General features: G+C 48.1%; 2 protein-coding genes across 2 annotated transcripts; both read left to right on the top strand.

The window, feature by feature from the left end:
- Positions 1 to 21,485: 21,485 nt before the first annotated feature.
- Positions 21,486 to 67,125, top strand: LOC115309159 (nicotinamide N-methyltransferase). Its single transcript, XM_040209359.3, has 3 exons — positions 21,486 to 21,659; positions 22,185 to 22,392; positions 66,545 to 67,125. Exons 1-3 carry the CDS (start codon positions 21,515 to 21,517, stop codon positions 66,975 to 66,977), a joined length of 786 nt encoding a protein of 261 aa, XP_040065293.2. The 5' UTR covers positions 21,486 to 21,514; the 3' UTR covers positions 66,978 to 67,125.
- LOC120839124 lies at positions 54,205 to 55,718 on the top strand. The gene has a single exon (XM_040209358.3). It carries the CDS (start codon positions 54,205 to 54,207, stop codon positions 55,360 to 55,362), a length of 1,158 nt encoding a protein of 385 aa, XP_040065292.1. The 3' UTR covers positions 55,363 to 55,718.
- Positions 67,126 to 104,086: the final 36,961 nt, after the last annotated feature.

Raw genomic sequence — 104,086 nt, 5'->3', positions numbered from 1 at the left:
TCGAAAATTTTTGGCCGGCTAAATTGTTCAGAGGTTTCCATTACCGCCGCTCCCGTACATTCGACGACGCTTTTTCGATCGGGAACGACTGCCGGTGAGTGCGATTGGCACATGATCATAAATAGCACACACACTAGGTCACCCTTAATTCTAATGGACCTTTTCCGAGAAGCGTTCTGTGCACGCGCGAGCGCCCGATGCCAAGCGGTGGAAGTCGGCACGAAAAAATCGAGGAAATTCGGAATGAGGCTGTAAATCGACGAGTAGAACACGTAATTGCAGCATATATATAATTGTGTTACACAAAAAAAGAAAGTGGACGGAAAGAAAAACACGACGTTTGGGTGGACGCTACGGATTTCCTTCTTTAAAGTCGCGCTAGGCTACCTCGTTGCATTGGGCACGCGACGCTGCTCAGAGAGCGAAGCAACTGGTAACGCAGCTCCCATTATTGATTGGTAGCGCAGGTCACTTCCTCGATTTTTTAGTTCGCGCAGCCACCGCCTGGTGCCGTCGGTATATGGAAAAGGTCCATTAAACCCTACCTCTGGCGCGTCATCGAGCTTCCAACTTCTGCCGGCACCCCAACACCACCGGCTCGTTAGGTCGATAGGCCTATCGAGATTCGAGGGTAGCGCATCCTCGGAGCGGTCCACGTCCACGTCCACGCACACAACCGCCCAGTCAAGCGCACGAACGTTAAATACGCACACCAACACGGGAACACGACAAAAGCACACGATGCACGGAAAGAACGACAGGTTCAAATCCCAGAAACCAGCATCTCCAACACTTTGACCGGCCCCGACGACCCCGCCAACCGGATTCTCCAATGAGGCATTCGCGCGAGGGCTTCTGGGATAGCCTGCGTCGGCAGCGCCGACGTCCAACGTCGAACGTAGAGCATGTCCAAGTCCGTCGCGAGCTACGACGTCGCGCGTCGAGCTGCTCAGCGCGACGCCGCGTTCAACTTGACGTTGGAGTATAGACACCGCGTTCGCAGAGAGCGCCAACGAGCGTGAACGAGCGCGCGCGCTCGTTGGCGTTACGACGGAGTATAAACAGCCCTTTACGTAGGACCAGAATACTTTCGGGTCGTCTCTTGCCTTCTGAGCTATTCCAGCAGCGTACTGCTGGTGAGCAACGTAAATGGCAGCCTTCAGAGACCGCTGATGATCCTTTGCTACGTGTAGCTCTGGGGCAGTTGGTGCGCGAGGCTTTCTTAAATAGGGCTCTCTTTCTTCTTGCTGCTTTCATGATATCTGGGGTGATCCACGGGGAGTGTTTTCGCCGTGTAGACCGGATGCAGGACGGTACGCACTCTGAGTGGGTCCTCTCCTGTCATTGCCATGCACCAAGTGTAAGGTGTGCTAGACGTGCAAGGTGATCGTGATCTGTCTTGTCAAACTTCCAAAGCATGCGTGCGTGATGGGCTTCCGTGGCGTCCATTCAATCGGTGTGTTTTTCCTTCCGTCCACGTTCTTTTTTTTGTGTAACCCAGTTATATATATGCTGCAATTACCTGTTCTACTCGCTTATTTACAGGCTCATTCCGAATTTTCTCGATTTTTCGTTCCGACTTCCGCCGCTTGGCATCGGGCGCTCGCGCCTGCGCAGAACGCTTCTCGGAAAAGGTCCATTAGGAGTAATTTGAGTTGTGTCACACCCAGGGGCGGACGTAGGTATTTCTTGAGGGGGGGGGGGGGGGGGGGGGGGGGGGGGGGGGGGGGGGGGGGGGGGGAGGAGAGGGGGAGGGGTCAGGTGTTGGTCAGCGTGTCGTGATGAAGAGGATGAATAACGTCCTTACGATGACGCGTGGGGGCTATGGAAGAAGTAGTATATGTTTTTCTTGACAGCTCAGAGGTGCCGCATAAACGCGTGCAAATCTCAGTTGATTGCACTCTTTCTCTCACCTTTCTACAGAAGCGGAATATTTCGCGGTTCTCCAATTTATTTCTGATCTTTAACGTTGGTGCTGGCTACTCAGACGCCAGCACTGGGAGGGCGGTGTCGCTCCTGAGTACGTCTTTCTAATTTGATTTTACCTTTTTCGTTTGGTTCAGACGCCGCTGTGCCGCGGCGTCCTTTCCACCACCTGCCTTTCTGCCCCTTCTACGCCTCCCTTTCCCTCCCTGCTTCTGTTCCTTCTGCGTTTAAACTTATATTTGGTAACTCAGGCTCGGGTTAAATTCCAAAACTGTAATCATCAGCCAGCCTGCCTGTACTTCAACCGTGTTTCTGTTTGTCTTTCCTTTTACAGTCTCTTCCTCAGCGGACTCCGTGTTAGAGCCATCGGACTGCTACTTTTTATTATTTATTTGTTTAGTATGGGGGGGGAGGGGGGGGGGGGGGGGAGGGGGGGTTCGACTCCTTCTCAGACACTTTGTTGCTTGCAAGCACCAGTCGTCTGCTATGTTACGCCCGTACTCTTGACATTATTTCTTTGAGCTCCGAGGCATTTGTGGCGTCTGCAAACTTGTTTTTTATTCGCCATAACTTTTTGTTTCGGTTTGCGATGGAGCGCCCACAGTTGCTCTTCTGTTTTCAGTTGCGCTTTATTCTTACTGCTGCAATGGTTATAAAGTGCTTGTGCATACAGTCATTGTTTTTGTCCCTTTTTGGTGTGTTGTGGTTATGTGCGTGTCTGCTTGTGGGCACGCCTGCCACTGGTCGGCATTCTAGCAATATCCGCTTGACCGACTGGTGCTCTTACTTCGAAGTTTTGGCATCTTTTTGTGACCACCTATTCTGAAATGGCGACATAAGGTTTGCACGTTGTACCTCATATCAAAAGTTAAGTATTGAGAACATAGTTCTAATGGGTAGATCTTACTTTCCGTCTTTCAGGCGCGAGTCAGTTGTACGTAAAAATCTGTCCTACCTAAAGAATAGATAAATGTCTGTTTCCATGCGCGCTACATCTTTGCGGTTTGTGTTCAGTCGATATCGTTGTGTAAACACACTGAACGTAAGTAATTGCTTAAACTCTCATGATACAAAAATGGGGCTCGCAAACGTCTAGAACGTCACGGAGCATATACTTTTCCGTTGCGTTGTCTGCTTGCGATAACTTCAGGTTCGTTAGGGGCGTGACTGTCACCAGGCACTGCAGGGCATACAGGGTGTTCGCGCCACTGCCACCGCCATGACAGGGGAAAAGAAATACAGGGAGTTCCCGAGAAAAGAAAACCGTGTTTTTCGGTCCGAGTAAATAAACTACGCATCGCTGAAAGCTATACTCAGACTCCTTGAGAATATGACGCTAGTGGTTGGGATAGATCGCGAATGTTTGAAAACAATACTTTACCTGGATCAAAAGATATTTGATGAAAACGAAATTTCTTTATGAGCCGACGTTCACCTAAGCGCAATATCACGAAAACGAGAATTTTCAGCGTAGGCGCCGGTAGTATCTCTTTCAAAGAAAACAACAAGAACAAAACCTTGACAGCGAGAAAGAAAACAATATTGCCTTTCTTGCTGACAACTGGTTTTCACTGATATACATCATGCAATTAAACGTTCACGACGTCAGTTCTTGTTTTAACGATATTAGGCTTAGGTGAATATCGGCTCATAAAAAAACTTTCGTTTTTCTCAATTATCTTTTGATCCAGGTAACGTCGTATTCTCAAACTTCAGCGTTCTATCCCAACCGCTAGCGTCACATTCCCAAGGAGTTTGAGCTTTCTGCAATACATAGTTTATTTACCTGGGCAGGAAAACAAGGTACCCCTTTCTCGGGAACTCTCTGTACGTCCGGTTCTCGTATGTTTACGTTGTGTTGTTAGGAAGGTGTGCGACGACTCTTGGTTTTCTAATGAGGAATCGTATGACAGCTACACTCTAGAAATGCCCGAGTGTCATGTTTTTATGTGACTGTCCTAGTGAAAAAGCCATTTGTGTGAAAAATTTCTTGCGTCCAATAAACGCATATGAATCTTTCAAGATATATAAGAACATAGAAGAACCATATAAGAACTACATAAGACCTTATAAGATACATGAGAGCATATGAGAACCATAGTAAAAACTCGTGAGAAGTTTCTTATTAGTTTCTTATATGGTTCTTTATGTTCTTATATATCTTGTATGATTCATATGTGTTTATTGGACAGAAACATTTATAATAAAAATTAGATTTTTCAATAGGGTGATGCGTACCGGCACGAACAAACAAATGTCACAAGTATTTCGATTACCTTAAGACGAGGGACGCCACCGATGACGCAGGTCCTGGGCGATCGCATGCACCGTAGCGCAGGACGACGGCATTGGCAGGCGGTGCTAGTTTACTTCGATGTGCTTCCGAAAGGTGGCGCCGTGCGAGAAACTCGACGCAAGTCACTCATGAATTCTCAAAACTCACGCTCACGCACAGACTCACACTCACCCCGCTCACACTCACGAGTTCTCGGAACACAAGCTCACACTCACGCTCACGCTCAGAATATTCTGAGACTCGCGGTCTCACTCACACTTACCTGATATCTGGCGTTGACTGAGCGTGAGTGGTCGCACTCCTGAGTGAGGAATGGCGAGGTATGGTCTACAGGGTGATTCAAGGAGAGGCCAGGCTCTTTAAATCGACCGCGAAATTCGGTTTCTTAACCTATCGCGCTACGACTTTGTGCAGCGTTGCCCACAGATGGTGCATTTTGTTTGTAAAATTTGCAAAGAGCGAACTTACCAGAGGAAAAAGTAAAGAAAGGAAAAGGCTTAGCTTCTATGGAAACGCAGCGAAGCCACCGGTCTTCAAACAACACGGCGCCGTGCCGTTTCGCACGGGAGACAAGAGATGGCGCAAGCGGTCGCGACGCCAACTCCCGCCAACGAACGTGCATACGACGCCGAGAGCCGGCGTCTTTAGCAGACAAGGAACTGCAGTTCCTTGTTGTTACCGCGCCTGTTTTTGTTTCTGCGACTGCCGCCGCCTGCGGAACGGCGCCGTGTGCTTGTTCGTTGTAAAGCCCCTTGATAAAGGTGTTTTCACAAGTACCGCCAACCATTGTTGTGGAAATGCGCAAGACACGTGCCACGAGCGGGTGCTCCGCCGCCATTCGCTTCCAAGGGCCGCTCATTTCAGTGCTGCGCCGCCATTTGCTTCCAAGGGCCGCTCGAGACCTGGGCCACGTGCGCTCGCGCATTTGGCGCTACTTGCAAAGACAAACGAAAGCATATCGAGGGGCTTTAGTTCGTTGGCGGCGTTCGTCGCGCCATCTCTTGTCTCCCGTGCGAAACGGCGCCGTGTTGTTTGAAGACCGGTGGCGTCGCTGCGTTTCCATAGGAGCTAGGCCTTTTTCTTCCTTTACTTTTTCCTCAGGTAAATTTGCTCTTCGCAAATTTTACAAAAAAAAAATGCACCATTTGTGGGCAACGCTGCACAAAGTCGTAGCGCGATTTTGCGGTCGATTTAATCAGCCTGGCTTCTCCTTGAATCACCCTGTAGAGTTGGGCTATTCACTTCACCGCAGTGATTAGACGGCAGGACAGGAGGCAGCACCGTGAAAGACAACGCGCTGGGTTCGCTTATGCAAAAAGTCTGCCAGTCAGTCACGAAGTTCCCCAGAAACGCCGAAGCCCTGGAGCTTTTAATTTAGACTTCTGTGGTGGACCCTGTCGAACGCTTGCCTGAAGTCTCTCTGCACGAGCGCAGAGGGAGTACGGCTATCCAAGTACTTGCTGGCAGTATGGACGACCACAGCCAGGGCCGACTCACAGCTGCGACCTGGTCTTAAACCATGCTGCTGCGCTGACAACAGGTTATGCGTCTCAAGGTGATTAATTAGTTTACTGTTGAACAATTCGCTCCATAGTTCTGCAGACGATAGAGGTCGTTGAGATGGGGCGGTACAATGCGGCGGCGTCTGAGGGGGCATTTGCACCCTTGTACACTGGTGTCACTGTGACACTTTTCCATTGTCTTGGAACATTTCTTGTCGATAGAGAGTTAATGAACAGCACGGTAAGGACTGGTCTCAATCTGCTGCCTCAGGCACGTAGAGATGCCGGGTGAAGGCCCTGGACCCTGGGAAGCATTAAAGGGATACTAAAACGAAAGTTCGGCGCTCATTTTTTGGTCTATATGTGTTCAAAGGAGCACTATCACATCGAACATACCAATATCTTGTTAAAAAGTTTTGAAAAGGAATTTTAAAACGAATTAAACGATTATCAAAGAGCACCTGGTAGATGTCGCTTACGCCTCGTTTGTAATGCTCGTCTAGGAACCTTGACAACTAGTGACGGAGGTTGTCTCGCCTCCGGCCACGACGAAAGAGAAGGGACAGGAGGAACTCCCCTCTTCCCGAGAATGCCTTTTGTGTGTCGCAGAATTCGCTATTGTCCCCCTACAAGATTATAGAAGATTAACCCGTCACTCAAAATTTGTACAAAAGCAGCCGCTTTGGTGGCTGGAACGACTAGGCCATCCTCTCGACGTCAGCCTCGCTATAGCTTTGCTCGTCTTGAGACGACCTACGTCACGATTACGTTGATGTCACTGGGCCTTCTCCGAGCGCTTGCCAGAGTGGGCCGTTTATAACGAGAAATACAGCCACCAGGCTCAAAATACAAACGTGCGATTGTCTTTTACGGATATTGTGGATCATATTCAACCTATTTTCGAACACGACGGGAATATTTCAAATGTTGTTGAAGCATCCCTTTAATGCAGTGCAGCGCCTCTGCCACGTCCTCCTCGGTGATAATAGGAGTGGAAAGCAGAGTGCAGTCTGATTCTTGGGTTCTGGGTTGATCATACTGTTGTACTGGATTACCGTGACCAGCCTCTGCAGAAGTACAGAGGACGACACTTGAGGCGGTAAGACCACCAAAAACAAAAGGCACGTCTGGGTCAACACAGGCAGCCCAAGCGGAGGAAAAGTGGGCACTGAAGAGCTCAGCAACCGTCTTGGGGTTACTGATAGCAACCCCATCTTTCTCGAACACTGGAACAGAGGAGGACCGACGCTGGTTTTTTTAATATATGCCCAGAAAATCTTGGGAAAATGAGCAGCCCTTTCCGCAACCCCACGGAGGTATTCCATGTGGGCTGTGTGGTATTGGCTGTGCACAGCAGCCAAGGAGGTTAGAAGTACTAGGAGGGGGCATGTTACAATATTGGTGAAGCCTAGTCATAAAAACTTTAAACGATGTTGTGCCCAACGTGACCGCAGATCTCTCTGTCAATTGGTGCGCGTGACATGTCACCTGTGAGATGGAAGGTTGATTGTAGAAGGATTCCTTGCAGGCTTACGCGCGCTCCGTCCGGTAAGTTTTATTAGATCGAAGGCTGGACAGTGGTGTATTCTAGTACCCCATATAGCTAGACGAAGGCTAGCTACGGTCACGTGATGTGGTCACGTTGGCTTGATAAGTGAGGAGAAGAGGAAAATGAGAAAGAGGCGAGGCGTCAAGGGAGCATGGCTTGTGGAGGCTACGCGGCTGGCGTCATGCCCTCTCCTACCCTTCTATCCTCCTTGACACCAGCCGATTTAGGTCCTTTTAGACGTTCTGTGCTGGAGCGAGGACGTCCTCTTGCTCAGCCACTTTGTTGCTTACAAACACCAGTCGCCTGCTATGTTACTCCCGTACTCTTTATTTTAGTTTCTTTGAACTCTAAGGCATTTGTGGCGTCTCGGGCTTCTTTTTTATTCGCGATAACTTTTTTGTTTTGGTTTGGGGTGGAGCGCCCAAAATCGCTCTCCTGTTTTCAGTTGCGCTTTATTCTTACTACTGCAGTGTTTGTGAAGTGCCTGTGCATACAGTCATTGTTTTGTCCCTTTCGGTGTATTGTGGTTATGTGCGTGTCTGCTTGAGGGCACGCCTGTAACTGGTCGGCTTTCTAGCGATATCCGCCTGGCCGACTGGTGCTCTTACTTCGAAGTTTTGGCATCTTTTTGTGATCACCTATTCTGAGAAGGCGACATGACAAGCTTTTCACGTTGTACCTCATATCAGAAGTAAGTTTTGAGAGCAAAGTTCTAATGGGTAGAGCCTTTTTTCCGCTCTTCAGACGCGAATTAGTGTACGTAATAATCTCCTCTACTTAATAAATAAATAAACAGATCTTTGTTTCCATGCGCGCTATATCGTTGCGGTTGTGATCAGTGGATATCGTTTTGCAAACACACTGAACGTCATCAATTCTTTCAGCTGTCATGACAGAAAAATGGGTCTCTCAAATGTCTAGAACGTCATGGAGCTTATACGTTTCCGCTGCGTTGTCTGCTTGCGATAACTCCAGGTCCGTTAGGGGCGCGAGTGTCACTGTTCACCGCCGCTCCCATACTTGGCACTGCAGGGCAACAGTGTTCGCGCTACTGATGCTATGGTATGGTGGCTATAGATGGTGCCTGGAGCGCATCTCCGACTGGTGTGTTTAGCGTCCTATCCCGTCCATACATCAAAAAGAGTCCCAAAGTGGCAGCAAATGACGTCACAGACGCCGGAGTGTCATGCTGTTGCCTGTCGCGATCCTGGCGGTTGGTCGTAGAAATGCTGGCGCAAAGCACGAGCAAACGTGAGTGCTGCTGTCGTCACGGCGTCCCAACTTCTGGCTGCTCTAGCTTCAGTGGACTGTCACAATAGAGAGCGACCTGCAGCAGAACAGGCGTCTGCTACATCCACCACAGCTGTAGTATCTCTTTCGAAGAGAACAACAGCAACAACACACAAAACCTTTTCAGCAAGAAAAAAAAAAAAAACAATATTCCCTTCCTTGCTGACCACTGTTTTTCTTGATATCAATCACTCAAGTATTCACGACTTCAGTTCTTGTTTTAACGATATTAGGCTTAGGTGGACGTCGGTTCATACGAAGCTTCCGTTTTTCTCAATTATCTTTTGAATCAGGTAACGTCGCACTCTCAACCTCTATTCATATAGGCACCAGCGCGCCTTTTATAGGTCGTTAAAGTTGCAAATAGCTAAAGCGATTTCTTTTTTTCCCCCAAAAAATTGTTTTGTAACATGTATCAGTGGTACTAATTATGGTTGGACATAAAATAGCCCTAGGATGTTTTTGTTCGTTTGTTTGTTTTCCGCTTTGTGTTGTTGTGTGCAAATAAACCATTCCACTAAAGAACATTTGCGCAACGGCATAATTGTTTTCTACTGACGTCGATACGAAGTACGCAATGTGGAAGTATCTTCAAAAGTTATAAAATTAAATTTCTAAGTATTTCTACTCTACTCAAGATACTTTGCAGTGAATCTGACTTGAGTAGTATTTTAAGTACTTTATGAAGCAGGTATTTAGTAACTTAAATACTTATACCGAGTATTTCGCCCAAGGCTGGATGATCGCAGCGCAGCTGTTCTGCCAGCGCATGAAGGGAATGTGACCTCAATTTCACAACCTTGTAAAAAAAGAAGAAAAAAAAAAAAAAGAGTTAGCGTTGGTTGTGGCCCGGAACGTTTTGTAGGGCTGTGTGCTCAGGAAAGCTAACATTGATGAGAAAATAAGGTCTGCTGATATACCCGATGTTTTAGAGCGCAGTTCTTAGGCGCCGTTTTCCGGCTTGAGCGTCGACGACCCGCTTCGCTGTCGCTCGGTCAGTCGCGCGATGAGGCAAACCGCATGAAAGCGGCGGGAGCAAGCGACCAAGGCGATGAGCGACGTTTTCTAGAAATCTAAATACCGAGCGATGTGACAAGCGACACTGAGGAATCCCCGTCGCTCGCTGCTGACTCTCGTCGCTGTTTTTGTCGCTCGTCTTGTCGCTCGCTAAATCGCTTGCATGCGGTTTAGCCTTTATGGGACGTTTCCCTTAATGACGTCACGAGGGTCACGCTTGACGTGACATGTGACGTCACCGTCGTGACGTCACACGACACCTAAATTTGGCGATAATTTTTTTTGCTAAATTTAGCGGGGAAATTCCTCTGCTAAATTTAGCGTGAAACTTCCCCGCTAAATTTCGCGGAAAATTTTCCCGCTAAAATTACGGGATAATTTTTTTTTGCTAAATTTAGCGGGTAAATTTTTCGCCAAATTAAACGAGGAATATTTTTCTGCTAAACTTGGTGGGAAAATTTTCCCGCCAGATTTAGCGGGAAAAGTTTTCCGCCATATTTAGCGGGGAAATTTTCCCGCTAAATAAGACCATATAAAGCCATATACAATGTGTCACAAATACCTCGCACAAATAAAAAAAACAAAAAACAAAAGAAGAAACTGAACGTACGGCGGGAATAAGCCCAACTATATGTTACGTGGAGAACCTTTGGCTTCGCCTCCACGGGCCCGGTGCCGAAGTCCACATTCCCCGCCCGTGTGAACACTTGTTGACTCCTCCAACGCTTCCAGTGCCAAAGCCAACATTCTCCGCCAGTTTGGGACCCTTTGAACCCCGTCACGAACACAGGCGCTGAGGATGTCACGCCCCGCTTGCCTAACGGCGAACATCCGTTGAGGCTCGCGTTACAGTACCGAGCCGGGATTTCTCGCCAGACAGGAGCCGTGGCGCTTGCCCCTGGCCTTATATGGGCATGAGATTCTCGGTGAGGGCGAGAGGGGGCGGGTGACAAGAGAAGACGGGCTGGTTATATAAGGAGATCGCAGGCGGGCAGTCTGGACAGTCTTCATTCGAGAGATTTCATTTGAGTCTTCATTTGACGGTCTTCAGTTAGGCTCTTGAGTTGGGGGACTCTGAGGAGCAGTCTCCATGGGGTTTTTATCGGAAGGTCTTGTGTTGAGAGAGTTTCGACTCGAGGTCTTTAGTGGAGGGTCTTGATAGAAGTCCTCATGGAGGGAACGGAATGTGAGCTGATAAACTGCTTGATGGGATTTGCTGTGTTGTGTGAGTTCTTTGGCAATGGCTGGAGCTTGATTTGCTCAAATCGAGCGTAGTATACGGCCTATCGATCCCACAGTTATTAGCCAACCCCTTACGAAAGTGCTCAATTTTTTTAGTGCGCCTAGTTACTTAAATAATTACGGCTAATTATAGCTAACTTTTCAGGTATTTGTTTGAGGGCCGAGGTAGTATTGGAAAATTGTAAAACGGATTGTTAAACACGCAATTAAGGTGTTTGCTGCATGATACGCTTTGAGCGCTTCCTTTTTTTATGCATAAAAAAAGAACCGAAAGCAAAACAAAGAAATCACGTGACGACGTGCTGGCAGTGCTTTGAGACGTGCTCCGAAGAAACGAAGTTCCCCTTATCACTGGCGCTGTCCGAGACAGAGCTTTGCGGTAGCAGGTGATCGCGCCTATCATCGGGGCCTACACCAACACGAAGCCCCGTCTGGGACCTTTCTCTTGTATGAGTTGTAATAACAATGCAATGATTTGAATTACTTACCGTAAAGAAGAAACCAACATGAAATTGCAACTGCGTGACGCCGCCATAACTTTAGTTCACAGGAGGCAGGCGAGTTCACACAAAAGGCTTATTCACCCTGAATGAGCCAAGGCTCATTCACACTGCCTTATTTTCTTGCGTTAAGTTACGTTACGCATAAGTCACCGAAACATTTGTGTCTCAAATGTCGCGTGTCATGCTTTCTCCTAGCCTAGCTTAATATGAAGCAGCGTAATATTTCGTAACGTAACTTCACGTACGAGAATGGGGCAGTGTGAAACAGCCTTTATCCGTGAAGTGCGCTACCAAAAGCGTTGCACGATGGGCTACGCTAAATCCCACCTAGGTCGTCTTTATTTTGACTAATTTTTCTTTCATTTATTGAAATAAGAGTAATGTAAGACGATCAACTTTGACGCTGTTAGTTTCATAATGCGATGACTCCAAGCTTCCACTGTGCTTTTACAGTCAGCATGACTTGTGTCCCTTGCAACTACTGATAGCCGGCCAGTATCAAAACTTCTGAGGTTTCCTCGCGCTTCTCTTTTGTTCTTGCAGGTGCGCGCAATCTGTGTTGGGAAATAAAATAAAGCGAGATGATTCGTGCTGCCCTGTCATGTTCGGCCGGGCTAAAGAGCGGCTTTCCTAGTGGCCTTCACTCTCGCCTAAGAGCAATGGACCTTCTTAGCCACGTGGGGGTGCGACCACACTAATGGCGCATTCACACTGGAAGCGGATCCGCGTTCGCGAAGCGGTCGCGGATGCGGTTCGCGAGCGACCCCGTTCAGACACACCGAGAGGCGGTTCGCGGTTTCTCGGCGATCACGCGTGATCTTTTGAGACTTGCGTTTGGCAACCCTGTTTTACAATCCAAAATCCACTTTAATTCAAGATCCAAAGCCCAAGTTTTGCTATTTTGGCACTCGGAATATTTTTCTCCGGGATGTTCGCGCGCATCACGAGTTCAGGCAGCGAAAAAAGAAGCATGAACCCGCCAAACTCGCCTGTGATTCCCTGGACTTCACCCACAAGCAAAGCCCAGCTAGGCGCGCCATGCTGACTCAGAACAGGATGCCCCCGACCTTTTCTTCGAAGTGGACCCTTCCCGCATGAATAGCTGACCTTGTTTTCGGGGGGAACAGGCCCACTCGTCACAGCCAAGTCGTCATTGGGAAACTGGTCATAGGTGAACTGGTCAAAGAGGGCACCTCGTTCTAGGTGAACTCGTAGTAGGGAAAGTGGTTGCAGTGACCTTCTCGTTCTTGGAAAGTTCGTCACAGACTTTTTTTTAGACCCGTGGCCCCTACATCTCACCGTAACTTGGAAGACGGCAAAGACTACGGCCCCACTGACCCGATCAGCGCGTCAGGGCGAGTCACGTGACAAATTTTCCTCCAAGCGCTTTTGCCCTACGGAAAGCGGTCACGTGTTTCGCACCACCACTCCGATTTGCTAGAAGCAGCCTTCGAGCTCGTTTACAGCCACACGAAGACACAAAGGGTCATTGTTATAACTTTGTGATTTACTAGGTTTTGATATATGTTATTTTGTATATCTTGTATTTCTGTGAAGCAGTTTTTCCACCATTGATTCTTGTTTTATGTGCAACTATTGTTTTGTGTAGCGTTATTTATCTTTCGCGCCCACTCTGCTTGGACCTTGAAAGATCCGCAATATAAGGAAAAAAAAAAATAAAAGAACTACACACAGAAATAAAATCTCAGTGAAGGTGCTATGAGTTGTGCGAGGCCCAGTCAGGTGAGCTTGTAGTACCCGAAATGAGGGCGCCACAGTTTGTTCAAGGCTTCAGCGCAGGATGTCTTCCTCGAGTAAAAAGTAAGCAGAGTCCGTTTTGCTTATTAATCTTGTTTTTATTTTCTTTTTTAACGTCGGATCTTGGGCGGTTAAGAAATAGAAATACCTCGCCGGCATAGCCCATTCACGCAGGACACTCTTGACACCCAAACAAAAACGGCGCCGCGTGCGGTATGTCAGGATGGTCGTCGGCGTGTCCCATCCCTTTTCTCACAGATATTGGCTGGACCAAAATGGCAACGGCACAATCCTTCCGATTTGATCCCATATTGGCGCAATACTGTGTGCTGTCTGGGCTGTATATTTACACGTCTTCGTTCATCTCTTGCGAGTGGATATGCTGTTTTTAAATTGAAGTTGAACTGATAAAACTGACGCACGCGCGACACGTAATTTTCGTCTCGTGTCGGACGGTGTGTTCGATCGGAGTTGTAAAAACTATTCTCTAGCACCTCGTAATCATACGCGACTTCGTGTGGCGATTAATTATACTCGATGTTTGTACCGGCGTAAATCAGCAACAGTTTCACCAAAGCAATAAATAGTATCGGATATAAAATCATGGGTGTATTCGACTGCATCACCATAACGCTCCTTTCACGCCGGGTGGATGAAGGGCGGAAATGTCGCCCATACACCCTTTTTACACGATTTCAGACACCATTGCTACAAGTGTGGCGTAAAAAGCGCGTGTAAGGGGTGTAAAACCTCATCACACCATTTTTACACCCACCGATATTCAGTAATGGTGTAAAAAAGTGTAAAAAGGGTGTTTTTCTAATTTAACCCTTCTTACACCCTTTTTACACGATTATGGGTGTTTAGTGTGTACCTTGAAAAACGAGCTATCAAGATTCATAAATAGATTAGGTGCCGAAAATGTCGAGCTTTTAGATATTACGTTTAAAGCGTTGGATCGTTATTTCAGTCCCCCGTCGACACTTCTCATGTAAAAGATGCTGCGCAATATTATTAAACCTTGAGGGTTGTTGTTCATGTACGTGCTTCAATTGCGTGATTGTGACGTCATTTAACTGTGTCCATTGTTTCTTGTCCTTATTTTATTTTTTTCTGTTAATGCTGTAAACTGTACGGTATGTTGATTATTATTTTTTTATTGCTACATAACTGCTAACGTGGGGGCCTGTGGCTTTGTCAAGCTGGTTTTGTGACAGCTTTTTCCACACGCCGCCAGTGTCCTGTTTCCTGTACTTGATGCAAATAAAAAACAACACCAACAATAGCAATTAAAGTGGCAAAAACATGTCCCAGTGTGGCAATCAACCAATCAATCAGTCTTTATTGTTGGCCTTATAGCCAACGGTGAAGTGGACGATGATGTGAAGTGAAGCGAACGTAATAAAAGGAAACGAAAACTGAAGGTCGCTTATGGCGGTGCCCGTGCACAGCTGTTTGAAAGCGTCTATACAGGAATCTCAGGCTCTGCTCATAGATACGAGCGTACATCTGCGTGGCAATTTTATAATTTAGTCCCATCCAGGGGAAACAAATACCAGCCATGCGATGGCCAGAAAAACAGGTTTCTCGTGCAAACCTCGTTAAAATAATATACGCTACAGAAATTAGAGCCATCTGTGCTAAATTCTCATTTTTTAACTATTTTTGTTTACGTTCCTCTTTTTGAAAACAACAGCGAGAGAAACCTCACCGTTCAATGTCTCGATTTGCTGTAGTGGCCGTGGATACAGTCTCATGGAAGTCTCTGCGGCGGCGCTGGTCAGCGCTATATCAAAGATTTGCTTTATAAGCGGAGCACCCCAATCTGAACGAGCACCCGAGAAAGTACTTGCACTTGCAGCAAATCCGTGCCACTTCTAATAATTGGGGTTGTGGGGATCAGCCATTTCAAAGTTGCGACGAGTCACCTGTAGAGGAGCAATTTAGCCACTGCAGTACAACCGCTAGCCTGGGGTCTTTAAAGGGATACTAAAACGAAATTTCGGAGCTCATTTTTTGGTCTATATGTGTCCCAAGGAGCAGTATCACATCGAACATACCAATATCTTGTTAAAAAAGTCATGAAAATTAATTTTAAAATGAATTAAACGATTAGCAAAGAGCACCTGGTGGATGTCGCTGACGCCTCGTTTGTAATGCTCGTCTAGGAACCTTGACAGCTAGTGACGGAGGTTGTCTCGCCTCCGGCCACGACGAAAGAAAAGGGACAGGAGGAACTCCCCTCTTCCCGAGAATGCCTTTTGTGTGTCGCAGAAGTCGCTATTGTCCCCCTACAAGATTATAGAAGATTAACCCGTCACTCAAAATTTGTACAAAAGCAGCCACTTCGGTGGCTGGAACGACTAGGCCATCCTCTCGACGTCAGCCTCGCCGTAGCTTTGCTCATCCTGAGACGACCTACGTCACGATTGCGTTGGATGTCACGTGGCCTCCGCTGGGCCTTCTCAGAGCGCTTGCCAGAGTGGGCCGTTTATGACGAAAAATACAGCCACCAGGCTCAAACCACAAACGTGCGATTGCCATTTACGGATATTGTGGATCATATTCAACCTATTTTTGAACACGACGGGAATATTTCAAATTTCGTTGAAGTATCCCTTTAACGTGCTCTAGTCCACGCAGTAGTGATACACGGCCGCACGCCAGTATACGGTGCTCATCCAGATCGAAACGGGCAGGGGTGGGGATTGAACCCAGTATCCTGGGTTCTCTAGTGTGAGCTTTCCGTGCCACTTCGTGACAAGTATGCACTGCGACGCGGTAGCTCGAGCGAGTGCACGCGGAAGTAGCGATAGTGCTTCTGTATACCGTACTGGCGACGTGAGCGATCGAAAGCGTCGCTGTGGTCGGCCCACCACAATTGCCGAATGCTGACAACGAGGTCAGCAAAGGATATCTCATCGACGTAAATAAGAAGAATGTAGAAACTTCAATTTTGACGGTCAGTGTTGCTTTGAAAGAGCTATGATTTCAGGATTCCACCATGCCCATTACAAACACCATCGAACTTGTTGTTCCCAAGGTAATGACGTCACGAAAGGTAACTGTAAGGATCGACGAGAGCTCCGCGGGTGGGCCGTTAGCACCAGGGAGATTTGACTGGGGGGAAAGCGTAGTTGTAAACACTTCCCTTGGCGGGCGACCTCGAGAGACAGGCGTACTTTACGACGCGGGGTTCGGGGCGCGCGTTTTCTGCCGAGAGAATCGGAGCGTGCGTTCCGGGCCGGAAAAGTAAAGTTACACCACCACCGCCACCAGAGCGCAGTTGCTCTGGCCGGCGCTGTTTACACGGCGCGTTTACATCGGTTTAGTCTTTCTCGCCCGAGTGTGGGGGGTCGCGGCAGAACGGCAACGTCAGACCGCCTCGGGCAGAATGAATTGCGGGATGGCTCACTTAGTCGGCGCTATCCACACTGGGGTCGGTTGTCCACTTCGCCATGCGAGAAATGGTTTTGCTTGCATCCGAACCAGCCCGACCTTTGACCGTGAGATGTACGCAGACCGCGGGTTCCCACCCGGGAATACAAGCAATTCCCACGTGGCGAGAAAGTGAGCCGATTGGTTGGCGGTGGGAAACGCCTGTCTCACGACGCGTCGAGGATTCGCCGGCCTACTAAAAGGGGACGGACCAACGAGTAACTTGGATTAGAAACTCAGCGAGTGAGTTTAGTTCGTGCTGGGGCTCGAGAGCTGTCGCTCCGTAATCGAGTCAGGTCGTGGGATTCCGAGGGACGTCTGTCCCCGTAATCGGGACGTAATCCCACGAGCCAGCCAACTCCCGAGCTTGGATAAGCTAACACCCGACCACCTCCTTCCCAACCCCGTAAGGGGAAGTTATCATTTCGCAGTATTGTTTATCTTTGTATTTTCATTCTCTACCAAAGTATTAAATTGTTTATTGAAAAGTAATCCCCAAATTCAACTGAATTAGTCGTCGACGGCCAAGGGAAGCAACTTCGTCTCCGGCAAGACGCCCAGCTTCCCACAACGAAGCCCGTCACCCCATCCGGACCTGGCAGTCTGGACGGCGCAAGGTGACCAGAGGAAAGAAAGAACCCGTACTGTAACCAAACGAGGGCGCCACCAAAACATCTCGCCGCTAATATCGAAGGACCCAGGACAAAATAAAATAATGCCTCAGCGCAGACTTCGTTTTGAGGTCTTAACGGATGTTTAGACCTCACGCTACAGAACCCAGGATACATGGTTCAATCCCCACCCGTGCCCGTTTCGATCTGGATGAGCATCGTACCGGCGTGCGGTCGCGTATCACTACTGCGTGGAGCACGTTAAAGACCCCAAACCAGTGGTTGTACTGCACTGGCTAAATTGCTCCTCTACAGCGAGTGACTCGATCGTCACAACTTCGAAATGGCTGACCAACCACAGGCTGTATAAATATCCCCACAACCCCAGTTATTAGAAGTGGCACGGATTTGCTGCAAGTGCAAGTTCTTTCTCGGGCGCTCGTTCAAATCGGGGTGCTCCGCTTAAAGGGCAACTCCACTGCATTTTCACAATTTTTGGGTTATAATCTATTTAGTCGAAGTCGGCGACCCTGAATCACGAGATATAATTTGTTTTTCGGTAGTGTGTATAGTTTTGTAGATATCGCGAATCCAAGTATCGTTACGGCGGCACGGCGAAACCGAAACTACCGGACGAAGCAGCCTGGCAACATTGATACTAGTGGCGCGTCGTCGGCATGACCTAGTTTTGGTCCCGCGCTCCCGAGCCGACGCACCGACAATGTCGGCTCAGCCGCACGTGGAGTTTCAAAACAGAAGGTAAGCTGCACATTTTCTTTTTTACCGCTTCACTTTGTTAATATGCACCAAATGTAGTAAGTTTTAGTGTACATTTATAAATTTGCCAGCCAAAAAGCGAATCGGACTGCTATAAATATGACGCGGTCAGTGCCAGCGCAGCGTGACTATATTTGCTTCTTGCTCGCGGACCGAGAGAAAAAGGAATAATGGGAGATATGGGGACATATGTATCCATAAGCGGTCTAAGTTGCTAAGCTAAGGTGCCTTTATGTGCACGCTAGTTAGATCAGCCGCGACCTGCTGGGTCTGGCCGATCGTGCTGGAGCAGCTGGCGGACGGGTACGCGAACAGCGACGGCACCGTATCGTTCTTCAAAGACGCGTATTTCGTGGAGAAACACGCAACAGTCAGCAGCCGCAGATACCGTGTGTAGGTGCCTGACGTAAAGTGCTGGGAGCAGAGCTTCGCGTTGGAGCTCGGAGTCGACGGTCTTCCGAAGTCTATCCGGCGAACGGCACCGACCCACACCTTGTGCCTCTTCCGGTCTCTTGGGAACTTGTGGAACCGCAGCTCCGGGTTGCGCACCGGGTTGTTGGTGCAACGCACAGTACTACAAGTCGTGCTCGACATTGCCCAACGCGAGTCCGGCGAGTCTCTCCGGCTCCGCGACACGCGCGTGAGCGAGCAGCACCACTTCGCTCTCTTCCGCGCTGTTGCGGAAGCAATACTGGAGTTAAATGAACTGCCTGGACGCTAATAAAAATAGGAGAACACAGGATAATGTGGTGGACACCTCTTGCCGTCAGCAGAATCGCAGAATGCCACGGGAAACGAAGCGTCCGCGGCGTCCATACGAGAGCGTAGGACTAGACCTACGTCATTGCCCAGTGTTGCTTCACTAGCTCACCCGGTGCCAGCGTTGCTCACCCGCTTTCGGGCCGCTAACCGAGCCGGGAGAACATTTTTAATATTGGTTTTAATCGGTAATGAGGCGTCGGTTTGACGTGATATTTTGGGTGTGGCCGTATTTTGCCCCCCTAAAGCGATATAAGTCGTTTCGATAGGGTCGACTTTTTGAGTGGAGTTGCCCTTTAAAAAGCAAATCTTTAATATAGCGCTGACCAGCGCCGCCGCAGAGACTTCCATGAGACTGTATCCACGGCCACTACAGCAAATCGAGACACTGAACGGTGAGGTTTCTCTCGCTGTTGTTTTCAAAAAGAGGAACGTAAACAAAAATAGTTAAAAAATGAGAATTTAGCACAGATGGCTCTAATTGCTGTAGCGTATATTATTTTAACGAGGTTTGCACGAGAAACCTGGGCCGGCTTGCTAGAAGAAGTGTCTCAGTGAGACTGCTCAAAGAAAGCGGCATGCCAAGGCTCGGGCGCGCGAGCGTCTGGGACTCGGCTTAAGCTCGAGCGCTAGCCTTGACAGCGCTTTCTTTGAGCAGTCTCAACTGAGACTCTGCTTCGAGCAAGCCGGCCCTGTTTTTCTGGCCATCGCATGGCTGGTATTTGTTTCCCCTGGATGGGACTAAATTATCAAATTGCCACGCAGAGGTACGCTTGTATCTATGAGCAGAGCCTGAGATTCTTGTATAGACGCTTTCAAACAGCTGTGCACGGGCACCGCCACAATCGACCTTCAGTTTTCGTTTCCTCTTATTCCGTTCGCTTCACTTCACATCATCGTTCGCTTTACCGTTGGCTATAAGGCCAACAATAAAGACTGATTGATTGATTGATTGCCACAGCGGGACATGTTTTTGCCACTTCAATTGCTATTGTTGTTGTTTATTTTTTATTTGCATCAAGTACGGAGTACAGGATACTGGCGGCGTGTGGAAAAAGCTGTCGCACAAGGCCAGCTTTCGCTGAGCTGATTTCGTAGATACGTCTAGCGACCTGGCGAACCGGGAAAACCCGGGATTGTCAGGGAAATTTTAATTACCGGGAAAGATCAGGGAATTGTCGGGGATATTGTCAAAAAGCGAGCCCAGTCAGGAAAAATAAGCCGGAAACGCCATCGAGTGCCCTGAGCAAAGACTTGAGGACTTCGGGGTAAAAAAAAAGAGGCAATCAATTCTGCTTAGTCCGGAGCGCGGGCTCTGCTCACTCGATGATAGAGTGTGCTATCCGATGCAAAGGGCCGGCAAATCAATGCAAATGCAATGCAAAGCATTGCATTGCATTGCATTTCAGTGGATTGGATGGGATTGGATTGAGGGCACGACATTAGGCTTGATCTAGTTAGAGCTGCTAGAATTTGTAACAAATGGGAAAGCCGCGGACCCCAATCCAAGCATTAAGCCGAAAGTATCCGAAAGTGTGCATTTGGCGGCCATGCGCCATGCTGCCATTCGGTTATTGACGTGCGCGGTTGAGTGTTGTATACTTAAATTTTTCGCATTTACTGTCTACACTAGCCAGGTGGTACCACATACCACTTTGGCGCCCGTGTTTTCAGGGTTGCGTCCCCGTGCTGCTTGACCCCCCTGTTGTTTGACCGTTACATAAATGAGTAAGTTACCAGCAACCATCGGTGTCTGACGCCTTTCCGGGGGGCCTTTCCCGCGCCTCCGGGCCCCGCCGGTCACCACCTCGTCACGCTCGTCTTCTCCGCAGGCCCGCGTATGCTCTGCTCTCCTTTTATTTTCACGGGTGGCCGTCATTTACTACGGTTGAGCCTCGTGTTTTCATTGTGTTTCCGGAAGTGGCCTCTTCCCTGACGATGTCGGCGGCAAAAAAGTGCTCGTTTAAAGGCCTGTTCACACATGCAGCGGAGCGCTACAAGCATAGCGCTAACCTCGCGCTAAGCGCGTGTTGACGGCAGCGTTCACCAGCTTCGTATCGCACCGTCAAAACTGTTGCTCATGGCAGACGATAAGTAGCTGATGACGCGTGAGGAGCGCTACATCAGCGCTTCGCTGCATGTGAAAACCGGCCTTAATCCGGACTGGACGAACCCGAATATCTCGGAATATGCAAGTTGGGTTAAGCCCGTGAAAATTGATGCTCACAGTAATCAATGCTCAATGCCTTGCGTTGTAACGGTCTTATATATTTAACCGCCTCTACAGCGGTCAGGAAATTTCACCTCAAAATGTCAGGGAAAGCCTGGAAAAGTCAGGGAATTTCAAAATAATAATTGACTAGACACCCTGAGATAGCGGAGATTGGCTCTTCGAGTGTTTTACGGGTAAGTAGACGTGCAGGCATTTCTTAGAGTGTACTTGTTTTCTTTGTTGCCCTTTGATTGGCATGCTCATCCTCGCGTTCCAATGCGCGAAAGACGCATTTTTTAAGACCTCGGGGGGGGGGGGGGGGGGGGCACGGGGACCGTAAGGCAGAAATTCATTTTGTCCCTACTTTAACACCTGGCCATGCCGGATAGAATCCAAAAAAGTAAATAAAGAAAAATAAATGGGGCAGAGAAAATGAGTTGCATGGCAGCCAGCTTTACGGTGATTAACAATTGCTAAACACGCGCGTCCGTCCTGCTGCATTTCGACGCAGCTGGCGACGACTCTTATCATGTGGCCGCACGCGTCGTTATAAACACCACGGTGACGACATCCTCGGCAGATCTAGGTGAAGCCTCGCACAACGTCAGTTCACTCTGTAGACATCTTCATTCAAATGGGAGATAAGCTCGCAATGAAGCCTGAAGCCCTGAGAGAGGTGCACAAGACCACTTTTCTTCCACTAAAATACATAAAAAATACGGAGAACTATGTACTTTACCGATTCCAACAGGAGGAATTGCACCACATCTTCAACTCAGGTCAGTTGTTTCTCAGTTTCGCCAAGTCTTTTGCGATCGCTTTTCTTCTACGTCATGGGTCAACGCCTCTTAGGCAACAACAAGGCTGCAGCCCTGCTTTTTTGACGTTATCCAAAGGAAACCAACGCGTGTTTTCACTGACCGAACCCGATAGAGTTCCTCAATATGCTCCCCCAAAAGGAACTCTATCTCTTACTACAGGGCCTTATCTCTCACCGATAACGAGCGCCACGGCTGGCGCTGCGGGGTAAAGTAGAACTATCGCTCTCACCGGCGGAGTGAGGCATACGGCAGGCCGCTCCCAAGGGGAGTCCTAATCGAGTGGCCGTGTGTGAACCAACCATAAACCCAACTAAAAATTTGCGTTGACCATGAGCTACTTCAGTCAGCAAGTTTGTCCACAACTGGTGGCTGTATACTACCAATAACCGTTTAAGGGGAAAAAAACAAAAACAAAAATTCTATCTTGAGTTTTGTTTTACGGCTCTTCATGGTTTAAAGCGCGCGTACGTCTATTTCTTGCAGGCCTCATCCAAGGCAGCACACTAGTAGACATCGGCTCTGGTCCGACGATCAACTTCGTGCTCTCGGCCACCAAGAACTTCCAGGACATCGTGGTCAGTGACCTGGTCGAGAGCAACCGACTCGAAGTGGAGAAATGGCTCCGGAAGAGCGAAGACTCCGTCGACTGGTCGTTCCGGGCGGAACAAGTTGCCGACCTGGAGGGACATCGGTGCGTATACGACCCCCATAAGAAACTGAGAGGCTGACCTGAACCGCTGTCACACTTCTCGTATACATCGTACAAAAGAGACTGCCTTCGCTTCATACATGTATGACAGAATTATATACGGACGTGCCTAATGCATATTCCAAGCATATCTGCTCATAGAATACATATTTATGCCTTGAACACAGTCTGAAGACAGTTTTTGTGTGACCAGCGTGACCGGACCATTAAACAATGGCGAAGCACGCCTCAAACAGCCTATGCATGCAGACCAGTCTTGTACGTGTTACTGAAAAAAAGTAAACAATCACAATTAAAATTACTTAATTGAAAAATGTAACTCATTACAGTAATCAATTACTGCACCACAAAAGTAATTGAAAAATCTCCAGAAAGTAATTTATTACTTTTCACATTTTTTTTCTTTTTTTACTTTTTATTACGAAATCGAAAATTCACCCATGTGTTCAAAGTGCTTACATTTTGTTTTTGTTTTTGTCATTCACACCTCGTTGAGCTTCAACAGCAATTGTCGATCCAAGCACTCGTTAGTCATCTTCCCACGTTTCCGGGTAAAGATACCTGACGCGACGCTGAAGTACAGCACCAGCGCGTGCTCAGGTCAGAGCCGTATATAGCGAGAGTCTGGCCATCATTGGGAAATATAGACCGTTTCATTAGGGTCATAGCAGAGAGGGTAAAAGCGAAAAGAATGCACTCCACCTCTCACCCCGGACATCGTCTGCTCCGCCGAGTGGGCTGTAGCTAGCGTCCGGCTGGCGTGCAAACTCTGTTTAATATCGCGTCATTTTGGAACTTTCAAGCGCAGATACGCAGATTTCGGTATGCCAGTTGTCGTGTAATACTATGCTAGATAAAACGACTCACAGGGTCCAATAGCGCTGTTACCTGCGTGCAAATAAAAAAAAAAAAAAAGTATAGGAAAAATTGTGTCAGATTGGCCGGTCTCTGGCGAAAAGTAAATCCGGTTGCTGTACCTTTTTTACTATACAAAGTTTGTACTGGTGTACGTCTTTAGCGACCATGAGTGGAAGTCTGAAATAATTAATAAAACGTGCTCTCCTGCCACAATACACGCAGTAGTTGAGGGTAGTACTACCGGCTGACTCAACTGCTATTTAAGTAGCGGGAAAAGGATATGCTAGTTGATCATTTAGCGAAATAGAACAACAGAGAGCTATAGGCTGATTTTGGAGTAGCCCCAACTATTCTAAGAACGCGAACCACTTCACAACGGCAGCCACGAGCGCGAGTTCGATGTTCCGTACTGCCCGCCGATACACATACTTGGGTAGTAATTCAATTACAGTAATTAAATTACTGTAATTTAATTACTTTTCCTGGTAATTTGTAATTCTAATAACTACTTTTGCCTAAAAGGAATTGTAATTGTAATTTAATTACTTTCTAGCGTCAGTAATTGCTAAATTTCTGGCACAATTACAATTACTTTTGCAAGATTTTGCGGCGGAGGCGCTTTTCCCCCCTGGCCACGGAGACGGGAGGCACTCACTTGATCGAATGACGTTTTAGCGAACGCCCACGTTTGACCGAATGACACTTTAGCGAATAGTCGGACGCCGCGAAGCGGCGTTTTCGGGTGGGCCAAATGGGTTCACATTTTTGTAATGAGTTGCCGCAGACTGTCGCCGCGAAGCGGCGTAAAGCGCAGCGCGACGGATGGGTTAACGCGCGCCCCCGTTATTCGCTAAAACGAGCATTCGCTCAAATGTCGCCGTTCGCTAAAATGTCATTCGCTCTTGTGATATGGACCCCACGGAGACGACAGCACAGCCAAAGCGACAGGGGAGAGAATGTCTCCCAACTTGCTAAAAAAAAAAAAAAATGGAAAAGAGGGATGGGAAAGAGAGGCTGGGATAGAACGGAATGAAGGATTTTGTAGACTTTAAAACGACTTAATGAAGAATTTGAGAAATAATTTGATAAATGAGGGCTACATTCGCGTCCGTTTTCGTTCCTGTCGTAGTTGAATCTGACTCTTCGTCTCGTTCGCTTCCTGTTGCTCCTGTTTCTAGGGGTCTTTCTTATTTATCATTCCCACACGGGTGCATCGGGGGTCGAAGTCGAGCTGGTTGGCTCCGATCACATCATCCGGTCGAGGCGGGGAGGTTCGAGGTTCTCCTTACGCGTCTTCGCCGCTGGCATATTGGCTTACATATTTCAGTCAAGTTTGGGGACTTTTTTGTTCATGAAATTATTATCTTTTCTTTATGAGTTTTTTACGTCCTTCTCCTATATCTCGTATGTTGGTACCACTAACAGTAAGTCGTGCTAGTCTAACATCGAGGCGAAGAAGCAAAGAAGCAGCAGGTCTCATTAACACGACTCACCCTGCCTTACTTCCAACTGTTGTTGCTACACTGCTCTTCCTTCTCCCAATCCTCGTCTACCTTTTTGTATAAATCTTCATTATTTAGTGTTCACTCTACCTAACCCTTTCAACCGTTTGTCAGCCTGATTGGACGAGATTCCAAAACTTACAAACCGCGGCTTTAGACTGTAGGGAGCTTGTTTTTACATTTGTTGTTCGTTGAAGGCTTCTTTTTTCTTTTTATAGAGGGCTTGGCTTGCACTCTGTTTTTACACCTCTATCGTGACCCTCCACGCGTTGTCCTCTCGTCCTGGCCTGTGGAGCCGTCCCGAAGCGCGCAGTGCTGCTTTGCATTGAGAACCTGGAACAGTCTTATCTACAATGGAAAAGGAAAGGCTGTCGGGGCCTTGTTACGAAAAATTCTTTAAACAGATTAGCAGCAATGCAAAAAATATTCGCGACTCCAGCAAAACGGACGCCGCCAAGCGGGAAAACCGGGAACCAGCCGGTCCAGGTCGCTCCGCGCCCCTCCGCGTCTCTGGTGGCTTTCGCGGAGACGTGTTGTCGGCGCGGTGGCGAACAATGTAATTTGACGAAGGTCCGAATATTTCTTAAGTTTGCCTGAGTGATCATTAGTGTAGTGAAGCCTCAGTAAATTGTTTTCTTCTATTACGTGTTTGAAAGCCCGTTTACTCTACAGCACACGGTCGCGTGCTTTCGATTTCTTGGATGGGGAGGAATCACGGAAAAACTTTTTGATTTCTTGTCTGTTTCGAATCACATTCAAAGTGACGACTGCTTGGTAACTGATACTGGAGGGAACATCAATGTTGCAGTCAAGTGAATGGGAAGGTTCGATAGCTGCTTTTCTTGAGTTTGGTTGTGTTCGGTTGGCTTCAAGTTTGAGCCACCCACGCCGGTCGGTGCGTTGGCTATTTATCTTGGCTGCTTTTCGCCGAAAAAGCCTCTGGACCACACTGAAGGAGTTGGGCTGATTTCGCAATTACTTGATTCAGGAAAACTGGCTCGCTGCAAATGATGAATGAGGGAAATTATCTGTTTTCAAAAGGTGGGAGACAAGTCTCGCAACGTTAAATGCTGCCACGGCATTTTGAGCTATCGCGCTTCCAATATTTATATTACCAGGACGTCGAAGCCAGCAGTAATATACGTCTACATTGAGCAGGTTGACCGGCCACAAAAAAATACTAATTTTCTCCGTTCAGGATTTGAAGCAAAGTTCAATGCAGAGAGGTTCTGCGTAGATCTTCAATGAAGACTCTCTTCAGTTTGTCTCCGTGCTGCCGGCTATAGAACCATTTGGCTAAATTTAAGTAGTATGTCTTCGTCTGTCAAATATACTTTTATTCAGCAGCTCACCTAATAGCTAGTCCACTAAGCTGATATTTCAATCCGAAGGATATACTAATATCGCTTTAGTGGGACCATAGTACGTACGTAATATAATACATAACCCGCTCGTCAAAATGACTTCTCGATTGCTACTAAAACCTGAATTGAAATACGAGTATCAGCTGCTTAGTGGGGCGCCGGCGGGTTAACATGGTCCTTGGCTCAAAAAGCGGTTGCTTAATTTTCGTAATTTTCCTGCAGCCTGTGTTGATGGCCGAGCAGACGACTGGAGCTGTTTCGTAAACGCGGATACGCACAAAAGCTCGATTCCGCGGACAGATAAGTCGCATGGTCGAGGCATGCGAGTTAGCTGAAAAGTTACTATCTGTGGAACAATTCTATAGTCATCGCCGCTTTCCTTAGATGATCAAAACTTATTAGTATATTACCGTCTCTCCGGAGCCCATAGTTTCGGTTTTGAACGAAATCTCTGAAACGAAAGTTTGGCACGAAAAGAACAAAAAAACACCGGCAAAACAAAACTGTGCTTTGCAAGTTTATCTGCACCGGCTACACTTCACCATCTCAGTTCAAATACCTATAAAATTGGGCATTAAACAAAAGAAAATCTGTTAAATTGAACGCGCCACCCATTCAGGCGGCCCGGCCGAGCCGCCGCGACTTGGACTCAGCCGCCATGTTTGTTTGGTGGTGGCGCCCCCTATAGGTCGCTGGAGTCGCGAATAATTGTGAGGTGCAAACTCTCCGCACCGTCTCTGAGAGCAAATTCAACAAACCGAAAGGCGACCTCCAATTTGCGGAAACATTTGCAGGTCAGCAACTTTTTTGTCACTTTCAATAATACTTACAGTTTAAAAAAAATAATAATGGCTCGTCTATATCTTCCAGCTGAAACACGCTCAAGTAAATCATGGAATTGAGGCGTCCAAGAGGCCGCAGTTTTGGAATAATTCGCGGATTCTAATTTTCGCGACGCGGTGGGGTCGCACTATAGATTCCAATGTGTTTACATTTTACCGGAATTGCTCGCGGGACTTATTTTTCGCGAATTGTAGGCGAATCGCGAAATTCGCGAAAATAAAGTCGTTCACAGTGTATCATGAATTTTTCGAGGTTGTTCTTGCCATGCTAAAGTCAAATCGGTCTTTTTTATGAGACGCATAAGATCGATACGATCATTGCTATCCTAATGATTAGCTATATGGCGATCCTAAATTTATTATCTATCTCAGGAGATTTTTGGGTGTTACCGTGCACTGAATTACCCAGAATCCCTGGCAATAGAGTTGCTGCTATTGTGACACTAGTTTTGTGGAAGCGACCACAGTTCACGTGCTACGGTTACCCACATCCGGCATGTTACAATTCCACAGACAGGGAGAGGCTGCGAATCATCGTGGCTGAAATGTTTTCGTAAGTTTTCGTATTCTTTAAATGTTTGACGTCGTTTACAAGTTTCTCTTATTAGCCATTTTTACGTGAGTTTTATGATACCGGTGCTGTCGCATATTTGTTTCCTTGTATTATTTTTAAGTTTATTTTTTGTTGGTTTGACTTGGATGCCATTTGCATAAGCTCTAAGGAGATTCACCTCGCACCTGTGAATTTTGTCGCCCTTTATTTTTATTTTTTGAGAATATAAGAACGCAGGAGTTCATTACTCTAAAATATTAAGTTCTATAATCCATTTAACGAATTTCATAAAAGGAAAGTACAATGCGTGACATTTATACAGCGGCCATATAACTCGTTTACAGTTATATGGCCCAAGGTGGGTAACTGTCAGAAATAAGTAATTCTAAAGTAATTGCATTACTTTTAAAAAGTAATTTTAATTGCAATGAACTACTTTCGCGTAGCAGTAATTGTAATTGTAGTTAAACTACTTTGGGAGCTAAGTAATTGTAATTGTAATTAAATTACATTTTGAAAGTAATTTACCCATGTATGCCGATACAGTCCAAAGATGGAGAACGGAAACCTCCCGGTTTGTCGTCTGCTAGCGGAGTCGGGCGCGTGCCCCCTCTCTCTCGTTTTAGCCCGCCGAACCCGCTGAACTTCCCGGATGTGTGGAGAGGGCGCTGCGGTCAAACAAAATGGTGCCGCCCAGAGAGCGCTAAATGGAATGGTCCATAGGAGGCAGACGATGAGACGCCATTGGCCGAAAGCGGAGTGGGCCCACACTGTCTACATAACAATGCCGTGGTGCTGATAGACACGTCGCCATCAGCGAAGGCCAACGCTGGACACAAATTGGATACGACGATTGTCAACAATCCATTCAAACTGGACTGGAAGCCGAACGCTGACGCAGCACTTGTTTCCAATCTACTTCCAGCGTTGTTTTCCGCTGGTGACGCAAAAATGTCAGCACTACGGCCTCGTCTTCTAGGTGGTGTTGCCTGTGGGTGTTCCAGGACTCGGTCACAAATTCGAAAATGGCCACCAGAAGCCGCGAATAATACTCTGGCGATGGTCGCTGGAAACAAAATTAATAACTGCGTCGGAGTAACTCTCGGCGAGTAAAAATATACGGCGGGCAATTTGGTCTGCCGTTCACGCACCTGTGCTTTTGTTTTCCTCAAAATGCGTCCACGTGCCTTTGTTTCGCCCCGACCACAACGAATGACGGCGCGGGCTCGGTTTCCTCGTCATCGTGCGTTCCTACGCCTTATCTATGTTGGCCTTTGATAGGCGTGCCCCTCCTTGCGTTCTGGGCCCGTTTGCTCGAAGCGCTAACCGCGGCCAAAGTTAGCCACAAAACATAGGAGAGCGATTTTGAAATCACGTGACTGGCTCGGTAGGGATGCGGGGAAACGTGGCGGTGCCCCGGTCAGTGAGCGCCGCTTCCTTTGGAACTAATAGAGAGTTTTAGTATACCGTTTTCATCTTCCGCTCCGCTCTGAGGGTGCCAAACTGGGCATGCGCGGCCCGCTTCGCCGGAATGGAAAGCGGAGGTCCAAAAACGCGTTTTAGTAGAGCGTTTTTCTTCAGCGTATTGAGCGGGTTCGAAAAATTTGCTTGCGTAGCCCCACAAGTGGACGTTTATGGTACTAGTAAGACAAAAAAACCTAAGCGTTAACACCAAAAGAGTAAAAAGGAGCGTGATTGTAGAGGTAGTAAAAACGAAGGCGACAATATTGAGCACAAAAGAGTAGGCACACACCTGAAGAAATATTAAGCTATAAAATATAAATATAATCGTTCCACCTTGTGTGCGAGTGAAGCCGAAGGTATAAGCATGAGCATGTTGCTCTAAACAGTGCTTGGACTGCACGAGCGCGCGTGCTTATCAAGGACGCTGAAAGGCCGGCACTCGCTCTTGTAGCTTCTGCTCCACTCGAATTAAAACTAAAACAGATTTACTTATTCGAAGTAGAAAAATAAGAGAAAAGGACGAAGTTTGCGCATTGGGAGTACATCCTTTTGCGTAGTACCAGTACAGTGTTGCTCAAGGCTAGCAAGGCAACTGCACGATGAATCCCCGCTGTTCTCAAGGAAGGAGACTTCTACTAACGAGATTAAGATGGTGAGACATCGAATCTATGATTCGCATCCCTCGTGCCATCAAGCGCCGAAGCTTCCTTTCCGAACGCGGTTTGCTGGATATTTCCAACGTAGAAAAGAAACCCTTTAGGAAGCTATCCTGCTTAAAGAAGGACCTGGCTGTTCTGCATGCGAGCCTCCAAATACCAGCACCCGACAGATCGGCGCAGGGTGTTGCCAATCTGGCGAGACGCTTTGCATGGTTCTTCCTCGACTGGCCTATCCCAACCGTCTGTTCGTACTTGGATGAGCGTTTGGACGGAACTTGTCGGTGTTCTTCAGTTCTGTGAACCTCATCGTGGGTCACATCAACGAGAGGTTCGGCCACCTGCTCGCTGACATGAACAAACATAGGTGGTTGACCCTGGCGAAACTAGAGCTGTGCTCACAGGTGAGACCCTGCATGGTTTGTGTAAATTTCGCGTTTCCATTGTTTTTAGCACAGCTGCTCTGTCTGGTGAAAAGTTATTTTTTTCTATACGCCAAAGGTGTACATGGGCAGTGTCAGGAGAAGTCACGACGAGCGCGTTCGTAATCTATGAGTATTAGTAGGCCACTTTTATGAGCCGTCTTTGCTCTACTTTACGCTCTGCGAGAAGCATCGTCCCCACCGCGCATGCGTGGCCCGCTCTGAGTTGGAGCGTAAAGTTAGCGGAGTGATCGTGCGCTCCGCTTCACAAGTTGTAGAGCGGACTGCCCTCAGCGTCCTTAGCGTGATCGCTTAGATCTCAAGATGGCGGCACTTACTCAATACGCGTCGATGTTTTTGACCGTGACCTCAGCTTGAAAGGGGTCAGTTAAGGTTGTTCCTCCCGGTGGTGTGGGAGGCAGGTTCCGCTTCGATGGTCTGGAGCGTGGTGGCACGAACGTCGCTGAGTGACGGGTCGACTCACTGCTTGAATAGAACTATGTGCATTTATTTACACTCTAGTTACACGTCCCAACTTGGGAAACCATCCTGCCTCGTCTAAAGTCTCGACCCCCGTCCCCAATTTCTCTCCATCAAATCCAAAGTCCGAATCCTCAAAATCCTCTCCGCGCTCCTTTTGTAGGCCCGTAGGGGCCTCCTTTCCCCTCAGGAACCGACCAATCTCTTCAAATTCCGCCACTCACACGTGGTACACTGTTCTCCAATGGTCGGCCAGCTGTCATTTTAACGTCCTAACCGCCAAACCCAAACTCCTTGTAGAGTTGTTCTCTGCTATTTTCCCAGCCTGACTGGCGCCAACCGCTAAATTATTGCATTGGGCAAAAAGGACAATTTTACACTAAGCGGCAAAACCCTCTGCATACACGCACATTCGGTTATAAGCCACAAGCATCTTCCAGCGCGGGCTCTTTCGGTCCCGGTCCGAGCAGACCCCCGAAACCCGAGACGCTTCTTAACGACCGCGGGGGGGACCGCTCCCGCGTAGCGGCCGCTCTGGCCCCGCCGACCCAAACGTAGAAAGCTATAAAAACACAATGCCGACGCAACTCTGGAAAGATAAACTTTCCTAACCAAAAGAAAACACGTTAATTAATAAGCGGGACTCCTAAATACTTAACTCCTCCCCACCAAGACTGTTGCGTTGACACTTAATGTAAGCGCAACATAAATTCCTTCCCCGAATATCGCACTGGCAAATATTCGAACCAACTCCTTGGCCCACAGTTAACCAAAAGCAACAACGTCAACATCACGCTCTAAAAGTTCACCAACTGATCATCCGTAAATGTGAACACAATCAAACGGCACCGATAAGAATAAGAAAATGGTTACAATTCCAAAACCAGAAACAGTAAAACGGCCGCCGCAGGCAAAACGTCCAACACACACCAGAATGGGCACACAAAAGAAAAATTTCCGTGATAGCTGTAATGTTCAAAGTCAAACTGGCACCCACGATCACACACAAGTTGGACCCACTCCTGTACATTCCAGGGTCCCGCAAAATCAGTGGTGTCAGCTCCCAAAACTGTGGCATAATGACCACGCCCTAACCATGCCTGTCTGGCCGCGACATGCTTACCAACGCTAAAGTTACGAAACACGTTTCAATTACGTGCGGACACTCAAACTTCTCCCGCAGAGAATAAAAACCGAATACAAAAAGTATATATTTCGTAGAATATATAATATCGAGGGGCCAACCGAAGGCCAAAAGAACAATGAATCAGGGGGGCCGTGACACAAATGTAGACTAAAAGTGAAATAAAAACCTAGTAGCCTGGCTAGCTACCCCCCTAATCGTGGCCGTTTGGTCGTCCATCTCGTCGCCGTTAAAGACGTTCTGAGGACTACCTGGGGCGGCTCGCAGTCAGTCGCTTCCGCAACACCCGCCGATCCCGAGCCCAAACCTGAAGTCTGCTGTTCACGCGTGCGAGCTCTGGGCACCGACCGGTGTGGCTTCCTCGTCTCCTCCGTGTTCATTTGGCTTTTTTCGCCCCCGCAGCACTTTGCGTCCAGACTCCCCCTTCTGGAGTAGCGCGACGCCACCTTGTCCCTGGGCGTCGCCCTGCGATGCACCACCGGCCTGACCTTCGGCGACGACACGGCCCTGGTCCCGAAGTCGGCGCCTCTCCGCAGTCGGAGCTTCCGTCTCGACGCCTGGATCGGAGGAATCAAGGCTCTCTTCGCCGTCCTCTCGCCGTCGTTCACATCCTCTGCATGACCGTCCTTGTCGTAGCCCGGAGCCGATGCAGGGTTGGACCCGGGGTCCTTGTTGACCGCCGACTCCGACCTGGCGATGCGCTTCTTGCGCAGCCGTTTCCTCCCAGCCTGGGACGGCCCTTGCCTGCCCGGTGCTGCGGTGACCGGTGCGCCGGGGTTCCCTGGATCCCGGCGCTCGATGTCGCCAACCGGGTTCGTCCCCTCGTCGCCGCCTTCACCATCGCTCCAGCTCTCGCTCTCGCCTCCTTGCGTCACCGGATCACCGGCGGGTGCATCTGCCTCGTCCGCGTCAGCTCTCCTATTAACGGGCTTCACCTCGCGGCCGCCGCAGTCATCGCCGTATGCGTTCTCCTCGCGGTCTTCTTCCGGATTTTCAAGCTTCTGCCGCTCGTTCAAGATTTCGGGTAACCCGTCGTCGTCGTCCGTTTTCCCGGTGGGCTTCTGGTGCCCCTTTCCCGTCCGGACCGCCGGCTCGACCTCGATGTCGCCGCAGTCATCGCTGTCCGCGTCTATCTTCTCGGTGGGTTTGGAGTGTCCGTTGTCCGTTTTGACAACCGCATCGGATGCGCCGCCCGCTCCGACCCGGTCCTCGTCTTTCCTACCGCGGCGCGACTTCTCTTCTGCCTGCTTCAGATTAAATTGGGCGATCTCGAGCCTGGCTTTTAGAGCTGCAATTTTTAGCTCAAACGCGTTGTCGCCCTCACTCCCTTCGCCGATGTCACCATCGCTCACGCTTTCGCAGCGGGCCTCGATGTTCACCTGTTCCGGGCATGTCGTCCACGGCAGCAGGATACTTTCCCACTCCACTAGGTGTTGTTTGCCCGTCTTGACGACCACCTCGAATTTTCCGTTCGCTCCAACCTGGCCCTTATCTTTCCCACCGCGGCGCCAATTCTCCTCGTCCTGATTAGCGTAAAATTTGGCTATCTCGAGTTTGAGTCTTAAAGATGCAATTTTTCGCTGGAGAGCGTTCTCTCTTTCACTCCCTCCCCCTTTTAATACGTCGTCCAACATCGCCGGGCTCTAATCCCGTTCTCGCTCATTATAACTCGAGCTCCTTTAGTCGTCGACCGCGACACCACTGACATGCGAAACCCCGAGGAAACAGAAATGAGTCCCACCTGTGTCAGTGCGCCGCTCCTGAGTCGATGACTCTCCGGTGTCGCTGGACGTCACCCACCGGAGTCGGTCTTGGGTTCGGGCCCGGCTGATCCACTCTTCGGGTGGCAACACCACGCAACCTCTCACGTAGACGATGCTGCGTCGTCGCTGCACTTTGGACCGCCGCACACGAAGCTTCTCGCGTAGATGTTGCTCCGTCCGCTCCTTCTCTTCGGGTCGAAACCCTCGAGGCCTCTCGCAGGGATGTCGCCTCGTCCCCTTCGGGTCGAAACCCACAAGGCCTCTCACCAGGATGTCGCCTTATTCTCTTCGGGTCGAAACCCACGAGGCCTCTCACAGGGATGTCGCCTCGTCCACTTCGGGTCAAAACCCGCCAAGACCTCTCACGGGGATGTCGTCCTGGTCACTTCGGGCCGGAGCCCACGAGGCTTCTCACGTGGATGTTGCCTCGTCCACCGTTGACGTCGGGTCGAAACCCCCAAGACCTCTCACGTAGATGCCGTCTTGGTCACTTCGGGCCGGAGCCCACGAGGCTTCTCACAGGGATGCTGCCTCGTCCACCGTTGACGTCGGGTCGAAACCCCCAAGACCTCTCACGTAGATGCCGTCTTGGTCACTTCGGGCCGGAGCCCACGAGGCTTCTCACAGGGATGCTGCCTCGTCCACCGTTGAGTCGAAGCTCACGTACTTGCCCGCAGGTCGCCGTCACGTCGTCTCACCGGAAATCGCGCCACCATCCTGTCGACTGCGCCAGTTAATGTCCTTCCTCCCGGTGGTGTGGGGGAGGCAGGTTCCGCTTCGATGGTCTGGAGCGTGGTGGCACGAACGTCGCTGAGTGACGGGTCGACTCACTGCTTGAATAGAACTATGTGCATTTATTTACACTCTAGTTACACGTCCCAACTTGGGAAACCATCCTGCCTCGTCTAAAGTCTCGACCCCCGTCCCCAATTTCTCTCCATCAAATCCAAAGTCCGAATCCTCAAAATCCTCTCCGCGCTCCTTTTGTAGGCCCGTAGGGGCCTCCTTTCCCCTCAGGAACCGACCAATCTCTTCAAATTCCGCCACTCACACGTGGTACACTGTTCTCCAATGGTCGGCCAGCTGTCATTTTAACGTCCTAACCGCCAAACCCAAACTCCTTGTAGAGTTGTTCTCTGCTATTTTCCCAGCCTGACTGGCGCCAACCGCTAAATTATTGCATTGGGCAAAAAGGACAATTTTACACTAAGCGGCAAAACCCTCTGCATACACGCACATTCGGTTATAAGCCACAAGCATCTTCCAGCGCGGGCTCTTTCGGTCCCGGTCCGAGCAGACCCCCGAAACCCGAGACGCTTCTTAACGACCGCGGGGGGGACCGCTCCCGCGTAGCGGCCGCTCTGGCCCCGCCGACCCAAACGTAGAAAGCTATAAAAACACAATGCCGACGCAACTCTGGAAAGATAAACTTTCCTAACCAAAAGAAAACACGTTAATTAATAAGCGGGACTCCTAAATACTTAACTGGGTCGAATCAAGAAGTAAAGCGTGCGCCCCGCGCGTAAAAAGTAAACCATTCGATTTGAGTTCTACGTAACACAAAACAGCATAATCAAACGAAGTGAACGAGTATCACTTTGCAACCAGCACGGCGTCGGTAAAGTCGTCGCGTTTTGTGGACGGCCTATGGCTATGCAGTCAGATGTACGGGTGCGCGTGCTTGAACGACGGTTATATCTGTGCATGCGCCCTCCTGTCGAAAATGCCACTGAAAGCTGACCACGAGCATAGCACTCGCAAGCTGCACCAAAGAAACCATTCCTCTCAGCTTTATTTATTCACACTCGCTCGCAACTTTTGAATTGTTTAACTTTCCTCAAGAAATGTTTGCGTTGGATTTCCTTGGTAGATTTAGAAAATAATAGAAACTTGAATGCAGCCCTTTTAAAAGTGCAACCCATGGTGCCGCTAGTCTTCGAGGCCGCCTTATTCTGGCCAAGTGTCTAGAGGGCAAGAGAGCTACGTCATTGTTTGTCGCGGATGCGAGTCTAAATGTATTAGACACGAATGCTGCGTCAATACTGAATATGAAATGGGTTCTAGTCACAAGTCTCGCACTAAAAGCGATGCCCAAAATATGGCGGCCGAATATGTTACCCGGTGGTGTTTTGAAAAGAGTTACCAATAACGGTCGAAAGAATATTCCACGTCAATTCTTTGTCTGTTGAAAACCAGACAGGCATAAACAATGCAAAATTTAGCAAACACAACCCTGGACTTCTAAGCAATAGTGGTAGATTAGAACAGTTTTCAGAAGTTTCGTTTTGAATTCCGGCGTAGCGGGCCTCGCATGCACAGTTTGACGGCCTCAAACCTCAGCAGAATTAAGAAACAACTATATAAATATATATATATATATATATATATAATAATTTACGATACCCAGTTTTTTACAACCCTACAATGGAAATACGCTTTATCTTAGAGGAGTAACAAGTCCCATATCACATGTTTTGGTATGGTGTTTAAATACTGCCGTGTTGTAAGAGTGTTTTCTTTGTCTGTTTTATTAGGCCGTCAAGGACAAGGGAACGTCAAGGACAAGCGTTTTGTTGACCGCACAGCGTGCCCATATGCCGTCCATCAAAAAAATTAGAAGAGGACCACAAGAGGGTGCTCGTCGTGAAGCACCAGGCAGTGATGTGCGCAGACGGCATAATTTGACGGCTAGACGAAACCTACAAAGACCATGGGCATTTTTTTGTTTGTTTAATATTAGAATGCATAAAATTATCACAGTAAATCATGTTCAAGCTTTTGTACTGAGCGAAATACCTGTCCAACTGAGCTGAAAGGCATCTAGAAATATTTTAATAAAAAACGTTTACTAACGACTCCCATTTTACTTCTCAGATGTGCGTGTGAATATTGCATCTAACCAAATTACAGTGTTACTGTTGAATTCAGCATTGTAAGAGTAGAGTATGTTGCGTGGCCTTCTATTGCAAGAAAAGACGTAGCACAAGTGAGGCAGAAACTGGGCAGGAGCTTAAGCTGAAAAACGCACTTTCATAAACACACAAAAGAAATAAAAAGAAGTGTATAGTGAAGCTAAATGGTTTCATGTCACCCCCCAAGGCAGATACATACACTGCGCTCCACTGTTAATACGAACACAAAAAAAATCGCTTTTATTTGCAGTTTATTTCTTTGACAGCTATTGAAAAAGCTGAAAATTTGTCGCTCAGATTGGTGCCCCAAACGAGCGCTTTATTCCACACCAATAGGCAAATGTCAGCCCCTCGAATTTAAGGTGAAAAATAAAACAGGATATTGAATGCTCCCGCTAACAGTGTCGCGCAGTGTACATAAACACCAAGGCACCACATCACAAACCGAAGCATACGAAGCAGAAAAGACTCATTTCATTGGGAAAAAAAAAGTAGAGATACAAATGGAGCACTCGCTTTCGCTAATTTTCACTGTCTTGCTGCCTGAAGTAACCAAACAAAATATCTTTCCGTTTGCCGACTGGTTTAGTCTTTGGTCTTTAACCTTTAATTTTTGGCTCTGGAGAGCTGCGGCACCGCGGAAAGCAGCAGCCCGTACCACCGAGGCCCGCGGTGCCGCGTCTAGAGAACATGGTAATGTGATGAGTATATACGTGCAAGATGACGACGACATGGGTTGTTGGTATTGGGGAGGGTGGCAGTCCGATTCGCAGAAGTCTAGACTTCGTGGAGGCGGGTTGGGCGGGTTGGGCGGGTGAGCAGCGAGCTATGAAGATCTTGCACGCCGTTCGATCAGTGCATGAAGGAGCACCAGGGGTGCTATGTTGCGCTTTTTGCACTCCCAGGGGTGCTATGTTGCGCTTTTTGCACTCCCAGGAGACTTGGAAGAGGGAAGTGACGTCAACGACACAGCAAATGCAGATTGGATGTTGACAGAAGAAAACGAAATCAACACCCAATCTGCGTTTGCTGTGTCGTTGACGTCACTTCCCTCTCCCTAGTCTCCTGGGAGTGCAAAAAGCGCAACATAGACCCCCAGGAGACTTGGAAGAGGGAAGTGACGTCAACGACACAGCAAATGCAGATTGGATGTTGACAGAAGAAAACAAAGTCAACACCCAATCTGCGTTTGCTGTGTCGTTGACGTCACTTCCCTCTCCCTAGTCTCCTGGGAGTCCAAAAAGCGCAACATAGCCCCCCAGGGGTGCTATGTTGCGCTTTTTGGACTCCCAGGAGACTAGGGAGAGGGAAGTGACGTCAACGACACAGCAATCGCAGATTGGGTGTTGATTTCGTTTTCTTCTGTCAACATCCAATCTGCGTTTGCTCTAGTCGTTGACGTCACTTCCCTCTTCCAAGTCTCCTGGGAGTCCAAAAAGCGCAACATAGCCCCCCAGGAACATAATGGCGCTATTGCTCACTGGGGTCCACTGGGGTCAAAGAATCATGCTCCAAGGAGGTAGTTCAGCCGAAGTAGAAGCTGCCGCCTCCGAGGAACCGAGGCACAGGGCTCAGATTGAGACACCGCCGTCGCCCGGTGTGTCATCCTCTCAACGTCGTCGTCGTCATCTCGCATAGAAAAATCGAGCCCGCTGGCTTAGACAAGGCAGCACCTGTTCCCACCATTCAGGGGCCGTAAAAGGGTTGCGGCCAGCGATTTCTCGAAGCAGCCAGAGGTTCTTGACTACCGTGAAACGTTTTCTGGGGGACGCCTTTTCAAACAAAGTCTGCGCAGCTTCTTAGTGCAGCGAGGTTCATAAGGGTCAAGCGCGCTCCCAAGCATGATTTCAAATAGCGAGCACCCACCTTTCCAGAAAAGCACCATCTAGTGAACCTTTACCGAGAGTGGAACGTACTTCTCAAAATGGCGACGATAGCGGAGCTGACGCTCCACGCTCAAATCCCAGAGCGGGTCGCGCATGCGCGATGGCGACTCCGCTTTCCATAGAGCGGAGCGGGAAACCGAAAACGGTCTACTAAAACTCTCTAATATGTCGTTGTAGCTGCAATATCGGGAGCGTTAAGGGCCGCCCACACTAGCGAGAAAACGCGTGTGGCACGCCGATCGCGGCAAGTAACAAAATGTCGCCGAAGCACAGTCAGCGCCACGAGCGCGTGCAGACACACGCCCTTTATCTTGCCGCTTAACCGATTTATCGGCGCGCCGGGCGCGTTTTCTCGCTAGTGTGGGCGGCCCTTCAGTCAGCAACGAATGGTGCAGGAGGATTGCGCTTTGCCTTACCTCACTTAAACCGCAAAGCATGAGCAATGACCTCGCCGCATTTTTTTTTATAGTATTTCGATTATGGCCATTCCTAAGCCTAAATGAACGCGATAATTGTCCGCATGGCAACGTCTTTAGAAAGTGGATTGCCTTGACTCAATTGGCCGGTTATTGATAGCACACAGAAGCAAACAGCGTCCCAATAGACCTTTTTTTTTTTAAATTGACCCCGTAAGTGATGACGTCACAACATGGCGTCTGGGTCCAAACAAACCGTTGCTAGGGACGTTGCTATGGGCTAATGCATGGAGACTCCACGTGAGGCTAGATTTTTGCTTACAAGTAAATACATATTTTTTGTAAGCAACCTAACTTCTTGATATCTAATTATGAAGATGTGTCGTCTATTGCAACAATGAAAGCCATTTCTGAAGTATTACACTCCGCTTTGCTTTGGTAGCAGACGACACGATAGATTTGCTGGCCTCTGTTGCAGCGGGCTTCTCCATTGAATTGACCTTTTTCGGAGAATTTTGTGCGCATGCCCGAACTTGAGGAGAAAGTATGAAAGGGAAAGGCGCCATCTTTGCGGGCTCTCCTCGTACGCTGCCTGGCTTCGCTCGCATTGCTAGGCGCGTCTGTCTGGCACTGTCGCGATGCCTCACCGCTGCTCCGCTGTTGGGTATACAAGCAGCAAGAAAAAGACGCCGAACGTGAGCTTCTTTAGATTCCCGAAAGCTACCGCGCGCCTCAAGAAGAGAGAAAAATGGATTCAAGCCCTGCGACGCCAGAACTCCGACGGGACGCCTAGGCAGCCATCTGCGAACTCGCGTGTTTGCAGCGGCCGCGTCATTGGAGGTTAGTTCATTCATGTTTGTTTGAACTCAGGATATACCCGTCATATTCCGTGCAGGCTAGTCATTCATAACAAGGTTTTTGTTCCTGATTTTTACGACGCAGGGGTATCTTCACGAGCCCAGAATCACCCAGACTTCGCTCCCTCCTTGTTTACATAGAAGCCGACACCTGCCTCCGCACCGAGTTTGCTTGCACGGTACAGCAGGGCAGCGAAGAGGCGGGACGCCAAGTCGTTGTCACGGAAAACAGATCTTTACACTGTCGCATAGTGTAAAGAGCAGGCCAGCTATGTGCTGGCATGTTCCGCTCAACCTGCAAAGTATATATTTACGCTTGAAACTCCTTAAAATATTGAATAAAAAATGTCCTGCTACAGAATTTTATATCAACACGTCACCTAGTTCGATAAGTAGATCGATGACATAGCTTGGCCCTTTTAGTGGCATGCTGAAGTACCATAAAAAAGGCGAAGACGACAAATCTTGTTTTTTGTTTTGTTTTTTAGATAACTTATCGCGTCACGCATAAAATATGATCAAAGGACTGGCCACACACGGATCTTGATACAAATCTGCCGAAAGGATAGCGACTATGGAGCTCACGCCTTAGAAATATTGACACATCTTGTAATCCTTAAGACACATTACATCGTCACGGGTTTTACCAAAGAAATAAACTCACACTGCAACGCAGTCGCAAGACGCTTGAACAATATCGGCGCTCTTGGAAAGCGATATCAGTTCCCTGTAATGTCCCGGCTTCATGGACGGTGCACACGTGCTCTTTACAAGGTGAACGGTGTGGTCGGGATCAAAGTTAGTTCACCATGACCTTCTTGACGTAGGCTTCCTTGAAGGCCCATCCTTTCCGGAGTTGTCTGCAGTCCTTCGCCAAGTACCGATCGACGTACGCTGTGTTGACGACCGGTACCGATGCAGCATCGGCACTCCATCCGTCTTGAAGAGCGTACAGACGGATAAAGTCCGAAGTGTCGAAGACGGTTGCTTTACTCGATTCTCCGGGATCGAGTAAAGCCATTTGTAGAGAACGACAGCCGAAAAACAGCGAGAAAAACTTTCCACAACGAACGCACCAACACGATCGCGTCTAGGAAGCGAACGGGGTGACGGGAAAACGGACTGAACCCGCAAACGTTTTGAATTATCTCCACGAGGGTGCGCCACGGTCACTTCAACGAACTCTGAGAAAGGTCAATTGCGTCGGTAAACAAGCGACAAAAACAAGTGCATTGCCGTGGCCGTAAAGGCCTCCGCAATGTGCGTTTTTTTTTTTTTTTTTTCTGTGAAGAACCCAGCTTAGTTTAGAGGGGTGAAAATGCCGTAAAATCAAACCACGTCATGCAGATCATTTACGACGACGACCTGAAGTGCATTACCGGCGTACTGCAGGCCAGTATGAGAAACAAATCGTACGCCGTCAAGATAATTCGTTTATTATTATTATTATTATTATTATTATTATTATTATTATTATTATTGAGGTTTTCGGGTTATTAAAGAATTCCATGTCTATCGCGATGTTTCAGTAACCATTGCAGCGATGGTTACAACCAGGTACGTCGCACCCTCACGTGGCGCGAGTCCACAAACAAAATTTGGGATCTGGACCGATCGTCTGAAGTGCTTTTCTCACGGGTACAATGCGATCTTTTAGCAGACGATCATCTCGATCGACGCCCGGTCTTCCAATAAACCATATTTTGCATCGCACTCCACTATGAATTCTTTTAAGTTACTAAAAATCATTATATTTATAACAAATGCAATATCAGAATATCGTCCTAATTCGCACGATTCAAACGACGGCGCCGGCTTGGCCTGCCGGTGTGTGGCAGACGGCATACTTGCATTCGTCGTCTGCTGCAGGCATCTTGAGGACCGGAAGTTAGAGTCGTAAATATTTCAAAAACAAGCGATTTCTGGCACACGTCTGTCGAAACATATATGACATTCAAGCTTTCTATATCTGTGATTTTTAGAAGTTTAAATCCTACTCCCGATTTTTGAATAGTAGGGTTTTCGTAGCGAAACCTAGCCCCATGTATTTGTCCATAACAACGACCCTAGCAACGGTTTGTTTGGACCCGTGACGTCACATTCACGGAGTCGATTTCCCAAGCACCGATTTTGCCTTGCTCGCGCGTTCGTCAAAGCCTTATGATTATTTACTTCGAATCTTTTATAAGAGGAAGGCCAGCGCGCGCGGACCGTAGATTTACACTTCAAACATTCTTCTCGATGCTTGGGTAATTAGAAAAAGGCTTATTGGGACGCTGTCTGCGTTTGTGTGCTATCAATATCCGGCCGATTGAGTCAAGGCAATCCACTTTCCAAAGACGCTTGCCATTCCGACAATTATCGCGTTCATTTAGGCTTCGGAATGGCCAAAATCGAAAGACTATCTAAAACATGCGGCGAGGTCATTGCTCATGCTTTGCGATTCAAGTGAGGTAAGGCTAAGCGAAAGCCTCCTGCACCATTCGTTTCTGCCACTAACGCGCCCGATATTGCAGCTACAGCGACATATTAGTTGCAAAGCGAGCGGCGCTCACTCATCGGGGCACCGCCATGTTTCCCCGCATCCCTATCGAGCCAGTCACGTGATTTCAAAATCCCTCTCCTAGGTACTGCGGCTAACTTTCGCCGCGGTTAGCGCTTCGAGCAAAAGGGGCCCTGATGTGCCAAAGGGTATACGTTTACATGGATGCGACAGCAGCGCATCGGATCCAGATAGTGAATCGGATCCACTCCGCGAATTGGATCCACTTCAAGCACTACGTTTGCATAGATTCGGATCGACCAGTTGCGGCACCTCGTGTCGAAGGATCACAACGCAAACCTCGTGACCTTCAGATTGTTTCCGAGGTGTCCGGTTTGCCTAGCGGCATGCAACGCAACGCTCCTGTAATCCCTCGCTCGAGCATTCGATCCGATCCGTTAGCGTATACATGGAGAGTCTCGATTCAAATTGACCAACTCAAACCACCCCGCCTTAGCGGATCGGATCGGATCGGATCCGATCCGATCCGAGCTGTTTACATGGACCGATTCGATTTGTTAGCTGGATCCGATGCGCTGCAGTCGCATACATGTAAACGTAGCCAAAGACGCATTTCGGGACGCTTGTTGGCCGTTAGTGCACATGGTATTTCGACCACGGCACGTAATCCGTACGCCAGGTGCCAAGGGCCGGGCATCTGCCCTCTGAGCGCTCGAGCTCCCTCCGAGCAAAACAGAATTCGAGCGTCACATTCGTTTCTTCCATCTTTCTGCCTGATTGTAATCGAAACATCTCTTGCACCGTATTTTCAGCCACGAAGAATTACTACATTGTACTTTTGCGCACTTATTAAGGGTGTTTCTCGCTACCACCACTAGGGGATTCTCTTTTCGGCTTCTAGTTGGCCAAGAGAGCATGCGCAGCCCTCTTTCTGCGTCTGAGGCGTTGCTCTGGCTCTGCCCGCTCCTCCCATTGACCAAACTGCCGGTGAAATCTTTCGAGGTGGAATGTGCGGAGAGGGACGGGGGGGTTGTTGTGGCTAGATCAGGGCAGAGCAAAACGCATTCTGGTACCTTGGTATCGTTTTTAGTTGTTCAGGTGTAACCTATTTCCTCCTTAGCTTTAACCCTCAACACAAAAGCGAAATAAAAAAAAAAAAATCACGTGGTCGTGATGTGCTTGCGGTGCACATGATTCCACCGTGCTTTTTAAGCGCACCATGGAACTTGTCCTTCTCAAGCGATGACAAGTGCCGTCACGGCCCTCACTGGCCACGAACGCGAACAAATGTTTGTCGGCGCATTGATTGTTGACGAGTGCATACGTCCGAGTGACACCGTGCTCGTGTCCAATGCGTGAGCTGGGGTCGGCTGACGTCATTTTGTTACCCCTGACTTGATTTGGGTGCCGCGGATGTATCATAGTTAAAGGTGGAGAGCTTTCGAAGGAAAGAGGGTACGAAATCGTTTGCTATATTTTCAAATTCGTAGCAAAAAAAAAAAAAAAAAAAATGACGCTTTTGATTTTCTGCTATTTTTATTTTGGCCCTCTAAGCGATACGCGATTAGTAAAATACTAATCTAAAAAAAGTTATTCGAAAATTTATTATATAGCCGCTTTAACACCGCTGCTTGGAATGTCGATGAAACGTTTAAGGTGCAACCCCACCGTGCAGGACGTTTTGGTGCTTTTTTTGACGGCTTATAACTTTCGTTTTATGTAACTTACAATTATAAAGTTAATGTGAAATTAAAGAGCAGTTTTTCAACAATGCTTTAATGTCTTGATATTACGACTACTTTTAGCTGTTAGTTAATAATTTATCTTTTAATTGACCGCAGTCTCTAATGGTGAAAAAATTATTTATCGAGTTATAACGTCCCATTGTCCACGATAATTTACGTGAGAGTTTGGTTGCATGTAATAAATTAAAAAAAGTAAGCAACGAGATGTACAGATAGTGTATATTTTAAAATAAAAAATAAAGTTTAAAATGACATTATTTTAAGGCGCTATAAAAACGGAATCACGTTAACTAATCAAAATAACGAGACATTAAATTATCAAGCATCCTTCAATATTACAATTTCCAGAACTTCCTTATTGATATATTACACGTTAAAATGTTATGAGACCTCAAACTTTTCCCATTCCGTTACGGCAAATTGTAGTTTCTTAATATAAAGTACAGATGGCGACACGTGTTCAAGAACAGCTTGATGTGCATGTTCCGTCGTGTGCCGCTTGGAACGCCACGTGAAAGACAGAAAAATCGCCAGATGTCACGGTGTCAGATGCCTGGATGCCCGCAGTGAGCGAGCCACAGATGTCGGAAACATAAGCGCGAGGCTGCGGGTGCACCACAGCTACTTTTGCGCGCGTTCTACTGTGCGTCGGTACGCATTCCCGACGCGATCCAAATCAAATGGACGCCATGAAATGCATTCTGCCATTTCAGATTCCGCCACGTATGCAAAAATATTTTAATATTTTTTATCACATGGAAACACCATTTTCGCAATCAAACTATGCTTGTCGGAGTGGTTTGACTATATTTTGTTTCAAAAACCACCTCGGTGGCTCTTAAGTGGCAATGATATTAAAACAAAACACAAAACATTCAATCGTATCAGTGTCTCTGAGCCAACGCACCGGCCCATAAATCTATATTTGTTGGGTTTAAATATCGGCCGAGGTGCCCGCAATCCGACGGAGGCCAATCTGAGATTTCGGTTGCACGTCAAAAGATCTCCAATTAGTCAAAATAAACCCGCAATTTTTATTTATTGGGGTGTGTTAAGTGATTGTTGTTGGTTTGTCTTGTGAAACCCTAAGATCTGAATATTTGCTTTGCTTTACCTTAGTTCGGAACGCAGCCAACGCTACGGGCTGATAAAGCCACTGAAGCAGCGCCAAAAGCGCAAGGTCAAGCTATTTGTTCTCTTTCTATGCCTATGCGGTCGGGCTAAACTAGAACAACTAAGTACGTTACGCTTCATATACATCTTGGTGCTTAAAATAATGGTTGTCAGTTATCTAAAGCTTTTGAAATCACAAGAAACGCCTTTCCGTCCTCCACAAATGTTTAAGCAGTTCGTGACAAAGCAAAGCAATATTGCGCGAGCTGCCTGACACCGAAACTTTTGAATCATGGCGATCGGCAGTTGCGTTTTATTGGTTACTAACTACCAAGATGGCGGCACCCACAATAATTTTGGGGGAAAAAGTGCCGATACTCTAAGCATAGCTCATTTGGTTTAGCTCGCAGACTAAACCAAGTCCGGCGGGGGACCGTTGGCCGAGTGTGGTGTGGCACCGCAGATCAGAGCACGTGGAGAAAGCTCGAGCGCGAGCTCCGTTCAAAGCACGGAGCTCACGCTTCGGAACCCAACGTTGGCGGAACGTGTAGAAACTATACTTCGTTTCAGCTTCGGTCCAGACGCAGCCAAAGCTGCAAGCGCGAGCTCCGGGCTTTCAGCATCCCTGCCAAGTACGCGCGCTCGTGCAGTGCAAGCACTGTTCTGGGCCAAATGCTCGCGCTTGTAGCATCGGCTGCGTCTGGACCGAAGCTGAAACGAAGTATTATAATAATAATTGGCGTTGTGGGGATATTTATACAGCGTGTAGTTGGTCTGCCATTAAAGTTGCGACGAGTCACACGCTGTAGATGAGCAATTTAGTCAGTACTGTACAACCGCTAGCCTGGGGTCTTTAACGTGCACCACGCAGTAGTGATACACGACCGCACGCCGGTACGATGCCCATCCAGATCGAAACGGGCAGGGGTGGGGCTCGAACTCAGGATCCCTGGGTTAACGTGTAGGAGCTAAATCCCCTCGATGTGTTTTCGTGGGTCTTTCAAATAACCTCAAAGGTGCCAGTGCACGAGGCCCGTGTCTAAAGCGGCCCTTGGAGGCAAATGGCGGCGCAGCACTAAAATGACTGGCCCTTGAAAGGGAATGGCGGCGGAGCACCCGCTCGTGGCACGTGTCTTGCGCGTTTCCCCAACAATGGTTGGCGATACTTGTAAAAAACGCCTTTATCAAGGGGCTTTAGCAGGGACCCTGGGTTCAGTCGCCCATCTGCATCCTACCGTCGTGCGGTCGTGTACCACATATACTACGTAATGCACGTTAAAGACACCGAGCTAACAGTTGTACTGCAATTTTTATTATCTTCAGCGGGTAAAGGAAAAGAAGAGGATGAAGCCAGTAGCAACGGCGCCCTGCTTCTTCGATCAACCTAGAACTGTTTTCAGTCGAAAGTTGATATTTTCTTCGTGATTTTTGTGTCCTTCGACGCCTAAAGTCGTCCAGACCACGCCGATACGAAAGTTTCCACGGTGGGTGGATTTTTTGCCAGTTTTTCAAGATACTTTCTGCTCGACCACACCGCGGATGCATTAAGCCTCACACCATAGGCCTATCGTCCCGGTGGAGGCTCGGCGGGCTCGCTCCCGTGCGACCTCGTTTGCTTTGATTAAGATGGCCATGCAAGTTGCAGTGGAGGGGAAGACATTTCTCCAGAAGAATTTCAGTGCGCCGGTTGGCAGTCGGCGTTTACCAAGCGCAAATCTTCCCAGAAGTGCCTGCCCGCCGAGAGCGAGCAGCCCGCCAACACACCAAGTGGCAGTAGCAATGGCGGCTCCCGCACTCCCGCCAGCGTGAAGAAACGCCTTGTGGCGGCCTCGAGAATGCCTCGCATGCCGAAGGAGCACTTCCCAGTCATCGTCCGACCTCGGGGTGGCCTAAACGTTAAAAATGTTATGGTGAATTCCACTCGTAGATCTGGAGCGCTTTCCAAAATCCGCGAGGGAGGCAAAATTCCGCTCCGTGGGACCCGCTCCGTATCGACGAGGGGAAGATAAACTTGCATTTTTGGAGCTACCTCCCCCATACCCCTCCCCACCCCTCCTCCTTCCGCCGTTCAAAATGGCCGCTGCTCGAACTTGACCAGCCCACCAACGCCTCAGCCGGCTGATCTTTCCGACGACCAGTGACGACTGTCACTGCTTCGCTGCAGAAGTAACACGCGACACAGGCCGGGCGGAATTATACGTACCACGGCGCCCATGTCACAAATAGCGAAGACGTCCGCGTTCGGCACCGTCACATACCTTTCGGCCGCCTCGAAGCGGCGGGGCACGGACAGCGATTGCCAGCGGTGGAGTTCAGATTGCTAGTACGACTTTAATAAACACAGAGGTAACAAACCATCACTTGCGCGGTCGTTGCCTAACCACATCTTGCTTTATTTCACGGGAAAACGCCGATGGAATGCAGTGTAAAAAGGTAAACAATCACTGGCTGCAGAATGAATAGGCCTAACCTTGCGTCTGCCTCCGGCTTTTCTGTCGTTCTTTTTTTTCGTTCTTCCTCGGTGATCACAGATGTCAGCGCTTACGATTTGCCACGCTCCACATTCCCGGCTTTTTATCCCTGATCTACGCGAGGTAGAAGCGTTCGAGCCGTCACAGCCCAGAGTAAACAACCGACGCACCCGAACAGATCCAACTCCACCGACCGGCCCGCCGATCTCTCCAACCTCGCCGCGCATGCGCACCGCCGATTTAGACGGAAATCACGTGGGCCGCTCTGTCAATTTCCGGAGAGATCTGTGAAATCCCGCAGAGCAAGTTCGGCGGAGTTTGGGGCGCTCCGTGGAGCGGGCGCTGCCAGAGATCTACGAGCGGAAGATGACCAACTTGAGCCAGATCTGCGAGTGGAATATGCGCGCTCCAAATGGAGCGCTTTTGGAGCGCTCAAGATCTGCGAGCGGAATTCACCATTAGTCAAGTCAAGGTCGCCCAGGCTCTCGTGAATGCGGCGGGTCTCCCTTTCGCGAATACTGCGGAAGACATCATCTGCCCCAACACAATGCAGAACATTTTGGTGGTCAGCACACCTTCAGAACACAATGCCGAGACCTATGCGGGGATTGAAGCCATCTCCATTGGCTCAGCAATCTACGAGGTCAGTTCCTATCTCGCTGCGCCCGACAACACGTGCAAGGGGATCATAAGAAACATTGACCTGGAATTAGATCACGAGCAACTTAGAAGTCTCATCATACAGCCGAGGAACCCCAAGGCTCTCGAAGCTAGAAGAATCAAGAATTCCACCACAGTCGTCATTCTCTTTGACGGTCTCAAAGTGCCAAACCACGTCATGTGCGGCCTCAGTATGCTCAGATGCACGCTCTACCGAAGAAAAACGGAGGTCTGCTACGCAGGTGGCAGGCTCGGTCACCGAGCCGACGTATGCCCGACTCCCGAAAACGTGGTCTGCAGGGGCTGCGGAGTAAATTCCCCAAGCGACCAACATGTTTGTTCACCGGAGTGCGCCCTCTGCGGGGGGCCTCACCCCACGGCCGACAAGTCCTGTAAGCAGAGATATCAAGTGCCTTACATCGTAAGACAGAGAAGAAAAGAACGACGTGACTACAACCAGGATTTTCCGCCGATGGGCACGCTGTCTGGACCGGCCATTCCACCCCGGGCCGGGAGTGGATCCCGGGTGCCGGGCATAACCAGGGTGCCCTCGAGAGGGCGATCCAGGGTCCGACTGCCGCGGGCTACCTCCGGGGGCCGCTCTCGCTCCGGGGGCCACTCACACTCCGGGGGCTCGGCGGTTCGCATCCGGAAGCCTGCTGCCCAGGAGACCGGATGGGCCGATCGCGTCAAAGGATCCCCGACAAAAGTAACGGGGGCTACGCCGCCTGGGCAACACAACACCAGACTCGTACAGTTGGAAAAAAAAAAACGCGGCGCTGAAGGGCGCTATTGAACAACTCAGGTCAGAGATGGCAGAATTAAGGTCGGCTCGCAAGTGCGAGGCTTCGCCGTCTCCGTAGGCTCCGAAATCCGCCAGGGAGGAAGCACCCATGGAGGTTCCCGTCGAGGCGCCCTCCGAGGCACGTACGGCCAAAAAAAGGGCCCTAACGAAGCCCGTTTGCAATGAGGGACTAGAGGAATTTCAGACTGAAATGAGGGTTATGCTCAAATCACTCAGCGAAGCGGTTGCGATGCTTAACGCTAAAGTTGATGTCCTTGACGGCAAGTTCAACGCGCTGGAGGCCAGGGTGGACACTTTGGAGGCGAGGAGAGGGACGATGGAGTTTTGTGCTCTTGCGAACAATGAGCCTTCTCCGACCGGAAACCCGGCATCTTTTGGTGCTCAACACCTCCAAGCGGCTACACCTTGTAACATTGTACAGGATAGGCTAACTGGCATATCCAGTCATGGAGGCTCATCTTAAAGCAGTTGGAATCTGGCAGTGGAATTGCTGGGGTTTTCAGCGCAAGAGGGCTGTCCTCCAGCAGTTCATTAGATCTCATCCGGAAAAGCCACACGTCATTCTACTTCAGGAAACACTTTCCGGCGCGGTCACGTTACCGGGTTACAAATCGCACGTCGTTTACAGTGAAGGAAAGAGGGGCATCTGTACGCTCGTCTCCAAAAAATGCACTTTCATTACGTATGATCTTTTTTTAGACTCCAGTAAGGTTGAACACCCCTTTGTTGAAATAATTCCGAGTGGTCGGCTTAAATGTAGCATCTTTATACTCCACATCTACAGCTCACCTAAGGATCTAAAACAGAGGTTCGCACCGCTTTTTAGCAGGGCAGCTGGTAAAGCCGGTGGTTCCCCTCTCATCGTTGCCGGCGACTTCAACGCCCCGCACCGAGCGTGGGGTTACTCGCGAGCAACGCGCAAGAGAGACGACCTGTGGCTGGCGGCGGCAGATCACGACCTCACGCTCGTCACGGACCCCGCGTTCCCTACCAGGATCGGCAACTCATGTTCGAGGGACACGACACCGGATTTGAGCTTTGTCAAGAACGTCAGGGCTGTGTCTTGGCGCAATCTAAACGAAGCTTTAGGCAGTGATCACAGCATACATGCCACTTGCATAAACGTGAAGAGCAAACCGCTTAAAGAGTTTACCATCACGAACTGGGATCAGTTTCGCAAGAGCAGAGAGGAGCAGGCACTGATCCAGGACTCGTCTATCGACCTGGAGCGCTGGGCGACACAGCTCAAAAGAGACGTCAAATCGGCGACAAAGACGGTCCAGACGGACCTAGAGATCGATAGAATGGACAACCGCCTCGCAAACCTTCTGGAGGCAAAAAAGGCGCTTCTCGACAGGTGGAAGGGGCAACGACTCAACCGCAGGCTCCGCAAGAAGATTGCAGAGCTCAACCGAACCATCGAAGACCACTGCCAATCCCTCACCAGACAGCAATGGGACGAGGTGTGCAACTCGGTCGATGGTCAAATGCGAGTCGGCGGTAAGTGGAATCTACTCAAGCACCTGCTGAACGAGTCCAACTCCAACTCCAATCAGAATCGGGTCATTAGCAGAGTCCTCCACGAGGCCAGGCAGTCCGAGACGGAAGACGCCATCTTGGACGTGCTGGCAAACAAATACCTACCTATCGGCACCTCGAGCCCGGCGGATTACCCGTCCTATAAGGGCCCCCCCTGCCTGGAGCTCAACGAGCCTTTCACCGCCAACGAGGTCAGGGAAGTTCTCTAGAACCTCAACGGTAGAACGGCCCCGGGCCCCGATGGCATCTCCAACAGGGCGCTCCGAAACTTGGAAGACGGCTCCATTGAATTTCTCACTGATGAAATCAACCGTATTTGGGAGCAGGGATCCGTCCCGGAGTCCTGGAAGACGGCGACGGTCGTCCTGATCCCCAAGCCCGGTCGGCCTCCGGGGCTGGCTAACCTCAGACCCATTTCCCTTACGCCCTGTGTGGGCAAGGTGGCAGAGCACGTTATACACAACCGCATATCAAGGCACATCGAGGGGAAGAATCTCTTCCCGTACAACATGATTGGTTTCCGCCCGTCCCTGTCTACGCAGGACGCAATGAAGCTACTCAAACACCAAATCTTTAACAGGAAGACGAGGGATGTCAGGGCTATCCTAGGCCTCGATTTAGAAAAAGCCTTCGACAACATCACCCACGCGCACATCCTGGACTCCATTTCGGAGCTCGGACTGGGCGACACGTTTCACAAGTTTGTTAGTTCGTTTCTACGATCCAGGAAAGCCACGCTCAAGATTGGCGATCTTAGGTCCGACCCCGTGGAGCTGGGCCCAAAAGGTACGCCACAGGGTGCGGTAATCTCCCCGCTCTTATTCAATATTGCCATGTGCAAGCTATCTAAACAACTCTCCACAGTTGAAGGCATCAATCACACTCTCTACGCCGACGACATCACCACCTGGTGTGTCGGCGGTAGCGAGGGCGAGGTCGAAACTGCCCTTCAGGAAGCCCTTTACCAAACAGAACAGTCTCACCAACACGGGCCTGAAGTGCTCCTCGAGCAAGTCGGAGCTCCTCCTATACAGGCCTGTAAGGAGGGGTTCCAAACCAAAAGGCTGGATGCCACTGTCCGAAGTAGACATAACGATCCACACGAGTACCGGTAATCCCATTCCCAGGGTGGACGTCCTTAGAGTGCTTGGCATGCTGGTAGAGTCGAATGGCAGTAACAGTCGAAAGATTAACAAAATCACCACGAAGACGGAGAACATGATCAGGTTATTCAACAGAGCCTCCAACAGACGGGGAGGTCTCAGAGAAGACAACCTCCTGAGGCTTTTTCACGCCTTCCTTATGAGTCACATCACGCACGTGGCGGCCATGCACTGCTGGCGCGGTCACGAGAAAAAGAAGTTGGACACGCTAATTCGAAAGAGCATAAAGAGGGTGCTGGGCATTCCCATGCAGGCCAGCACCGAGCGACTCATGCAGCTAGGGGCTTACAACACCGTGGAAGAAATCATTGAGGCACAGGAAACTGCCCAGGTATAGCTCGGCTGTCGTCTTCGCCGGCCGGAAGGAAGATTTTGGCCATACTCGGCCTCAACCCCACGCTCGTTGCGGAGCGGCGACATCAGCTTTCTGACGCCCAAAGGGCCAGCATTCAGACCTCTCCTTTTCCTCGTAACGTTCATCCACAGCACAATGTCGGCCGACGCAGAGCCAGGGCCGTCGCGCTTCTCAGACAGGTCAGGGACGAACCTCACTCGGCTTGCTTCGTGGATGCCGCACAGTATGGCCGCTCGCCAAGGTTCGCTGCCGTTGTCATCGATCACCAGGGTTCGATCCTCCATTCCGCATCCTTCAAAGATTCTACTCCTTCGAGGGCCGAAAAGGCGGCCATAGCTCTCGCCCTCCTGGACAATAGTAGATCGCACATCTACACAGACTCTAGATCGGCGGTTCGGGCTTTTGCTTCAAACTCCATTTCTGACGAAGCCTCTGAAATTCTTGGCAATAAGATTATCTCCCCGCACACCATTACTTGGTTTCCGGCACATCTCGATTCTCAGCTAGATTTCCTTACCAACCTCAACGATACTGCTAACTCTCGGGCGCGCGCTCTAACCCTCCGCGCCGGGAAGGACGCCGATCTGCAGGGTGGCTACGTGGAATTTAAAGACATCTTATTCACCTTTAACGAAGTCACCACGCACCATCGAATGGGCAGGCGGACTTTTCTGCCCCCGCACGGTAAACTCTCCAGGTCTCAGGCAATCACACAAAGAGTGTTGCAGACTAGATCATATCCCAGTTTAGCTTTCTTCAGCATTATTGATCCGGATACCTTCAAGTCTACCTGCACGGACTGCGGGTCGGTCAGCAGCTTGGATCGCATGCTCTGGCGGTGCCCCTCGTTACGGGGCCCAATCAAGTCACCGAGGAGGAGTGGAGCTCTGCCATCACGAGTTCCGAGCTTCTCCCACAACTCCGGGCTGTCCAGAGAGCCCACGATGCGGCGGTGAGGCTAGGCCTCCCCGTCCCCACGTGGGAGCGGCCCGCGGTGCTGCCCTAAGGGCAGCGCTTCTCAGGACCTCAATAAAGTTCTTTGTCTGTCTGTCTGTCAGCGGGTAACAATGTCGCCCAACGAAATTGCTGCTTTCGAAAAAACTAACGACTAGTTTTGGATGTGCCGTTACATTGCATTTTTAATGTGTGTTCGCTTGTTCGCGTTTTTTTTTTTCTACATCTTTGATTATTCGGCCCTTACTTATGATGAACCAGACTATAGGTGTCGGACTTCTGGAAAAGTATTATATATCTAAGAAAATGGCACGTGAACGCAACAGACACAAAAAAAAAAAAACAGAGGCGCACTTAATAAAAATAATTAAAATAATATAGAAGAATTGGGTTGTGTGTGTGTTTATACAGCCTAGAACTTGGTCTGCCTCACAGGGGCGACGAGTCTCCCAGCTGTAGATGAGAAATTTAGCCAGTGCGGCACAGCCGCTAGCCTGGGGTCTTTAACGTGCATCACGCAGTAGTGATACACGACCGCACGCCGGTACGATGCTCATCCAGATCGAAACGGGCAGGGGTGGGGCTCGAACCCAGGATCCCTGGGTTCTGCAGCGCGAGCTTTCGCTCCACGTGCTCCGAGCTGGTGTGCGCTAGACCACTCGGCCACCGATCCCCTTAAAATAATATAATTGATTATAATTGTGTTTTTAAAGGTTTGAGCGTACCAAGAGCTATAAAAACGAACTCGATGCTTTGGATGGTGCGTTTGTTCACTGGAAGTATAGTTCAGGGCAGTATGCTCGCACTTGTATGTTCCGCTTCGCTCGCAGGGTAAAACCAAATACTTTACTGGTAATGTATTTAGTGAAACAAAGCTTATCTTGTGTATATGTGCAATGCCCTCAGTTTTCGCGTGACTACACGCTTGTTTATCATCATTTATTTTTGTTTCCCACTGCAATTCAGTTCGTGTTCTTTTGTGTACTACATGCATTAGAGGTGGGCTCGGTGGCTGTGCCACAACGCAGACCACTAATCCGTTCAACTTTTTCGTGCAGATGTTCTCCTTCATTCTCCTCCGCGCTTTGCTCCCGGTGCTGGCTTCCTCGGACGGCACGACAGCATGCACAATCTGGAACAACGAAGACCAAGCAAGCAGCTACCACCCGGCCATCAGCAACGCCTCGTCACGTCCGGCAGACTCGTCACTCAAGCAATTGATCCTCGGCCAAGTGTGGAGGGCCCCATCGTCATCAACAGCCGCTTACCCGCCCACTATAAACCAGCCGACGCAGCCGATGTCGCTCTGTGGGCTCGGTGGCTGTGCCACAACGCAGACCACTAATCCGTTCAACTTTTTCGTGCAGATGTTCTCCTTCATTCTCCTCCGCGCTTTGCTCCCGGTGCTGGCTTCCTCGGACGGCACGACAGCATGCACAATCTGGAACAACGAAGACCAAGCAAGCAGCTACCACCCGGCCATCAGCAACGCCTCGTCACGTCCGGCAGACTCGTCACTCAAGCAATTGATCCTCGGCCAAGTGTGGAGGGCCCCATCGTCATCAACAGCCGCTTACCCGCCCACTATAAACCAGCCGACGCAGCCGATGTCGCTCTGTGGGCTCGGTGGCTGTGCCACAACGCAGACCACTAATCCGTTCAACTTTTTCGTGCAGGTTAGTAAATCGTGCAGTCTTTTCTCTAAAAAAACAAGTAACTACTTTTTGATACAGCTGCCGAGCCCGCAGTGTTGCGTTGTCATTTCGATTGAGTGCTTCCATGTCATCCGTTCCTTGCTGTTGCAATCGGGGGACATCGAAACTAATCCTGGTCCTGATACTAACGCCATACTAGCCGAGCTAAAAAAACTATCCACCGGTCAATCGAAATTACTTGCAGAGGTACAAGACCTTAAAACCCAGCTATTAACAACAGATAAAGCGATATCAGATTTAAGCGGGCGCATGACTGCGCTCGAAAACCATTATCAAAATCTCGCCCCCGTGCGCACCGAATTAGAAAATGTAAAAATCGAGACGGCTCAGACGGCCCGTTTGGTCTGTGGCTTGGAGGCACGCTTCGACGATGCCGAAAATCATTCTCGACGCAACAACCTCATTTTCTATGGCATCCCTAACTCCACTGGACCAGAAACGTTTGCCCAATCAGAACAGCTCGTCATCCGGCACTGTCGTGATCACTTGAACATAACCATAGACCCCAAAGAAATAGAGCGTGCACATCGTCTTGGACATCACACATCTGACCGCCCTCGCCCAGTAATCGTTAAATTCACGTTCTATAAGACAAAAGACACCATACTATCTAATGGCCGCAAGTTCAAAGGAACAAGTTTCAGTGTTGGCGAAGACTTTTCTCGGCCCGTCCAAAATGCTCGCAAACACCTACTTGCGTTTGCAAAAAGCAAAAATACGCCGTTTTCTTTACGGTTTAAAACACTACTTATGGGCCCGAAACGCTATATTTTTGATGAACCATCACAGACAGTAAGGGAAACAGCATAGCAATTGCCCCGTCAGAAGAAAATAACAGCCCCCTCTCGGAATTCTACCAAAACTAATCTTTCATTTTCCGTAATCTTCACCAACGCGCGAAGCTTTCTTCCGAAACGAGAAATTTTGTCTAATCTCGTGTTGTCCTCTTGTAGTAATTTGTTGATATTAACCGAAACCTGGCTGTCTAAAGAAATCACTGATGCTGAAGTTCTGGCCGATTTGCCGGACTTCCGCCTTTATAGAAATGACCGCCAAGCCACACGAGGAGGAGGTGTTCTCATCGCCGTACACCAGCAGTTGTCATGTTCTATTGTTAACATTACATCCGACCTTGAAATACTATGGATCATATGTCGCGCTTCACCTCAGACGGTTCTTTTGGGAGTCTGCTACAGGCCTCCCCATTCTTCTCCTGACTTTTCTTGTAAACTTAATAACATCTTTAGTGAATTCGCCTTAACGTACCCGAATGCGCATATCCTTCTCTTTGGAGACTTTAACTACCCGCAAATAGACTGGAGCAACCAGATCCCCTCAGCTATAGGCAATGAAGCCGCAAAAGATTTTATTAACGTATGTCTTGATTTTAACCTTGTTCAACTAGTATCCGAACCCACACGTGTTTCACGGGATTCTGCAAACATCCTAGATCTAATACTAACCAGTCATCCCGAAAGCCTATCATCGGCTACTTATCTCCGCGAAATCAGCGACCACAAAGTAATCCATGCTACCTTCAACTTTTGCCCGGTACGACACCAAACAAGCGATAAAAGAATTCGTCTATATGATAAGGGAAATTATGAAGTAATAAACAATGAGCTAAACGCCTTTCTTCCAATTTTTGAAGCATCATTTTCTAATCGCTCTATTAATACAAACTGGATAATGTTCAGAAATAAATTAAATGAACTTGCAAATAAATTCATCCCACTAATTACGTTCCGTGAGAATCGACAGAAACCCTGGTTTACAAAGTCTTTGAAAAAACTAGGTAACAAAAAAAAACGTCTTTTCCGCTCGGCCAAGCGGAATGGAAACCCCTGCGCATGGGAAAAATACTACGCAGCTGAAGACTCCTATCTGGCATCTATACGTAACGCAAAGCATTCCTTTTTTTATGATGACTTACCAAAGATCTTAATTAACAATCCTAAAAAATTTTGGCAAGTTATAAATCCCCAAGAGACGCGCATCATTAGCCTGACGAACGGAGCGGGCGAAATAGTCACTGACACCGAGTGCGCCAACGCTTTTAACTCCGCCTTCTTTTCCGTGTTCACCGAAGAAACCGATGTCCCTCCCTCTTTAATACCTTCTAACGCAGTATCTACTATGCCAGCTCTCACATTCTCTGTAGATGGCATCTCATCATTAATTGAAAATATCAAACTCTCATCGTCAGCCGGCGTTGACGGAATTAACTCAAAACTTTTAAAAAATACCAAACGTGTATCTGCTGTGTACATGACCATGTTGTTTTCACAATCACTTTCTACAGGCATCTTACCGGACGACTGGAAGGTGGGAAGGGTCGTTCCGGTCTACAAATCGGGTAACAAGGACTCCCCACTAAATTACCGTCCCATCTCTTTAACAAGCGTCCCCTGCAAAGCCATGGAACACGTCATCTACACTCATATAATTAATTTCCTAGACTCTATAGACTTTTTCCACCCCTCCCAGCACGGTTTTCGTAAGGGCTTCTCTTGCGAAACTCAGCTTGCACTCTTCGTTCATGACTTGCATTTTAATCTTGACCATAACCTTCAAACCGACGCTGTTTTTTTAGATTTTGCCAAAGCATTCGACAAAGTACCGCACCAGCGCCTCCTACTAAAACTTTCCCAATTAAATCTAAACACTGCTATTGTTCAATGGGTCCAGGAATTTCTGTCTAATCGGTCTCAGTTTGTCTTTGTTAACAACCACTCATCTAACCCTCTCCCAGTAACATCAGGCGTCCCACAAGGATCTGTCCTCGGCCCGCTCCTGTTCTTAATATACATAAATGACTTACCATCGCATCTGTCATGCCGCATTCGTATGTTTGCGGATGACTGCGTTATTTATCGTACAATCACTAACAGCTCCGACCAGTCATGCCTGCAGAATGACCTTAACCATGTGCAAGAATGGTGCGACTATTGGCAAATGACCCTTAATCCCAGCAAATGTAAACTTGTATCATTCCATCGTCGCCGTAACCCCTTTCTTTTTACGTATACAATTGCTAGCGTCACCGTCGAATCTGTAGAATCATTTAAATACCTAGGTGTAACACTGTCGAACGATTTATCTTGGCGCGCGCATACCACCAACGTCATATCAGCCGCAAACAGAGTCCTTGGATTTCTAAAACGTAATCTACGCCATGCCCCGAAGCACGTACGTTTACTTGCGTACAAATCACTTGTTAGATCAAAACTCGAATACGCATCTGCCATCTGGAACCCTCACCAAGCATATATTACTAACGAACTTGAATCTGTTCAAAATCGATCCACTAGGTTCATTCATTCTGCCTACTCATACGATATCAGCGTTTCATCCTTAAAAGCAGAATGCGGCCTAACACTTCTCTCTCTTCGCCGTCGCACTTCCAGCCTCTCCCTCTTTCACAAGTTTTACTACAGCTCGCTCAACCATGCACCTTACATTGTGCCCCCATCACGCATATCTCTGCGCATTGGTCATCCACTTCAAGTAACACTCCCACGTGCCCGCACTACTACTTTTTTAGCCTCCTTTTTTTCTCAAGCAGCTGCAGACTGGAACGGCCTTCCCCACCACGTCGCCGCCATCACATGTCCGTCCGTATTCATGGAGACTGTCGTCAACCACCTCCCGACATGAATGTCTGTTAAAAATGCTTTTATGTGTAACCCACCCCTTATGTAATACCCCTAACGGGGTCTTTAAGGTAATAAAATGAAATGAAATGAAATGAAATAGAGACCAAGGTAACCCGGAGCATTCTATTTCGCGGGTTGTAAAAAAGCCTATGCAACTTGCCACGTGTGCCACAATCAATACAAAATATTATAAGCTTCACATATGCCCGCTTGCCTGAGTAAATATTGTTGTTTGCCAAGAACAATTGTGACTGTATGAAATCACTTGGGAAAAAACTCGTTCTAAGCACGCGACCGTCGGCATGCAGTGAATACTCATAATCGGCGCCGAGATGATTGGTCGCTGTCAGCAGGTGGAGTTTTTCTATCAACCCAAACTTAGAATGTTTCCTTCTTTTTCTTGTAAGCAATGAGGAGAGGACTTACACCAAATCTGAGGGTAATAAAGTACTATTAGCTTTCAAACATAATGGCCTGAGCAGTATATGTGTACAAGCCTTTGATGCACTCTTAACTTTCGATACACTCAACGCTAGTGCAAAACGTAGGGTTGTTTCACTCTTAAGTACAATGTGAGTGCTTACACTATATTTTGTACAATGTCAAACTGTGCCCGTTTGCATCTTTTTTCATTTTTGCACACCACTACTTGCGCGCATAAATCACCAAATCACCAAATTAAGACTGGTACAAAATGCCACACAAAAAAAAATTACCTAAAAAATAAACTAAGCGTCGTTTAACGCCCATTTTCCGCCAAAAGATAGCGCTAGGTAACAACCAGATGCCAAAGTTTCATCCCGAACGGAAACCTTATTCAAAAGTTGCAAGTGATTTTCTGAAAATTTCAATGGGAAAATGAAGCCCATTTTCGCCCGTTTTCGGTTTCTGGTGCCCATAGAGCCCCATGTATTCGAAAGCTCCGTCGGCCGCCATTTTCCCGATGAACGTTTCAGAAAATCACTTAAATTTTGAATAAAGTATCAGATCGGGCTGAACTTTGACATCTGGTTGTGACCTCTAGCGCTGCCTTCGGGCGGAAAATGAGCGTTCGGCGATGTCTAGTTTATTCTTGCGGTAAAAAAACAGACCCTGTATTTATTTTTTTTTGTAACATCCTGTACTATGCTTAAACTGTGGAAAGGCTATCCACATACCAAGACTCTTTGCCTGGCCAGTCATTGTATTTATCACTGAATTCGTTAATTATTATAATAACGAATTAATGACAATTAATTATTATCATTTATTGCTGTGAGTTAATCTTTAACCTCGGCATTTTTTTTTTATTATGACTCCCGCACCAGCCCTACTTTGGGTTTACCAAACTCAACATCTAAACCTGAGTGTCTTTTTTTGTGTTTTCCAGTCTCGTAGTTTTGGTCAAAATGAACACCCAGCTACCTAAATGAGGCACCTAACCACCCAAAAATAGTTGATCTTTTTTATTCTTTAGGTGGTTAATTTCTTAGGCTAGAATTTTGGACACCCAGGTCTATTCCGTCAGCTCGTTTTCCTGGAAATCCACAAAGAGCCAAACACATGCACGACAAAAGCGCCGGCCCGTCATATTGCCGCCCGCCGAGCCGAGAAAGCAACGCTCAGTCACGGCCTTCTAGAAGATTTGCGTTCATTCTTTCACCAGGCGTAACTTTCGCCTCGTTTTCTTGTTCTCGAAAGTGCCAGTTCATCCTCGCCCCGAGCGCGCGACGCTCGAGCCTTCTTTGCAGAACTTTCGAGATGGTGACGCACTGTAGATAAGCAGCTGCCGGCGACCTTGTCGAGTCACTCTCGCTCTCGCTCTCTGTCACGCTGCCGAATCGCCGCCTGCTTTTCTGCTACCTCGACGCTCTTTCCTTACTTTTTTTTGTTTGACACAAGTTCGCCGATTAAGCCTTTATTTTTCAGTTCACTATTCGTCCTCTTGTCACCTTCATTCGTGTCAACATAAATCTGATCATATTGAAATATGTGCAATTGGCCTCTGAAATCTCCGGTAACGGCGCTCAGGCAATTTTATATATTTCAACGCGTCGGTGGTTTGGTTGTGTATGTGTCTCGCCATTTGGCTCGGGACGATTTTCGCGTTTTGTTCTGCCCACATTTGCTAGAGACGTGAGCTCGGAGCGTAGGCAACTGGCCCCCTTGCACGAGAACTGGCGCAGCTGTGCGCGTTCCAAAGAAAGCTCGTGCAGAGAAAAACAAGCAAGGGACCTGGGGCCCTAAACTCGTCGAACACAAAGTTGGAGCCCAAAGTTATCAGAGCGCGCCGATTGGACGCCACCGAAAAAAGCGCCAAGTCATCGTCGGGATCGTCCAATCGGTGCGTTCCGGGAACTTCGGCCCAAACTTTGTGTTCGACGAGTTTAGCACCCCAGGGATGTCAAATTCAGGATATAGAAAAATACCCCACTGTATCGAAGCGCCACCACACACGATTTCTCGGATTGATGAAGAGGCTTGGATGGATGGATGAATACGGCTGAGCCCTTTGGATCGGGCGGTAGCTTACGCCACCTAGCCATTTTGTTTTACCATTTAAGCTTAGAATATTTAAATGTGAAATCTATATTCACTCCGCAGTGCAAAGAAAGTGAGGCTATGAAACCCCCTTGCCATCAGTGAATAAGAAAATACCTAGTTTTCTCTCGATTTCTGCCACCATTCACTTAATCTTTGCTTGGTAATCTCTACAGTCTTGAAATCCACTCTCCCTTCGCTGTCTCTAAAACCCAATGACTTTATTAAATCTATGTTGTCTCCGGTAGGCATAGGGTGAAGCCCTTTACAGTAGAGTATCAAGTGCTCAGCCGTCTCGTCCTCCTCTCCACAAGCAGTGCACACTGTATCAATTTCCTGGTACTTCACTCTGTATGTTCTGGTTCGCAGAACACCCGTTCTTGCCTCAAACAGCAATGAGCTTCCCCTAGAATTGTCATAAATGCTTTCTTTGGCAATAACTCTTTTGTTTAATCTATAGCTTTCCAGAGCCGTCTTTGTCTGCATTCCCTCTAGCCACCGATCTCTTTCTGTGGCCTTAACTTTCTTCTTAACTGAGACTTGCTCTTCCGTATCTTCGCTATAGCCCAAAAACTTTCCTCTTAATTTCCTATAGTGCGCTGTCTCCACTTTGTGTCTATACTCCTCATGTATAAATAGCTGAAAACCTTTCGTGCCCATTGCTCCCCGTCCATTTGCCTCAACCTATCCTCAAATTCTACCTTGCTCACCGCTTCCCTGCTCTCAAATGATGCCCATCCCATGTCTCCTTGTACTCCCTGGTTTGGCGTTTTGCAATGTGCCCCCAAAGCCAGTCTACCTACTCCGCGCTGTTTTATTTCTAGTCTCGCATGCACTTCGGATTTCATGCATAGCACTGCGTTTCCAAAAGTCAAGCCAGGCACCATGACCCCTTTCCAAATCTCTCTCACCACCTCGTACCTGTTGTAATTCCAAAGTGCTCTGTTTTTCATTACAGCTGCATTTCTGTTGCCCTTACCTATTATATACTTTTCATGGTCTCTGAGATATTCTGCACCATCACATATCCATACTCCTAGATACTTGTATTTACTAGCTCTCTCAACTGTAATATTCTGTATCTTCAGCCTCTCAACTTCATCCTCGTTAAAAATCATGACTGCTGATTTTTCGCTACTGAATTCTAAACCTAATTCCTCTCCTTCCCTACCACAGATGCTCATCAATTCCTGCAACTCTGTCCTGTTGTTAGCCATTAGTACAATATCATCCGCATACATCAATCCCGGTAAGGATTGCTGAATTTTTTGGCCTAGCTTACTGTAAGGAAGGTTGAACCCAAGCCCACTCTTCTCTATAGTCGGTTACAAGTCAAGAAGGTAGGAGAAGCTCCTCCCACAAGTGTGATGCGCCCGTTTCAAATCTCTCCGCAGTCGAAAGAAGAGTTCACTGGAAACGCTCCTTGTTCCGCTTGAATGGATTCCCACTTGTCTCCGATCCCACTTTTTAAGAAAGCGACCTTTGTATTCATCGGAGAGGGAACCGAGCCCCTGAAAGCAGCCTTTGTATCCATCGGGGGGGAAGCTAATCCCCGAAAGTCGTATTTGTTTCCGTCGGTGGGGGAGAACTCTAATCTCCCTCTCGTGGCTTCCACAATGCTAAGTCAAAGTTGAAAGATAAAGCAAATATGTACAGAAAGGCAAGACCCTCCTCGCGCGTTGGCCGCGACGTCACGGAAACGGTGGGACGCTATTGGATGCTGAGGTGGCGGAGGGATATCTGATTCCCTTTGAGGGGCATTTGCCGCTACCTTCTTAACCTGTAACTGACTATAGTCTATCCTCCAATCCTCTCAGATACAACATAAACAGCAAAGGCGATAACGGGCACCCCTGCCTAAGGCCTCGTCTTATCTCTATTTTCCCTGTCGCCTTTCCTTCCCATGTTATAATCACCTTGTTATCTTTGTAAATGTTCCTTAATAGTGGTGTTAGTCCTTCATCTAGGTTTAAAATCTCCATTATGTCCCACAGGTTTCTTTGGTTCACATTGTCATAGGCACCCTTGATATCCAGAAATGCCAGCCAGAGCTGTCTGTTTTCTTTTTGCGCTATTTCTATACACTGTGTTAGAGAAAATAAATTGTCCTCCAACCTTCTTTGTTTTCGAAACCCGTTCTGTAACTCGCCCAGTATGCCCTCGCAATCTACCCATTCCTCCAGTCTGTTCTTTATAATCTGCATTACCAACCTGTAAATAACCGGTGTCACGGTTATAGGACGATAATTCCTAATATCAGACTTATCTCCCTTTCCCTTATATATCATACTCATCCTACTAAGCCTCCATTCATCTGGAATATTTCCTTTTGTTATCATGGTACTCACTACCTCCCTTAGTTTTGCCTTAGATTTAGGACCCAAATTCTTCACCAGCTTGATAGGGATACCATCTGTGCCTGTCGAAGTGCCACTAGGGACTCTTCGTTCCGCCTTTTCCCATTCTCTTTGTCCAAAATCCGCGATGTCACAAACTGGACTGCTACTTCCTTCGGTTCTCCTATCTTCCACATGTACCCGTTCCCGAAATTTCTCCTCCATCACTGCTCCTATATATTGTATCGCATCATCTCCCTCTAATTGATCTCCCTGATGCGAGAGTATGAACCTCTGTCTAGCTTGCGTTGTTTCACCGAGCGAGTTCAAGTGCTCCCAAAACTTCTTGGCAGCGTTCCTATCTTTCTTACCTACATTACTCATCCATTCCTCACCCTTTCTCTGAATTTTCGCATTGATCAAACTGGATGCCTCTCGGCGACATGTTATAAAATTGTCCCATTTTCTTTTTACTTCCGTTTCGGACTCCCCACTACGCTTGGAATACCTGTGTTCTCTAGAGGCTTCCTGACGTTTTTGTATCGCCTGCTTCACTTCTTTGTCCCACCAACTTTTTGGTCTATGTCCTTGCTTCCCCTTTCGTTTACTCTTAACTTTGTCTAGTTCTAGAGCAAAAAGCCTAGTTAGGCTCTCATAGGTCCAATCTGTATGCCGTTGCCCTGAAACTGCTGCCTCTATTCTTTCAACAACTATTTCCAACTCTTTGTCGCTGCAAAAAGTTTTCTTTGAATTATGTTGTCTAGTTTCAGCATTTACTTCTCTGGCAAAATTCAGCTTAATACGTTTGTGATCACTACCAAGACTTTTGGAACCTTCTTCATCTATTTTCATTTTGTAACTTACCATATATTTTGTGTGACATGAGTACGTAATCTATAGTTGAATGCAGATTGCCAGTTTCCCAAGTTATGTGCCCGTCACACTTCTGACTGGTATTACATAAAACTAAGTCATGTTTTTCCACCAGTTCTAGTAATATGCTTCCAGTTGAGTCCGTATACCCATCCAGACCCTCAATATGGGCATTCATGTCTCCCATAATAATTATTTCGGAGCCTTCCCCTAGTTCACTAATGTCTCTTGATATGCAATCAATCATTTTTCTGTTTTCCTCTTTAGCACCCGTCCCTGTCCATAAGTAAACCACTCCAAGGACTGTTGATTCCCCAGCGACTTTTCCTTTCAGCCACAAATGTTCGGCGCACTCCTTTCTGATCCTTTGAAAGTTCATATTCTTCTTAATAAATGCTCCAATTCCACCTCCCTTCCTCGTTCCCTCCATTCTGTTGCATTCTTCCCACACATAGTCAGGGTTGCAAGGTGGCTGCTCCATGTCTCTTAGATGTGTTTCCACAAACCCATACACCATTAAATCCTCCTTTCTTAGTTGCTCCTCTACCTCTTCCCATTTTAACCTATTTCTACCACCCTGCATGTTAATATATCCAATGTCTGATTGTGCTGTTTTTTTATACCTGTTCTTACGTTTTCTCCTCTTTTTAACCCTGGGTGCCTCTCCTGACTTTGTTGGGTTCTCAATTACTTCAGTGCCCCCAGGGCCCTCGGTCCCCCCAAAAAAGCAGTCACCGTGCGGCCCATCCTATCCCCCACCCTGTAACCCGTGGCCTCACTGTAGTGAATGCCATCTGCAAAAGGGCGGGAGCCAGCCTCGTACACTTCTCTGTTTACTTCCATTACGTCGTACCGAAGCTGTCGACTCATACCCTTAATTACTCCGTTGGCTTCGACAACCCTCCTCTCCGTTAACCCCGACTGCCCCCGAACTTCTGGAATGGTGCACACAACCACATGCACATTCTCAGACACGTCCCTCAGCTTACGTATTCCCACGTTTAGCTGCTTTCCGAGGTTCTGGCTCCTACCCTTCAGCACATCATTAAGCCCCGCATGAACTATTACTAGGTTCCTTCCCTCTTGGAAGGCGATCCCACCGCCATCTGTTGGTTCAGAATCACACTAACCAAGGGTGGGGTTGCACAATTCTCAAGGTGAACGCCAAAAGAACGAGGAGCAAGATCTGTTCGAATTTTTCGAATATTCTTCTAAACCAACGTGTCTCCTCCATGACTTTGTGCAGTCAAAGGCCGCCGTTAAATCTCCAACTTTACGACATCAGCAAGCTGAAGAGACTTGCAAAAACGGAGCGACAGGAAGTCGCTTGGGACGTAAGCGGCGGTTCATGTTTGTAAACAGTGACGGGGTCTAAACTTAGTCACACCTTAGCATGGACTATTGTTGTCCGCGCATGCTAAAAGCGCGAACTAGTTACTTCGGATGAAGCCCCTGCGGCTGCACGAGTACCCGTGCAGCATGCAAGGGCTCCACTCAAGGCAGTCAGGTTAGCCGCTCGCGCTTGCACAGCCTTCACAGTCATACTTCGTTGACGCATAAGCTGAGACTAGAAGCTCCGCTGGCTTCCGCGAGCTCGCTGGCTTCCGCAGTAGTTTGGTTGTGCATACCTGCGCGTTCACAGTTGTGTTAGCAAGGGCAGAAAGCTTGCGCAGAAAGCGGAGCATCTAGTCTCAGCTTAAAGGAGCGGTGCAACGATATTCATTTGGAATGTTTTTCCCTTTACACGAGCTTACTGGCACTAGTGGGACTCAAGGATACCCGCACGCAACGCCACTGGCCAAAAACCTCCTTTGTTGCGCTGTAATTTCAAGGACAAAAGCGATAATTTTCATTTAATCTTTCCTTTGCAAAATTTCATGACTTAATGGGGGAATCGCAGTACACCCCAATGACGATATTTAAATGCGGTTCATAGATTGGACCCGAGCCTTGTGTGAGCACACGATTTGGGCTCGTGATAATTACTAGCTCGAGAAGCATTCTGGTACTGACCCGTGTCCAATCGCTGCAATGACGACAATAGCCGAGCCATAGCAATGTCTGGAACTCAGCGCGCGTCCTGTGCCTTGCCAACCCCAGCGCGTAGCTATGATCAACATTGGCGGCATATAATCGGCTCCAGATCACGTGGCCGCTTGTTCTGGCTGCGAGTTGAGGGAGTGAAGGCTGCTCGTTTTTCCTTAATTTTTTTCTGGGACTTCTATTGCGTGGGATGAAAAACGAACGTGTGCTTCTATAGGTCAATAATGTCAGGGATCCGTCCTAAGCGGTATTCGCGCAAAATACAAAAATTGTTGCATCGCCCCTTTAAGGGTGAAAGGAATATAGTCTCAGCTTAAAAGTGAACGGAGTGTAGTCGACGCTAAGGCTAGGCGAAGTATATATACATGCCTCAGACTAGACAGATAAAAAACAAACAAAAGTAAACGCGAAAGTGTTTAGTTTTATGATTTGTCCGCAAGGCTCAGTGAAGGTTCTGCGCTAATATGACAGTTCTGTGGAGACTTAATTCCATTGTATAGTGCCGCCAACATGCACATTAGATCGGCTTAAAGCGAGCATACGTTCGCCTATTCTTATTTTCAGGGACACCAAAAAGGGGGCCTACGAAATCATGGAGCGAGCGCGTCGTGCAATCAGCAAGGTGGTCCCCTGCGACGTCCTGGAGCCAGGAGTGCTTCCAGAGGAACACAGGAAAACATTCGACGTCGTTCTTTCGTGCAACTGTCTGGAGGCGGCGACGGCAGACTCAGAGTCGTTCGGGCGTGTTCTGGCGAACATGGCTTCGCTAGTGAAGTCTGGAGGTTTCCTCGTCATGGTCGGCACGGGAGGAATCACCTGGTACGAAGTGGGCAAGGAGCCCCTTCCCATGATGGTGCTCACCGAAGAAATCGTCAAGAAGGCAGTGACGGATGCAGGATTAGAGATCAAGAGGTTTCGCACCGGAGACTATGACGGTCCTATTTTAGAAGATCGAGGCAAGCGATTCGGATGGGCCCTGGTGGCCCGCAAGCCTTAATCGTACCCGGCAAGAAAGAGGAGAGCGGGTGCCTTCTATTACGTGCATCTTCAATGTAGGATTGGACAGTTTTATGAATTCGCCTCGTATATTGCAAGATAAAGACGGCCTCAACCGTTTTATTGACCGTTCACAGATGCCTCATAAAATCCTGCAAATCCAAGTTGATTGTGTTCTTTCTTTGACCTTTGGACAGAAGCGAAACATTCCGCGTTCCTCGAATTTCTTTCCGACCTTTAACGTTGCTGTTGACTACTCAGAAAGAGAGAGCGAGAGAAAGAGAGAGAGAGAGAAATCTTTATTTACACCATCCATGTCCGGGCGGCAGCGTTGTGCCCGTTACTTAAAATAAGTAGTTAAATAGTGTTACTTATGAGCTTGGAAAAGTTCATGAGTTAACGCCCGTCAGGCGCAGCGTTGCCAGATTGGGCTATATATAGCCAAATTGGGCTACATTTTTTTCTAGTTGGCGTCAAAATTTTGTGGTAGGCTATGTGGCTATTTTGGGCTATTTCTCAGAACGCGGCGATCTTTTGTTGAGCCTCAGGTTCGACGCCAAACTTTGAGGCTCGGCTAGTTAATTTTCAAACTTTTAATCAGTTTCGAAAAAAAAATGTTTCTCTTTTGGCTAGTCGAGAGGAGAGAAAGGAAGGAGAAAGGCTTCAAACCTATACAAACTTCGGGGTTTTCACAATGCGCAGTGAGGCAATGCTTGCAGAGTTCAAGCGGTCTCCCTACAGGGCAGTGGAGCAAACCCAACAGATTGCACTATTACCAGGCCCGGTAGCGCGTCTTCAACCCGGTCGCATATGGCGCTGCCCGGACGTAAACTGAACTCTCCAAATGCTGCTTTGGTGCCCATTGTGAGAATCTCTAGGCACCCAAGTTCGTAAAAATGAGAAGTCCGCAGTTTCACCGCTAGACAATTGACTAGCTTCGAGTCGTTGCCCACCCCCAAAAAGGACAACACAATCAGAAATAGCGCAAACCGGAGTAAGTGACACTTATATTCTTCACAAAGAAAAAGAGACGGGTAGAATATTGGTAAGGACCTGAGATGTTGGGGTTCTGGTTTGAAACTCCCAGCATTCTGACTGTTCTGGTTCTGTATTTTCTTTTACTGTATGATCATATCTCCTTGGCCTCACAATGAAGCTGTCTTTGTGTGTCTTGTACTTGTGAAAACCTAAGAAGGAAGGGTCGGTGTTGTACAAATTTTCACCCTTCCGAAGCTTTTTTTTTTTTTTAATTCGCAAGTAACGTAATGTACACAAAATGTGGTGCGTCTGAGGGTTGAAACAGAGATTGTAACGTGTATTGTATGAGTCTAAGAAATTGTCAATATAAGGCTTAAAAACCATTGCTCTTAGTCTTGGCTATTTTGGACTATCTTTTTTTTACGGCTTTGGCCAGTCGTTGGGCTGTTTTTGGTTGGACCATCTGGCAACACTGGTCAGGCGTCAGCAACGTTACTAGAACCACTCAGTTGGGAAACTGCCATACAGACTGCCCTGAAAAAGTGGCCCCAATCTGTCCACCAGAACCGAGCTAATGGCGAAAACAACGCCGCCAACAAAACAACTGCGTATCGCCGGCGACCTAGCGTTAGTGGTGGTGCCGGGCAGAGCCCCGCTCTGCCTACGTTGCAAGGGCAAGGGTCACATCCGGAGGGATTGCCGAGTAGCGTGCTGTGCGGTCTGCCGTCGCAGGACCCGTGGGGAGGGACGTGAACTCGGAGCAACTCATGGACGTGGCCGATGCCGAGGAGGCGGCCTCGGATACTTCCGACAAGGCAGCCCAAAACGCGGACGTTACACCAGCACCTAAAGGTGAGGAGACGCCAGGCACGGCCGACGTTACGACCAAAAGAACTCACGAAGACGCCAGCACGGACCCCAGCGCGTCAAACCACGAGAAACCGCCCCCTTCAGGAGGCCACAGCTCAACGTCAAGCCCAAGGTTCCTGGCGACGATACAAGGGTGGTCAAGCCACCCTCGTGAATGTTCGACCGCAGCTCGTTTCAGACCTCGGTGCATGCGGGGTGGACGGCCAGATGCTAGTTTCTCGTCGGGACGCAACAGACGGCTTTGAACCCGAGGTAAGCACCACGCGCACTGCCACGATAAACGTCCGCTGGATGGCAGCGAGGCGCCGACAATACCAGCTAAGCCAACTGTTTGCGGACAACGAGCTTGATATTGTCGCCGTCCATGAAACGAAAATAGAAAGTTATTTGCATAAGCTCACATAATCCATGCTATAATCCCTTTCCGGGGGCGGGAGTCCAGGGAAATAATCCCCTCTATTCCGTTTTGAGTTGGAGGGAGCCCTTTTTTTAGGTTCCAACCAGGCCAGATACGCTACAACGCCCCTACCCGAATTGCCAATACTGGCTATTAGTCCTCGACCGATCATCGGCAGATAATATCTGACGATGCTTGAAGTTTTAATTTCTTCGTTGTTGTCCACGCGCATTGCCAAGCTAATTTCCAACAACAACAAAAAAGTACTGTTGCTCTTGAGATAATTAATTGTTGCTTATAGTAAATCAAAAACCGCGGGCTGGCTTCTTATTCTCATTGTTGTTGTTGATATGTATACCCGGAATAAATACTCTTGTTCTCACATATATGCGCCAAAAAGACCTTGCAAGCAGCCTTTTGCACGCATATTGTATATTTAGAACTCAACCATTAAATAAAAAAAAAAAATAAAAAAACGCTTAGTTGGCGACACATTGTTTTAAAGGAGGTGGTATTCTAATAATTTTTTTTTTAACTTTCTTTATAGTATATTAGTTGCCGATGCAAAGTATGTGTGAAAAAAAAAAAAAAAACTTAGTTTTTGAACTGCCTCAAATTTCTTAGAGATAAATGACAATAAGACAAAAGCGATTATCTTTAAATCAAAAAGAACACTGTGCAATGCTACTGAAAGGTTAATTTAAAAGGGGATCAGTGTAATTTTTTATGAACATATGCTATGGGACTCCTATATTCAAAATCTTACACTTAAAATATCGTAGGTATTCAATATAAACATAGCAATATTCCAGTGTTAGACTCTTAATTTATAATGCATTGTTCAATTCTCGTATATCCTATTGTCACCTAGTGCGGGCAACCACGACCAGTACAAACCTTAAAAAACTATTTTTGTTGCAGAAAGAAAGCAATCAGAGTCTTTGCCAAAGCGTCGTATTGAGCACACTGATCCCCTTTTCTAGAAGCATAAAATAATAATACCAGAATATTACAAATGTAGCTTACGACAGTATACGCGGCATCCCTGAAATGTTTTAACCACCTATAACCGCGGTTTTCTAGATTAGGTGTTAAAAATATGGTATATGAAGTGCGTGCTACGTAGCCACGGATGCTTGAGAGTACCTCATCCTAAAACAAACTATGGGCTTCACATGGTACAGTATACACAGCCAACCGTACTAAACTTTTTAAAAGATCAACATGTTTCTATTGATGCACTTAATAAGAAAAGGATGTGCAAAATGTTCAGCCCAAACTTTTAAATTTTTTTTTCCTGCATGGCACTGCCTTTTTTTTTCGATCTTTGAAATGTTTTGTTGACGTTTTTTTGCCTGCCGATCCGCGGTTAGGGGCCAGACGCTTCGTCAAAGCTGCACCTTTTGCATCTTTTTTCCCTGTCTGCGCCACTTATGATGGGAGTAAGTAGATGAATCGAATTGAATTGAATAAAGCAACACTCTCAAGAAAAGAGGGTGTCAAAAGGTGTATTCTTACACCCTTTGTCCCATATAATACACCCCAGAATTTCAATTCGACGTGCAGTGCCCTTGCTGCAGTCGAACATTCGGCACGAAACTTTACGAGGGGCTTGACAGCCGTGTGGTACAACATCTTAAATAGCCAAAGTCCTCATCAAAGGCCACATAAAGAAAACACCGAGTTTTTACAGTAGGGCCAACAAAACCCGAATTATTTTTTTTTTTGTGTTCAGTAAAACGTAAATTAGCTGTTTTATTAAGTTGTACCACACGGCTATCAAGTCCCTCGTAAAATTTCGGGCCGTCTGTTGGACTGTAGGGCGCTGTATGTCGAATTGAAATTTGGGGGTGTATTATATGGGACAAAGGGTGTAAGAATACACCTTTTGACACCCTTTTTTCTTGAGAGTGAAACATTAATCTAGGGATCACCTGAAAAGGTTATCGTTTCCTGGAAAGTGGGGTGGTCGACCTTAACCGTTCATGGGGCCACCCCGACGGCTCGCCCCGAGGATAGGGCGATGAGCAGCTCGAGCCCTTTTTAATCTTTGGCCCTCCTACGTTTACATGGATGCGACAGCAGCGCATCGGATCCAGTTAGCGAATCGGATCCACTTCAACCACTGCGTTTACACAGATTCGGATCGACCAGTAGCGGCACCTCGTGTCGGGGATCACAACGCAAGCCTCGTGACCTTTCAATTGTTTCCGCAGTTCCCGGTTTGCATAGCGGCACGCAACGCAACGCTCCCGTGATCCCTCAATCGAGCACTCGATTCGATCCGCTAGCTACTGTATACATGGAGAGTCTCGATTCGGATTGACCATCTCAAACTACCCCGTTCCAGCGGATCGAATCGGATCCGATCCGATCCGAGCCATTTACGTGGACCGATTTGATTCGTTAACTGAATCCGATGCGCTACAGTCGCATACATGTAAAGGTAGTCATAACATACTTGCCTGTCGCCGCAAGGTGGCGGCGCCCTCACCTGCTTTGTCGTCACGGCGCGTTCCCAGTGAGGGCTTGTTCAGTGGGGAGACTGCGGCAATGCGGGTTTGGTGATGAGGGGCGCCGGTCTGGGTCCACTTGGACACGATGCCGCCGCCATGGCTTCGAAGGACATGGCGCCACTTTGCTTTGACGCCGCGAGTGGGGCTGTTTTCCCCGTAAAGTATCGCCCAGATGGGAGAATTCCCCAAGGGGTTTAGCGTTGTTTTTTTCTTTATAGAAAAGGGAAAGAACGAGTTCCGTGGCTTTCCTGTGGTTGGGGGAGGACCCGCTGGCACTGGGGCCTATAGAATCGTATAATTGTCCTGATTGTACAGGCCCTGTGTCAGCGGGGAGTTTTCTCGGCCGTGCCGGCGGGAGAACGTTGAGTTTGAACAAGCCCGTACGCGGAGCAAGTTATCTCCCGCGGTCCGCCGGTCCCTGTAGGTTTGTCGCGAACGACAAGCAGTTACTTTGAACCAGTGTTGGACAAAATACTCGATAAAAATATTTGAGTTACATCATACCTGCTTCATAAATTATTTAAAATACTACTCAAGTTACTTTCACTGTAAAGTATCTTGAGTAGAGTATAAATACTTAGAAATGTAATTTAGTTATAGTTTTGAAGATACTTCCGCCTTGCGTAATTTGTATCGACGTCAGTGACAACAAAAATTATACAGCAGCACAAATCTGGGTTACTAGAATGGTTTATTATCACGCAACGACACAAAACGAAAAAAGAAAAAAAAAAAGTATCTTAGGGCTATTTTATGCAGTCCAACTATAAGGAGCAGGATATTGTCACGAATGACAAATGATGAGGCGGTAATAACTGAAGAAACTAAACGTTTAATGGGGCGAACTTGTGTCCAAAACAAAATAGGAAAAGGCTAGCGTCGCAGGCGTTAATGTCGGCGTAACAGGAGGATCGAGCGCTGGGGCGAGACAGACTCCGGACCGCCACTGGGAGCACCTTTTTGTACTCACGTGGGTTTCTGGAACATTCGGCGTAGAACGTTCGGCGCGTAGAACATTCGTAACTCGATCAGACGACAAGGTTCTCGAACTTACGAGCATGTTAAGTTGAAAGAAGAAATAGAAGAGGAGTCCGCTTCCTGGTATCGAACCGGGAGCCTTCGCTCGAGAGCCAAGCGCGGCAACCATTCGGCCATGCGCTCGCTCGGCAACGTGCGTGGCCATATCACTGATACGTCTCCTCCCCAATATGGGGAGATCAGACCATGGCACCCCAAGCGGTTAACTTTAGAACTATATAAATGGGGACAACAAATATAATGACTCAGCGCTCGGCTGACTTAACCGAACGCGGCGTCAGCGTTCGGCTGGAGTTGGCAGCAAGAGGTCCAGTCGACCGCCCAAGTGACGAGGAGTTCGACTCCTACTTGATGAGCAACGACGGCCTCCTGCTACGCTACATCCCCCAGGCCGACGACGATCCGAGGACTTTGCCTCTCTAGGAGTACCGCGATCTGCTGGACGGCCTGTAGTTGTACCTCGTAGTTGTCGCTTTCGGTGGCGTCTTTGAGTTCCGGTGGAAGGTCCGCCTCTTGGCTTGCTTCCGGTCTTCTTTTGGTGCAGTCCCACACGATATGCGCAAGCGTTGCCCTGTCACTTTTACATAACTTACACACGTCGTCCTGGAATAGGTCTGGGAGAATATGCTTCTCTATTACTGGGGTTAACATGCATCTTGTTTGTAATTGTTGAAATACCAAAGCCTCCTTCCTCGTGAGGTTGGCGTGGGGTGCTGGTAGTAGCTGCCTGTCTAGCCTGAATGTCCTAAGCATTTCTCCATACTCACGAGGTTCGTAATGTGATGGCTGGCTGCCGGCTCGGTCTCCCAACGCCCGAGCCATGGCGTCCGCCACCACATTTCCCTCCTCGTGAGCAGGGTGCCATTTAAGTGTTACTTTCCCGCAACTCTAAAGGCCCGTTCACACATGCAGCGGAGCGCTACAAGCATAGCGCTAACCTCGCGCTAAGCGCGTGCTGACGGCAGCGTTCACCAGCTTTGTATCGCACCGTCAAAACTGTTGCTCATGGCAGACGATAAGTAGCTGATGGCACGTGAGGAGCGCTACATCAGCGCTTCGCTGCATGTGAGTACCGGCCTTTATTGTCCAGTGTCCTCGCTGTGGCCTGACTAATTCGTCCTGCCATGAAGTTTCTTAGCGCCCTCATAGAGTCACTGAGCACCACTTTTACTGTTGGTAGGGAGGCCACCAGTGCGATGGCCACCTCCTCTTAGCCGCCTCGGTGGCTCCGAGGCGAAAGCGCCGGCCTACGGATCCCCAGGTGGCGGGTTCGAATCCCGACCGAGGTGCCCGCAATCTGACGGAGGCTTATTGCGGAGAAGGCGCCGTGTAACTGAGCTTTCGGTTGCACGTCAAAAGATCCCCAGGTGGTCCAAATTAATCCTCAGTCCTCCGCTCGGGCCTGCCAGATGCCCGTCGTAGGTTTGGCACGTAAAACTCCCAAATTTGACTTTGACTTTTGGCCACCTCCTCCGCTACGCGCACTTCTTGAGTTCTGATGCTTGCCGCTGTCACTAGTCCACCTTCCTTCGCACGCACCACTGCCGCCACGAAGTGATCGCCGTGTCTTGCTGCGTCGACATGGACCGTGCCGCTGTCTTCCCCGTGTTCCCTGGTGAGGGCCTGGGCCCTCGCCTTGCGTCTGCCTTCGTCGTGTACCAGATGCATGTGTCTCGGTATTGGCCGGATATCCAGCCTCCCCATCGCCGTCGAGTCCACCTGTCGATCTTCTGGGCCTGTTTTTGCCTCTATCTTCAGTTGTTTTAGCGTTTCCCTTCCCGTTCTCGTTTTTTCTAGCCTGGCGACCTGAGCCGTTCGCTGAGCCACGATGACCTCTTCCAGCCTGTTGTGAACCCCCAGCGATTCCATCTTCTCGGTGTTCGTGCTGGCGTAGAGCCCCAGTGCATTCTTGTGGGCCTTCCTGATCATGCAGTTCAGTCTCTTCTTTTCGTTGTACTTCCAGTTGTGGAAGGCTGCGATGTAGGCCAAGTGGCTGATCACAAAGGACTGGACCATGCGCATGAGACTATTCTCCCGCATGCCCCCCTTGCGATTCGCCACCCGCTTGACGAGCTGTATTGCCGGATTTGTCTTGTGTTCTAGCTTGTGTACCGTCTCCATGTTCTTCCTGGTCCCGTCTACTATCAGGCCCAGGATCCTGATCTTCTTGACTCTGGGGATTACCTGTCCCGTTCCTGTTTGGACGGTTAGTTGGTCCCAGGTCTTTTTCTTCGGGTTGATCACGAGTAGCTCTTATTTGCTCGGAGAGCAGGTCAGGCCCGTGCCCTCCAGTTCTTCCTCGATGGATAACACCGCTTCTTGCAGCTCGTCTTGCGCTTGTTGTTCTTTGTCCCTCACGGACCACAGCGTGATGTCGTCGGCGTAGATCGTGTGGCGGACCGATCGGGTTTCGAGTCGCCTCGCAATCTTCGTCATGATCAGGTTGAAGAGGAGCGGAGAAATGACGGATCCCTGCGGCGTCCCCACACTCCCCAGCTCTCTCTCCTCGATGTCTAGCTCTCCGACTTGTAGCTTTGCCGTCCGGCCCGTCAGGAAGTCTCTGATGTAGTCATAGCTTCGCCGGCCAAAGCCTAGCTCCGCTACCCTTTGGAGGATGGCCAAGTGCTTCACCTTGTCAAAGGCGCTCTGCAGGTCTAGGCCTAGCAGTGCTCGTCCCCTGTTCTTCGCATCGACCACCTCTTTCTTGATTAACGCCATCGCATCTTGCGTGCAGAGCATCTCCCTGAACCCATACATGGTGTTCGGGAAGAGCCCCTCGTCTTCCAGGTATCGTTTCCATCTGTTCATGAGCACGTGCTCTAGCACCTTGCCCACGCAAGACGTCAGCGAGATGGGTCTTAGGTGCTCGATGCCCGGTGGCTTCCCGGCTTCGGAATCAGGATCATTTTTGCTGTTTTCCATTACTTCGGAAGCTTCCCGGCTCTCCAGCACTCGTTGAAGTACTCCGTGAGAGCCTCCACCGCCTCATCGCTTAGGTTTCGGAGAGTCTTGTTGTTCACCTTGTCCTGTCCTGCCGCCGACTTGCCGTTCACCCTCTGGAGGGCATTTCGGATCTCCCAGGGCTCCAGATCTCTGTCTAGCTTCTCGTTCTCCGTTCCTGTGTAGTCCCCGTGTACCACTTTTTCGGTTTCTGGAAGGTATTTCTCTCGCAGCTTGTTCTTCGTTTCTTCCTCTCCCAGCTCCCTGATAGCTATTTAGACGATGCCGGCCATTCTGTTATGTTGGTAACCCTTGGTCTTTGTTGCGTCGATCAGGTGCCTGAACAGCCGCCACGTCGCCCCGTTGTGCATCTGCTTGTCCGTCTTGTGGCACATGTCGTCGCATTGCTGCGACGAGAGTTTCGTGCAGTGCTCGTAGCTGCTCGGTGTGCCAGAAGGCAAAACCACGTGGTGGCCAGCCCCCCGGTCTCATGCAACCAATCGCGAGTCAGAGCCCTTGGCAGATTTGTTGCTGTGACGTCATGGGTCCCTTCCCACGTAGTACGCACGGCAATCAGTACTTGTTCGTGGTAACCGACCACTTCACGAAGTGGGTTGAGTTATTTCCATTGCGGAAGCTAGATTCGCAAAAAATCTGGGAGTGTCTACTCGAAACATTCGATAGGTTTGGCTCTCCTGCACACCTTGTAAGCGATAATGCCTCCTATATATCTCACGAGTAAGGTGTTTGCGGACGCATGCGCGGTACTGAGAATCAAGCACAAAACAACTTCCCCGTACCACCCGCAAGCAAACATCACGGAAAGGGTAAATCGGAACCTTAAGATGATGCTAGTGGCCAACACCGAGCACCACAAGGACTTGGACGCGAAACTGCCCGAGCTGGCATTCGCAACCGGTACGACCACTAATCGGTCAACGGGTCTCACTCCTGCTCAATTGAATTTCGGCGAGGAGCTTGCGTTCCCGCTTTTTAACAGTCTCCTTTCTACAGAGTCTGGGGGCAGGCTTTTTCCCCTACGTGAAGTTCGCAGAGGACCTTTTCGCCCCTACGTGAAGTTCGCAGAGCACCTGCGAAAACGCTTCTTCGATAACCTTCGAGAAGCCCGAGAAAATCTCGACGTCGCCCGAGTACAGCAGGCAGAAAAGTACAACCAGGGACGACGTGATTTGCAGTTCGAGGTGGGAGATTTTGTACTCCGGCGTACTCACCCATTGAGTGACGCCGCTCGAGGCTTCGCATCCTCTTTCGCCAACAGGTGGGAAGGTCCGTTTCGCGTGCATGTAAAGTGCTCACCGCTCACTTACAAACTAGTTCACTTCGAGCCTAGTGAAAAAACCGGACCTGTTCATGTCACCGACCTTAAACGATTTTTTCAAGCAGAATTAAGACGAAGATTCCTCGCAGGACCGAAACGGCACTGACGGCAGTCCGGTTCCGGAAACCCCCTTGTCTCCCCCATGGCGGCGGTATAACCTGCGACGTCGGTGACACCAAAAAGAGAGGAACCTTTTTTTTTTTTTTTTCTTTGTCTCCTTGGCTTCTCTCGCATTTTGGGAGTAGTTTTCTACTTCCACGGATCTGCCCCCTTTTCAAGAGAGGGGAGAGAAGATTGTGTGCCCACCTCAGATCCGTTATTTCAAACTTTCTGGAAGGGGTCCGAAGATAACGTCAGGCTCAGCCCTCAACTGAGTCCCATGTCGTTTGCTTCCATGTTTTCTACGAAGCTGACTCATGGACAAAACCGTCGCCACACCCGCCATCTGAACGACACGGCGGCCGGTCTCATCGTGGACCGCGGCCACCCTGTACAGGACGGAGCGGCAGCTGGCTCGGATCCAGGAGGACCACATGGAGAGCAGCCACCTGCTGGAGACGGTCCAGAGCAACAAGGTGGCCGCCAGCCGAACCTTGAGCAAGGAGCTCGAACGACAACCTGGAGCTGACCGAGCCGCTGCTCTTACGCATAGCACGCGTCCACCAACTTGGCGAGCGCGACCTCCAGCGGGCCATCGCGCTCATTCAGCAGGCGCCGGTCGGACATGCAACGCCAGTCCCCCCAGCAGCGCCATCCACCCCCTGACGCCCACGACATCGTCTCGGTCAGCAACATGCCGGACGAAGTTTGAGGAGGGGGGGGGGGGGGGGGGGGGGGGGGGAGAAGTGTGGGCACCGTGGCGGCTCCCCAGCCCAGTTGCTCGACTGCGAGGCAAGGGTGCCGAACTTTTCCCTCGTGGCGGCGACTTCACGCCAGCCACGCGCACATCGCGTGCGCCGCCTTGATAAGGCGCATCAGAGGCGGCGCACAGAGAGTCGCTGCCTGGACTCAGGCGCCGCTGGTAACCATGTTAATCGTCTCGTCCATGTCCCATTATATGTAGTTTCTTGTTGTTGAAACCGTTGGCTCCGTGTTATTCCTCCGGGTCGGGTATGCAGCAAGGCAAACCGACCACAAGTTCGAGCTCTCCGGTGTGGGGGAGGAGGGGCTTCTTTGTGTCCACTCCGGCCTGCATGAATAATGCAGCATGCACGGTGCCCAGTTCAGCACAAAAGCCCAGGTGCGTCAAGCTCGCATCCTCTGACGTCTGCTTTCGGGAGAGATCCGGCACTTAACGTCACTTCGTTAATTGTTAGTATTTTTAAATTACACTGTGCTCCGCGCTCTATTAAAAGGGCAGCATGAACATGTGCACAAGGCCTGTGTACATGTGCACAGGCCTTGCCTTTAGGTAGACACTGAGATGTGGGGGCAACAAACAGGTCAGAGCGCCTCGCCAATAGTGGCATCGCTGAACATCACCTCCTGCGGCGTACCTTAGACCTATCGTTTAACTGCAATCCATATTCCTCATAAGAGGAGTTCACAATAAACGAACTTCGTATACGGAATGAGTAAATTTATAACTAAGAAAGCTCACATAATAGCCACGGCACTTGTCGCGCCTTTTTCAAGTACGTTGCTTTCAGAAAGGCACTCAACGTTGGGGGACACTGTTGGCATTTTGAGAGGTCATCCAGCTCGAAGTTCGTTTCCTGTTCTTTTGTTTTGCTTATCAATGTTCGCTTACAGACAGTGTTCGTGAGAGCAATAGGCGACAAACTGACGACAAAAAGAAAATAAAAAAACCTCGACGTTTTGACGTAGCGGGGTCAAATATACAAAAAGGAAAAAGAAAATGTCTTCTTTTTTTGTGTGTGTGTGTCCACTTCTCATTTTCTTCATTTTGTTATTTTCTTGACACTCAAGTCTGCATTGTTGTCGTAGGACCAACGAGCAGCGAAGCGACAACCCAGCGCGGCAGTCCACGATTGCCCGGCCCTGACCTACAACGTCAAGTAAGGACCGGGAGAAAACAACCTGACCCTCAGGGAGGGGACTTCTTTAGTATTATACTCTTAAAAGAAATGAAACCTCGAAGTCCTGTTTAGAGATAGGCCTTCATTATATTCAAGTTTCGAAAAATCGATAATGCACTTGTAATTACCGGTCCAGTTGCGTGTTTTGAACTACAATTTGAGAGGTCATCTCAAGCTTTCCGATATCGTTCTTACAAAAACCTGATCAGCTGAATTTCACCGTTACAGCTGTCAGTTCTTAGACAGGTGGCAGGTCATGTAAACCAATAGAGAGTTTTGGTAGATCGTTTTTATTCCTTTGCTTGGGGAGTTCCTAATATTGTAGCTGGTTGCGTAGAGCAGAGATTTAGTAGATCGTTATGATGACTTCGATAATGATACCCCGCTGACGACTTCGCGCATGTATCGTATCGTCATCGAAGGTATTGGAACGGTCTACTAAAACTCTCTAGTGTTGCGGGACGGCGGGAGCGATCTACGAAAACAGCCTTTAGTATACAGTTCCGATGATTCAAATAACCGGGAGGTTCAGTAAATGGTTCCGACACCTCCGATAACGATACCCGACAAGGATACGATACATACGCAAAGGCGTCTAAGGACCATCCTGTATTCTTATTTGACTTATCGGAATGATCTACTAAAACTCCCTATAATACCTGATAAACCGCCGGCGACCTTTGGCGTGCATCGTATCGTATCGTTATTGGGTGTCTTTATCGGGGTTATCGCAACGATCTTCTATAGAACTCCATAGTAGGGAGTTTTCGTAGATCGGTGGCGGAGTGTTGCGGGACGGCGGGGTCCGTCGTCCTGCAACACTTCCCACCACCTGCCAGGAGAACCGGATCCCTGCAGATGAGGCCAGCGGCGCACATGCGCAGTAGCGGCGTCCTCGTTGCGGAGATCGTACGGAAGGTTAAAAACGGTCTACGAAAACTCCCTAGTGTCATTCAAAATTCAGAGGTATTCGGCAGATTCCGAATGCTTCGCTTGAAAGAAACGTCACACAGAAGACCGGATAGGCAGTGAGCGATCTGCCGAATACCTTCCGAACTATGGCAGATTGTTTTGGGAAGCCATGATGACGTTCAGGAGGTGCTCCTCAGCGCCTATACTGCAAATGGCTTCACAAACTTCCGCTATCAGCACTGTTCAGAAAAGAAACACCTGCTGTTTTCCACCTAGAAAGCCCATTTGATTAATGACTGACAAGACAAGCCGGAAACACAGCCGACCTCAGCTTGGAGTGTGGGCAGTTCTTTCCCACGTGTACGAATTCAGTGGATTCGTAGAAACAAATTCTAGAAAGACGCGTTTCGACGTAAGTGAAAATACGGGCGTGCTGTACTCTCGAGCTAACACACACTTTAAAAAACACACACATGCAAAAAAAAAAAAAAAAAAAGAAGAAGAAACAGCTGTGATAAATCACAGTCGAAAAACTCAAAAATGTATTGTGAAAGCTACTCCATGCATCAAGCCCTCAATAGGTGGAATCATATGTATATTTAATCTGCATTTGCAATTTTTTTTGCTTTGTTATACTTTGTTTCAACTTACGTCTGACCGTAGCCAAAGGCTGGGGGATGGTTCCCAACTGTGAACACACCGTTCCTATGCAGCACAAAGTAGACCACAATGGTGAAGTTTTTAAAATATCCCGTTTTTGGGTAAACGCTGCACAATAATTTATTTTTGTCAGGCTAAGAATTTATAATAAATTGAGTTGTGTGTGTGTTTATACAGCCTAGAACTTGGTCTGCCTCACAGGGGCGACGAGTCTCCCAGCTGTAGATGAGAAATTTAGCCAGTGCGGTACAGCCGCTAGCCTGGGGTCTTTAACGTGCACCACGCAGTAGTGACACACGACCGCACGCCGGTACGGTGCTCATCCAGATCGAAACGGGCAGGGGTGGGGCTCGAACCCAGGATCCCTGGGTTCTGCATCGCGAACAATTTATAATAACAACACGAGAAAATTACATTCGCTTACTACGCTCTTTTTCTTTTTACTTGCAAATGACGTGGTTTAGTTGCTTTTGAAGAAGCTTATGGCTGCTTACAACATTGCAGTTTCTTTCACTTCAGCGCTCGACCGTGCAACCGTGCAGCCGAAAATCAGCACCTCGCACAACAGGTTATTACACAACAGCTGACCGGAAAAGCCCTTGACGACAAAACCGTGTGTTGGCCGACAACACTGTTTTCTCGGCTTTGGCCACCTTTCGTAAAGTTGTTTCAATTGGAAGTACAGTCCACTATACTCTGTTTCACCTTGTGTTGTACCGCAGGAAAAGCTAGAAGCGCGAGCTTCTTGTTCTATGGCACATCTCGGCGGCACAAGCTCTCGTGCACCAAGGGCAGCTGCCAACGCTATGAGCTCGCGCTTCTAGCCTTCGCTGCGGTACAACATAAGGTGAAACGGAGTATTCGCAACTCCAGCGGGCCGCTCGCCCACCCGCGGACGAGCGGAGAACTAGAGGAACGGGGACGGCAGCGGCGGCGACGGCGCGGAAAAGGTGGCAGGGGCTGTCGGCCTTGATGCGTGAAGCCGTTGTAACGAAAAAAAGTGAGCGCGTTAAAGGGATACTGAACCAAGGAATTTGGTGTCCATAATAAGTGGCGCACGTTCTTTCCACGAGCCAGCAGCCGCCGGTGTGCGCGAGCACACGCAACAAAAATGACGTCACAGACCTCCATTCGTGGTTGAGATGACAGTGAAATGTATGGGTTTCGGACCAAAGGAGAATAAAGACAAGTTTTTCATCTACACAGTGGTGCCTGGTGTAAAAAGTAAGCGATGAATTGGTCTAACAAGCACGTAGCTTTGACTTCTAGAGATGAAAAGCCTGTCTTCATTCTCCTTTAGTCCGAAGCCCCTGCATTTCACTGTCATCTCAACCGCTAATGGAGGTCTGTGACGTCATTTTTGTTGCGTGTGCTCGCGCACAACCGGCGGCTGCTGGCTGGTGGAGAGAACGTGCGCCACTTATTATGGGTACTAAATTCTTTGGTTCAGTATCCCTTTAAAATAGGAATTTTTGTGCTCCACCTCGCAACAGCGTTGCACGAAGGACCGGGATGTCCAATTTCATTAGGGACTTTTCGTGTATCGCATACGCTGCGAATTGCTGGTCTTGTGCATGGTCGCCAACTCTATCTGTGCTGAACGTGACGGCAAACGTTCCCGCTAATAATGTAGAACTCCAGCGTTCGGTCTATGAAAAGTCTATTCTTTGCCCTAAGTAGGAGAAAACTGGTCGCGCAACGATATGTCGAGCAATACACGTCGGGAATGGGTTTGCGTTTCAAGGTCTTAGGAACATGACCATTTATTCCAAGCACTTTTAAAAGATAGAATACGCGTACTTGCTTTCAGGTAATTACAAAACAAATAAAGAAATTCCCGAAGCATTTTAAGCGCGTCTGTGTTAGCGAGCCGTTCGTTACGAGAGCTTAGAACGGGCAGTTTTGGCGAGAAGGGCCACAACGTTGCAAATAACACTATACAAAAAAAAAAAAAGTACGGTATATGCTCTACCAAAAATATGCATTTTGGTAGAGCAATGAATAAAACCCTTAAACACATAAACACGCCGATTATGGTAATAGGCAGTTTTAGCATAGTGTTACCGCAGGCTACCGATGGCTATACCGTGAGCAAGGCAACACTCCTGGCACGCGATGAAAATTGTGCTTCAGAGGCGCAGCGCGAGCCTCCGGTTGTAATGCTACACCGCACGGTAGTTTGCGGTGACAAACTTCCTACCAATAACGATAGAGCAGTTTGATCACGTGTTGCAATCAGACATGTACAAATTACTCAAAAAAGGTAGTTAAGTTAAAGGGAAGATGGGGCACTTCTACATTTGAGAAAAAACGCTTGAATTGCGTTCATTTGGCCTTTAGAATAACAGATATCAAAATTATATTTCAATGCGACGCGCCGGAGAGCCACAAGAGCAATTTCAAAATAGGGCTGAAGCCCCGCCCCCCTAGCCTTGGGCAGCCAAAAGAGCCGTCGATGACGTCATGGACAACGACTGTCTTTCGCGTTTTTCTCGCGTTTAACAATACTTGCGCAGCAAATGGTTTGGGTATTCGGGTTCACGGGGTAAAAATACTCTAGGATTCACTTCTAACTTATTTTTTCCAAGAAGCTCCGTAGCTTCCCTTTAAGTTACTGAGTATCGACGCCAAAAGTAATTGGAGTAGAGTAGAAATTACGCATTTGTAATAGTAATTGAGTAAACTACTAACTACTCTAAAAAGTAGCGAGTTACTTTGAAGTTACTTTCGAAGTTACTTTTTTATATTTTTGTGGAAGCAAATGAACAGCAGTTTCGATCAATGAAAAACCCTGCGAGCCTAAAATAAATACAGTCTATTTATAGCTTGCGTTTTCGCCAAAATAGTTTATTCGCTCGCAGAAGCAATTGACTTTCAAAGTTCTTGATTGGAGAATATTCCCCTTTTCCTTCTAAAGACGTCCGCACCCAAACTAAATAGGCGTTCCACCGTGGCACTGAATGGAACGGCAGCGTTGAATTTGAGAAACAGGCTGTGCAGGGCAGGGTCGGGTAAGCGAGTGTCGGCATTTTAGGTGTCCATGACGAAACATGTGAGGTTTGCCTCGGGTAGAGGGTCTTTTAGAACAAACTTTCCTCCTCTTTTCTTTTTTCTTCGTCAAGTTGAGATTGTTATGACTGGCCCCTCTTTATTCCGACGTCGTTCTGAGAGTACGCTGAGAGAGTGCACCAGACCGTCAAGGGTTCAAGTCTCGCGCCACGACGATGAGATCATCCGGACGACTGCCCGTTTCGTTGAAGTGCTAGTGCTACGCTACTGAAAAAAAAAATGTTTTGGTTTAACAGAAGATGAACCGAAGTATACTTCGCCGCTGACGCCGGTCCAACAAAGGGATCTCCCAAGAGTAACTCGCAATCCTCGCCGGCGACTACAATATTCTGACGCGCCTGACACGCCTGACAAGTAAATCGTTTTTAACAAAGAGGAGGTCTCCCAGGCATGGATGGTCGGAAGGACGCGAAGGATTACGTGAACAAGCATCGTCGCTCGTATACAGTTGTAGCTGGAAGCGGGAACGTGCTTCCATGAACGGATTATCCGTGCCAGGGTTTGTGCGCGGGGGAGTCCGGCTTTGCAAAGGCGTATGCGCTGACGACAAGGCGACCATGGGAACAGGCGCCCAGCTGCGAGGTCATTCCAGTGGCGCCTCCCGTGGAACCTACCGCTTGAGTCAGAACTCACTAAAAAAAGACAACACGAAAGCAACAACAACTCTCGGAGTGCCCCCGTCTTTCACGGTTGCAGCTGGAAACGCGGCGCCTGCGTGCATTACCGGATTAGGTCAATACCCGCCCAAGGCTTGATGAGCATCTCTTCCTGCGTTCGTGCGTGCCGGTGTTATGTTTTGGCTGCTCGTCGCCACCTTGACCCAAGGACGCCTTCCTGAACAAGGGGGCCCCTTGTTAGGGAATGCCACTTCATCTGCCGGCGTCTTATTCATTTCTGCGCTCAAACTTTCGGGATGGGCAAAATTAGCACTATATAATTTCGAAAGTAGTTAGTAATTTGAGTAGAAGTTACCTGAAAAAGTAGTTAAATTAAACTACTAATTACCCAAATCAAGTTGTAATTGAAAGTCACCAAGTTACTCGAAAAAGTAGTTAAACTACAGTAGTTTGAGTAGAGTAGTTGAACTACGTCCAAGTCTGGTTGCAATACACTAAAACCAAGACGGTGAGCAGTGAGCTGTGAGCCTGTGACACGAAGGCATCAATGCTGAGAACGCTGCTCTCCCGAAGCTTGACGGTCACCGTGCTCGGCTCACTTTTTAGAGCACTAATGGCCAGGCAAGGCGCAAATACGATATCTTCATCACCCTCAAAAATATTTTGCCACAAACAGTGACATGGCCGGTACGTAAAACGCGCACGCCCATTAAAAAGCTTCGCAAGTCGAGGTTTCTGCAACTTTTAAATATTAGCATGCTCGTTTTGCTAACGCGCATCAACATCTCCGTCACCTGTAATATGATCCTGCCCTAACCACTTCGCCGTTTGCAGATAAATAAATCATTTTTAGCGCGCTGAACAGCGTCAGCGAGCAGGCGCACGGGAAACCCTGAAGAATCTATCCCCGTCTCTTCCGCCATCTCGGAACTACCGCCCCGCCACCTATAGGGCGTTGGAGTTGCAAATAGTCCCTTCCTGCCTGTAAAGTCTCCACCTTCCATGACCAGTGGTATTTTCTTGACAGCCCTTTCATGGTCAAAACCGGTTCCCATTGAGTTACGCCGGCCAAACGAAATTTCCACCTGGTCTCCCTATGCCACCCTTTTTTGGTATAATATGTGCTGTGGCACAGGGGCTCCGGAAGCGGGGGGGCAGGGTGGGCTTGAGCCCCTCCTGTCCTCAGGACCGAGCTGCCGAGCCCCCCCTCCCCCTCCCTCTTTTTTTTTTTTTTAGTTTGTGTGTTTGCAGGTTATCTGGTATGAGCCTTCGGCCTATCTGCTATACCTCCGTCTCTCCTGAGCCGAAATAAATGAAATGACTCTTTATGCATGCTGACCTACCGCCCTCCTCACCTCCGCCAAGCACAAAAAGCACCGGGGCGACGGAGAGGCTTGCTTGAAAAGTCAAAACCAGAAGAAAATGACAGGCAGGACCAAAGAGGGGACAGCGAAATGAATGGATTCCGACAAGACGACGTCGGCGAGCGTTTGTCTGCTTCCCCCGTGTGGAAGCAAGAAGCCCAGAAGATGCATGGTGTTTCTCTGGCCCGCGGACAAAACAGGCAGGCGGTACTACCGCGGCGCTTAATGGCCATCATTAGGAGAGGGAGGGGGGCTGGTGAGCTTGAGTGGGGATTCGGGAGTGCTTAGAAAAGGCGAAAGTCTACGAGCTCCCAAATTTGACAAGGCGCCTTCGATGGCGAAAGCTTTGCGCGCATGCGGCGTCGTGCCCGCAGGATGGTGAGGCATGAGGTGACACATGTTTACAAACTCAGGACAGCACAACACAAAGTCTGAAACACAGCTCTTATCCTTCAGTACCTTCCTTTTGTGATGCCCCCCAACTTGCATTGACGTCAGGAGTTTGAAGCGATCACGATCGATGTACTTGATCCTGAGGTACATACCGATGTATGCAATCTCTGCCTCCAGTTGAGACATCCGATTGCCCAACTTGCTGTGTTTGAGGAGACTTCGTGTTGTGTTGTCTTTTTTTCCCCCGAGTCTCGGGGTTTTGTCTAAAACTTTTAACACTTTTTTGTCTACGTCTGCGTTAATACATCATGCTTCCACGAGAATCCCTAAATGAAGGAAGGTTTTCATTTTTAGACATAGCCAATTTTGGCATAGGCACAGCTGCGGTTGACATGTAACAGTTGGTATAGGAAAGAAAAATGAAGAACACATGGTACGGCTGATTTCAGTAGTTATCCAATCATTGTATGAGTTGTCAGTGCAAGCTTCTTACTGTTATTTTACTGAACCATTGTTTTAATTTGTTTTCCATGGATATGTGCATGAATATGCGAACGCGGTGCATTAATATGTTTTCATTCAAATGTGGCAATTAATGTCAACCTAAAACCAACCTAAGCTTGAGGATTTCGGAGATGTCGAGCCCCCCCTCTAAAGAAAGACTTCCGGAGCCTCTGCTGTGGCATGTTACTGTCAAGTACAAGTACCTGTGCGCCCAAATCTGCACTTTGCACAGCCCGCTATAACACAACATTTTAGGTCTAATGTAGGACGTCCCGTCGAGCTTTATTTCTTTATTCGTTAGAAACATAACTTTCACACCTTCTGTCTTAATGAAACTTGGCACACTTCGTACACAAACTTGGTGAGCATCTCACTCGCATCCAAATATCATCGTTCCAGCAGCCCTACGTTTACAGTGACGAGCGAAATAAATTTCCCACTCAGAGAAATTATGGTGGCGGCCGTCTAGCTTTTCGGAAAATTGCTCCAACTCCTTTTTCGGCCGCAACTAGGGAAATTACCCCTAATAATGACTCAAACTCAATATATAAGAAGTGGAGAACAGCTAAATGCCCTTCTGCCCCAGCACTCATGGAACGTCTCCCTCAACGAATCGGCTCAAAAAGCAAAAGTTTCGTCCGTGCGCGCTTTAGCCGCCACAGCTTGGCATGCAAAAAGGCGCCGAAGGCTGCTGAACACGCCTCACTGTCGAACGCCAGCTCCTCCGCTAGCGGCACTACGCGCGTCTTTTAAAGGGACAATGAAGGCAATTTCGCGCATCTTTTTGGCGATTGAACTGGGTTCCAGGCACGTCTCATGTCACGCTGCCCAAATTTCAGCCGAAACCGGCGCTTCTATGCCGCGCAAATCAATTAAACAGTCGCGGTAATAATCGTACCGGGATCGACTGGAGCGACGCCCCGAGAGTTGCGGGAGAAGCCAGGAGAAGAGGAGCTCACGTGATCGATTCGGGGCCAAGAAGCGCGACGTCACAAGAGACGCGTCAGCGATTGGTAGAAACGAGATACGTGCCCTCGGTCACATTTTGGTTCGCGATTTTTAGGAATACTGTTCCAATTTCCACTTGAATAACCATGAAAAGTATAAATCGGACCGAAAATGATTACTAAACCATAAATAAAGCAGCATAATTGTTTTTTGCTTTGCTACGCTGGACGCGAAGCGGGCAACGAACAACTATGGGCAAACAAAATAAAATAAAAAATAACACGGCACTGGAAGGATTCTGCAAAATTGTAGCTGTAGATGGCTGTTCCAACGGTCGACTGAAGACCAGTATTCGTTCGGGCGACGCTAGTTTTGTGTTCTTTGACGACGAAAAGAGGACGTCCGCGGAGAAACCGGATCCCGGAACGGCCGGATCGCTGCCGCTTTCCCCCCCGCGTCTCCCCCGCGTCCGTCCTTCGGCATGCGGGCCGCTGGTTGCCGGCTGGGCGGTCTCCGCCGGGTGATGGCAGAGGCCGCCACACACGTACTCCCGTTCCGTTGGTGTTCGGTCACTGAACGGAAGCTCGAACTCGCTCGCGAAAGCGGCATTGCCGTAGATGTTGACTGATTCGGCGAAACGACCGCCCCACCGCGCTGCTATAACCCATCTTGGTAACCAGAGTCTCGATCTCCTAAATGCTACCGATACCGACTATTCACATCTGACGTCACTCCCTACGTCACCTCCGTTTTCGGAGGCCCAGAAACGAGAACGGAGATAGTTCAGTTTCGGTTTCTTTACTTCTTTCGTAGGCACAAAAATACGCGTCACAAATGCCTACAAAAAATTGGGCAGCATGCTATGTTCCCAAGAAGCATAAAAACACCATTTAAACAAATTAAATAAAATCGTCTTCATTGTCCCTTTAAGGCCTTTGCAAAGAGAGCGCTCTGGCCGCCGCCATTTTGCGAATCGAGCGACCCCTATCAGCCAGAAATTTCTGCCATCCGCCTGAGCTGTGGAAACCCGGTCAGCGTGACTCCCCATCTACATTTTGCATTCGGAGTTCGTCTGCTTTTCTTGGAAGTTTTTGCTTTATTCGCCTGCTTAGGATGCTTACCCTTTGTATGTTATCTTCCACTGTGAGAACCAGGGAATACCAGGGCTCGTAGCCTGCTCGGCCAACGAAGAGAGCGAACGTCAAGCAGCCCGCGATGCAGGCAGTTCGACGTTCTTGGAGGTTTATTTCCGTTGAGATAATCTCCAAAAAGTGGCTGTGTTCCGGGTTTTCGCGTAAAATAGCTGATAGAGTCGGGTCCGGGGTGTGGGGACGGAATAGACACGTTCGTTCATTTGCTTTGAAGCTGTGAAAGAAAAAGTGCTCTCTTCTACATGTTCCCCAAAACACGCCGGATTCCGTCTGATCGTCGTGAAGTGACTGTCGTCGACACTATATATTGGATATGCTGTGTTATTTGAGACCTTTCTCAACTCCTGTTCGGATAACGCGGCACCGTAGGGTACGTACAATATATGTTTTTTTCGATTTAGACTCGTTGAATTTCATGTTATGGGCGGGGAATATCTATGCAGTTCAGATATGCTGTGTGGTCAAATATTTCTGACGGTTAAGACCTTTGTAGATTGACACGGCTGAATGTATGGTGCCGTATAAAGATCAACATAAAATGAAACAAACATTCCAGTTGCATTTGTTCTGTCGCGCACGGACTCACCAACACAGCTTTCATTTCTTTGTGTTTGTTCCCAAAAATAGATCACTGCTTTCTTAAAGACCTCTATAAATTACGTTCGCCACGGATCACAAAAAAAAAAAAAAGTAAACGCGGCAATTCAGCCGCCACCAGCGTCCGGAATTGCGCCTACGCAGGCTGCCACAGCCCACTGACGAGAAACTCCACAGCTCAGCGCAGTCAGGCAACACCGACGTACACTCTCAAAACCAGGGACGCGCGCTGTAAATGGCTTCGTTCGAGACTGCCGCTGGAAAGGTCTATAGACCTTTTCCGCTTACTCTCGCCCCCGACCGCCAAGTAGGCATATCCAGTATGGGCGACGAAAAGATATCAGAACGTTTCAACCTGAGAATAGTAAAAAAATAGAGGGGAGGCAAAACGAGAATGTGTGACGGTTACGTTTATGTCCTAAATGCCTCCTATTGGCGCGGCGACGGCAAAACAATGTTTTCGCCCGTACTGGAAGTGACGACAATTCAAGATGGCGGCGCCCTTCCAAAAAAACACTCGACCCCAGGGGCAACAAACCGTTTTCGAGCCCAGTCGCTGAGTTTGAGGCTAGACTCTCACCGGCGTCCCTCCTAACCCTAACCGAGTGGACTGTGATTTCAATAGGTCCAGCCTGCGTAGGCGCAGTTTCAAACGCTGCTGGCGGCTAAATTCTTGTCTTTTCCCGCTATATTTTGTGTTTCATGGTACACGTATTTTCCCGAGGACATTGAGAAAGTGTTGCGCCACATTTGAAAAAAAAAAAAAAATGTAAACTATTTTTGTTGGGTGCGCGCGCGCGTCAGAACGAATGCGATTGGAATGTATAGTTCTTGTGTTTTTTTTCTTTGTTACGGTAAGTTTTGACGGCGCCGCGGTATTCTCCGCACGTGAAACGACAAAGCGCTTTGCTGTCAAACATAAATTGCAGCAGAAGACGGCCCAAAGGAATGCATTTTTCACGCTCACAAATAACGTGTTTACCGATGGACAGGACACGGACATACAATTGAGGAAGTGTTAACATTCGAACAATATATCGTACGTACCACACGATGCGGCGTTATCCGAAAAGAATTTATTTGAGAAAGATCTCAAATAACACAGTCAGAGTCGTCGACAGTCACATCTCGACGATCGGACGGAATGACTTCGTTTTGGGGCACGTTTTGGGGAGAGCTTCCTTTTTTCACAACCGCACCGAGGCAAAGAAACAAACGCGACTGACCCGTTTCTCACCCCAACCCGGACAACTATTTTTGGCGATGACTGAGGATTCTACGCGGATTATCTCTGGGAGGGGGCAGAACAATGCTCGCAAAATCGCGTTGCGTTGCGAAGACCGCTTGCGCCAAACTTGTATGCACAGTTGTGTTGACACGCAGTCAACCGCAGTCAAGAGCCAATAAGAACGCGCTATCGTCTCTAGTAGCTCACGAATAGTAAGCGAAATCCAAGGCAACATGGCGGCGCACAGCGACAGCGTCAAAGTGTTCGATCCTGGGGCAATCTCGCCGGCTTCCCCGACGTTTTGTCAAGCTTGAACCATCGCAGCCTTTGAAAATACAGACCCCACCGCTCCCCAAAACGAAAAAAGCAAGCTCTGCGACCGGCGAACCGGATATGTCTCGCCGAGTCGGCCGGGTGGGGCGAGCGAACACGTCACCCCCTCTCCTCTTTCGGCTTCTGATTGGTCGAACGCACCCGAACGCACCGCAACGCTTCGGAAAGTTGAGCGAGTCTCTACTCGCTTGCGTCGCGCTACCGAGCGTTGCGGGAAGGCGCGCGTCGCTCCGCAAGCGACCGCGCCTGGCCGCAAGGACTCCGCAACGCACTCAAACGCGTTCAAACGCGAATGTGCGTATGGACCTTTAATGTCGAGCGGAAAAGCTTGAATGGCAGGCACTTACCAGCCTTATTTCTCACAATGGAAGATAACACAAAAACGGTACACAATAGGCAGAAAAAAAAATTAAGTGGAAGCTTTCAAGAGGGGCGAGAAAACGTCGAATGCAAAACGGCAAAAACGTAGGTAGAGAACCGCGCTGAGCGGGTCTTCACAGTCCCAGAGAGTGGCAGAAAATGTCTAGCTGATAGAGGGCGCCAGAGTCGCACCAGCCGCATCAGCATCAGCAACATGGCGGCGGCCGAGGAGCGTTTTTTGGAAAGGTGTATACATTTATTTATTAGGCATTAGCAAGAGGAGGGGTTATAACACATGAAATTGTTGGCGACTTTCTTGGGGTATGTGACTTCAGGAATGTCAGTTCTGACCTTTCGTTGTTCTCGGAGGGAAGGAGTCGAGATGGATGGATGAATACGGCTGAGCCCTTTGGATCGGGCGGTAGCTTCCGCCACCTAGCTATTTCGTTTCACCGTTTCAGCTTAGAAGATTTAAATGTGAAAACTATATTCAGTCCGCCCTGAAAAGGAAGTGAGGCTATAAAACCCCCTTGCCATCAGTTAACAAGAAGATACCTAGTTTTCTCTCGCTTTCTGCCACCATTCACTTAATCTTTGCTTGGTAATCTCTACTGTCTTGAAATCCACTCTTCCTTCGCTGTCTCTAAAACCCAATGACTTTATTAAATCTCTGTTGTCGTCGGTAGGCATAGGGTGAGGCCCTTTACAGTAGAGTATCAAGTGCTCAGCCGTCTCGCCCTCCTCTCCACATGCAGTGCACAATGTATCCATTTCCTGGTACTTCGCTCTGTATGTTCTGGTTTGCAGAATACCCGTCCTCGCCTCAAACAACAATGAGCTTCCCCTAGAATTGTCATAAATGCTTTCTTTGGCAATAACTGTTTTGTTTTATCTATAGCTTTCGAGAGCCGTCTTTGTCTGCATTCCCTCTAGCCACCGATCTCTTTCTGTGGCCTTAACTTTCTTCTTAACTGAGACCTACTTAGCCTGAAGACTTTCCTCTTAACTCCCTAGTGCGCTCTCTCCACTTTGTGTCTATACTCCTCATGGATAAATAGCTGAAAAACTTTCATGCCCATTGCTCGCCCATTTATTTGCCTCAACCAATCCTCAAATTCTATCTTGCTCACAGCTTCCCTGCTCTCAAATTACGCCCATCCCATGTCTCCTTGTACTCCCTGGTTTGGCGTTTTTCAATGTACCCCCAAAGCCAGCCTACCTACTCCGCGCTGTTTTATTTTTAGCCTTGCATGCACTTCTCATTTCATGCATAGCACTGCGTTTCCAAAAGTCAAGCCAGGCACTATGACCCCTTTCCACATCTCTCTCACCACCTCATACGTGTTGTAATTCCAAAGTGCTCTATTTTTCATTACAGCTGCATTTCTGTTGCCCTTACCTATTATATACGTTTCATGCTCACTGAGATATTCTGTACCATCACATATCTATACTCCTAGGGCCTTGTATTTACTAGCTCTCTCAGCTGTAATATTCTCCATCTTCAGCCTCTCAAGTTCATCATCGTTAAAAATCATGACTGCTGATTTTTCACTACTGAATTTTAAACCTAATTCCTCTCCTTCCCTACCACAAATGCTCATTAATTCCTGCAACTCTGTCCTGTTGTTAGCCATTAGTACGATATCATCCGCATACATCAATCCCGGTAAGGATTGCTGAATTTTTTGGCCTAGCTTACTGTACGAAAGGTCGAGTCTATCCTCCCATCCTCTCAGATACAACATAAACAACAAAGGCGATAACGGGCACCCCTGCCTAAGGCCTCGTCTTATCTTTATTTTCGCCGTTGTCTTTCCTTCACATGCTATAATCACCTTATTATCTTTGTAAATGTTCCTTAATATTGCTGTTAGTCCTTCATCTAGGTTTAAGCTCTCCACTACACTCTAAAAAAAAAAAAAAAAAAAAAAAAAGGGAGGAGAAATGGAGGAAAAAACGATGTTCCGCCCTGTCGCCAACGGAAGGGAGGAAGTTGCCCCCGTTCCTCCCTCTCACCGATCCACATGCAGCGCGACCTAGTGGCGCTTGAAAAAGGGACGAAAATTCCTCCTCTATATTAGTAACGGCAGCGGAGGTCGAACCACCGCTGCCACCGCAAACATGTTTTATGGCGCTGACGGCAATTTGAGTGCTTGGTAGCTTGGTTGCCGTCACCTCCGCGAGAAACGTATACTCTTGAAAGGTAATCCGTGAGGCGTTTATTTCAGTTCTGTGTAAAACAAAACAGCATATCCAGCCAATAGGGACGAGCACTGCGTTGCGGCGAGCGACTCCGTCCGACACACGCTGTAGTTCGTCCACATCGGGACCATGACCGGCTTGCGGGAACACGCGTTTTTCAAAAACCATAGCCCCGCACAAGAAACGACACTGAACTATGCATTCGGGAAGGGTCCACTTGGAAGAAAGGGTAGTACAGACATTCCATTCTGGTTGCGGGGCAAGGGGGGGGGGGGGGGGGGGGGGGAGGGCAGATCCGCGGGCTTGAAGGAACGAATGATTCCCCGTAGCCGACGGTTCACCGCTGCTTCTTTTTAGTTTGCGCTGCGCCGCATCTCCTGCTACATGTCAAAACTCGCACTCAAAAAGAAGAAAAAAAAAACACGAAATATCTCCGTTTCTTTTTCTTTTTTTTATGCGGCCGACTTAGTTTGTTATCGTACGATTCCTTTTGTGTCGCGACACGAGCGCGGCTGTAGTACACGACCAAGCCAACCCGGCGTCAACAACCATGGATCTCAAACTCGTCGCAAATGTACTGGACGTACTACTTATAAAACGAGCAAACGTTAACATAAGCACTCGATAATAAATTAAAATACTATTTAGATAGAGACATGAATAGAAGATTACTAACAATTGCCTTACACGAACCTCTATTTTAGCTTTAGTGTCCGAAAGAGTTCCGTTGCGTTAGCTCTCGCAACGCTATATTCTGCACCGGCCTGCATACGTTTTACTAGAACATGAAAACGCGGCTCCGCTACGGTATATATAGCGGAAGCCATAACGAATTGCGTATGGAGTTGCGGGAGTGACTAAACGATCTATTAAAACTCTCAACATGGGCTTTTTAACTTTCTGACTCGGGCAATGTGATGTTTTCAAGCGGTTGCATTATATCACCAAAGACAGTTTTTTTTTAGTTGACTGCTGAGGATACCGAAGTCATGGTTCGTAGGTCTTTATCACTCCCGGCACTTACTTTTTGTAGAAAAAGCGCTCCAGATTAGTAAACTAAAACAATTCTAAATTTCTGTCACACCGGTGACAAAGCATGACGCAAGATATCTTCTCTGCTGTTGCAACGAGTCTTGTTAAAATCAGTAACATTGTTTGTATGAAAATCCGTTGAACTTGTGCAACAATTAAATGATTAATTAGCCCACCAAAACTGAAAATAATTACACTGGCACTGAACACTGTAATCAAGCAATAGCTTGATTGCAATGTTTAGCACAGTGTACTGCATTTCAGCACTGCATTGTCAAGATAATTAATCGAACTTATTCAAAAGATAATTATACAATTTTAGTTAATTAGCCTAATGATCTACATTTGCATTGCTCAGGGTGTTGAATCAAGAGATGGGGGCTATTCCACGAGACAATTCAAATAATGCATTAAATAAGAGTAATATTTACTCCGCCTCTCCGTGTTTATGCGCCAAATGATGGCAGTCACCGAAAAAGTTGGATTCAAAAATAAGACTGTCATATATAGAGCTAGTGCTAACTTAGCGTACGTAGAGAGGCGAGGGGGCCCGGTGTCGCTGCGTTGTTGCTGTTGTGTGCGTGTTGTTGATCTGCTTGTATTCTGTGCGTTCAGTGATGCATGTGTTTCTCTATCATGTCGCGTTCGAAAGTCGGCAAAACCTAACGAAAGAAAAAAACAACGCCTCTCCGGCTTTTTTTTTTTTTTTTTTTTTTTTGCCGTTTTGAGCGTTATCTGTTGGAAGCTATATCAATTGCACGAGGGGAGGAAGTTTCCTCCATTGAGAGAAAAAAGGTGGAAATTTTCCTCCCTTCTTAGGGGAGCCAATTTCCTCCCCGTTTTGTAGGAGGAAATTTTCTCCCTTTATAGAGCAATACACGCGAGTTCATCCTTCAAGATAGGAAGTATTACTCCCTTTTTTTTTAGAGTGTATGTCCCACAGGTTCCTTTGGTTTCGGAAACAAACCCAGAACGGGTTTGTTTCCGAAACCCGTTCTGTAACTCGCCTAGTATGCCCTCGCAATCTACCCATTCCTCCAGTCTGTTCTTTATAATCTGCATTACCAACCTGTAAATAACTGGTGTCACGGTTATAGGACGATAATTCCTAATATCAGACTTATCTCCCTTTCCCTTATATATCATACTCACCCTACTAAGCCTCCATTCATCTTGAATATTTCCTTTTGTTATCATAGTGCTCACTTCCTCCCTTAGTTTTGCCTTAGATTTAGGACCCAAATTCTTCACCAGCTTGATAGGGATACCATCTGTGCCTGTCGACGTGCCACTAGGGACTCTTCGTTCCGCCTTTTCCCATTCTCTTTGTCCAAAATCCGCGATGTCACAAGCTGGACTGCTACTTCCTTCGGTTCTCCTATTTTCCGCAGGTACCCGTTCCCGAAATTTCTCCTCCATCACTGCTGCTGTATGTCGTATCGCATCATCTCCCTCTAGTTGATCTCCCTGACGCGAGAGTATGAACCTCTGTCTAGCTTGCGTCGTTTCCCCGAGTAAGTTCAAGTGCTCCCAAAACTTCTTGACGGCGTTTCTATCTTTCTTGCTTACATTACTTATGTTCCTCACCCTTTCTTTGAATTTCCACATTGCTCAAACTGGATGCTTCTCGGCGACATGTTATAAAATTGTTCCATTTTCTTTTTACTTCCGTTTCTGACTCCCCACTACGCTTGGAATACCTGTGTTCTCTAGAGGCTTCCTGACGTTTTTGCATCGTATACAGAAACTCTATTTTCCGCAAATGTTGGGCTCCATCTATCGGCAAGCTGGAGAAATGTTTTTGATGACCTGCCTTGCTTCCGGTTCTGCCCGCTCCAATCATGTTGACCGTCTTAACGCGGTCGGTAAACGCGCTCCACGTTTGTTTTTCTTCTACCCAACGCGATTAACGAGTACATTTGTTTTCAATGAATGCGTTGACTAAGGACGACTTCAACCGTTTTTACATGTTTCCGAATGAATGAACGACGTACTTCGCCGTGGCGCCCGTTGTAACTGACTGCACAGTTGAAGCTCTCTTTGACCAATGAGATGGTACAAACTGTTACATTATATTAGGATTCATGTTATTCGCAGCACCGGGAGTAAATTCAGGAAATATTCGAGACCAAGTTACAAGTAAGGCAAAGTTTTTTGTTTTTTTTTAATTGCGAGATATTTGTTTAATTTGCTAAAAATTTTAATTGACAAGATGTATTCTCATAAATGTGAAGGCTCACCCTAGAATTATCAAAAAACCTCGGCGCCTACATGCACCAATGTAAAACTTTCATCAGAAGTCTGTTTTCGTAGTGAATATCACCTTGCGAAATTTCAAGGCGTAGCTTCATTCTTGTGAAAAATCAGACCAAGAAACTTGCCCGGGTCAACGGCGGGCGCGTTCTGGGACTACTAAGTTTGCGAGCGCCGCTGATCCTGGCAAGTTTGTTGATCTTGTTTTTTACTGGAAGGCAGCAACACTTTGAAATTTCACAAAATAAAATTCGCCACTAAAACACATTTTTAATAAATGTCCACGATGTATACGTGCAGCCGCCAATTTCTGAGCGAGCCTCGGCAATGTTCTCACCCCATTTGGGGGGAAGGGGGGTTGTGTGGATAATTATACAGCGTGTAGTTGGTCAGCCATTTCAAAGTTGCGACGAGTCAGTTGGTGTAGATAAGCAATTTAGCCAGTGCGGTACAACCGCTAGCCTGGGGTCTTTAACGTACATCACGCTGTAGTGATACACGACCGCACGCCGGTACAATCCTCATTCAGATCGAAACAACAGGCAGGGGTGGGGATTGAGCCCAGGATACCTGGGTTCTGCAGCGCGAGCTTTCGCTCTATACGTGCTCCGAGGTGTTGAGCGCTATAGCCCTGTGTGTGACTGTAGGTCCTGAAGAAAAACACGAAATCGGCCAGACCTGTCTGTTTTGAGTCTTACGCCTGTAGGCAATGTTGCAAACTATTTTTTTTTACTCGATACATACCTAAAGACAACTCATCAAGTCGATTGTTTCCTCTTTCTTATCTAACCACAGGGCCAGTAGATACGGTCGTGGTAGAGGAAGAACTGCTCCCATTTCGCTTTTCGGCTATGCAGATAGCAATAAACTGTGCAGCATAGCCACTTTACCTCAGTGCTTTATAAATATTTGGAAACTGGGCGATTCAAATGTTTACAGCAAACAAAAAGCAGACAGGCAGTTTGCGTAGCAACGCGAGACCGTCATTTTAGCGAGCAAAAACGTGCTCCAGTCAAACGCACCATCACAGAAACGCAAACTCCGAGGCGCCCGCTCTGCGTAGCACATAAGCGGCGCTACAGCATACTTAATCTACTGACTTGGATTTTCACACCAATAAGAAATAAAGGAACAAAGACATGAACCTTTCTTGAAGTATCAACCACAGCTGACGCTTCGTCAGGCGCAGGCTTGTACAAGGAAACCTAAAGAAACATAAACTTGGAAACGCGCGACCACTGCAGCCTTCGGCAGGCCCAACCCGAACGCACAACGCCGCCAAAAATGGTGGACTGCTGTCCGCTGCTTCTGCTGCGCATGCGCCGTGGAAACTCGGGAAAAGGTCCATTGCAAGCTTGCGAGGTATATTCCCCCGCACTGACACCAGTCGTGGCGTCCCTTTCTTACCTTTTTGGAAAATAGTGCGCGTGCATAGCTTTGACAGGCGCTGAAGATGCGCGAGAGCGGAGATTCCGAAAACCCCTAAGATGACGTCACGCCCCGGGAAGGAGGGGCTTCGGCGGTACTTGGAAAATTAATTTCAGCAGGGTCCGTGCACCAAATTGAAATAAATTAATAAATAAATAACCTCGATATTCCTGATCTTGGAGGCCAGTTGAAGACGATTTAGGTGTTTTTTTCTCAAATACAGAAGCGTTTCAGTTTTCGTCAGTGAGCTTGTCAACTGAAAGATCTAAGAACGTTGGTTTCGATGCACTGTCTCGTGCCGAGCTTCGTCTATCCTGGAAGCAGCACGATTCGTTGTCTTTTATGATCATTAGGAGCCGAAAATGCACAAAATATAAAGCGAACACAAGATGATGTGATTACATACTTCGTTTTACTCTTTCACTGTCTTCTCCGCGCTCCGAAATAGCAAAATGTTAAAGATACCCTAACGCCCACGCCCTTTGTCCCAGCGTCGAAAGACGCTGACTCCAGAAAAAACGTTGTTACCGTCAATTTAAATATAAAAAAATAACGCCAAAGGAACGTGCGTTACTTTTTATCGGTAACAATAACGCGTTCCTTTTATTTTGAGGCGAGGTAGGTCGGAAAAGCGTTTCTTTATTTTACAAATCATGAGTAACGTAATTCGTTCCTTTTTTTTTCTAAAGCCTACAACACTGACGTCGAGCCAGCAATCGGGCTTTGAAAATCGCTTCTAGATTTTCAACGCTACACCTCGGCCTAAGAATGGCGCCATTTGCACCGAAATACAAAATTACAGATTTATTTATTTGTGCGAGAGCTTAGCACAATCGGGCGTATTTCCAGGGGTGGAGCCCTAACAGCTGGCTCGAATCGTTGCTCGGGGAGACTCGATGAAGCCATGACTCTCGCGACTCATCACAGGTGACAGACGTTAGCTGCAGTACATTATTGTACGCCTTCTTTAAAATAAATCGGTTCACCCTATACATGTCCAATTTCACTTCAATATCCAAATTGAGGGGTAAAAAAACGTAAGGGACTATTTAACGATAGTGTCGCTATCGGTACACACTGCTGAGTAAAGTTTTTCGACCGCGTATCCGTAGATCCAGGAGAGCGGCGGGCCATGAGAACTTCATAACTGCCGCTTCGTTACATCTTGCCGCTTCACCAGGAGATGCGTAGGAAAAATGATCTAGCTGACTTCGGTGAGTTCGTTGCTAAAGACGCGGCCCAGCGGACATAAGTAGGGTAACTATACACATGCTATAAACACGAGTAATCTCCATTGATGTGCAAAAGTGTCAAATGCACCAAGGCACGGCAGAACTATAGGGCTTTTAAGCCTGTTCTGTTTCGACCTTCTCGTTTGGATTTCCTCAAAAGAGCCCTCCAGGTCCCCCCCCCCCCCCCCCCCCTCTTTTCCTGTCTCAGGTTGCCTCACCAAGATAGCCGAACCACTAATCTCATATATAAACATAGTTCAACAACAACACCGTCAAAAGGGCCATTCTCGAAACGTCCTTCTCGCTTGACACCGCCGCATTTTGGTCCGTTCTTGTTACATCCTTCGCGTTTCATTCTAAAAATAAAAAAAAACGGCTGCTTTTTTTTTAAGTCTAATAATTATGGTTCCGTGTTTTCAGATAAATCCGAAAAAAAAATTCTATAAACACTCGCCAGTAAATTTCGCCAATTCAGATTTGTGCGCAAAGCTCAGAACTTTGAAGTCACAACGAAGAAATAAAAAGCGAAAAAAAGAACGGTGTTTTACAAATAAACTTTACAAGAGCCGAAGGTCAGTGGACTTAAAGAGTTTGCCACTTCTGTTTCCTTTGAAATCTCGAACTACTGACAAAAGGGGTTTGCTTTATAGACTCAAAGTTCCTTCAGGTGATGGCACCCGGACTTCATTTTCTTTTTTATTAAGAAACAATATAAAAAACTGAATATCAGAAAAGGGGGAATTTAACAGAAATTAATTCCGAATTTTTAGCAAAAATAAACTCCGAAAAACGCCTTCAGATTTTCGCGGGAAAAAAAAAAAAAAAGGAAAAAACACCTTCGAAAAGACGGGATCCTATAGTGCATGAAATGTATTAGAGAGAATTTGTGTGTCAGGTGGCGTATATTTTCCCACTAAATTTACCGGGCAAACCGAATGGTTCTAAAAGTCACGTGACGTCAATTTTTCCTGCTAAATTTGGCGGGGTAAACTGGATTGGTGTCTAGGTCACAAGACGTGAATTTTAATTTTCCCGCTAAACTTAGTGGATAACTAAATTTCCCGCTAAATTTAGCGGGGAAACTGAACTGATGTTTTGGCCGCAAGAAGTAAATCCTTGCGCTAAATTTAGCGAGAAAATTAAATTGATCTTCATGTTGCGTGACTTCAGGTCACTTACGTAACATCAGTTTTCCCGCTAAATTTAGCCGAGAAACTGAATTCGTGTATAGGACTTGTGATAGCAATTTCTCGGCTATATTTGGCGGGAAATGCACGGACAGATGGACAGACCAATGGACGGACGGACGAGCTTTAGGGGTCGGGGGGGGGGGGGGGGGGGGGGCAAAACCTTGTTTTTGAGTGGGGGGGCAAAACCAGAACCCCCCCCCCCCCCTTCCCAGGCCGTGGGCCGGTGCCCTTGGTATCCCTTGGGCGCCGCCGGCCAGTGTTTGCCCTGCCTAGTGGAGGTTGTTTCAGGGCGGGCGGGGGGGGGGGGGGGGGGGGGGGAGGCAGAACACATGCCTTGCCTCCCCCCCCACTCTGAGAACTGGGGGGCGAGCGCCCCTCTTGCCCCTTCCCCTCCCTCCCTCCCCCCCCCCCCCCCCCCCCCCCCCCCCCCAGTTGGTACTCCCATATCAGGGGGTAGCGTTAAAAAGCATTTCGTACTTTAAAAAATCGAAGGGGGGTAGAGAGAGATTCCAACACAAATTTAGTGTCCAGAATGTCCGTGACTTGGTATACCAAGGCCGTTTGATCTTCTAGTTGCTCCGACGCTAGTCAGGTACTCTAGGAAGTGGGAGGGGGGTTTGGGGAGTGATGGGGCAGATACAATACCGGGCACTGTAGAAGGCAATTTTCTAGATTAAAAGGGCATTCAAGAGCTTTGTAGAAAAGCTTGTTTTTAGAAGCATATTGTTTGTTGGGCTCCAGTCAATAAAAATTACCAGTTCTAAATGGCAAGACGCCCTGGCAAGCTTGCCATTGCACGCGCTGCCAACGCGGGCGACACGCGCGTGGCGGCCTAAGATCCTGGTATGACGTCCACGACTGGTTATAAGTGTTTCGTGTTTTCTCGCGTTTAGTTACATCATCGGGAAAAACGAACCTGATATTCAGATTGACTGGGTAAAAAAAAAAAAGTCAAAATTCACCTCTTCTTCTTTTTTTCAATAAGTGTTTTAGTTTCCTTTTTAGATAAGATATCAAGTGCAGCTACGCTTGATGTATTTACGGATATTACCGTATTTTCCGGACTATTGTCCGCACCCGGTACATAATCCGCACACCGTGCATAGTCCGCACTTGGTGCCTAGCCCGAACGCAAAAAAAGTATCATAAACAGCACACCTTGACAAATGCTACAGTATTAGCTCGCAAAGAAACTTTATCATACGTAAATTAACATTAAAATTACCTGTTACTCATAAAATTCTTCACGACTTGTCGCAGTTAACGACCTAGAAAAAAAAATCATTGTATAGTCCGCACCTGTAGATATTCCGCAACGGGTGAATTTTTTAACTTTTAAACATGTATAAGTCCGCGGGCTATAGAATTACAGTACGGAAAATACGGTAGTTGGAGAGAGCATTATGTGAGGTGAGGTAAAATAATATCTTATATATTTACGTATATACTTACGACCTGCTATTTATACTCTATGCCGAATTGTGCAGTCCACATTCCGAACGATTTTTCTCGACTGACTCGAGTTTTTTGCGAAGACCGTCTTGAAGCGATTTGGGGACGAAAGCTTTAAAGCGCGTGAATATGCATTTCGGACACTAAATCACGGGAAAGCATCCACTGGGGAAAACGCGCAGAAACAGGATCGTCCAAGCACGGTTGCACGGTTTTTGGAGGGCGGGGGAGGCACGGTTGCACGGTCGAGCGCTGAAGTGAGAGAAGCTGCAATGTCGTCAGCAGTCATAAACTCCTTCAGAAACACGTAAACCACGTCATCTAGAAGTAAAAAGAAAACGAATGTAGTCAGCGAATGTTATTTTCTCGTGTTTTTATTATAAATTCTTAGCATGACATAAATAAAATATTGCGCAGCGTTTATCCAAAAACGGGATATTTTCAAAACTTCACAATTGTGGTCTACTTTGTGCTGCGTAGGAACGGTGTGTTCACAGGTGGGAACCATCCCCCAGCCTTTGGCTGCGCTCAGACGTAAGCTGAAACAAAGTATAACAAAGCAAAAAAATTGCAAATGCAGAAATAAAATACATAGGATTCCACTTATTGAGGGCTTGATGCATGGAGTAGCTTTCACAATATGATTTTGAGTTGCCAGACTGTAATTTATCACAACTGTTTTCTTTTCTTTTGCGTGTGTGTGTTTTTTAAAGTGTGTGTTAGCTCGAGATTACAGCACGCCCGAATTTTCACTTACGTTCAAACGCATCATTCCGGAATCTATTTCCACGAATCCAGTTAAGTTGTACACGTGGGAAGGAAGTGCCCACCACTCCGTGCTAGCAGGATGACTCAGAGGTGTTCGAAAGTGCTCTTTTTTCAAAGCTGAGGCGGGATGTAATTCCGGTGTACCTTGTCAGTCTGCTCTCAAATCGACTTTCTAGCGAAACTTTATTTACAGTGGAAAACGGCAGGTGTTCCTTTCCGGAGAAGTGTTCATAGCGGAAGTCTGTGAAGCAACTTCGCAGTATGGGCGCTGAGGAGCGCTTCCCGTACGCCATCAAGCTTCCCTGAATGATCTGCCATAGTTCGGAAATATTCGGCAGATCGGTCACTGCTTTTCCGGTCTTCTGTGTGATCTGTCTTTCCACCGAAGTATTCCGAACCTGCCGAATACCCCTGAATTTTGAACGACACTAGGGAGTTTTCGTAAGCCGTTTTTAACCTTCCGCTACGCTTTCCGGAACGAGGGCGCCGCTACTGTCCATTCGCGCCACTGCGGCCTGATCTGCAGAGATCCGGTTCTCATGGCAGGTGGCGGAAAGTGTTGCGGGTAGGGTGCCTACATGTATCCGCGGAGCGGCGGAAACATGTAGGCAGCCTAGGCATGCGGGACGACGAATTCCGCCGTCCAGCAACACTCCGCAACCGATCTACGAAAACTCCTTACTAGGGAGCTTTAGGAAATAACTCCGATATCGATACCCGATAATGATACGATACAATGCATGCCCAAAGTCGCCGGCGGTCTATCGAGTATTTTTAGGGGGGCTTTACTAGGTCATTTCGATAACTATACTATGCCTACCCGGTAGTCCGCCGGCGGTCAATCGGGTATTATTAGGAAGTTTTAGTAGATCATTCCGATAACCCAAGTAACAATACCAGATAGTCCGCCGACGCCTTTGAGTATGTACCGTATCCTTATCGGGTATCGTTATCGCAGGTATCGGAACAATTTACTGAACCTCCCGGTTATTATGCTTCGTTTCAGCTTCGGTCAGAGCGCGGCCGATGTTATGAGCGAAAGGGCCAAGCAAACAGCGAGAGAGGCATAACATCATGGAGTGCTCTTTGCAGTGGGCCAGCCGGTATTCGCCGTCTCTCTGTGGGTACTCCCTGCGCCGGCTAGTCCTATCAAGCGCAGAGAGCACACCATGACGTTGCGTTTTTTTGCGCTGTTTGATTGGCCTTTCGGCTCATAACATCGGCCGCGCTCGGACGTAAGGTGAAACAAAGTATAGAGTCATCCCGTCGCGCAACACTCGAGACTTTTAGTAGACCT

Source organism: Ixodes scapularis, unplaced genomic scaffold (genome assembly GCF_016920785.2).
Source record: "Ixodes scapularis isolate PalLabHiFi unplaced genomic scaffold, ASM1692078v2 PGA_scaffold3__209_contigs__length_174095766, whole genome shotgun sequence".
Lineage (NCBI taxonomy): Eukaryota > Metazoa > Arthropoda > Arachnida > Ixodida > Ixodidae > Ixodes > Ixodes scapularis.
This window is presented reverse-complemented; position numbering and strand designations above follow the sequence as displayed.

What these genes read in the sequence shown, in the direction of transcription:
- LOC115309159 (XM_040209359.3), top strand. Translation starts at nt 21,515, where the DNA reads ATGGGAGATAAGCTCGCAATGAAGCCTGAAGCCCTGAGAGAGGTGCAC. An exon ending in GCACCACATCTTCAACTCAG is followed by an intron (nt 21,660 to 22,184) that starts GTCAGTTGTTTC and finishes TATTTCTTGCAG; the next exon opens with GCCTCATCCAAGGCAGCACA. An exon ending in GCCGACCTGGAGGGACATCG is followed by an intron (nt 22,393 to 66,544) that starts GTGCGTATACGA and finishes TCTTATTTTCAG; the next exon opens with GGACACCAAAAAGGGGGCCT.
- LOC120839124 (XM_040209358.3), top strand. Translation starts at nt 54,205, where the DNA reads ATGTTCTCCTTCATTCTCCTCCGCGCTTTGCTCCCGGTGCTGGCTTCC.